Source organism: Rhinolophus sinicus, chromosome 1 (assembly GCF_057876585.1).
Source record: "Rhinolophus sinicus isolate RSI-liver-muscle chromosome 1, RSI-T2T, whole genome shotgun sequence".
NCBI lineage: Eukaryota > Metazoa > Chordata > Mammalia > Chiroptera > Rhinolophidae > Rhinolophus > Rhinolophus sinicus.
Window position 1 is genome coordinate 126,774,923 of NC_142501.1, and position 123,182 is coordinate 126,898,104.

Sequence of the window (123,182 nt, forward strand, 5' to 3'; positions counted from 1 at the left end):
TGATAAAGCCAACATTTGGAGATACACCTTTTCTATTTAGTAATGCTTTTCTTCCTCAGTAAGTGTCAAACTTTTTTATTTCTTTGCTTTTGTAACCTTGTTGAATTTCATGTAATGTAGCAATTACAGAGTCTGATTTTCTCCCCAAAAGAATGTTCTTGTTTTATTTAATAACCTGCCTCCAATAAATTTATGAAGTCTGTCTCTAGTACAGTGTGCAGCCACGGATGTCTCTGTTCATTTTTATAAATTTCAAATCTTGCTTCCTAAGGGTTGTTGCTATGTCTACACAGCTTAACATTTAGCCAAAGATTGAACACAGGTTGTGTTCAAGCCCCATAAATCAGGCCCTCTACTCTGCTAATGGATTTGTTTGTGGGCTGTACATTCAATGTTCAGCTCATTTTAAGTCTGCCCTGGTTTCTGCTTTCTCGCATGGTTTTTTGCTTCTCCTTTATGTATTTTTACAGGCTTTGGCAACCATGGGTGTGTGGGGAGCTTGAACCTGCTTCAGTTTCTGTTTTGCATACCTCTGGAAAATCTGGGGAAATCCACTGAGCTGTCTTATCTCCCAGAACTTGCAGTGAAATACCTAGTTACTCTTTCTGTTATTTGCTTCAAACAAGGCTATAGCCTCAGGCTAGGGAACTCTGTTTGCTTACTATTGATATCACCACTTTAATTTAGGGTGCATCTAGTGAAGTGAGTCCCCTCTGGCAGGGGTAACAAGCCCTGGGTGGGATGTGGGAGCACAGCAGCATAGACTCACACTTTTCTTATCTGAACTTCAGTGGTTTTCATGAATAAACACTTCTTAGTTTGTTGTAGGTCCCCACTTGATTTCTAGAGTGCGAAAAGTTTTGTTTTTTAAACAATTTGGTCAACTTTGTGTTTCTTTTTGAAATGGAGATGATTTCAACCTCCTTTCCTCATCATGCTGAAAGTGATAACTCCCTGACTTATTTTGAATCACACTCCAATCAAAACAGTTTAATAAGAATGGACTTAGGGAGGAATTGTAAACTTTTCTAAGCGACTAGAATGCAAAACTTTCACTTGGAACTTAAATGTATTAAATTGATTACTTTGGTAATTGATAAAATATTTTCAGATATTCTTTATATTTGTTCATATTCATTTTAAATACTAGTTATTTCAATCCAGCTAGTTATGTGCATATTTCTTAATGTAAGTGAGATAGGATTGGGGGCAGAGTATACAAGAAAACCATTAACCACCAGTCAAAGACAAAGGGCCAATAAATCAAGATGAGATAAGGAAACCAGCCAAACCAGCCAAGACCAAGATGGTGGCAAGAGTCACTCCAGGTAACTTCCAGCCACATTATATGGTCATTGTTATACATCTCCATTCTAAATGACCCACCCCCTAGGGCCATGACACCTCTGGAGAGGACCATATAAGGACAAAAAAAGGGGTATATCTTAAATCTCCTGAAGAGCCCACCCTTTCTGAGAACTAGTAAGAATATTCCTCCCTCTTATTCCCATATTAAAAAGCCTACTAATAAAAACCACAGCTGTAAGGATCGGGGCTGTCTCTTGCCTAAGGGCAGCCTCTACTCTGCTTAGTAGAGTGGATCATCTCACAATAAGCTTCTTTTGTCTGGCTCACACTTGAATTCTTTCCCACATGAAGTCAAGAGCCCTGTTTCCTGTGAAAAGAAAAGCCCTTTCCTGGGGCTAGTTCCTCTTCCTCCTGCCTACTCTGCCAACTAGGTGTTATTTTCTCAATCCAAAGATCAAATCTATAGTCCTACATATTTATTATACATTACATATTATGTATGTAATGACGCAAAAATAGTGGTTACATATATTAACAGATTTTTTGTTTGAACACTTTTTTTGGTGATATAAATCCATATGATTTTTCAAAATCTGAAATATTTGTGTAATTTTTCACAGACATGTATGGGATATGTGTATGAATCTCACTTTTAAATTAACTTTTTAAACAAAGCTATTGTCTTGGTATCTTATGATTTTTTATTATACTATATTATGGCTTAGTATTCTTTTTCCTTAAAATTACAGTGACATGTAGTCATGTTATTTTTACATAATTATCAAAATTAATAGAGTTAATACCAAAAGAGCAAATCCAGGATCTAGCAGCATTATCTATTTATACTGTTGCTAAATTAATAGAAACAAGAGAACACTTTCTGATGACTGCTTTAGTTGGTTACACATCTTATTTCCCCCTTTATTCTGTTATAACAATTCTATGATCATATAAAATTTAGTAACTATCATGTGGGTCTTTATTCTTCACTCTCCCTTTTATGTTGGTAAACTCTAAGATTGTATCATTGGTCCTTTCAGCTTCTCTCCATATTTTCCTACCATCTGTATGCTGGTGACTTCTTAGTCTTTCTCTCCAGCCCTTTTCTATTTAGCTTGTATATCCACCTACTTTCTCTGTTTCTCTGTAGCATTTGATTTGTACTTCTGTAATAAACTGTTTCCTAATTTATTGTTCTCCCACCTGATGGTGAGTTCTAGGAAGCAATCTTAACACTTTTGTATCTCTAGGGCTAAATGGAGTGCTTTATAGGTAGTCAGCTAATACATTTTCAGTGAATGAAAGAATACTAGGTATTAAGTAGATTAATTATCCTAATTCCCTCACCAACAGGCAGAGCATGGAATAGATGAATCAGACTCTCCATAGAGGGTTAAACAATGCTACGGAGAATATGAGTATTAAGTGACTTTTTCATCTCTGAAAGTATCCCAGTGAGTATAACAGTAAAAGAGATATTTTAAATGACTGGGATGTTTTCTTGTAGAGGAAAATCTGATTTCTTTTTTAGAAGATAAAAAACACAAGGTAGGATTGTGTGCCAGTTAACTATGAGTGGATATGTTAATTTAAAGGTGTATTTTTCATGTTTCCTCCTTTCTGCTTGGCACAAATAATTTTAGGCTCTCACCTCAAATGTTACTGCTCTTCAAGGTCTTGAGGCATGTTAAGGACCAGTTGTTCTAAAACCTGAGATGTTAGTTACATCTGTATAACTCTCCTAGGAGATTAAAAGAGACAAAGGTATGAAAAAATGGAGGAAAAAGAGACAAATATAAAGGCATTTGGAGAAGTTGGTTGTGAGAGGATTTCCAAGAAGAACAAAAGAGAGACTCTGTTTTTATTTTATTTTGAAATAATCATTTCAGTTTTCCTTAGTAGATACAGCAGAATGCCTGGGAAGACACATCCTGTAGAATAAATGAACCAGTTGTGGAAAATTGTTTGATGACTTTTTGGTAACTCTTACAAGCAGAAAACATTGACAGCCTTTGAACTAGAATTGGAAAAACTTTTCCTATGAGATTTGTTAAAGCATCCATATTTCAGTTGATTACTCTAACACATTATTAATTCCATTAACATAGCTATTAAATGAGTGTGCAGGAAAGCTGAAGCAGGGCATTATTTGAGTCTTAGATAGGCATGAGGGTTCTAAGCAACAAAGTTCTACAGGGCGTCTGCTCTGGGTCCAAAATTAGTTTTCACGGAAGTCCAGGAATGGGAAGTTGTAAGTTCCAACTTCTTGTAAGAAACTCTGGGGATTCAGATAGCATTTGGCCAAGGAACATAGAAGCTCAGAGTTGGCCTAATATATACTCCTTGAGCATATCTGGTCCATTCAAAAACACTAGGGTCAACCAAATCTCTACAACTGGCCTGGAGTCCTGGTGTGTGTTTCCTAGCTCCCTATAGCCTGGTAATGTCTTTGACTCTCATTACAGGCTGCATCACGAAATGTCAGATTCTTCTCTTCAGATGTCACTAGAGAGCCTTTACTGGTCTCCTAGGTCACACTGAGGAATACTGAAGAGACAAATAGAGCACAAAAGATAATTTTCTAGTTGGACAACTGTGAGAGGCAAATGCTTGGTGATTGTAGTTGAAACTATTCACACCCCCTAAAACCATTTGGTCAAGCTAATCTGGATAGGCCTGAGAAAATTTGTTTTTTTTTTTTTTTTTTTTTTTTTTTTTTTAAATTAAATTTATTGGGGTGACAATTGTTAGTAAAATTACATAGATTTCAGGTGTACAATTCTGTATTACATCATCTATAAATCCCATTGTATGTTCATCACCCAGAGTCAGTTCTTCCATCACCATATATTCGATCCCCCTTACCCTCACCTCCCCCCCCACCCCCCCCACCCCCCAATTTGTTGTTGTTTTGTTTTTGAAGATGCCCAATCCTCAGCAGGAGCCCCAGCACTCTCCAGAGCCATGTAGGTACATTCCAGCAGCAACTTCTGCTGAAGGTCCAGACACTCGGCTTCTGAGTTGCTAATTCTAAACAGTTTGTTGTCAAATTATTCAACTGACAAAGAACAAAATGGCATTAAATGACCTCTGAAGAATAAGTACCTAAATGCATATCTATGCATTTGTCTTGCTGTAATATATGGCTGCGAAACATTCAAATTTGGCTGGTTCATCTTGTGCAATGGTGGTTTCTGTTACTTTTTATTTTGGTCAGCTCTTGAAATGATTAGCAAATGCAATAGGAACCTGGTGAGGTCTGGGTTGGCTGGTTTTGCATTAGCTGTTGTTGTGAGTCGCCTCTTGCTTCTGTCCTCTTCACCCATTATACCAGGTAATTGGAATGACTGGATCAAGTACTACATTAAAAGGAGCTGCTGGGGCAGCCAGATGGCTCAGTTGGTTAGAGCACAAGCTCTGAACAACAGGGTTGCCAGTTTGATTCACACATGGGCCAGTGAGCTGTGCCCTCCACAACTAGATTGAAGACAACAAGCTGCCGCTGAGCTTCTGGAGGGGCAGCCGGATGGCTCAGTTGGTTAGAGCCCGAGCTCTCAACAACAAGGTTGCCAGTTCAATTCCCACTGGGATGGTGGGCTGCGCCCCGTGCAACTAAAGATTGAAAATGGTGACTGGACTTGGAGCTGAGCTGCGCCCTCCACAACTAGATGGAAGGACAATGACTTGGAGTTGATTTGCCCTGGAGAAGCACACTGTTCCCAAATATTCCCCAGTAAAATTAAAACAAAAAAACAAAAAATAAAAAAAATAAAAGGAGCTTCTTTATACACTCACCTGTTTATATTAGTTTCTATGGAGTATGGAGGCAACATATTTTGTTTTCCTAAGAAACGGAATAAAGATGGAAATACAGGAGTTGCTGATAGAGAAATATGGAAGCAAGAGGAAGGAAATGAGTATTTAGATTTTAAGTTTGTAAGATCTTAAGGAATATGGGACAAGTGTGGAGCACAAGAGGCTTCATAACAATGAAGATGACAAGATTACACAAGATGAGTAAGATGACTGGGTATAAGAGTGGGGAGTGGATTTGGGTAGCGAAAGCAAAGGAACAGAGAATATTAAAAGGAAACAAAAAAGTTAGATGTTGTTTCAGATAGCTAATTACTGAAAAATTTGGCTAATGTGATTTGAGGAAAAATAACTATATTATGTTAAATTTTTTTTTTTAAGCAATTATTTTACCGTTCAATAAAAACAGCCTCTCTTGCTTGCATTTTACTTGATTTTTTCCCCCTCTGCATCATAGCATACTTCAATATTCCATCTTTCTGGTGAAATCTTTACCCTCCAGTTTGTGCCTTCCCTAAGAACCTTCCAGAAACTGTTAACTCCTTCTGTTACAAAATTATAGCTTTAAAAATTCTTCACTCTGGTTTTCAAATACACAGATATCAAAATAATCATCACTTACGAATTATAATGGAAAACATATACCATCACAATAAAAAATAAAAATCAGACATATATAATAAATATATCAAGAAGTGGGCAGGATTTACATAAGGAAAAAACTACCAAAAGCTAATGAGGTACATAAAACAGACTGAAATTAAGAGACATACCTTGTAGCTGGACATACTGACACAAGAGATTGATTCTCAGTTAAAATTAGTTTTTGACAGAATTAAAATAAAAATCTCACTAAGATTTTTTTTTATAATTTGGAATACTGATGAAAAATTCATCTCAAATAACTTCTAGGTAAACATTGCCTGGGTAAGGAGGGGGAACTTTGGAACTGTAACAAATATTAAAATATATTTTATAAAGAAGTTAAAATAGTGGAGTATTGATGCAAGAAGCAGATCATTCAGTGGAACAGACCGACAAACCCAGAAGGAGAAAAAACATACCTGAGAATTTAATGCACAATAAAGTGGCATTTTAAACTAGGTGAGAAAAGATGGTTTGCGACGTGTGAATAGACATTTTTAAAGAAGTTCTTAAATGTTACACCATGTTCCAAAACAAATCTTGGATTGATTAAGGATTTAATTGGGGAAAACAACAGTAAAGAAAATGTAAACATAAGGCTGGGCCAAAGGAGAGGGTTAAGAGGCATACAGAAATACATTTTCACTTTATTTGAAGAATGTTCATTGGTTTCTCATAAGTGTGCATGTGTATTAACATGTTTCTGTTGTTGCATTCGCTTTAGCCAGTCTCCAGACTGGCTGGGGCCCAGAGGGTTGTGGAAAAGGCCTAAACTGGGGACAAGGAGATTCAGAGATTTTTTTTTTTTTTTTTTTTTTAGGGGAGTTTTCTGGGGGAATGAGTCCTTCAGCACCCTTAAGTTCCACACCACTCTAGCCCAAGGCGGAGGCAAAGACCACTTCTCCACTGGGCGAATCTAACTTTCGCAAAAGTCTGGAAACACTGGGCCAAAAGCCACCAACTTTAGAAAGGAACCCAGCACTGCCCGCAAGCAACCGCTGAGATTTGAGCCTCCTGGGCCCGCACATGCGCTCTGGGTACTCTTGACTTTGGTTGAGTGCCTCTGTGCGCTTGCGCAGAGACATAAGCCTCTGAGGCACGCAGGCGCACTTGTGTTTAGTGGCATTCCTTGGTTACAATTATTTTGGATTGAAAGATTCCGAACTCTGGCGCTGCCCTGTTGGGATGTTGTGGCGGGAGGCGGTTTGTTTACCTAGAGCGCGCGTGGTGGGCTCAAGAGGAGGTGAGAATCTGAGCGGGTGCTGAAGCGTCTCTGAAGCCGGTGGGCTCTGCGATGAAGAAGATTTTTGGCTTTGGGAATCGGAAGGGCAAGTCGCCCTTGGGCTCGTTAACTAGCCCGCGGAGCAAAGGCGTTGGCATGATGGCTGAGACTGGTAATACAGTCCCCTTGGGGCCTGGGTACCACATCCGAGACAAAGATCTGGGTAAGATCCACAAAGCTGCCAGCGTGGGCGACGTAGCGAAAGTGCAGCAGCTTCTATTGCTCCGGATAAATGGCTTGAATGACAGAGACAGGATGAACAGGTAATAGGGACTTCGAGGCTGGTTGCCGGGGCTGGGAAGAGGCTGGGGGAAGCTGGGAGAAGGGCTCACCTGCCCGGGCGTATCCAGGTGGAGCCCAGCCCTCCTGTCACCGAGGATGCTGGGCTCTTCCCTTTGTTGAGGGGACCCTACCTGGGGTCCAGGGCCCAGGCCGACTTCGTGAGCCGCAGAAATGAAAACTTAAGGACCCATTCATCATTCCCCATGATGAATTTGCCAGAGCACTTTAGTGGCAATTTTAAAGCGATTTAACTGAATATCAATAATAAAAATGAAAATAAGTATATACAGCATTTTATTTTTGATATTCACAATTTTATACCGTAATGTTATATACTATAGAAAAGTGCATAACGAGAAAAATAGTTCCCATAATAGAGCAACTGGTGGGCTAAAAATTCCTCGGATATAATCCAGTATCCGTTTTATATCAGTGTACACCTAAGTATATGGTCTTCATTGAGGTACCTTAGAAGGGAACCTTGAAGTGGGAAGATGGCTGTGGTCTTAAATAGGAAGACTCATTTTTCTCAAAATGTGTGCTCTTTCTCTATTTATCATTTTTACATAAATCAAACAAAAATATGGTTTAAAAATTTTTGAGTTACATATGCCATCCTTTATTGTGATGAAGTAAAGGGAATTTTTGTATAGTAGACAAAGGTTTGCCATTCTAGATATTAACATGTGCTATAAATTTCCACGAATTGTTTGCTAATAACTGAGAAGAAAGTTAAATGATTCGAACAGAATAGAAAATGCTCAAAGACCCAAACATGTGTAAAAGTTTAGAATTTGATATTGGTGACATTTTATGTTAGTAGAAAAGGTGAATTACTCATAAATGGTGGAGACATACCTGTTAAGTATTTGGAGAAAATTAGCTAGATTTTTAAATCACAAATTTAAGTTCCAGATGGAGTATAGATTAAACATTTTTAAATATACAAAATGAGAAAAGTATCAGAAGAAAACACAAATGTCTATTTATATATTTTTTATGTTGACAAAGATTTCAAAAGCAAGAATTTTGGAGACTGAGCAATATAAAAAAACTATAACCCTCTGTATATCAGAAAATAATATTAACAAAGTAAAAGAAAATGTACTTCCAAAATATTTACAACATGTATGCATATGAGAGAAACAGTATATTTTCCTTTTACTGAGAAGTTTTTGGAATCATCAAGAAAACAACTCTAATTTGAAACTGGACAAAGTCCTTTCAATAGATCTACAAGTGACCAACAGACATAGGAAAATTATTTAGTGTCCCTGGTGAGAAAAGGGATTTAAGTTAAAAGAGAAATGAAATTCCCTTTTCCATCCACAAAGTGTGTGAAGGTGAGGAGCCATGGCACTTACATTGCTGTTTCAAGTTCAAATAGCTTCTGACTTTTCAGACAGGCAATTTGGTGATAAGGACCACATTTAAAAAATATATATTCCCTTTACCCATCAATTCAATTTATACTAAAATATCTTTACAAAATAATAGATAAATTACAATTTGTTTTTCTCAGCACTGCTTAAAATAGCAATGTATTAAGCAGAATGAATAGATTTTATAAATAAATTGCAGTGCATTAATAGGATAGAATAAATAATATGGACCACTGAAGGTGGTATGGATAATAGATGTATGTTGACATGCGAAGATGTACTTTGGTAGATTGAAAAGGGAGAAAAAAATCAGTTTGTTTGTACACACACACAAATAGACTATGATCTTCTGTTAGCCAAAAACATGTGCAAAATGGGATAAAATTGATATCTGATCATTTCTATTATAAGTGAAATTTTCTTTTCCTTGTTTAAAAATCTGATTTCTATTTGTATAGAAGTGAAGTTGTATAGACATGCTAGCAAAAGTTTATTATTAATGAAATATTCCTGGGGAAGAGCAGGAATATGAATCTTGCAGATAAAAATAATTTCTCACTTTCATTTATTTAAAACATTTTTTGAGGGTTGGTATCTTCTGACAACATTTAGCCTTCTCAGAAGTACAGGGAATCTTTTTATCTGTGTCTGTAGAGTTTATGTATATACGAGTATATAGTTATACACGTTTTTTATTATATATAGCTTTATTACATAAAATATGTAAAAGATTATAATCATTTCAGTTGTGTCTTAATGAAAATGAAAAAATAAAAATAGCAATATAAGTGATTATTACTATCGCAGAAATATTGCTTTACTTTATAAAAGTTTCCGTGAAAATTACTGAAGTCTCCAACTATAGTTATTCAATCCATTTATTCATCAAATATAATCTGAATACCTATTATGTAGCAAACATAGTCTACTCAGGACCTTTTCATCCTTAAACCTTCATGTTGCCCATTATAAGTAAATGAGAAATTTAAAATTGAAGTATTAGGACCTTATGTCAATTGAAGATTTTTCTTCTTTCAAACAAAAGTATTTCTGAAGGTAGGAAATTGTAGAAGATAACCTCTACCTGCCCTTTTGAAAGTGTATATTAGTGTTAAATACTAATACTGATCATTGGAAATACCCGATTTTCATATAATGCTAAATCTAAACAATGAATAAAATGAACCATCCCTATTCATTTGAATGCTGAATTTTCTTTCACTTAAAGTTTCTTGAAAATCAAAGTAAGACTTACTTTTAAAAAAAATTATTTTCTTGTTTTGTTTTGTTATGTTAGTCCTCTTCCGCATAATGCTTTTAAGAACTAAAATTTATTTACATGCCAACCATGTGCCTAGACCTGCAGTTGGTCTGATGCAAATACCATTGTCGCACTTGTAAGGCACCACGGAGGGCAGGGTGCCCACTACTTTATGATCCAGTGATAAAGGTTTAAAAATGCTGCCGATCATAGTGATAAGACATTTTGAATTATAAATTGAATTCCAATGTCAGAGATGTTAACATGTGAGAAAATAAGCATCTTAGAAATATTGAACTACAGTGTCCTTTCTAATTCTTAAAATATATCTGCAAAGTAGGTAGAGTGATATCATTTTACTTAATGTTATCTTTGTGAAGTAGTAGTGATAGTAAGAATTACAATAATATTATCTAACAATTATTCAGCTGTGTTTTGTGGTAGGAAGTGTAGCAAATTCTTTGCGTAGATCTCATTTAAGCAAACTCCTGTGTCCTGTGAGGTAACTACTGTTTTTATGCCCATTTTGTTGATGAGGAAATCGAGGCCCACAAAGACGAAGGGATAGCTAACAAGTGACAGAGTTGAAGTGGGATCAAACCTATGTTGAGCTGAATCCCCGGGTCATGTCCTCTTTTACTCACATAGGCTGCTCTTTCATTCATGTGGTGAGTGACAAGAGCTAGTAAATATTGTGCTTTGCCCAGAAGCAAACTCCATATTGGCTTAGAAGGCCTAGGAATAGCATTTCACGTTCACAGTTAATGTGAGGAATTGCATGTTTGACACAGTGCCCTGTAATGTCCTTAAAAGCCTTGTCACCCTCATAGGACCGCTCTGCATCTGGCCTGTGCTGGTGGTCACCTGGGAGTGGTGACTCTGTTAACAGACAGGAAATGTGAGCTGAACCTCCGTGACAACGAGAACAGGACAGCTCTGATGAAGGTACGTGGTAGCCAGCTATGTCAACACCAGATGGATTTCATTATTTAGAATAAAAATGAATGTATCTCGATTAACTAGACCTGATTGGGGAAAGTTGTGGAATGTCTACTTTGAATTCCCAGAATTTACCATCTATTTCTGGGCATAATCCACAGGCCATACAGTGTCAAGAAGAGGAGTGTGTGAGTCTCCTGCTGGAATGCGGTGCTGATCCAAATATAATGGACATCCATGGCAACACCGCTCTCCACTACTCAGCCCTGGGTTGGAACATCGCGATAGCCGTAAAGCTGCTGCAACACCAGGCAGATATGGAAGCAAGGAACAAGGTGTAGATCAATGGATTATTTACACAATATTTGCAATACACGTCTCTTTAGCCCCAAGCATTGTATTTCTAGTAGGTATGTATTGCATACTGTACACCAGGCCTCGTCACCACGGAAACAACTCCAAAGCCAAGTCAGGAAGGCTGGGAAATGGGGTGTCCACGGAAAGGGCCCAGCTCTGCCTCCCAGCTCCCATTCCACCCCAGAAGGAAGCACTTGCTGTTCTGCGTGGGAGTGGGTGCCAGGCTCAGAGCCCACCAAGCGCTGAAGGTCTGGGGGGAGGGAAGTGATGAGGGGGTGGCTTCTGTGAGGGCAGGGCCTTAGGACATGGGCGCTGCTGGGGATGGGTGGGAGGAGGAATGGAGACCTGGTACCCGGCAGGGGGAGCTGGCGGTGTGCAGGTGGGGAGGGGAAGCAGCAGGCCACAGGCCCTGGGCACCCCAGGAACCCGGGGTTCTGCAGACTGGGCAGGAGGGTCAGTCACGTCTGGGCATCCAGCAAGGACAGCTGCCTGTGCTCAGAACCCCTCTGCCAGCCACGGCCCCTCTCAGGGTCTCCACCTCGGAGTGGGGCTCCAGCTCAGCCTCATGCCGGTCCTGGACGGGTTGTAGGTGTACAGAGGGAGGAGGTGATGGGGCCGCTTTCACGCGCTTTTGCTCCTGGACGTACATCACCTCTCGTCACTGCAACCCCGGCAGGAATGCTCTCGGTTGGCACTGGTAGGGTCAGTTTTACATGTTTGCTTGTCAGGCAGTTCCTTGAATGAAAACATATTGAACTTAATTGTCGAAGATTTCCCTTTGTTTATATAATGATACTTCTGAAGAAGCAGTAGAGGGTACAGCTCTCTTTTATACATTTACAGCAAATATTTGTGAAAACAGTTTGTCAAAGGCAAAACTTTCTTTTTCAAATATTTTTTTCCCGTCTGAGTTCTTTCCCAATTCATGGAAAGTAACACAGAAAACCAAATTTGCCTTGGAAATAGGCTTGATCTTAAAACTCAAACAAAACAAAAGCTTTTTACAGTACCATAGAAATCTTCCTGCTATTAACAAGTTCCTATATTATAAAAAGGTGATTTATATAAAAGTGATTTAGCTCTTATTGGCCAAAGCATAAGAGGGAAAAAAGAAAGGGAAAAGGAAAGAGCTCTCTGAACTATGAAGGCGTATTTGGGAATTTGGCCCCTGAGGGGAAATAATAAGAAGAGGTTTTTATTTTTGCTTTTCCTTCAGTTTATATGGTTAGGTGTGGTGCTCTCCAGTTTTCAGGGATAATAATCCTTAGTTTGGGAGGGAGAGTTAGTGAGTTGGAAACTTGCCTGGAGATCAGTTCTAGGAGGGCTCTGAAGCCACCAGATTGGCAGTGAACAGGTGGCGATTAAGTGAGAAACAGGAGAGAAGGACAAATAATTAACCGAAATATTATCCTGTTTTGGCAGGAACAGCCACTTAGATAAAAGTCTAAACTCTCCTGTGAAATCTAGAATGTCTTGATGGAAAGGAAGGAGTTTACCCATAATGAAATCAAGTTGCATTTTAAGTTCATTAGTCCTGTTTCCACTCCTACCCAGGAAATTAACTGCAGTTTTGATAAGTGACATATCTCTTCCACTTTTGAGGAATCCTCAAATGACAGGGAATTGGCCACGTATGTGAGAAAACAGACTGAAGTGATTGTCTGCTGCACTAGTTCTCAGCTAGAATTGTGTTGGCGAATCACAATCACCTGAGGAACTTTAAAAAATTTATAAGCCTAGGCTCTTTCCTGAAGATTTTGATTTAGTAAATCTAATAAGGTCTGCACATGTGTATTTAGAAATATTTCCTTAAGATTCTGATACAACTCTTGGTTGTATTAAGAACTGCTGCATGGATAAGTGTAATGTATCAATTCACATCTCAAAAACTAAAGAAATCTCTAGAAGAGGTGGAGTTTGAGAGGTGATACTTCCTTCATCTCTTTCCTTTTCAACAGTCTTAGCCTGACTTTGAACTATCTGTACCTCTGGGCTCGAGAAGTGAAAGGGAGTATCACTGGCGGTATCTACTAGCTTGAAGAACACCTACCTGTTTCCTTTCAGCCATCAGTCAATCACTGGCACTCAGAGAATCTTTAGAAATTTGCTGATGGGTAACCTACCAATAAGTAGAATTTGACCCTTTAAGAATTTTACATCTTTCGTTCATGCTCAGGTCATTAGATCAACAAATGTTTACTGCAAGCGGGTTTTCCTGCAGTAATAGAAAATCATGAACCTTCATTTTAGTTGAAGCTGCATGACAGACTGTCTCAGTATGTCTGTTAAATTTGTAGAGCCCTGGCATAATCAGGATGGCAGGTTTAAACATCAAATTATCAAAAACCATGAAGTTAGTACCAATACAGATGGGAACTGTTTTAATAATTTAGTTTCAGCAGTCCTATGAAGTAATTATTCATTTGATTAACAATCTGTGAAAAATAAATACAAATGGATTGTGATTTGAGTAAGTATTGGAAAAATTCTTGAAGTGGGTATAATGAGTCTAAATAACAATTTTTATTACATGTTGGGGCCCATTTTTTTGATAAAACGTGATACTAAAGAAAGGAAAGATTTTACATACAAATGTTCACTTTATACACAACCATTTGGAAACAGCAAATATAAAATCCCAAGTGGCCTATAGACTAAATGTGGCCCCTGGGTATGTTTAGTTTTCCTCCATATATTGAGTCAACACTGACAATTTTGGAGACTCAGTAGAAATCTGGATGCCGAGCTTCTCTAAAGAATCAAACCTGGTCCCCTTCAGCCCTGACTACAGTGGGTGTGCTGTGGCGAGGCTGTGCCTCTTACATGGGACGTGTGTTCTCTAGTTTCCTACTGTCCCCACCTGGGTTCTTCACTTACTCTGTAAGCACTGGAGGTTACGATTCCTGTTTTACAGTGTATTTTGATAAACATCTCAAGATTTTCAAGACAGTCTATATTGATTTATTATATGTATTTTATATTTGATATTAATCTCTTTACAATGAAATTGAATTTTTCAAGTTAGAATTTATGTTTTTGTTTTTTTTTAAAACTCTTCTTTATATGTCCTATAATCATATTTCCATTGAAATGTTTCTAAGTCTTATGAGGTTTATGGTTATAGTTGGAGAGGTTATGCATATTCGAGACAATATTATATCTTTTCCCTCAGCATTGTTTCTTAAAAATGTCAGTGATTTAGTAGCTTTTATTATGCTAAAAATAATCTATATAGATCAGTATTAAAATGTTTATTGGTAAGCCATGATATTTTTGTTTCTAATTTATATTTTGCCTAAACTATAAAATAATTTTAAGTAGCAATTAAATGGAACTAGAATAAAAACAAACTTAAAAAAAATAGATATGCATTAGGGTCCCAGGATTATCACTATAATTGAGAATAAAATTTCATATTGAGCGTTCTAACAGCTAAGATAAAAATCTGTGATCTTATAATAGGAGAAAACCCATGAACCATTTATTCATAAGCAATCAAAGTTCATGTGAAGCCTATTTCTTTATAACGTGGAGTCCATTTCCTTAGTGATCCTTTTGGAGCAGTAGAGCCTGAAGTTGACATCTGGGATCCTGAGAGCATTGATAGAAGAGAAGCAAGCAAGTTTGTATAAGTTGGAGAAAGTCTTCACCTCTGTTGAAAAGCTCTCAAAACTGTACCCCTGAAACTCTGTAACTTCTCAAATGTAAATGTTTGCCACAGAGAAGCATTATCAAATGGGGATTAACCAAAGTGAAACATTTCTTTAATAATAGGCATATAAAGCACAGTTTTGTAATGTTTCTCAAACATAGGTGATCTTTCTGGAATCTTCCTGTTGGGACACAGTACTTAACTTCCGATAAAGTACATATTCTTTGGAATATAATTTTAGACACACTACTCTAGAGATAATCGTTTTGGTGATTAAGTCAATAAAAATACTGAAAGCATTTACTACTATGTTTTAGAGTTTGGAGTTACAGAGATGAAAAATAGCCCCTCAAGAAGCTCTTGGCTCAGATGGGGAATAATAAAATCACTGCAGTTATACTACGATAGAGGCTGTGATAGGAGCAAAGATTCCTGAAACCAGGACTGCCCGTGTTTGAAGGGAGTTCTGGAGAATGAGGTTGCAGTTCATCTGCTGGGGACCTAGAAGGAGGGTATTTGAAAGAGAAGGAGCAGCAGATGACAGCACAGGGGGCTGCTTTTTGTTTATTATATGTTTAAGTGCAGAGGATCTTTTATGAGTTTTAAAATTCAGTTTAGAAATATATAATTTTATAGGTTACAAATTGTTTTCTCTGTTTTACAGGATGATCTCACACCCCTTTTACTTGCTGTACGTGAAAACAATCAGCAAATGGTGGAATTTTTAGTAAAAAGAAATGCAAACATACATGCGGTTGATAAGATGAAAAGGTACAGTTGTTCATTCTTTTTTTGTTTAAACTTAGTATTCTGAAGTGGTAACAATCAAGTCAGAAAGTAAATTAATAAGAAGAGGATTAACTGACAATTATATACTGGAAAATATCAACACATTATCATTTAGGTAGAAAAGCAATTATTCTGACTGGGCAACAGGAAGAACAGTATATGCAGTCTGACAATTAAGTTCATGAACTTGCCATCGTGCGCTTACATTAGCAAGTAAGGTTACATCGGTGAGGTTTCATAACCTTGGTATATCAGTGTCTCACTGCTGTGTTCCTGTCGACATATTGCGGTGTCTTGCTGAGTGGCGTTCATTATTGTGTGTTTTTGTGTGCTGTTTTGAGAATGTCTGAGCTTGAATTAGAGCAATGAACAAACATTAAATTTCTTGTTAAACTTGGCAAGAGTGGAAGTGAAATCAGGGACATGTTAGTCCAAGTTTATGGGGATAAGGCCATGCAGAAAATGGCAGTGTACAAATGGGTTAAATGTTTTTCTGAGGGGTGAGAACGCATCACTGATGAAGAGAGGTCAGGGTGGCCAGTTATGAGCAGAACTGACAAAAACATTTAAAAAATTGGTCAAATTGTATGTCAAAATTGTTGCCTTACTGTGAGAAGTATAGCAGACCAAGTAAACATAGATAGAGAAACAGGAAAATCTTAACTGAAAATTTTGGCATGAGAAAGTTGTGTGCAAAAATGGTCCCGAAGGAACTCACCAATTAACAAAAGCAAAGGAGAGTCAAAGTTTGCCAAGACCTTTTGGCGAGACAAGACGATGTTTTGGGCCATGTTATCACTGATGATGAAACACGGGTATACCAATACGACCCTGAAACAAAGCGTCAAAGTGCACAATGGAAGTCAGCCAATTCTCCACAACCAAAAAAGTTCCGTTAGTCCAAATCATGAGTCAAAACGATGTTGCTAACCTTTTTTTGATATCAGAAGGATCATTCATTATGAATTTGTACTAACTGAACAAACAGTTAACCATGTTTACTATTTGGAAGTGCTGAAAAGGCTGCGTGAAAAAGTTAGATAAAAACGACCTGAACTTTTCGTCAACAATTCATGGCTCTTGCATTACGACAATGCACAGCTCACACAGCACTGTCTGTGAGGGAGTTTTTAGCCAGTAAACAAATAACTATTGAAACACCCTCCCTGATCTGGCCCCCAATGACTTCTTCTTTACCCAAATATAAAGGAAATATTCAAAGAAAGACATTTTGATGACATTCAGGACATCAAGGGTAATACAATGACAGCTCTGATGACCATTCCAGAAAAAGAGTTCCAAAATTGCTTTGAAGGGTGGACTAGGTGCTTGCATTAGTGCATAGTTTTCCAAGGGGAGTACTTAGAAGGTGACCCTGGTTATATTCAGCAATGAGGTGAGTAGGATGAGTTCGCGAACTTAATTGTCTGACCTCGTAGTCATGACTGACCTTTGCTCCCAGGTTCCCTTGCTGATCTGGAGTCCTCTGTGTCCGTGGTTTTCCACACTTGGACTTCAAAGTTCCAACATTCCTTAGTTTCCACCCTCCTACTTGTGTGCTCAGCCCCTATTCCAAAGCACCAGCACCCTGGCCCAGCAGCTGGGCCTCCCAGCTTTAGCCACACATAGCCTTCCCCCCACACTGGAAACCTGTGCGGGGCCCGCATGTCAGCCCAGACCTTCATGATGAGTTACCCCTTGAGCGTCTTGTTGTGTCTTCTGCTAGCAGATATTAGTTGGCACCATTCTGAGCTGACAAAGAGGGTCAAATAACGTGTAGGAGAAGATCAGACTTTCCTTTCTCCTCTGTTACCAGATCTGTACCCCAAGGCCGCTTGGTATCCCCTAGAGCTCCTTCCCTTAGGTCCCGGAAGGTCCCATGTCGCCCTTCCCAGAGTAGTAGGCACCAAGTTCCCTGAGATCCCTTAGTTAACGTTGACCTCTCAAGTGATCTCTTTTTCATAATAATGACTCTTCAAAGTGACTTGAATCTCCCTCAGGTTTCAAAATATTCTCAATTATGCCTCACAGGGAAGCCAGTCAACAGAAAGCCCTGAATCTGAATCTAAAGTAGGTTATTTAACACTAGAATAGCTGAGCCCACCCATGACTCATCAGTATGCATGTGTGTAAGGAGGGTCATATCTTCCAAGTCAATGGAAATGGACAGGGAGGTTAAGTATCATTCTAATAAAGACCTGTGGTTCAGCGTTTGAGGAGATACAGACCGGACAGCAGCAGTCCCAGCCAGGTTTCACTTCTGTTACTTCTCTGCAGTCAGTGTGATTAGCTACAAGAATAGGGGACCATTATGTTATCTGATTTAATGAGGTAATATATTTATAAATAAATTTAGTTACAAATTTTATAATAGCTGAGGTGCCCTGAATTACAAACCATAAAAAAAGAGTAGCTAATAACCAAAATTAATAACATTTCCTGAAAACTGCAACATTTGAATGTCAGAACCTATGAAAGACACACGTTAGGGTTTATTCGGGATTCCAAAATAGTTTCTACAAATAAAGTTTAAGAGCAACTCATTTCATTGCCTTATTATTTCTCTGAGCACTGTTTTGGTATATTACCTCATTTCCTCTAACAACCTGGTAAAATAAGGCAGTGAGATGCTTGTTTTATAGAGGAGGACTTTAAGCCAAAGAGAAGCAACTTGTCTGAGAACTATGAATAGCTGTTATAGAGCTACCGTGTTTCCCTGAAAATAGACCTAGACGGACCATCACCTCTAATGCGTCTTTTGGGGCAAAAATTAATATAAGACCTGGTATTGTATTATATTATATTATGTTATAATGTAATATTATCATATTACATTATATTATATAAGACCTGGTATTATATGTTATATTATATTATATATTATATTATATTATACCCAGTCTTATATTATAGTAAAGTAAGACCGGGTCTTATATTAATTTTTGCTCCAAAAGATGTATTACAGCTGATTGTCCGGCTAAGTCTTATTTTTGGGGAAACACGGTAGGAGTTCTGAGTTCAAGACACTTGTTTTTATGTCAAGCTAACTGTAATTAATTGATTGAACTATACTGCCCTCAATTCATGACTGGTTCATCTTCCTTTTTTTTCTTCTTTAAGAACATGCTTTATAAAAAGTTTGTTGCACTTACAAATTTGAACTGTATGGGATAATTGAAGTTTTAATATTAGTCTGATATTATCTGAAATACACTAAGAAATTTGTATATTTGATAAATATTTTTATGTCAGTTTTAAGATAGTAATACTATTTATCACCTTTTTTATACACAGCAATCACAAATTAATTTTTGAATCTAAAGAAGAAAGGAGATGTAAAATACCTTCTGAGAACAGCAATTTAGGTAAGACTTCTTTTTTTTTTTAAATTTATTTTTTAAATTTATTGGGGTGACAATTGTTAGTAAAATTACATAGATTTCAGGTGTACAATTCTGTATTACATCATCTATAAATCCCATTGTGTGTTCACCACCCAGAGTCAGTTCTCCTTCCATCACCATATATTTGATCCCCCTTACCCTCATCTCCCACCCCCCACCCCCCTAGGTAAGACTTCTGATAGTGAATTACTCTTGGTGGTTCTACTATGGATAAAGTAAGAGTAAGGAAGTTTTGTTAATGAAAGAGCAGTGAAAAAATGTGTAAATTGCATGTATATATTTTCTTTCTTAATTTCATTCTTAATAGTCTAGTATTCAAAATTATTATAAAAGTTAATTGTAGGTAATTTAAAATCTGAGACAGTATTATGTGAAAAGAAATTCATTTATTTAGTCATGACCCCTAAAATGCCCTATATCTTTGCATAAATAAGAAAAAAGATTTTTAAATTAGTGTGTTGTATGTTTCCTCTGTAATCACCTTGTACCAAATTAGACTTGTTTTAAAAATGGATCTTTTGAGTAATATTTATAGCAAATGGATTACATCTAGCAAATGAATACTTGTTATTACATAGTGATTGGTCTCACTGAAAATGTAACCCAAACTAGGAACTCAGTAATACCTTCCTGGTGCTATAAACAAATGGCAAACAATAAGAACTACAAAACTAGCCACTGTGCAGCAATCTCAATGATATTGTTTTATAAAGATATCTACTGGTACTATGCAAGTCAGAAAAGCAATGTCTTGTTGAGAAAGAAGCATAGGTTATTTTCCATACAGATATACTAACAAGGTTTCACTATTATCACCTTCATTCCTCATAAGTTAAAACAGAATGAGACACGTTGACTTCATTAGAAGATGTTTCCTTATATTTGTTGGATAATTGTTATGACATTGTAATTTCTTTAGAACAAGATGCTCTGTTGCCATTAGTCGAAAGATAATCATAATAAATATCCACATGGCCATCCTTGGGTCTCAAAACATTATGATAAAAGTAGAAAAAGCTTCACAATGACAAAAATGCTGCTGTACTCACTGGATGTGGCACCTTGTACATTTTACAATCTGAATGCATGAGGACCCCTTTCACTTAGTAGGCCTCTATCAAGAACTTCTGTAGGTTGGTTTTGCAAGTTATTGGAAACACAAAGATGACATGGAGTTTGGTTTTTAAGGTGCTCATAATATTATAGACCTGTCCCTGGTTTATTTCTGTGGTTTTTAATAAAAAGGAAACCTTTTTATTCATTTATTCATTTGTCCGTGTAATGGTTTGCTATGTGACCATCCAGTGTCTTTCAGGTACTAAGTGTTACTCTGATGCTGCAGAATACAAGTGTTTTAAAAGCACCGGCCCTGCTCTCCAAGAGCTCAGTATTATTGTCATTTTTAGTCTTTATTTTATACGGTGCTTACTAGGCATCAGAGACCACTGAGAGCTTATAATTATCATTATTTATTGTTTTTATTGGTGTGTGGTATGTGCCAGACACTTTCAGTCCGTATGAGGAATCAGAGTTGTAAAAATCTGCGTAGGATTAAGGGAAGCATGCAGAGTGAGTGAAGGGGGCCAGGTAAAGAGGCAGAAGGACCGGGTTGGGCAGGAGGAACAACTCTCAAGGTTACAGGTTTGCAGAAGGAGCCGCAGACATAGGCTCAGATGTCCAAGTGAACTTTGCAGGATGTCTGAGCAGCTCAGTTTTGATGGTGCCAACAGTGTGCTGTGCGGATGGTTGGGAAGGAGGTGAATACCTAGGTGAGGCAAGCTTAGGAAAGTCTTTAGTACTAGAGGTAGGAGTCGCTGTGATCCTGTAGGCCTTGGGAAATGATTCCGATAGAATGCTTTTAGCTGCAGATAATTGGTGACCTAGGTAACAGTGGCTAAAACTACAGGAACCAGGGTGGTGTTGGGGTTCAGTGATGCCATCAGGATGCCACATGTTGGCCCTTTTCACCTGTGAGGCTGTCAGTGTTTTGTTTAAGTCTCATTTCCCGGTCAGCTAATTAGCAACTGCGCCAAACATGTTTTGAGGACAATATCCAAAGGCTGGAAGGACTGCGTTTCTTTACATGTTTCTCTTTTTTAAATTTTTCTTTAAAGTATAGTTGGCATGCGATGTAATATTAGTTTCAGGTGTACAACATAGTAATTTGTCATTTATATACCTTACGAGGTGATCACCACGATACGTCTAGTCACCAACTATCACCATGCAAAGTTACTACGATATTATTGACATATTGACTCTGCTGTACGTGATCCCTGTGGCTTACTTTATAACTGGAAGTTTGTATTTCTCATTCACCTTCTTTTTCATCCATCCCCTCAACTCCCTGTCCTCTGGCAAACATCAGGTTGTTCTTTGTAGCTGTGGGTTTTTTTCTGTTTTGTTTGTTTGTCTTGTTTTCTTAGATTCCACATATAAGCGAGATCTTATGGTATTTATCTTTCTCTTATTTCACTTAGCGTAATACCCTCTAGGAACATCCATGTGGTTGCAAATGGCAAGATTATGGATGAATAATATCCCATTGTGTATATATGGTATATTCAGCACATCTTTATCCATTCATCTACCGAAGGACACCTATGATGCTTCCGTATCTTGGCTATTGTAAATAATGCTACAGTGAACATAGGGGTGCAGATATCATTTTGAATTAGTATTTTTGTTTTCTTTGAACAAATACTGAGAAGTGGAATTGCTGGGTCATATGGTAGTTCAAGTTTTAATTTTATGAGGAATTTCTATACTGTTTTCCATAGTGACTGCACCGATTTACAACCCCACCAACAGTGCACAAGGGTTCCATTTTCTCCACATCCCTGTCAGCACTTGTTATTTATTCCCATTTTGATGATAACCATCTGACAGGTGTGAGGTGATATCTCATTGTGGTTTTTATTTGAATTTCTCTGATGATTAGTGATGTTGAGCTCTGTGTTTCTTTTAAATAGGAAGAAAACAGAGGCTTGCAGTAGACTCCCTGTAACATGTATAGGCTGGGGTACATCACATGCTCGTTCCTATACCAGTTAAATGGTAAAACTAGTCACTGTAGTTAGCTTAGTATAACATTTCCTATTCTGGAGCTGAGGAGAAGCCACCTTCTTTATGTATTGGGACAATAAATATCCACACAGAGTTGTGGTTCTCCAGTGAGAATGAAGACTAAGGAATGGCTAGTGGGCAGGGAGCCAGCAATGGTTACTGCAGGGGCTCATGGGAGAGTTTTGAGCAGAAGAGGAACAAGTGGATTCGGGCACTCTGGTTGTGGTGTAAAGCAGGGACCAACAAGCTTCTTCTGTGAAGGGCCTGATTTTAGGCCATTTGGTCTCTGTCATAGCTACTCAAATCTGCCATTATGGTGTGAAAGCAGTCATGGCCATATGTAAGTGAACAGGCAAGACAACTCCAGTAAAACTTTATATACAAAACCAGATGGCGGGGTGGAGTTGCCCTGCGGGCCATAGTTTACTGTCCCCTCTTATAGAGGATAGGTTGGAGGAAACCACAAAGAGACTGGCAGACAGAGGAAGCTTTTCCTTCCTTGGACTATTATCAGTTCACTATGACATTTTTACCCATCCATGCTGAAAGAAATAAAAGTGAGGAAGCTCAATTTATTCAATTTAAAATGTTGGTCTTTTTCTAGACTTATATCTTTCTCATTTGTTTTGCTGGAAAAAAATCTTATTCATTTAAGAAATAACCATAATCAGTAGTGTTTTTTTTTTTTTTTTCCTTGTGAAAGCCATCTGTTAAGAGCCCATGTTTGACTAGGGCAGTGGCTGTGGTAAAATAAAGCAGAGACAGAAAAGAGGTACAGTTAACATGATTTAGTGATGATTGAATATAAAACTTTAGTGGGGAGAGAGAAATCTGAGATGATTCATAGGTTTCCATATTGTGCACCAGCATTTAAATTGGACGTGAGGAGTGAATTGGACTCTATCAGATACATGGAGAAGAGCAGCAGGGAAGACCACTTTTGTTTTATACATGTTGAGTTTGATGGAATATCCATGGATAAATCATTGTACATTTTGGTTATACTGTATTTTGCCATGTATATTGCGTACTTTTTTGCCCAAACTTGTGAGGGAAAAATAAGGATACACATTGTACATGGTAGTACTAATTCTGTATCTATATAAAAGTTTTTAATTCTTTTAGTTATACTTATGAGTTAAAAGTGTTAACCATAGAAATCAATAACAATATCCATATGCAAAATAATACTCTGGAATACGATAATCGGTTTTGTTGAACTTACAACCAATGTCGAAGAGTTCTTGGCCTTCTATGATACGTAAATATTGTAAATTTGTTACCAGTACATAAAATTTCTTGTACCTTGTATCTGTTCTTGTGTTTTATAATTATTTGTTACATAAAATTTCTTGTACCATAATATGTTAAAAAATAAATGCTAAAATTCCTTTATTATGCAAATAACAAGTACCTAAATGTAAACAAATAAAAATTTGAATTAAAAAATTAAAATGGAAGATTTTTTCCCCCTGAAAGTTTGGGCCAAAAATGTGGGTGCGCATTATATATGGCAAAATACGGTAATTTTTTGGCATGTTCTGTCAACCACTGCCTTAATAGGTGAGGCATGTTTTTAGTTTTATAAGAAATTAAGAAAAAGATTAGAAACAAAACGAACTCTATAATCAGTAGTACATTATTATACTATGGATGATAATTATATGTTTTTCTATATTTATTCCATTTACTTGATTGATAACTATTATAAAAAAGGAATTAAGCCCTCCTTAGTTGGAGAATATTGACAGTGTGATCTCTTCATTTTCTTTATTGGAACTTTCATACTGTAGAACATATTGTCATTAAGGTTTTCCATTATTTATTCTGATTAAAATAGGATTGTTACTTATTTCACATTATTTTCTGACATCATTGTTTAATTTTCCCTTTTATGCCTTTATTAAATAGATATAGATCTACAGGAATCTCCAAAACAAGTATCAAGAAAAACAAATTCAAGCACAGGTATTCTGTGAAATAACCTTTTGATTATGATCAAGTAAAACATCAACCCAAATAATAAAAATTTCATATAATGTAATTTGTTAGAGGTTCCTAAAACCACATTGAGGTTTGGTTACTCACCAGAAAACTTTACACGACTCAGCATATAACTGTACTCATGCCTGTGATTTATTACAGTGAAAGGGTCAAAGCAAAATCAGCAAAGAGAAAAGGTGTATGGGCCAGAATCTGGAGGATACGAGGCACAAGCTTCCAAGAGTCATCTCCCTGTTGAGTTACCAGGATGTGCCAATTTCTCCTCTGTCAAAGTCTGGCACCACATGTGAAATGCTGTCTAGCAGAACCAGAGTCTCCTTAGACTCAGTGCCTAATGCTTTTATGGCACACAAGTCACATCGGCAAGCTCCCCCTAGCACGTACCAGATTCCCAGAAGGAAAGCGAGTTTTTAGCATGAATCACCTTGTACAAACACCTTAGGCCCTGGGAGCCACACTTAGTTAGGGAATGGTGGGAATCCAGGTTTCCAGACACCAGCCAAGGGTCAGCCAGTCAAGTAGGACTTTCGAAGGATAGCAGTTAGGCCTGCTGTATGCAATCTTCCTGCACAGCAGTTATAGCCCTGACTTAAATTTTTGACACTGTCTTAACATTTTATTTTAATAGCAAGTAATATGATGACATGCCATGGTACTGGTTTCAGTTGTAGCATCCATAGTAAATTTCAGTGCTGGTTATTTTTTTGCCTTTTTAAAATATTTAACAGGTATTTGTACATAAATTACTATGGTACTTATAATATTTCCTTTTTACCTGATTAATCTTTTAATGTAATTTTTAGATAAAATCAGCATAATGATTTCTAATTTAAAATTAGAATAAAATTGCCTTTTAAGTATAGGAATGATTCAGTTTTGATTCACTTTGCAGTACATCCCTGTTCATCATGATAAAGCAAGATGTTCAATCATATTTATCAATTATTTTCTTGCCTAAGTATGCAACTAAAATGATTTGCTTTATTTATGGATTTTCATATACTTCATTCAATTGGGTGGATAATATCCATATTCTGATACTTAGATCTTTATCTTAATTTTCAAGGTGACTGTGTCTTGAAAATAGCATTAATATATTAATATATGGTAATAGCAGGTTCAGTGGATACCTTTTTTTTTTAATTAATAAGCATTATTTGTTAGAGCAGTTTTAGGTTCATAGCACAATTGAGCAGAAAGTACAGAGAGTTCCCACAAAGCACATATCCCTGTACACACAGAACCTCCTTCATTGTTGACACCCTGCACCAGAGTGGTACGTTAATGCCGATCGATGAACTGCACTAAGTCACCGTTATCATTCGGAGTCCGTAGTTTACATTAGGGTCACTCTTGGTGTTGTACAATCTGTGGGTTCTGACAAATGTCTAATGACGTTTCCACCATCCCAGTACCATACAGAATAGATTCACTCCTAGATATCCTCTGTGCTCTGTTTACTCAGCCCTCCCTTTTCCCTGACCACTGGAAACCATCTTTTTACTACCTCCGTAGTTTTCCGGAATGTCATATAGTTGGAATCATACCGTGGGTATCTTTTTGAATCTTTAAAAAATTAAAATTCCAAGGTCATTCATTGAATGTAGTTGTTCAAAATAACCTCTTTGTCTTTTGTGAGTTTTTGTTTCTTTGGTTGTTTGTTGCTGTTGTTCAATGGCATAGGATCTGATGACATATGCCTTACAAGCTGAAAAAACATGATTTCTATAGACATTTGCCTCATAATGGGGAGGGTTGAGAAAAATGGCATCAAGCGCTACTGCAGAGCACTGTTTGGACCTTCCTGTTCTATGAGGAGGGTCCAGATAGACTCGCTAGCAATGGAAGGAAACAGTCTCAGGGGTTATACTTGATAAAACTGGGATCACAAAGTCTTTCATACTTACCTTGCAATGATGGCAAAAAGAGTCAGCTTCCTGTGTTGTGCAGTGCTGCAAAGTATGGTGCCCATCGACCCAGCTTCCTTATGACAGGGTGTTTCATCCTAAACTGAACACTCTTGACGGAAGAGCTGGACACGTTGTACTGCATAACAGCAAAATAAGTGTACACTGTTATAACTCGGCTTCATGATAGAAGTCAGAAAAATCATGTGATTTACATTTGACATTGTCAGTTTATGATACTGATTTTACTAAAGATACCATTTTCTTTCAGTTTGATGGGATTTGGTTGGGATTATGATCATTATAAATAACAGTTAACTTGTATGTATCAAATTTTGATAAATACCTTTCTTTTTTTCTTGTGTTTCACATATAGAAAGGAGGGGAAGTAAAAGTTCTTCGTGTATTAATTGTCTACCAATAGTATCCTTAATATTCATTCTAGTATAGTCTTTAGTCGTCCCAAAGGAATACTTTTAACACAGCATCAGTCTGATACTTTTAAAGTTCTGTATTTTTCTATTGTGGATTTAAAATGTATCTTATGTTTTTCTTTAATAGTGGATGAATGTTCTGAAGAAGACTCTGTAAGCAGGTAGGATTTTATGGATTTTAAAAAATCATGTGTTAACTAAGGGACTGCAGAGAAGAGAAACCAACATTTATTGAGTGTTCTACTCTCAGCTAGACACTATATTACCATGTTTCCCCCAAAATAAGACCTAGCTGGACAATCAGCTCTAATGCATCTTTTGGAACAAAAATTAATATAAGACCCAGTATTATATTACATTATATTATATTATATTATATTATATTATATTATATTATATTATATTAAGACTGGCTCTTATATTATAGCAAAATAAGACCAGGTTTTATATCAATTTTTGCTCCAAAAGACTTATTAGAGCTGATTGTCCATCTAGGTCTTATTTTTGAGGAAACACGGTTTGTGCTTAACATTTGTTATGTAGTCATCACAATACCTGTGCTGTTCTAGCTTACTTTTTATTAATTAGACATTGTGGTTCCGCGAGGTTGATTGATTGACTTGTGGTTTCACGGTTACTGGAACATAGTGGCTGACCTGTAATTTGACCTTCAGCCCGCCTGGCTTCCCAAAGTCATTCTCTTTCCCTCAGCCTGTACTGAGAAGTTCCTGGGCAACTCTGGAGTCAGGATTCAGATGCAGATCAGATGAGCTCAGAGAGTCTAATTTAGTTATGTGTTAATGCTGATTTAGAGTTTTCCTAAGAAGCCGGGAATAGGGAAATAAAGAGCTCCTACTGCGGGTCATTTGAGCCTGTCCTTGTTTCAGGAGCCCGTGCCTTCATAGGCTGAAGATTTCAAGGTTAGAGATTGCCAGGGAGCCCTGAGGATGAGAGATCTGGGAGTGGGAAAGCTAACAACATACAACTTTGTTCTTTGACTTTTGTGCTTGTAACTTGCAAACATTTCAAACATTTCAGGAAACTCTCTGTACTATTTTAGGATAAAAGGAAAGAATGGGGTCACCTTAGTTAGTGGTTTCCATGCTAAAAACGAAGACAGCCATTTTTGACAGACACAGGTTAGTCTCTGAAGCAGGACAATGGAGAAGGGACAGTGTATCTTTCTTCCTTGATTTAGGTAATCAGATTTGGCCCAGTTCAAATTACAGAAGTTATGTCAGCCATTAATTGGATTTTCAATCCATCCTTCATGACGTCTGGTGAAAACAAAGTAATTTCAGGCTTTGCTGATATATTGGTTGTCACTGTTTGTGATGGAAATTTAGACTGTATCTTCATTGACTATGTCATAGGTTGGGAGAGGTGGAAGCAGAACTAGATAACTGAAAACGTTTTAAAAACAGGCCAAATTTTAATTATATCAAGAAACTTCATTTAATATACAGATAGCTGAACTACCACTCCGTTTTTGTTGTTGTTTTTGCTTTTTTAAAGAAATGAACTCACTTGTTTTTGTTGTATATCTTTACCCTAAAGTCTTTCCAAAAAACCTGGCATTGATGATTCATGGCCTACATCGGATGATGAAGACTTTGATTTTGATACCAAGGTACAGTGCTCCTTTGTAAAATTAATTTTCCTGCTCTGAACTTAGTTTTGAGTGGTTCTTACTCTTAAAATTTAGTAGGGTTCCACCTATCATTGTTTTATGTTTGTAATGGAAAATTCACCAGAGCACACTTTTATAGAAATATGACTAGTTGAGGTTTTTTCCTTTTTCTTTCTTTTTTAAAATTTTAGTAAGTACTGAAAGTGGCGGCTGAAAAAAAGAATGGGCTGGTAAATGTATAGTAATAGGAAAATTATATTGGGAAAAGGTTTCCCACAATGGAAGAGATATGAAATTTGGTCAAGGGTAAGGATTATAAATGAAATCTTTAATGGATCAGATTACTTATTGTAATAATCACAATATCTTCCTGGTGACTTTCAGTTCCAAAACTAAATAGCATATAATATATAGATTTTTTAATTTATTTTTTAATTTTTAAAAAATTTTTGTATCATACAGTTGTTCGGAGGGAGTTTTTTCTGTTTCTATCCTGGGTTCCACATTTAGACTAAAATAGTAGAAATTGTAGAAACTTAGAAATTTAAATTGTCTTTCTCAAAACCCATATTACAAAGGATTCCACTGTGTTCTAAATCATTGCACTAAGAGTATATTCAAAAGTCCTCATCTAATTGAGGAATACATGTTTTGCCTAAAACAATAACCAGTTCTAAAATCAGAGATTCTTAATAACCATATGGTAAAATTCAGAGATTTTGTTGTTTTTTTAAATTTTAATTTCAATTATAGTTGACATTCAATATAATGTTAGCTTCAGGTGTATATCACAGTGGTTAGACATTTATATAATTTACAATGTGATGCTCGGTAAGTCTATTATCCCACCACCATACTTAGTTATTACAATATTTGGACTATATTCCCTATGCTGTACTTTACATCCCCATGACTATGTTTGTAACTTCCAATTTGTACTTCTTAATCCCTTCACCTTTTTCAACTAGCCCTCAACCCCCCTCCCACCTGGCAACTGTCAGATTATTCTCTGTATCTATGAGTTTCTCTTTTGTTTATTCATTTATTTTGCTTTTCAGATTCCACATATAAGTGAAATCATATGGTATTTGTCTTTCTCTATTTGACTTACTTCACTTAGCATAATACCCTCTAAGTCCACCCATGTTGGCACAAATGATAAGATTTTATTCTTTATTATGGCAAAGTAATATTCCATAGCACATATGTACCACATCTTCTATATCTAGTTGTCTATTGATGAACATTTAGTTTGCTTCCATATGTTGGCTATTGTAAATAATGCTGTGATGAACGTAGGGGTGCGCATATCTTTTTGAATTAGTATTTTGGATTTCTTTGAATAAATACCCAGAAGTGGGATTGCTGGGTCATATGGTAGTTCTAGTTTTAATTTTTTGAGGAAACCTCCAGACTATTTTCCAGACTGGCTGCAACAATTTGCAACCCCACCAACATTGCACGAGAGTTCCCTTTTCTCCACATCCTCACCAACACTTGTTTGTTTTTAATTGATCTTTTTTTTTTTTAGTTTCAGGTGCACAAAACAATGCAATAGCCAGACATTTCACCCCTCACAAAGTGACAACCCCCACCAATCTACTGCCCCCCAACATCATACATATCTATTAAAATTCCATTGACTCTATTCCCTATGCTGAACTCTATATCCTGTGAATATATATATATATATAATTATAGTTGGCATACAATATTACTGAACACTTGTTTGTTGATTTATTAATGATGGCCATTCTGCCAGGTGTGAGGTGATATCTCATTGTAGTTTTAATTTGCATTTCCCTGATGATTAATAACATTGAGCATCTTTTCATATGTGAATTGGCCATCTATATATTTTCTTTGGAGAAATGTCTATTCAGGTCCTCTGCCCATTTTTTAATTGGATTGTTTGTCTTTTTGGTGTTAAGTTGTATGAGTTTTTTAAATTTTTTATATTAACCCCTTGGATATGTCATTAGTGAATATCTTCCCCCATTTATTAGGTTGCCTTGGTTTTGTTGATGGTTTCCTCTGCTGTACAAAAACTTTAGTTTGATGTAATAGATATGGGTGTTGTTTTTTTCAATCCATTCAGCCACTCTATGTCTTTTGATTGGAGCATTTAATCCATTTACATTTAAAGTGGTTATTGATAGGTATGTAGTTATTTCCATTTTATTATTCACATTTTTTACCTTTTCTTCTTCTTCTCCTTCTCCTTTGTCTTCTTCTTCTCTTTCTCCTCCTCCTCTTCCTTTTCCTTTTCCTCCTCCCCACCCCCTTCTTCTTCTTCATTCCTCTAAGATTCCTTGTAATACTGATTTGGTGATGATGAACTCCTTTAGCTTTCTCTTGTCTGGGAAACTCTTTATCGCTCTTTGATTCTAAATGATAGCCTTGCTGTGTAGAGTAGTCTTGGTTGTAGGTCCTTAGTTTTCTTCTCTTTGAATATTTCGTGCCTTTCTTCACTTTGAGTATTTAGTGCCAATCCCCTCTGGCCTGAAAAGTTTCTGTTGAGAAATCATCTGGCAGTCTTATGGGAGCTCCCTTGTAGGTAACAAACTGCTTTTTCTGTTGCTGTTTTTAAGATTCTCCTGTCTTTAACCTTTGGCATTTTAATTCTAATGTGCCTTGGTGTGGACCTCTTTGGGTTCATCTTGTTTGGGACTCTGGGCTTCCTGGGCTTGTATGTACATTTCCTTTGCCATGATAGGTAAGTTTTTAGTTATTATTTCTTCAAATAGGTTTTCAATCTTTTGCTCTTTCTCTTCTCCCTAGTACCCCTATGATATGAATGTTGTTCCAGAGGTCCCTTAAACTATAGTCATATTTTCTTTAATTATTTTTTCTTTTTGCTGTTCCAAATGGGCGTTTTTTCCACTACCTGGTCTTCCGAATCACAGATTTGATCCTCTACTTTATCTAATCTGCTGTTGATGCCATCTAATGTATTCTTCATTTCTGACTGGCTCTTTTTTATGGTTTCTATGTCCTATTTTATGTTTACTATCTCTTTATTGTAAAGTTCCAACTGAATTAATCTATTATTTCCTGAAGTTCATTGAGCATCCTTATAACTAGTTTTTTGAACTCTGTATCAGGTTGATTGCTTGCCTCCATTTTGTTTAGTTGTTTTTCAGGAGTTTTTTCCTGTTCTTTCATTTGAGATGTATTTCTTTATCTCCTCATTTTGGCTGCCTCTCCATATTTGTTTCTTTGTATTAGGTATATCTGCTAAGTCTCCCACTTCTGGCAACGTGGCCTTATGTAGTTGGTGTCCTGTGGGGCCCAGTGGCCCATTCTCCCTGGTCACCTGAGCCAGATTCTCCACGAGTGTCCCTTGTATGGGTTGTACGTGCCCTCCTGTTGTTGAGACTTGATTACTGTTGACATGTCAATGTGTGGAATTGACCCTTAGGCTGACTGCATGTGAGGACTGTCTGTGACTACTGCAGATGAACTATTGTGCGTGGGCTAACCCCACGGAGGGGGATTCACTATTGCAGGCCTCTGGTGTCTGCTGAGTCCACCCTTGGGTGTGTCGTTTGTGGACCTAATTGGGTGATGCTGTGGTATGGTCTGAAGCTCATCTCTGGGTCTGTTGGTTCTTGGATTTCTTGGGAGCAGCTCTGGTGTAAGCCTAGGTCTTCTGCTGCTTGTGGTTGGCCCAGGGCCACCTAGTAGGAGTTACAAAGTGATCTGTTGTTGGTAACTGCCTGTGCTTGGCTTGGAGGCACCTGGGAGAGCCTATGCTATGAATGGAAGCCAGCTCCCACTAGTACTGGGCTAAGGGCCACTTAGCCAGAAGTATAGGCATGCTTTTTTAGGGTTTGTGGACCTTTAAGAGATTTCAAGGAAGTCCACAGTGTGGGCCGAGACCAGCTGCTTGTGAGTAGTATCTGCTGAGAGATGTTCAGGCCTGTGCATGAGTTGGGTGGGGCAAGTTCTGAGTGAATCACCAGGGTGAGGCGAGTTTAATGGAGAATCAGATTTGGAGCCCACCTGCAATTGCCAGCTGTGTGGGGGAAGGGCTCAATAAATGATCAAAATGGAAGACAGTGCTGCCCCTCCATACCTTGCACTGAAGTCAGACAGTTCACTTCTTCCCTATATGTCCCTGGTGCTTTTCAAGTTTCTGCCTGGTGCTGGAGCTGAAAGCAAGTGTGTCGTTCAGTGAGTAAGTCCATGCTCCTTTTCAGAACATCTGGGAGTCCGGCAGCCCTACATCACACCTGGACGAATCTCTGCTGATTTTCACAGCTAGATACTGTGGAGACTCCTTTTGCCAGCACTGGGGCTCCTGCTGGGGAGTCCAGTGTGGGACTGGAACTCCTCACTCCTCAGGGGGGACCTCCGCAACCAGGATATCCCTTCTGATTCTTAACTGCTCACATATGGCTATGGGACCAGGTTTCAAATCTCCACCCTTCCTACCAGTCTTGATGTGGTTTCTTCTGTATATGTTTAGTTATAAGAGTTCTGTTCTGCTAGTTTTCAGGTGGTTCTCAAAGGTGGTTGTACTATAATTTAGTTTTAATTTTGATGTGGTCATGGGAGGAGGCAAGCATTAGCATTTACCTATTTCACATTCTTGACCAAAACTAGAAACTTTTGTATAATAGCTTTTAAAAATATCTACCCAGAGTCCTTGTATCACACTCTCAAATTTCAAATTTCAGATGTTTTGTTATTATAATGATTTAAACATTCATTTTAAAGCCCCTACATCCTATAAGGTACTGGACATTAGAAAACATAATTGTACACATCCTGGAGCAGCTAGAATAAGGTCTTACATGTAAGAAGCTCTTTAATATTTTTTTGAATGTGAATAAATGAACAAAGACAAATAGCATTTTGTGTAATGAAATGTTACAAGTAATACATTAGACATAATATATCAAAGTTAAATCTATCTGAATTTCTAGAAATATGACTTAAATTTATATTCACTTTTAATGTTTAGGATATATAATTTCGGTTGAGTTATGTTGAGGAAATATGTCACAAATAAGAAGGAAACAAATAAGAAATATGTGTTAAGAAAGTAGATTATAGTATATTTTTTAGTATCCTTTAATTGTGAGCTTAGACTTTTAGATTAAAAAATTTCAAACTTTTCTTAGCCCTATCTCATGTTCCATTAAATATATCCTTTAAAAAAATTTTTTTTAATTAAATTTATTTAGGTGATATTGGTTAATAAAATTATATGGCTTTCAAGTGTACAGTCCTATAAGGCATTATCTAAAATACGTTTTCAAGCCACACATTCCTGTTTAGAATTCTGATTACCAACTCTTTCTCCAAGTGGAAAGCAGATGTGTTAGGAACATTTCTTTTTCTATTTTTCTCTCTCTCTAGTTATTTATAGCTTTCGTGTCATGATAGATGCCCATGTTAAAATAATTGTATGACTAATTCTATACTGACAAATTAAACTTTTTATTACAGTAGAATTTGTAAACAAATAATTATAGAGTAATGCAAATCAGTATTATTAGGATGTACTATGAACCAAATACTCTGTTTTATATATTTTTTTATGTATTTATATATTTTTATAAAATGTTATATATGTTAATGTATAATAAATATGTGAAGCAGAGGTTTTTTCCAGTATATTCCTAATAATACTGATGATTACTAAAGTCTTATAAATATATTTATATATAGTGAAATTATATCTATATCTATATCTATATCTATATATTTATCCACATACCCTGTACTTATGCTTTGCTTTTTATCCTTGTCTTAAGTTTGTACTTGATTAACTGGTCATATCTCATTTATTTCCTTTCTTTCTCCTCTCCCACCTCCTTTTTGTTTTTATTCCTAGCCTAATTTTTTCCTTGCAGAAAACATTGCTTCAGTGTGTTTTTTTCAGTCCATCTCTCTGTCTCCACTGTCAACATATCTCGTCATGGCTTTCTATTTAGTATGTATGTAGCTCTTATTCATGAATTATTGACCCTCAGGTTTATTCTGTTTTTTTTTTTTTTCTCTTTCTTGGAAGCAGCTGAATTGAAACAATCATTTGTTTTTAGCCTTTTGACAAAAAGAATAGAAGCCACTTTATACTGTTTGCAATTCCAACCTATCTACTACTAAAAACTATACTCTCATATTTTCTCCCACAAGAGATAATTCATGTAACTATAAATCATGCAAACACATTTCAAAATATAACAATTAATTTAAATGTCTTAATGTTAGCTTTTTCAGTAGTACTCTAAACTACATAGGGTTAAATTTTATAATCTAATGGATATCTTAGTATTTGGATAATAATCTTAGGGATGATGATAGTAACATTTTGGGGCTTACTTTGTCTTCTCTTACAATTTTTACCCTATAGGAATGTGTAGGTTAGTACATGGCAGAGATGGGATACAGATCTACATCTGAATGAGTCCAAAGACTGTGCTCTTTGTGTGAGATCACCTATTAATGGTGAATATTATCATTATTATCAAATTTGATACTTAAAGCTATAATTTTTTTCCTAGAATGTCATGAAACCAAGCTTAGCAAAGCTAATGACTGCTGTTCAACAATCCCAGAAAAACAGTAAGCTATTTGAAGAGTCTGTTCTTATGTTATGGACTGATTTGAAGTCACAGATATTTTCATGTACCCTTTACTTTGTTTTTACTGTAGTAGAAGCAAAATATGCCATTGTGAAACCTGAAAATAAGATCTTCTATGAGGACAATAAATCTCATAGTGAGAATGAAGATCTGGCTGAGACCCTTCCTAAACCGTCAAAAACAGTCCAGGGCCTTTCTCATCCTGATTTTCCCTCACCTGAACCTCTTGTAAAACCTCCTTTCATGCCTTTAACAGTCGCTGGTCTTACAAAGGTAAGTTGTGTTGTTTTAAGTTATTTCCCCATTGTTTTTCGTATACCATCCCCCTGATCCTAGTAATGAAAAGGATCCTAGAAAGAAATGGAGGTCCTGAAGAACAGAATAGAAAATAAGTAACAAGAGATATATATGTACAGGACTGGGTTTTATAAAGGTTAGTGGGAGTAAACAATTCTTAGGTATGCCGTTATGAAAGGAAAGAATTAAAAGGCAACTAGAAAGAATAGCTATATGAATGTGAAGATGAGGGTGAAGGGGAAATATTCTTTTAAGAAAGGTAAGATGAAAATAAAGATTTAATAAGAGAATCAAGATTAGGAGATTATTATAAAGAAACAACAGAAATGGGGTTAAGGGAGAGCAGAAACTTGCTATATTATAATATATGATAGAAATTATTTTAAATGCAAATTAAGAAAAGAAAGCCAGGTAATGAAAAAAATGTTCAAAATTGCTTATAGCTGATTTTTATGAAAAACTGAAGGAAAATTTAGTTCTCAACTATTTTTTGTTCATTGAAGTGTTTATTTGAAGTCTTTTTTTGGTAATCCTCACTTTTAAGCTTAATAAAGTGACCCCTTATATTTAATCTAGCAAAACCTGTGTTCATAGATAATGTAAAGTGAAGTCTGTTATAGGCCTTATCAGATTTATTATGAATTATGAATTTTTGGCCCTTTTTTCTTGTGTTTTCTAACTTATCTTACTGTTTGGTATATACTTAACTTGCTTTTTTCTAAAGGTTTTTATTAAAATATAGCTAACATACAATATTATATTAGTTTCAGGTGTGCACCATAATTATTCAGTATTTAAATACCTAAAGAAGTGTTCACCAGCAACCATCTGACACCGTACCATGTTATCACAGTATTATTGACTATATTCCCAATGTTCTATAATTTAGTCTTAATTTGGTCACAGGAAAGAGGCAAGCACAGCATTTACCTGCTCTGCCATCTTGTCTGTAATGCTGTACATTACATCCCCATGACTTATTTGTTTTATACCTGGAAATTTGAACCTTTTATTCCCCTTTACCTTTCCCCGCCTTTTAAATTTTTAAATTGCAGTTAACATTCAATAGTATTTTATATTGATTTCAGGTGTACAGCACCTGAAATTAGACTTTTGTATAATTTAAGTAGTGATCCCCCTGACTAGTCTAGTACTTTTAGTAATTTAAGTGGTTAGCCAGGTGGAAGGAAGTATCAACACAGGAAAGATGTCATCCACCTGCTGGCCACATGGGAGGAGGGCTCAACACAGGGACTATGGCGGCTTTCTCTCCAGCCCTCATCCTGAAGCCACACAACTCTGTTCCTCCCTGTATGTCTCTGGCACCTCCTGAGCCACAGTCGCTCCACCAGAGTCCAGGGTGAGGGCCTGGGAGTGAGTGAATCTGTGCGGGGTGGGGGTGGGGGGTGTGCCCTTTAAGTGCACACCTGGTTTTCCAGCCACCTTCTGTTTCAATTGGGTGGACAAAATCAATTCCTGCTGGTTTTTCACAGCCAGGTATTGAGGGGCCTTCTCTTTCTGGCACTTGTGTTCTGGTTTGGGGAGCCTGGTGTGGGCCTGGGACCCCTCGCTCCTCAGGGGTAGAACTTTGCAGCTGAGATATTCCTCCTAATTCCTGACTGCCACATGTAGGTGTGGGAACAGACTTTTTATGTCTCCACCCCTCCTACTAGTCTCAAGGTGGCTTCGTCTTTATATCCTTAGTTATAGGATTTCTGTTCAGCTAGTCTTCAGATTGTTCTCCAGTTTGATTGTTCTATAATTTAGTTTTAATTTGGTCACAGGAAGAGGCAAGCACAGCTTTTACCTGCTCTGCCATCTTGTCTGAAACTCTTAACTTGCTTAATTAACTGATCTTACTGTTTGGTAAAATCTTGGTAGGTGTTTTAGATTTTTAAAAAACAAAGATAAGGAAATAAATAGCACTTTACTTTTTTCATTAATCAAAATTAAACTTTCTGGTTATGTAAATGAGGTACTTAATCTGTATTCATTGAATGAGAAAATAAATCTTAAGCTATAACACTCTAAAATAAAAAAACAAAATTTTTTTTCTGTAAAGATTCTTTGAAAAAATTTTTTTATTATATAATTCTTTTTATATGAAATATCCAGAATAAGTTAATCCATAGAGACAGAAAGCAGATTAGTGGTTGCCAGGGGCTGGGGGGTAGGGGAATTGGGAGTGACTCTTTAATGAGAATGGGATTTCCTGTTGGGGTGATGAAAATGTTTTGAAATTAGGGGTGATCGTTGTATAACATTGTGAATGTACTAAATGATACTGAATTTTCCATTTTATTTTTTAAAGATTTTTTTAATTGGGGAAGGGGAACAGGACTTTATTGGGGAACAGTGTGTATTCCCAGGGCTTTTTCCAAGGCAGGTTGTTGTCCTTTCAATCTTAGTTGTGGAAGGCACAGCTCAGCTCCAGGTCCAGTTGTCAGGACTCGAGGAATCGAACTGGCAACTTGTGGTTGAGAGCCCACTGGCCCATGTGGGAATCAAACCGGCAGCCTTTGGCATTAGGAACATGGAGCTCCAACCACCTGAGCCACCGGGCCGGCCCCTGAATTTTTCATTTTAAAATGGTTAATTTTATGTTTTGTGAACTTTTACCTCACTAAAAGAACACTGTCACAGCAATAATCAAACAGTCAATGAAATTAAGATCATGTAATACATTTTAAAACAATCAAATGGACTCATTTAAAGCATGTCTTCTGTTGTTGCTTTTTTAACTTAATGATATTTCTTAGATATTGCTCTCTAAGGGGCTATTTTGTTCTTTGCAATGACTGCAGAGATGTCCATTGTGCAGAAGTCACATGAATTTTTTATTTGGTCCCCTGTGGATAGACAGCCAGTTGTTTTGCCATTATAAACAATTATACATAGAACATCTCTGAGTGCCAGCCTGTGGCGTCCTCCATGGCAGGGTCAGACTGAGCAGGCCTGCAAGGGTGCACAGACTTCAGCAGGCCCCCTCTCTGTGTTCTCTGTGTGCCCAGGACTGCTTCACTTTAGGGCTTGTTCGGGAAGGGGGGACAAAAGGAAGAAACAAACCAGAAGAAGGCATGAAATGGGAGCTGCAGGGAAGAGGAAGGGCTGAGCAGAATGTGGTCCCAGCACGGGCTTGGGAGGCAGGTAGCCTGGGCTTGAGCCCACTCTACCATTTCCTAGCTTCAAGAATGTGGGAAACTCACTTAGCCTCTTGGAGCTAGGGATTCTGATTTATTTTTTCCCAATAATATCTGCAATTAATGGACACATATGCACACATCAAATGAATGAAATCACAATTTATGATTTTTTCTAATATAAAATGCTTAGTGAAGGAAAGATTATCAACAGAGTGTACAAAGTTATTTCTAAAAGATGATTTTTTTGCTTTTTAGAATATCTCCAGCAATGGGTACATTTCTTATTATACTTAAGAAACTTTATTAACTTCGGCATTCATAGTTAAACCTAACATGAAAATTCTTTCGTATCTAAAACTCGGAGATCCCGGTGACTTGATTTTTTAGTACCTTTCTTCATTCAGTCCTACTTGATGATCACAGATGTATTTAAAGACTTTTAAATCTTCAACTTGGATAATCACAGTTTTATCAGGTTTTTTATAGTAGTTTTTTTCTGTAATCTTTTACTATTAGGGAATGTAGAATAGATAGGATATTAGAGCTATCAGTGTGCTGTTCACAGGAGAATAAGGAAACCATGTGAATTTTAAAATAGAGCTTTATATTTCTTTCATACATGATACTAGTACTTAAAAATGCCTTGTAATTCTATAATTACATAAGCATTTGTCTTTCACAGTTTAAAACTTGTCTTTTAACATTAATTGTTAAAAAGGAGTCTTCTTGTAACATTGTGAATTGGTGTTTGACAATTAAATTTTTTCATTAAAGTGCTTATTACTACAATATTCTAGAAATAATCTTTGCATATATCCATCAAAGGGTATTTTATATTGTTGAAACAGATTTTGCAATATACTCGTATAACTGAAAAATTGAATCCCACTGTTTTTTTTATCTGCTCTCGTTTTTATTTTCAAAATTTCACAAATTCTGTGTAGGTTTGCATTATTTAATTATATCAGGTTAGTGCATTTTACAGATACTTATCTTCTTAACATCTTATGCTTTTCCTGAGTAAAGTCATCTGTTTCTACTCTACATGTATTTATCCAGATTTTCCTTCTAAGTTCCCGTAGTGCCTCAAATTTGATATGTCCCAAACTAAAGACATTTCCCTGGACCCTTTCCTTTTTCCTGACTCTCTGTAATCTACTCTGTCATCTATTTTCCCCATCCTGGTAAAAGCACCATTGAAACACTGAATCATGAAAAATCATGGACTCCAACCCTCCTGAAATCACCACTTCCAGTCAATCATCAAGTTTCATATTTTCTACGTGCTTATCATTTCTTTATGTCTCATTACCGTAATTCAGTTTCTCACCTTTAATTTTGAAATACTCTTTTGTAATTTGCTCCCCTTATGTTCATGTTTACATTGCTGCCAGTGCGACTGTTCTAAAATATATTTGTGATGATGCAACACCTCTGCTTATTGAGTGGCTCCCCATCACGTGAGGGTAAAATTCACACGCCAGCGTAACACTTGCCTTCTTTGGCTTGTTTCTGGTCCTGTAGTTTTATCTCTCCATCCCATTCTCAGTGTTCCAGGTTTGGTGCCCTCACTTACAATATGTTGTTTCATGCCTCAGGTTTTTGCTCCTGCTGCCCTTTCTAGAATTCCCTTCTCGCCTTCCCTCTGCACTTAGGATATCTTTCATGATGCAGCCTTATCTCTGCAGCATCTCCTGACTTTCCCAGGTACTGACTGTTGACTCTTCTGTGCCCTTACTGTACTTTATTCACTTCAGGTGTAGTACTAGTGAGTGATACTTTTCAGTTCTTGTTGTTTTCATGTATCTGTACCCCTACTGAAATATAGGACAAAATCTTTTATTTGTATTTCCAGCTTCTCCTGGGGCAATGCCTATGATTTGATGGACACAGTAAATGTTTGTTGTCTTGCTGACTGAGGGACTAAGTGAGCAAGTGAGCAAGTAAATAAATATGATGTTTTCTGAAGTTGGGTTTTTGTTTTGTTTTGTTTTTATAGGAAGAAGCAACACAGCCAGCAATTAGAAAAAAAGAAAATGGTGTGGATATTATTGAAAGTGCTCCACAAGAGCAAACCAATAATGACAATTTGACTTATGTTGATGCGGCACACAAAAGTAATAGAAGTGGTAAGTTAGTGACTATCTGTGATTTTTTTCTGTGCTTAAATGCTTATAAACAAATCTAACATGTGTCGATTCAAATATGATACCTTTTTCTTTTAAGTATTTATTTTCTTTCTTGAAAAGTATCCCAACTATTACCAACTTATTCTTCTTGCAAATACTTCAATCCTCTGAATTTCTTTTCTGCTATTGCTTTTATTTTATTGCAATTCTCATGAATGGAAATAGACTTGTATATGTATTTAAAATCCATATAAAAATATTTACATTAATGTATCTGTGACTACATTTTATAGATAAAATGTCAGCATTAGGTTTAGAAGAAGAAGATGTAGAATCACCTTGGGATTCTGAGGTACTGTCTTTTATTATTATTGTTATTATTTTAGATATCAGCATTGACTATTCTTAAAATATAAACAGTATGCTTAAAATATAAACAGTATGCTTTCTCACCTCTGCATTTTTCCATAAAAATTATTTTCTTATGTTTTTTAAGCTATAGTTAATAAAATAACTGTGCTAAATATAATAATACTGCATAGTAAATTCTGCTAATTTGCAAGATTCACTTAATGAAATCAGTGTAGTATAGTATAAAAAAACTAAGGCTTCAAAACCATAAGGAATCAGTTTGGTTTCTGAAGTTAAGTTCACTTAAAAACTAAAGAATTATTCCAGGTCAGCCTATAGCCAAATGTATTATTCTATAGCATATATGAATGTGTAAAACTACTAATGAGATTCAGAGAGAAGCAATTTGCATTGTAGTTTTTTTTATCACTTGGAACTTGAAAGATAATGCCTGAGATTGCAAAGTTTTATTATATTTGGATTGTCAAGCAGATCTGAAAGGAACTTTTCCAGAGAAGGAAGAGCATGGTGGATAGTAATAAATATGTAGGATTACATTAACAACAATTTGGCTTAGTGGTGTTTTGATAAGTAACAACTGTTTTTGATAGTTAAAATAACATGCATTAAGTAACTTATAGCAACCGTACTTGTAATAATATAAGTACAAAGTAGTGATGAGCTAATCTGACACCTTAGCTGTGGAAAGAGATAGGAAGGGTGTTATTTTGATATAGGCATCTGCAGCCTGGTGGTACAAGCAATGTATTTGAAGTCTAAGAACAAGCTAGCATCCTGGATTGGTTACTTACTAGCTATGGGATCTTGGGAAAACTTTTTAACCTGCCCATGTCAGTGATCTGATTCATAATGATGGTAGTCATACCTACCTTTCAGGGATGTGTAATGAACAGATGTGATAGCAAATGTGGAAACACTTTGTAAACTGTAAAGGGTGGTGTGGAAATATAAGACACAGTGATCACAGTGGCTTGTAGTGACTTATTAATATTGGGACACTTTCTGTAACCTGAAGGACAATGAATGGCAGTGGTGACAAGAACAGAATGGGAAAATTAGAAGGGACATGTGGATTTCTAATTTGGGGGTATTAAGGTTCAGGAGACTGTGACTGGCCATGTCCCAGAGGTCTGTAGTGGTTTGGGACGTGAGGCCTTCTTGATGAAATCTTAAATATTTTGACCTAAAGCAAATTTCTGTTATTGGATACCAACCGTATGCCAGGCAGTTTGGCACTGAGTGTAGAAGTTGAGGGGTTAAGCTATAGTCGTAGGAGCAGGAAAACAGCACATGCTTCCTATAAATGTTAGGTTAGAGAATAAGGGGGGGAGAATAAGGGGGAGTTACAGTTGGAATGGGAGTAGGAGTAGAATTTAGGTGGTCAGAAAACCTGAGTGTGACAAAAGCTGCCAAGTGAAGCACAAGAAGGAGCCAGTCATGTGAAGGTCTAGGAGCAAAACCTGCTGGACAGAGACAACAGTGGATCGCATTGCTCATCATTTACTCTGATGTCTTAGAAAGGCCAGGAAGCAGCCTGTACGGTAGCCATCATCAAACCATCCTTATAGCTGTTGTTTTGTGTAGAAGAGAAATAAAATGTGCATAATAAGTGCCTGGCTCATTTTAGATGGTTAATAAATAAATGTTTTTATTTTTCCCTACTGAAAGCTTACTATAATTTTTCTGAAGAGTTGCATAGCTATGTAAAATTTTTGACTATTATTTAAACATAATTTAAAAAATGCTTTTCTTAGTACCTTGCCATTTCATTCAATGATTTTTCCTATTAAAACTTTTATCAAATAATAGTTAGCTTTCTCCAAGTCCTTGTTTACCTAAATTTAGTAGGTTCTAAACTGTTCTGTTTAGATGCAACACTACATACATCAAGGCTTCTTATCATGTCAACTATCTTATTTGAACAGAAAACAACTCTGTCAGTAGAAATATTTAAAATTCATATCAAGTACACGTCTTAGAGGATTTGCTTAAATGCGTAGTTTTCCGTATGTCCAGTGACCTTGATGGGGATGCAGAGTAGATGAAGGTGATTGGAGTCAGTTCCTGGTGAGATGTGCACAGACATCAGGACGGTGTCTCTGAAGTGCTCACTCAGCTTTGAGACTCCATGACAGTCAGGCAGGAGCCACATGACAGGCCTGAGCTTCACAGTGTCTATGTGGCTCCCTGCTTACATGGTTCAGTTTTCAGTACGTGTTGGCCTGATTGTTCAGTCTAATTGCATTAAAAGTGGGAAATTCAGATATTTTCTTACAAGGGACTAGAAATCTTTATACAACTCATTATTGATATAAATTTTAACAGAGTTTCTCTGCAAGCCTTCCACAGAAGTATGTTGATCATTTCTCTGGTGCTGCAGATCAAAGAGGAAAAAATATACTTACTGGACAAGTAGCAGGTAAGACCTTCTACTTTTTTGTATTTTATTTAAAAAGTCATTAACAGGATGTCGATTTAAAGCATGAATACACGAGCCGACCCGTTGGCTCAGATGGTTGGATCACCATACTCCTAACGCCGAGGTCACTGGTTTGATTCCCACGTGGGCCAATGAGCTGCGCCCTCTACAGCTAAGATTGTGAACAACAGCTCTCCCTGGAGTTGGGCTGCTGTGAGCAGCTGGAGGTTGCTGTGAGCTGCTGTGAGCGGCCAACCGACGACTGACCACTGACTGCCTCAGCCGAGGGGAGCTCAAGGCTTATAATACCAGCAGGGCCAGGGAGCTGTGTCCTACACAACTAGACTGAGAAACAATGGCTTGAACAGGAGTGCGGGGGTGAGAAGAAAGGGGAAAAAACAAATAAAGCATGAATACTGATACAGTCTAATAGCTAAAGAAAACCACCTATTAAATGCCTAGTGAGGAAAAGGAAGTGAAAAGGAGACAAGTTGTTTATCTTATCAGGTACCAACAACAAATTGGGAGTGCCAGTACAGGAGCTCAATTATTTGTTCCATTTCAAGACTCTCTAAGACCTAAGGAGAGTCAGGAAATAAAGAAGAGGAAAAGAATAAAAGAGGGAATGAAGAACAAGAAAGGCAGAAATTGTAGGGAGTAAGTGAAGAAAAATGAAGTGGAAGGTGGTAAAATAATAATTTAGAAAAAAGAAGAGCAGAGTTTTTGAAATGTGGGAAGAAAGTGAGCTTCTACAGGTAGTACCAAAACTTGTCAGTCAAGTACAGTAAAATGTCCCTGCTCATCCTCTTTTCCTCACGGTTGGGACGGCATTACAGACTGAGGTACCTGACCATGTAGAGCTCTATTTTATCTACCAGGGATGAACTTAAGCCTATGTGGTCAGCTGTAAATGTATATTCTTTAATGCCATATAAAACGCTGTTACTTCATAGGGTAGTATCATATAGAGCAAAATAAGAGCATTGGAATGAAGCAGAGAGTAAGATTGGTTATGGGATTATCAGGGAAGCAATAACCTGACCAAAAGTCCATGACTCCGAATGCAGTTGCAGTTTGGGGGGAAATGATAGCAGTGGGTCTTGTATCTGTATGTCTCACAAGGATTGAGGGGGCACCAAGGTGCTGGTCCACAGGCCATGCTCTGTGCAGAGAGGGGGGCTGACTTCTCTTCAGAGAATTCTGGAAGAGGAGACATTGGATAGTTGGAGACATAAAAGGATCCAGGAACAGCATTATTTTGTTTTTCTTTCTGACCATATTTATAACCAAAGGGAAGGAAAGAGATGAAGAAACAGAGTTTATAGCTGTAAGATACTACTATTAAACAGAGAGGAAAAAAAAAATGGTGGGGATAATCCACAAAAAGAATGGAAAAGGGGAAGTATCCAGACCACAGGTCTAAAAATTACTTTTGAAGAGGAAGTGGGGTAGTAAAGAGAAGGAGGGAGGAAAGAAAGGCTTCAGCTAGGTAATTTTGGAGTCGATGAGGAAATGTGAGAGACCTCACTTTTCATGGCTTTAGTATATTTGCACTGAAACAGAAGATGAGATCCTTGCTGTTCCAAGGAGGGAGTGCTGCTCCAAGCAGGAGGGAGTGCTAGAATGGGGTAAGCTGCAGCCACTCACTTATCCTCCTCAGGATTCTCAGGCATCAAAAAAATACATCTGCTACACTGGTATTTGCTATTCAAATGAGATTAATTTGAATATAAAAGCATTGGCTGTTTTATTAAGGTAGCTAAGTTTTTTATAAGACAGCTGTTTCATAAAAATCCTTTAAAGACTAGCATGACATACCAAACCAAAGTAATTTTGGAAACGAAAGAAATTATATAGCGTTTATTCCCTAAGTGTCAAAATTGTTATTTTTGGTAAATATTACACTGATTTTAAATATAAAAGATCTTTAATATTTAATATTTCTGTGGCAATTAAATTAATTATTTTCTTTTAATAACCATATTTCAATATTGAAAGCTCATTCTACATTATTTCTTAGATGTGTTTTATATCCCTTCTTGCATGAGTGGATCAAGAAACTGTAAGATGGCTAAACTAGAGGATACAAGAAGTATAGGCACACCAGTAGCCCACATTGGTATGAAAAAAAAATGAAGATTTTTATTAACTATTATTCTACAAGTGTATGTCCAAGTTGATCGATTTATAACACTTCCTCTGTTGAGAAATGAATTATGCATTCAACTGAACTGTCATCACAACTGTGTACTTCCTAAATTCCAGAACAGATGGAAGAACATGATAAATACTTATAGCATAATGGTATAAATGTTTCTGATGTATTATTGCATTAAAGATACGCTGTTGTATTCTATCATCATCTTGCACATTGAGCCTGTCTGGATCATGGTTTGTCCCTCTGATGAAGGATCACGTTTTTCCCCATCAATCAGCACGTTCGCATTGGTTATGCACACTTTTCTATTTTAGTTATAGTCATTGGAAACATACTTTTGAAATCTCATCTGCATGTTTTGTGAAACCTATATTCCTGTTTTTTCTTCAGTATTTAGAGTGAATTCGTATTTCTATCTTGCTGCTGTCCAAACAGCTCCCTCTCTCCCCGAAAAACCACCAACACCTAATGTAGTCATTTCCAAAGCCACGCATGAGGATTCAGCTCCATACTAACTCTGCATGAACGTATAGTTAGCTTTCATATTTGCATATGATTGAGTATATGTCCCTTTGCTTTTTAGATTCTCCTGAAAAATATCCTCACTTGAAGGTAATAACTTTTATATTTTTATTTTGACTTGTTAACTACAGATTGTATGAAATGTACATTATTTATTACTCACCTTGTTTCCACATCCATTCAGCTTACTGTTGAAGCAAAAGATCCTGACTCTAACAAAGCTGCAGGAATGGAGGATGTGCAAACACCCACATCAGGTATGTTTTGTAATACCAATTTTTCTCTGCAAAGGAGTGCACGAAAATATTTGACATGCGCAGAATCTTCTCATTCCTAATTCCTGTTTGTTTGGTGTTTTTTGCAAATTTAATTGAAGGATTTGACATAAATAATGCAGATGTCATTGTTGGTATCCATGTTTGAGAAAAAAGATATTTACAACAATAAGAAAAAGAGATTTTAAAAACATGCGCTTGAACTAAGATGTTTCTATTTTTGTTTCAATACCCTAAACTTCCCAGTTTGGGATCCCAGAGGTTAATTTTCACACACACAGATTTTTTCCAGTGTTTTAAAATGCTTCTTTGATTTTGACCTTTATCTAGAGTAAAGCCTCAGTTGCTAATGTGTCAACTGTTAATTTTTGTGTTTTAATTTTACTTCATATTAGTGTCATTACACCAATGATCTTAAGCCAACCAGATGTTCTGATTAGCAGACTCTGTGTGTGTGTGTGTGTGTGTGTGTGTGTGTGTGTGTGTGTGATGTCTTTGATTATTAAAAATGGTAGAAGTAATTAATCATAATATTTGGTAGACAGTCTTTGAAACAGTAATTCTGAAACTTTTTGGCTTTAGGATCCTTTTATACTATTAAAAGACATTGAGAATTCCAAAGAATTTTGTTTAAGTAGGTAGCATCTATTGATATTTACAATATTAGGAATTAAAACTGAAAAATACCAAAAACAAGCACCCACATTAGCCATTAGAGCTATGACCCAGCGACCATTAGAACTGATACTGTGTTGAGGTCCAGCTGCCTGCCGCTTGAAAAAGTTAAAAATCGAGAGCTATGGTTGGTGGAAAGAAAAGCAGGTTTATTTAGAATGCTGGCATTCTGGGAGAATAGCAGACTCCTGTCCAAAGCCCATCTCCTCGTTTCTTGAATGGGGAGAAGGTTTTGTAGGTACACAAGAAGAACAAGGGAAAGGGGGAGTTGGTTAGGCAGGTCCTAGGGCTGAAATCACTTTCTGGGGTCTGGTCTGTTTTAAGATAATATTATCTCCATACTCCTAAGGCCTGGGGCTTTATGTGTCATCAGTAAAAACTGCAAGGGGATTGTAGATTGGATTCCAATCTACAATTGGGTGCCTGAGGATTAAGAAGTTGCCCTTTTCAGGTTAGGATTCTGTTCATTGAATGGATTTAACGAGGTAAGTGTAGCCTTGAAAAAGGGAAGAAAACAGTTCTTAAGTCAATCAGTGAGGGGAGAAACAAATAGAAAAACAGCTGAATATCAGGGTGGATCAAACTGACAAGTGGCTAGATAGTGAGCTATGTGGTAAGTCAAACTGCAAACTAGCTAAGTCTGATTACATTATTGATTTACCAAATTTCACCTTTACATTGCCACCCATCATATGTTCATTTTATTACTATAAAAACAGTAAGGTTAGATTAGAGAGGAAACAAAACAACTGTATTATTTAAGACAATTTCTAAATCCAGGGATACGAGTGGGGACCACTCTTGCTACTTCTGTGTTTCCCTGAAAATAAGACCTAGCTGGACCATCAGCTCTAATGCGTCTTTTGGAGCAAAAATTAATATAACACCCAGTCTTAAAATAAGACTGGGTATAATATAATATAATAATATAATGCTAGGTCTTATATTAATTTTTGCTCCAAAAGACGTATCCTTACTCCAGTGGTCTTCCACATCCAAAGCAGGCTCGTTTACCTGGTGTACCTCTTCTGGGGCTGCCGGGATTGTTTCGGATACCAGAACCGGAAAGAACCCAAGCGGCACTCAGAGAGTTAGGAGAGTCAGCTTTATTACACTGGCGGGCTCAGCGGGATCCTTTCCAAAAGACTGAGCCCCTAGCAAGGTTGTGAGCAGGTTTTTATGGGTTGGGGACTTCCTTGAGTCGGGGACGGGGTAGGTGTCGTCTGCTGATTGGCTCGGGGTGTGGCTTGGAGGGGGTTATGCGGAAGTGGGCTGGGGCTTAGGCTGGGGACTTCTCTCTTTGTTCAGGCCACCATCTTAGGTCAGTTCCATGTGGCAGGGAACCATCTTAGGTCAGTTTCTCCATCAGGATGACCCTGAGGTGGCCCTGGACTTGGCTTGTCTATTAACTGCAACCAAAAATCTGGCCTGTCTCTGGCCTTGTCCTCCGGTCTCACTGTTCGTTTACTCCTCGTTTTCCCTGTCTCAGTTGTTAAACACTTGAACAAATTCCCTGGCCTTCTTTTAGGATCTGAGCCTCTTTATCAGGGATGTAATAGTAGGCCAGAACCCTTATAATAGCCTGTTAGATTAGGGGAAAACATCAGGCCAAGCTTCCTTACACTGGCCTACATTCTGACACTGAGGAGGGCACATGAACTCTAGCAGTCCTAAAATACAAAAGTTTACATAACTATTAGCAAATTTAGTTCTTAGATTTATTTTTTTATTTTTTTAAGTAACCAAGGACCTGATTAAGACAATATAAATTATTATTATTATTTTTTAAACTTTTATTTATTTTAAGTGTGTTTTTCCAGGACTCATCAGCTGTAAGTCAAGTAGTTGTTTCAATCTAGTTGTGGAGGGCGCAGCTCAGAGTGGCCCATGTGGGGATCTAACTGACAACCTTGTTGTTAAGAACACTGCTCTCTAACCAAGTGAGCTAACTGGCCGCCCCAATATAAATTATTTTGATGACACGTAATCTTTGCTTTTCAGGCAGAACATTTTTCATGTCAGTAGCAGACCAATAGTCTAACAAATTTTATCTTATTTAGCAGAGAGAGAAAACCTAACTAATTTTGTACTAGCTTACTTTTGATCTTTAAATGTACCTAATTAATTGCATTTTGCTGAACCATATATAAAATTATTTTAAGCTTTTTCTTCACAAACCTTCTACAACTTTCCCAGTCCCTCTTAGTTTGTCTCCTCTCGCACATTCAGAAATAACTATCCTTAGGGCAAACTACTTTCTTTCAATTCCTTCAAAAATGTTATTTCCATACCTTATACCTTCCTTGAAAACACACATCATTTTCTTTCATATTAATTAGAATCCATAACCTTCAGAACCTTAATTTTTACTGACAACTAAAAGCAAGCAGTTAGCATTTACATTGGTAAATCCACGAACATATTTTGTAACCTTCGAAAGTATAAGATTTTGTAATAAATTATAAGATATATTTATTAACAGACCTTAATCTATCTTTTAACATTCTTGTGACAAGAAGCCAGAAGTGGATGAACTCAGACTTATCCAAAAATCAATATTTCAGCATTTTGTTATTTTGAAATACCTAGATATTCAGTAATTTTTATCATTTAGCACAACTAAGTAAACCTGAAGTAAACAGCTTAGTAACGTCTTAGTCAACAGATGCTGAGAAACCACATCCAGATATCCCCACTATATAATTATTACTGAAAAGTTTCATCTAAAACCTTCTTTCAGTTAACATTTTATTAGTTTTTAACTCTATGAGATTTCAAAGTTAATTATTAACCAAGTTATTTTCTTGACAAATTTTGTAAGAGATAACATGGATTTATTTTTGTAAACCCAGGTAAAAAGATACCATATTTAATGTTAATAACCTGAAAAGACACATCTATTCAACCAAAAGTTAAACCAGCCTTAGTATCAAATATTTTCTTAGATCATGTGATCCTGAAAAGTACTTGGGTTAGTTTTTTGTTATTTAAAATTTATATAGGCACTTAATCTTTTTTCTTTAAGCCAATCAAACATTATAATCTGGTAATATCATCTGGAGACAAAACATTATATTATATATAAAACATAGGCCAACACAGATACCAGAGATCATATACATATACCAGAACTACCGTGTTTCCCCGAAAATAAGACCTAGCTGGACAATAGCTCTGTGTCTTTTGGAGCAAAAATTAATATAAGACCCAGTCTTATTTTACTATAAGACCCGGTGTAATATATAATATAATATAATGTAATGTAATGTAATATACTATAATATATAATGTAATATAATATAACATAATACCAGATCTTATATTAGATTTTGCTCCAAAAGATTCATTAGAGCTGATTGTCCGGCTAGGTCTTATTTTTGGGGAAACTTGGTATTAACAATTGCAGAGAGGACCTAAGATCTTACAATTGCCCCTTCAATTTCAAAGACCTGGAACAAAGGGGTTGGGGGGTATGGCTTTATAATTAGCCACTTGGTTTTAAAAGCATCTCTTCTTTTTTTCCTTCATTTACCTCAGCCCCAGGCATTCCTGGTTATAAGTGGATTAGGAGATGGGTGGAGTCCCCTTTTCTCTGAACTATCAGTTTGGTTCCCTTCCTTTCAGAGTCTATCATAAAGGCTTTTACATACACAATTTCAAACTATTTCCCAGACCTGTAACAGAACAATTCCAGTTGCAAAATAGTATAATAATTCAATGAACTACTGAGCAACCAGCATTCCCCAGAATCTAGTATATACATTAGCCAAGCAGAATTGCAATAGAATACTGATTTCTTTTTGGTCAGAGGCTTATAGCTGTAATCTTGCCAATGGCCCTAATATTCTGCCCATGGGCTCCCGCCTGGATTGAAACCTTAGATCCCAGTATTGAGCTGGAACAAAGGCAGTCACACTTGACACACAGACCTAAATATTCCCTGGATCAGACAGACAAAACCCAGACAGATACCACACAAAAAACAAAAAAACAAATTTGAATCTGAAGTTACAAAAACCAGACCTAGATAGGTGACAGATTTGGACGCGACAACGTCGTCTTACTCCATATACAGGGTCTGTTGATCATCAGCTAGTCGGCCAGTGGGCTAAAAAGCAGAAACCAGATGTGGCCTTAAGACCACCAGATGCCCAAAGATTAAGAGCAGGAGTGGTGGCTTTTACAGTGCGGCAGATGGGCCTCGCTTCCTGGGGAACCGTGTTGCTAACCACAAGCACGCTTCCAGAACCAGAGCAAGCTTGCAACCAAAGCCTCTTACTAGTGGGGTATTATGCCCTGTTGGATATTGCAGTGTTGTTACCGGAGAGCAGGCCCTTCTCGGTGTGGTGTCCAGGTTCTTGGCATCTTGAGCAAAGAATTGAACAAGACACAGAAATATAGTGGTGAAAGAGCATGTATTAGAAGTGAAAGTATACTCCAAAGAGGTAGGAGCGGGCTGAGCACAAAGAAGTGGCTCAAAAGGCTCAAAGGGCTCAAGGGCTCATTATTAGAAGGGTTTGGAGCGGGCCCCCGAGCAAAGCAAGGCTCAAAAGGCCCTGACTGGCAAGGACTTGGAGTTTTTATTTTCTTCTCTTCCAGAATGGGCTACTCCTCTCTATTTGTGGGGCTGCTTGATTGATACCTGTGATTGATAATGGCTAATGGTTATGGTAAACAAGGGCAAGTTTGGGCGGAGAGGGGAGGTTTTTTTGGTGGTCATTTCCCATAGACTATGTTGGACATGTAGGAATGTTACCTGACGTATCCAGGCATCTCAGAGACCAATTCCTGTCTCTAACTGCCTTCCTCATGTCCCCCTTGAGAGACGTGATCCCCATAAGTCTCTATGGGAAGTCGAGGGACAGGAGATCTCTTCTTCTGTGTCTGCTTCCTGCTGAATGTGGCCATTGTCCCTGCCTATTGGGGATTCACGGGACTCTCACCTTATCTGATCTTAGATGAGGGAAGGGGTCTCAAGATCCGCCTGGAGGACCATGTTGACCTCTTTGGTAGGGATGTACTGGAAGTCTTGGTGGGGCATCACTTGTATCCTAATGGGCCCTAGATGAGGAAAGATAGATTTTAGTTAATAGAGTTAAAAGTGTTGGCCCAAGAAGCAGAACTCAAAGCCATTGACACAGGGTGACTGCATGATGAAAAATTTGTTCACCTTCATAGAGCCTGGCCTTTCTTCTGGTTTAACTGGTCATTCGTTTATTGCTTACCTGGGAGCTGGGCCTGGAAAAAATGCTGTGATACAATGACCATAGTCAACAGACAATCACAAGCTTTAGGGTAATTATTTAAAGCAGAGGGTAGGAGATTTCTATGATTCAGGTTAAAAACAATCTGTTATTTATGATTAAGAAACTGATTTGAAAAATGATTATAACCAGGGGCTACGAAGCCAGAACACTAGGGAAAAGAAAACTTAAAGTTTCTATAGTGAGAAGCCCTTTCATTTGGCCCATATCAGTGTCACCTATTTGGCGCCAGTGGGTCAGTACGACCCCCAGATGGCCCTCAGAGAGGAGCCCTAGGCAGTGAGTGCAGAATCCTTGGACTGCGCATGCTGGGGGCCACTTCACTCTCTCAACCAGTAACTGGAAGCAGGAAAACAGAACAACCGCTTATTCTATCCCAACTGAGCAGAAAAACGTCCATGACAGGTGGACCCTGGTGCAAGACACCCCCTCCCCAGCAAAATTGCTCGGCAGCTACTTCCAGAGGTTGGTCTGTGCCAAGGAATCCGCCCAGTCCTAGGCAGCCCCCAAGACCCTCTGCAAGCTGAAAGACTTACTGGAGAAATCCTGAGGCAATCCCTTCGTGGTTGCCAGAAACTGTAACTGGAAGCCCAATGAGTCCGGGGCTCACGCTGACTGTGCCGTTCAGCCAGTACTATAGACCAACACAGGAGTTGGGTCACAGAATAAGTGTTTATTATCAGAGCACTGGTGGTCTGAGAAGGCAGCGGGTTAACACCTCCAAAAACTGCCTTAACATTCTCAGACCTGCTTAGGGTATTTAAGGGAAAATCAGGGCACTCTCCCAGAGATTGCATGATGGTTCCGAAAGTCTGTTGTTCTTTCATGATGCCCACCTCTGTCATCGTATCTCTTCTGGTGCCAGTGATCTGGGATGGTGGGGGGAGTAACCTGGGAAGAATGCTGAGCAATAGTTTGTGATTAGAGAGCATCTCCAGGGTGATAGCTGGAAGAGGGGCAAGGGTATCCCGAAGGCATTCTGAGCTCACACTGCTCAGATTTACTGTTTAAATAAAAAGGGAAGCCAGCTGGATGGGGGCAGGGCTCCGACTACAGGGGGCCCAGCTGGGTCCTGCTGCAGGGCTGTGATGTTACCACATATCATGTCTGTGAAAAACTCCACTGTATACATATAAGAGAATGAGAGTGAAAATGGCAAATGACATTCAGTATTACTGTGAAAATAGTTATGGACAGCTGAACTGATGGATTTTAGTATGCCAGGGATATACAGGGTTCCTGGATGCAAAATGATAAAGGGATTTTCGTGATGAAATAGGCTTTAAAGCTTCACTTCTACATTTGTTGCTTTTTTCTTTCACTTCTCTTAAAAATTTTTTTTTAATTAATGTTTAAATCTGACAATTTTGTTTAAAAAAAAGGAAAATATTTGTGTTATATATTCATTTCCTGTACTCTTCGGATCTAGCATAGACATACATTGATCCTATTTTTATATGAGAACAATAAGGTCACCCAAGAATGTCATTTCTCATATGAATTCTGAAGATATTGGTACATTTAGAAAGACCATCTCATTGTAATTAAGTATTTTCTTATTTGAAGAAGTACCATTCATTAAATGTTTTTTAAAACCCACGTTTTACCGTGCATATGAGGTCCGACAAGTTTGCGAACTCATCCTAGAAAAAGTGCTACATACCTCATTGCTGAGTATCACTACAGTCACCTTTGAAGTACTTCCTTTGGGAAGCTATGCACTGATGTCAGTGCCTAGTCCACTCTTCAAAGCAATTTTGGAACTCTTTCTGGAATGGCCATCAGAGCTGTCGTCATATTACCCTTAAGTTCTGAATGTCATCAAAATGCCTTCTTTTCAATATTTCCTTTATCTTTTGGTCAAGAGAGAAGTCACTGGGGGCCAGATCAGGTGAGTAGGGAGGGTATTCCAATACAGTTATTTGTTTACTGGCTGAAAACTCCCTCACAGACAGTGCCGTGTGAGCTGGTGCATTGTCATGACCTGGTGCAAGAACCATGAATTGTTGGCGAAAAGTTCAGGTCATCTAATTTTATCATGCAGCCTTTTCAGCACTTCCAAATAGTGAACTTTGTTAACTGTTTGTCCAGTTGGTACAAATTCATAATGAGTAATCCCTCTGATATCAAAAAAGTTTAGCAACATCATTGCAACAAGTTAGCGAACTTAATTGTCAAACCTCGTATTTAAACTTAAGTGGATAGACATAAATTCTGATAATGACAAAAGCATTCATACCCTGAAGAATCTTAACTATTAATAAGCATAGCTTTTATGTAAAATAGATTATGTAATAGAAATTGCTGAGTGAATTAAAATAAAAAGTAATAAAAATAAAAAAGTACAGAGTTGTGAGACAGTAGTTAAATTATCTATGTACATGGCAGGTATAGGACACCTAAAATAGAATGGACTATGAAGGAGTAGTGTGTTTTGGGGGAGAAGAAGACTTGGGACTGCTTCTTTGAAGGAAGAATTTTTACAAGTTAGTCAAATTTATATTATTATTTACATTCTAATAAAATTTTAGTTTTGGATTCTTCCGGTTGGGATTCTGCTGGTCTATCCTTCAATCATTGTACTCATCAAACATCCAGGAATTTGAAACTTGATGATAAATGTCCATTTGTATCACAAACAATAACCAAAGATCAGTCAGCATCCACTGACTTTGGACAGATGACCTTAATAGATAAAGAAAATACTAATATTGGAGTTGTATTTCTATTAGGAAATTATAGGCTTCAAGACCTGTGTGAATCACAGCTACCAGAAAATAGAGAACAAAGAAGGTAATAAAAAAACAGAGTTCAACCCTTCACCACCTCTGTGGTTTCACCATAGTTCTGACTTTTCAACTCATTTTGTGGCAAAATCTACTTTATGTTGACTCCGTTTATGCAACCCACAACCAAACAGAATACCCCCTAGCAAGACATTTACATGCTTCCTCTAACCAAAGTAGCACGCGCACACACGAAAGAAAATGAGAAACGGTGATTTCCCTTAGACTAGTATTGATCGTACCCTTGGAAGTGGGTAGCAGCATTATTCTTTATTATATGTAGAATGTTGGGACTATGCCGTGGGCTGCTGTGCTGCCAAGAGCGGCCTGTGGCCAGCTTGAGTGACCAGCAGCCAGTGTGAGTGTCCGTGGGCTGCTGTGAGCTGCCGTGAGCTGCTGTGAACAGCCAACCGACGACTGGCGACTACCTGCCTCAGCTGGGGGGAGCGCAAGGCTCAAAATACCAGCATGGGCCAGGGAGCTGTGTCCTACAACTAGACTGAGAAACAATGGCTTGAACTGGAGTGCGGGGTGGGGGGGGAGGGGGAGGAGGGAAGGCAGAAGACCACGGTGGGGGTGGGGGGTAATGTTGGGACTAGATGGGAAATCTAGGTAGAGATCTAAAGATTGCCTCCTGAAACAAAACGTGGTTTCTTAGCTTTAGTTTTATAGCTCTGAATTCACAAATATTAGTTATAATTCTATTTAGTGTAACTGAAAAAGCACTTACTGAAACCAAATATTAAAATATTTCTTGTATTTTCTATGGCTTTATATATTTTAGAGTTGACTTTTCCAGCAGTAATGGGAGTCGTTGAGAATTCGCTACCTGGTACTTCCTTCTCAGCGGGGTCCACATAGTCTGTCACTTTCCAAAATTTTTTTAATGAATACATAGTTCACAATTGGTTTTAAGAAGTGCTGTATTATTTAAAAACAATATATGGAAAACCAATTTTAATTCTACTAGGATACTCATTCTATTGACTAACTCCATCTGATACGTATTCTACTTTACGTACCATTAATTTTGTGCCTTTTATCAGGTCTATAGTTGAATACAGTATTTTTTCACTCCTATAGTTTTATCTTCTTTTCTTAATCCTTACTTCTAGAATTAACATTGTGTTTACCAAAGATTTTCATTTATCTCCTAGAGTAGTGACTGCAAGCTATAAATCCAAGGTTGTTTATTTATCTATACAAGTGTCTTATTTCTTCATGAGTCTGTTAGATCCAAGAAGCAGGAGATTTTAAACACCTACACAAGCTCCCTCAACACAGGAACATGTGAAACAGAAAAGCTGCAAAATAAATTCAAGTGACTTAAAACAGTTCAAGTAATTCATTTCACTTCTTAGTTGATAACTTTCATACAATAATGAGCAGAGTCTAGTTCTTGCATTTATTCATTGAATAAAGATTTATTCTGTACTGATTGTTGTATATCTTAAATATTTCTGGAAACGTTTCCTCAGTTCAGGCCTGTGTCATCTTTATTTTGAATTACTGCCTTCTAAGTCATCTCTTTTCATTATTAGTATGCCCCTCAAATTCATCACTACCACAGCATTTAGAGTGATTTACCTCAAATGCAAATATGACCATGAACCACTCTTTAAAACAGATTAATGTCCAGGCATCTTAAAATTACACATAAGGCTTTTATAATCTGACTTCTGTCTAACTCTTCATCTTTAACTCTTTCTACTATCCGCCCTTTCTACAGTCCATTACTGAACTGCTGGTGATGCCCTCCTCACCATCCCTGTATTTTAGACAAAATGTATCCTATTATACGCTTCTCTCCCTGTCTTCATACAGCCTGGCATGCTCTCCCCTTTCCTGCCTTCTATCCCTTTGATTCTGGATAACCTCACTGTTTAAATCTCAGCTCGGGCATATCTCTAAGAAAACCATTCCTGATACCTCTTATCTATGGTCTTTAAATCCCAGTGCTAGGTCTTAAAAGATGAAAAGAAATTTGTTAGAATAGTTGAAAAATATTTCAGCTAGAAGGAAGGGTGTACACTGATCAAGGCATAAAACGTAACAATTTTGGAAACTGAATAATGTTACAGTTGAATCTTGGGGTGTTATTAAAAAGGTATTATTATGAGGTAGGGAATAGAGTTTAGTGGGACTTGATATGTTTGTTCTGTATTTTTAAATTTTCTTTTGTTTCTGATTGTTTTTTCATTGATGTTGGGTGAATGTATTTGTGAACGAATTTTTGAGATGTTTGTATGCCTTGAACTCTGTGACATCTATTTTTTACCAAATGCTTTGTTGAAGTTTTAAATAATTGAAAGTATTTCTTAAATAAATATCAGCTAAAGATTAAACTTAATTTAAATTCTCAATTGATACAATGTTATTTTCTGTTTTTACAAAGATTATATAGTTTTATCCAACTGTTCTAATCTATAGTTTTATCTAACAATTCATTTTAATATATAGATTTGTCAGCAGAACTAGACTTAGAAATGACATCAGAAGGACAAGAAAGCCTTGATGGAAGTGAAAATAATTACCCACAGGTATGTAAAAATTTTAATTTCTAGTATAATACCATTTTCTATGCTTTAATAACATAACACAGTCCCACTGAAATTACCTTCCTCAAGATGAGTTTTCTTTTATACCCACATTGTTGAGAGTTTTTATCATAAATAGATGTTGAATTTTGTCAAATGGTTTTTTTGCATGTATTGAGCTAATGATATGATTTTTTTTTTTAAATCATATGATTTTTATCTTTGGTTTTGTTGATGTGATGAATCACATTAATTATTTTGTGGATGTTGAGCCACCCTTGCATCCCTGGTATAAATCCCACTTGATCTTGGTGTATGATCTTTTTAATGTGCTGTTGAATTCAGTTTGCTAGTATTTTGTTGAGAATTTTGGCATCCATGTTTATCAGGGATATTAGCCTGTAATTCTTTTTCTTTATAGGGTCTTTGTCTGGTTTTGGTAATCAGGATTACACTGGCCTCTTAGAATGAGTTTGGAAATGTTCTTTCCTCTTCAATTTTTTTTTTTTGAATTGTTTGAAAAGAACAAAATAAGCAAAACAACAAAAACAGACTGATAGAAACAGAGACCAAAGGGACAGTTACTAGAAGGAAGGTGGTGGGGGGATTGGTGAAAAGGGGAAGGAGAATATAATCAATGATATTGTGATATGTTTGCATGGTGACAGATGATTACTAGAATTAGTGGGGTGATAACATTGTAAGGTATAAAAATATCAAATCACTATATTGTACACCTGAAACTAATATAACCAATATAAGATTGTATACCAACTATAGTTATATACTTAAATTTAAAAAAGGACAAAAAATAGAAATTACTTTTCGAGCTAGCCTTTTAGAGTTAATAGAGCATAATTGAGTCTAGTTTTTATAATATTTGAACTAATTACAAAATTGAAAATAGTGTTAGAATCTATAGTAACTTATAGCTAAACCTTATCTTTGGAATTGAAGCAAAACAACAACAACAACAAAAAACTGTCCTGAATATTGTTTGCTCCTTTCATTTTTATAACTTCCTTTCATAATAAAGAAAGTAACATCAAATATTGAATCACATGATTAAACAGTTGAAATTATGGACAATGTGAAAATGATGATCACTGAGTCAGACTCATGTGAAAGGAATCATCATTGTCAGTGGTTCAAAATTTGTAGTTTCATATGGCAAGTTACTTAGGCCAGGTTACAGGTGGATTCTGCCTTGTGAACTCTATGTATAGTAATTGACCTCTGAGTCTACAGGGAGAGAATGGGGTCATGAAATCAACTCAACTGCTTGTTAAGGGAATCATACCTTGCAGGATGGGACCTTTTGTTGTTAGGGTACAAACAATAACTTTCTGGTTTCTTTCATTTTGGTGTAGGAAATCAGTAAATATTATTCAGTTTTTTATATATGCTTATTAGTGGATATTAGAATATATTAGAATTGGATGCAACTGGTAACTACATCAATGTACAACACTACCATAGTATATAATGTGAATTCAAATTAGGAATTTGCTTTTCTTTCTGATTGATGTTAGTGATTTTGGACCCTAATAATTTAAAGTTTACCTCTTCTCCAGTTATTAACCTTTAAATTAATAAATCCTTAAATTAGTCTTTAAATTAATAAAGTTATTTAACTTTAAACTATTAGGAGCCAAAATCATTAACATCAATCAGAAAGAAAAGCAAATTCCTAACTTTAATTCACATTATATACTATAATAGTGTTATACGTTGATATAATTATGCTAAGCGAAATAAGACAGAAAAAGTAGAAAACCATATGATTTCACTGATATGTGGGATATAAAACTGAAAACAACAAAGGAACAAGACAAACAAAGAAACAAAAACGCGTAGACACAGACAATAGTTTAGTAGTTACCAGAGGTTAAGGGGGGCGGTGGTAGCTGAGGGTAAAAGGGATCAAATATATGGTGATGGAAGGAGAACTGACTCTGGGTGGTGAACACACAATGTAATATATAGATGATGTATTACAGAATTGTATACCTAAAATCTATGTAACTTTACTAACAATTGTCACCCCAATAAACTAATTTAAAATAAAATAATAAAATAAAATAAAAAGAATATTCTTAAACACATTGTAGGGGCTCGCTAATATATGGGGAGGTGAACTATTTTAAGTGAGGAAGCCTTTCTAACATTAAAAATCATCTACTAATTCATTTTTGGTGGATTTAACATATAACAAATTGTTTAGTTCAAACAGAAGCAAAATTAGGTGTGCAGATTCATGTTTTTCTCCTTATTTAGACTAAGGCAAGTTATTTTTTACTTCTTAGTTACAATCTAGTGATTTGAGAGTAGCTAAACATAGATTAAGAAGTTTGACGGGTAAATTTTAATTATATTCTAATTTTTCTTTGTCCATACTTGATTCCTTCAGGATCAAGTTATTTCACAAACATGTACCCCGACAGAAAAGACATCTGAAAATCAAACTAAGCAAATTAATCTTCCACTTTTGCATCTGCAAAAAATGTCTCAAGATAGAGAGAATATATCTGTATACCCAGGACATCCTTGTGTGCAAAAGTATGAGGAATTTGGACCAAGCAAGGCAAATTAGAGTGGAGAAATGATTTAAAACTCATCACAAATGAGTTAAAGCAGAAGTTTGGTGAGTTTTGTGAAAAATACAAAATCATTGCTTGTTCTGAGGAAGAGCCACTATCTGATAGCTCTAAAGAAGGATCAAACTTAAGAGAAATACCTTCTAATTTGTCAAATAATATACTTAATTGTGAGGAAAAGGATACATTTGGACTGTTTGTCTCTGCAGTATTCCAGGCACTTCCTGAACAAAAAGAACCCACTCCCGAAAATGTCTTTCCATCTCATTCATACTCTGGGTTCCCGGAATATTCTTGCCAGTCACCTTCTAAGCTTTGTTTAAATGAAGGTAAATTACACCATGAAAATGATAACAAACCACGTTCTGAACATGTTTTTAACAAAAATGCTGAGAGTTTTTATAGTGATATAGAAAATAAAAAAGTAAGGAACTCCGTAGTTCCATTTGAAGTGAAAGAAGACCAATAGTTTAATATGCAGGTGACAAAAAATAGGAACCCAAATACCACCAATTGGAAATTAGGCATCGGACATACATCTCAGTGTAGTGATCCAAAAACCCTTCTTGATTTGTGTCTTGCCCGCTCCAATGAAGTGCAATTCATGATTCAAATAAAAAGCCACAATTTTTCTGCTGTTACAAACACTTAAAAGAAAACAAAACCAAATCAGGACTTGTTCTAGAAGCCATTATATGCAGATAATTGTATTGCTAATAACTGTAAAAGCCTGGAAACTGAATTAGAAAATGTAAGTGTTCTCCACTGTATAGTGACAGAACATCTGAAGTATGTCGAAATGGAGAATTACAGCAAGCTATGTGAAGGTTTAAGAATGAGATAGGCATTAAAAGTAAAGTTAAAAGTAGAGTTCCTGGCTTTGGAAAAAGAGAAAATTCAAAAAGAGGTAGAGGTTCACTTGTTACTATTCTATTTTTTTCTCTATCAGTTACCTGATCCATTCTGATTTTTCACTTTGAAAAGAGTTGTGTATAACATGGGGTTGTCTTAATATGTAATTGTGTTTTCAAATATATTATTTCTGCTATCTAAATAATAGGAGTTCAAGAAAACATTTTCATAATTTTTGTTCCTTAATCAACTTAAGTGTCTCTGTCAGTCTTCTGTATGAACTGGGAAATTAATTTAGCTATGTACCATGTGACTTTCTGCATCGGAAAAAATATAAAGGAGACTGCTTAAAAAATGTAATAAGCTTTGGGTTTTTTCTTTAATGTATTGGCTTAAATATAAATTGCATTCTATAAACAATAAAATGGAAAGGAACTAATGACTGAGAGAAGGGATATAAACAAATATTCCCAGCTATACTAATGTTTTGTACTCTAGTGTATGCAATCTTTTATATGCTTTACTTTAAAAAGTAAGACACTTAGAATTCCAACATGACCCCTTTGAGATTTACATATTTAAATATATTTAAATATATATATATATATATATATATATATATATATATATATATATATATTTATCACCAGTCTCAGATGTTTTTGTTGATTCTTACCTTTATATTATGTTGTTTAATAAAGTATGGTACATTTTGACTTGCATGATTTTATCATATAGGTAATGTAAACCCTTTGCAAAATATTCAGTATTTAACTCTAAAGGAGAAAAGTTTTGAGGTGCATTGACTTTTAAATGTAGACAAAATTGATATATTCTTTTTCAAAAGAAAAAGTGGATGAGTCCTTCCCCAAATTAAAGCATTTAAATCCTTTTTTAAAGTCACGCTTTTAATTGATCTGATCAGTTTGACAAATTTATCTGGTCATTTTTCTGATCCAGCATTATAGAATTCTATAATCTCTTTTGGTGCCATAGAATGCTAGGTAATGCATCTTTAGGAGCTTTGGAAAAATCATCTAACCTTTGGTGTTATTTTCATTTTCAGTGAATATGGGGTTAAAGTATTAGGTAATTACTTCCAAATCCTCTAGCTATAAAATTCTATGGTTATTGAATGTGAAATTCGGGGAGCATTACTCATTTTCTAGAATTCTACATTAACTAACAGTTGGTCAGTTTCACTGTGCTTCTGTGTTGTGTAGACTTTGGTTCCTGTATTTCATGAATACCATTATGATTTCGATATCCCCAAGATCTAAAGGAAAAAAAGAGTTGTAAAAGGCAAGAGGGGAAGAATAGCTTAGTGCAAAAAGAAGACTTCCTATTGTTAACCACATTCCTAAGCTCTATGTCACATCCTCTAAGTCTGGCTGTGTGATGCAAAATCCAGGTGGTAAAGACAGAAAACAACAAATTTTGTGTCTTCGTCTTTTCATTTTTCTGTCTCTGCTAGTCAGATGGGGGAGGGTGTTAGGTAGCAAAGAGTCGATGTAAATAAGAGCACAACATTAAGAAAGCCCTTTGTGAAATAGAAATGAAACAGAATTTACAAAAATTTCAGTGACCTATAATGATACAGTAAGCACAAAAATATTTTTATTGGTGAAAGACATGACATTTAAACTCAGAGCCTAATGATAAAATCAATGAAAATACAAAAGTTCTTTTTAATGAATACATTAATAGTTAAATTATCCTTAGTATCAAGCTTTGTTGACTGGACAAGATAATTCTCCAGGTAGTCCACTAAAAGAGCAGTTTATTCGGGAAAAGAAAAGGAAACAAAACCACCACAGCAGTGTGAGGACGCACACCTCTGGCCGGAGCTCCAACCGGCTCACATGTGCAAAAAGAAAGAGAGCTCTTCCCCAAATGGCTCCCTATGTCAGTCCTTCTCCCGGAAGTTAGAACTATAAAGTTTTAACAGGAAGTCAGGACTAGAGAGTAACAGGGAGCCCAGCTCTGCCCATAGACCTCCTAGCTCTGTGGTTAGTCATCTTAAGATGCCAGTTCACTTTTATCACTTTCATTAAAGTTTGAAGAAGAAAAGAAGCACGAAAGTAGTGAAATGGAAGTAACAGAACACATATATAATGCTGCTGCTGATGACAGCCATGGATTAATTCAAGAAAGAAAGAGTGGAAAAACTGATGACCAGCAATTTCCTATTATGGAGAATGAAGATTCTGATAGGTAAGCCTATAGCAATATTTAACAGTAGTTAATTGTTATTTTCCTATCCAGCAAATTCTAATTTGAGCTAATATTCACGATTTACAAACTTTGTATTTTTACTAGGGATTTTCAGCCTTGCCCGGTAATCAGAAAATGCAAATTAACCAAATTAACAAAAAAAACTAACAAACAATAAGATACCATTTTTTGAAGTCATAATGATAAATAATTTATTTAAAAAATAACAACCAGGTTCGGCAAATGGGAAGAAAAAGGCATTCTCATACACTATTGGTAGACATAATTTCTCAGACCTCGTTTTGTTACTGGAGAGTGGGCCCTCCTTGGCGCGGTGTACAGGTTCTTGGCATCTTGAGCAAAGACCTGAATGAGATATCGAGATAAAGTAGTGAAAGAGCAGTTTATTCAAAGAGATAGAAGCGGGCCGAGCAGAAAGCAGTGGCTCAAGGGCCATTGTTAGAAGAGAGTACACTTCGAAGGGATTGGAGAGGGCTTGAGTAGAAGAAGGGGCTCAAAAGGCTCAAAGGCTTAAAGGCGCTGACTAGCGAGGACTTGGAGTTTTTATCCCTTTTTTCTCTAGAATGGGTTATTCCTTTCCAGACATGGGACCACTTGATTGACACCTGTGATTGACAAGGGGCTATTACCTCATCTTATTAGACTGCGCATGTTCCTTCCCAGAATTCAGTCCGTTATAATGATATTAATGAACTTCCGGGCATATGCATGATATTATAATGATTGGATAATGAGGCAGAGGTGAAATGAAGGTTGTTGTGGCCTTTACTGCGCAGGTGTGAATGACTGGCGTAGTCTAGTTGGGTATTTTGTACCCATTTGTTTCCTCATTGGGGTAGATAATTACAGTGAAAAGGGGAAGTTTTGGGCAGAGAGGGGAGGTCTTTTGGGCAGTCACATTCTGTGGGTTGTGTTGGATGTGCAGGAATGCAGACACCTGATGCCTATCTTTGACTGCCTGCCTTGTTTTCTCCTTGAGAGATGTGATCCCCATAAAATTTCTATGAGGGACAGGAGGTGTTTTCTTCTGTATCTGCTTCCTGCTGGGCAGGGGCATAGAGCTGTTCCTACCTATTGGGGGATTCGCAGAACTCTCATCATATCTGATCTTAGATGAGAGGAAGGGGACCAGAGATCTGCTTGGAACACCGTGTTGGCTTCTCTGGTTGGGACTAGTAATCTTGCTGGGGTATCATCTGTATCCCCAAGGCCCCTGAATGAGGAAAAATAGATTTTAATTAATACATTTAAAAGTGTTGGCTTAAAGAGCAGAGCTCAAAGCTATTGATGCTACCGTGTTTCCCCGAAAATAAGACCTAGCCAGACCATCAGTTCTAATGCGTCTTTTGGAGCAAAAATTAATGTAAGACCTGGTCTTATTTTAATATAAGACCGGGTATAATATAATATAACATAATACTGGGTATAATATAGTATAATACCAGATATAATATAATATAATATAATATAATATAATATAATACTGGGTATAATATAATATAATATCATATAATATAATACTGGGTCTTATATTAATTTTTACTCCAAAAGATACATTTGAGCTGATGGTCTAGCTAGGTCTTATTTTGGGGGAAACATGGTATGTGACGGAAAATCCATCTGCTCTATGGAGCCTGTGGCTACTTAACTGGTTATTCAGGTGACGTTAATTGTCCAGGAGCTGGGCCCAGAACGGGTTGGAAAGAACATTTGGCTTCAATGATTACAATCAACAAGTATAAATCACAAGCTTTAGGGTAATTTTCTAAAGCAGGGGGTAGGAGCTACAAAACTGTGAAAAAAGAAACATTAAGGAGAAGGAAACTTAAAATTTCTGTAAGAAAGAAGACTTAAAAGTTTTTCAGTGGGGGGGCTACTCATTGGCCCGTATCAGTTTTACTAAATCAGCAATATTTGACCCAATGAAAACTCTGTCCAAAATCTTTGCTTCATTTGGCTTTCAGGACTTTTAGTTTTCCCGGGGAAAAACACATGCTTGGTTCCCCCTGCCTGTCTAGTCCGTCCATTTTGGATTGTTTTCCTTGTTTCTCCTCATTCCCCACCTTTTACACATTCAAGTGGCCCCAGGATTCAGTCCTTGATCTTTTTCTCATGACTTTTACTACCTTGTTTATGTCAGTGTTCCCCAAATTTATATCTCCAGTGCAGATCTCTCCTTAATTGCAAACCTATATATCAAACTGTCTACTTGATATCTGTTTTTGGATAGCTATCGGGTATTGCAAACTTAAGATGTCCAAAATCGAACTACAGTACTGATATTCTTTCTCTTACCTGCCCCTAATGTAGTTTTCCCTGTTTGAGTTAATGACAACTCTTCCAATTGCTCTGCCCAAAACTTGGTGTCATCTTCAACTCCTGCATTTCTCTTTTCTCTTACACCTCACATCTGATGTGTCAGCAAATCTTGTCAGGTTACCTTCAGAATATATCCAGAGCCAATCACATCCTCCAGGCCCAAACCTGTCTCATCGGCTATCTAGATTAGTGTAATAGTCAACTAATTGGTTTTTTGTTTCTTTCTTCCATTCATTCATTCTTCCTTCCATTCTTTTTCTTTCTCTTTCTTTCTTTCTCTCTCTTTCATCTGACTATCCCCTCACTCCCTTCCTCCCTCCCTCCCACCCACTTTCTCTCTCTCCCTCCCTTCCTTCCTTCCTTCCTTCCTTCCTTCCTTCCTTCCTTCCTTCCTTCCTTCCTTTCTCCCATCCACCCTCCCTTTCCATCAATTCTAAGCACAGTAGATCTATTAAAGATAAGTCAGATTATGTCATTCCTGTGCTCAAAACCTTCTAATTGCCTCCCATTTTCACTCAGAGTACATGCCAAAGTTTGTCCTACTACTCCCTACAAGACCTTACGTAGTCTGTTCATCTCAGCTCTCTGTCCCTGTCTCTGACTTGAACTTATATTTGCTAACCTTTTCACTCTGTTCCAACCACACTGAATCTCTCACTATTCCTTAAACACTCCAGGCATACCTGCGTACTTGCTGCTGATTCTCTCTGGAATGCTTTTCCCTCAGATTCCTCATGGAACGCTCTTCCCATTCTTCAGTTCTTTACTTAAAAGGCAAGACCTTTCTTGGCTTGCCCAATATTTTGACCATTTCTGCCCCTACAGCACATCAAAGCTTTGTTTTCTGTTTTAGTTTTTCTCCCCTAACATACTGCATATTTTGCCTGTCTAGTTTATTGTTTGTTTGTTTGTTTTTTAAAGATTTTATTGGGGAGGGGGAACAGGACTTTATTGGGGAACAGTGTGTACTTCCAGGACTTTTTTCTAAGTCAGGTTGTTGTCCTTTCAATCTTAGTTGTGGAGGGTGCCGTTCAGCTTCAAGTTGTTGTCCTTTCAGTCTTAGCTGTGGAGGGCGCAGCTCAGCTCCAGGTCCAGTTGCCATTGCTAGTTGCAGGGGGCACAGCCCACCATCCCTTGCGGGAGTTGAAACCGGCAACCTTGTGGTTGAGAGCCCGTGCTCCAACCAACTGAGCCATTCGGGAGCTCAGCAGCAGCTCAACTCAAGGTGACGTGTTCAATCTTAGTTGCAGGGGGTGCAGCCCACCATCCCTTGGGGGACTCGAGGAGTTGAACTGGCAACCTTGTGGTTGAGAGCCCACTGGCCCATGTGGGAATCGAACCGGCAGCCTTCCGAGTTAGGAGCACGGAGCTCTATCTGCCTGAGCCACCGGGCTGGCCCCTAGAAAAAGCAAATCTTTAATTTACTGAAAGAATATTTCTAATATTGCCTAGGTATATAGTCTCTTCATTTAAAAAAATATGTGTAATATTCAGAAATTATTATTTATAATTATAGCTAGAAATGGAATAATAATATAGATTCATTTGCTATCATAGTACTTAAAAACATTTAAAAATAAATATTGCTTTCCCAGCAGAGTGTGAAACATGTTTTGAAGCCAGATGTCAATGGGTTTGAATTCTGGGTCTGCTATTGACCAGCTATACGGGCTTGGGCAAGTTGCTTAGCCTTTCTGAGCTTCATTTTCTTCCTTTAAAAATACCTAATGTACTGCCTACCTCCCATAATTTTTGTGAGGATTCAGATGCCCATAAGACACGTAAAGTGCTTATAATAATGCTTAGTAGTTGCATGGTAAGTCCTCACAAGGCTAATATCATGATTCATTTAAAAAGGGTTTCCTTCATATAAGGACTTAAGTAATGCTTTCCAAATAGGTCTTAGTGCCAATAAAAGTTTGTTTTTATTGAAAATGACAATAAAAACCCGGATATGTTATTTTTTTCTATCAAATAATGCAAGTAACAACCATTATGTGTTTTTTTGGTGTGTTTGTTTTGACTATAAGCTTGATCTGAATCAATACTTTGTGTTAATATTATTAGTAGTATATTTTCTTTGTCCCATAATGTTATTTTTTCTATTTATTGTTTAATCTGCCTTATAGAAAATTAATTAAAAATGCACATATTGTATATAAGAAACAATTAGGTTTAGATATTCTTTATATTTTAAGTATTTAATATTTACCTGAAAAGAATTTTTTTTTTTTTAGGTCAGCAAAAAAAACATCTAATGAAGAGATCAAGGTATTGTGAAAAATAAATTATCAAAAATATCATCTGTCGTAAAAAATATTTTATAAAATATATAATGACAAAATAGAAAATCTTCCCTTGTTCTAGAGACATTTACTTTGAAAAAGTCATTTAGAAACACTAGTTATTGATAAAAGTAACTTTTTGATAAAAATCAATTATTTTAAGAATATCCATGTTTTTGCTTTTATAAAAAGGTAAACATTTATCTCCTCTGTACACTCAGTATATTTTATGAATATTGTGGGGACATTTTGAATAGCAGTGTCATTTATTTGTAGGTCAAAGAGCAAATGAATTCGGTAGATGACCTTGATGACTTAACTCAATCTTCTGAAACAGTTTCAGAACATTGGGAGTTGCCTTACTCCAATTATCAGAATTCCATGTTGCTAATTGAACAACTTGGCATGGATTGTAAAGGTAGGACCATTGTAAAACTATAAAGCCTTTGTATGTACACTGTAGTAATATATGCACACTTTGTATAGTACTGCTCTGTTGAGTACTGATGTGTTGCAGAGCTATTTATCTGAGATCTGTTTTATATTTAAAATAAAATGAGAGCATTTGTATACCCTCAGTCAAAGAGCTATGGTAATTACCACTGTGCTTTTCTCAGTGTGAATGGCAACACCTAGTGTATTTGTTGACTGTGCCTCTCTCCTATGCCATCACCCACGGTCAGGTTACCATGATTTCCCTGATAGAATACTGATATAACCTCAGAACTGTTCTCCCTGCCGTTCCACCTCCTGGAAACTTGGTGTACATTGCAACCAGAATTATGATATATTTTTAAGATCTCATCATGTTACCCCCTTGCTTAAAACCCAGCTGTTACTTCTCATTGTTTTGAACAAGGTTAAAGACCACAATCCTCTAGCTTTATTTGATATAATTTCATATCCTTTCTGTCTCTGTCGCGGCCACTGCCTGATATATTTTTTTGCTGTGATAGAGGTTTTTGTTTCCAACAGTGGTGTTTAGGTAAACTATACACTTATGAAGCACATAATTTGATAGTTTGGATGTCCATATACGTATATGAATCCATCACCACAATCCAGAGAGTTAACATATCCATCACCCCTAAAAGTCTCCTTCATGCCCCTTATATCCCTTATTAAGAGACTGTCAAATTGTTTTGCAAAGTAGTGGCACCATTTTCCATTCCCACCAGCAGCATGTTAGAATTCCAGTTCCTCCATATCTTCATGGACATTTAGTATTGTCAGTTGTTAAAATCTTAGCCATTCTGATGGATGTGTAATGTATACATCATTATGGTTTTAATATGTATTTCCCTAATAATGAATAATGTTGAGCATCTTTTCATATGCTTATTTGCCATCTGTATATCTTCTCTGAACTTTGCCTAGATCTTTTGTCATTTTAAAAATTAGACTTTGTTTTCTTATTTGTCGAATTTTGAGAATTCTTTACATATCCTAGATACAATACCTTTATCAGCTATATTTTTTGCAAGGATTTTTAACTAGTCTTTTTATTCTTTTAACGTCTTTTGAATAGTGGAAGCTTTTCTTTTTGATGAAATCCTATTTATCCATTTGTTCATTCATGGATTTGCTTTTGGTGTTCATATTTAAGAAATCTTTGCCTAGCACAAGGTCACAAAGATTTTCTCCTATGTTTTCTTTCAGAAGTTTTATAGTTTTATGTCTTCCATTTAGATCTGTGATCTGTTTTGTGTTTTCTTTTACACACGATGCAAGGTATGGATCTAAGTTCATTCTTTTGTATATGGATATCCAGTTATTCTAGCACCATTTGTTGAAGGGGCTCTATTTTTTTCCATTTCAGGTCATTGTGCCTTTGTCTAAATCAGTTGACCATATATGTGTGGGTTTATTCCTGGACTCTGTTCTGCTCCATTGATCTATATGGCCATCTTTACACCAATTACATGCTTTCTTAATTACTTTAGATTTATAATAGTTCTTGAAATTAGATAGTGTTAGTCTTAAACAACAGTTTTACTAAAGGTAGTAAATATATACGTCTTGTGGCCAATACTTTCTCTGTCATAACTAATAAGCTCTGCCATTGTACCATGAGAATAACCATAGACAATACACAGATTAATGGACATAACTGTACTGCAGTAAAATTTTATTTACTAAAACAAGTCACTTGGCTCACAGATTGGAGTTTGCTGATTGCTATTATGTGATCATGTTGTTTGCTAATAAAGACAATTGTACTTTGTCCTTTCCCAGATGGATGCCTTTTGTTTCTTTATCTTGCCTAATTGCACAGGCTAGAACCTCGTAGTATAGTGTTGAGCAGGAGTAAAAGCAGTCATCCCTGTTTTGTTCCTGATCCTTTGGGGAAAGAATTCAGTTTTTCACCATTACATATGATGTTAGCTATAGAGTTATCATAGATCTTCTTTATCTTACTGAAGAATTTTCCTTGTATTCCTAGTTTGCTGGAAGTTTTTATCAGGGATAGATGTTGAATTTTGTCAAGCGCCCTTGTTTTCCCCTATTGATAAGGTTATATGGTTTGTTTTTTTTAGTCTGTTAATATGGCGAGTAATACTAATTCATTTTTTCACTTTAAAAATAATAACAGCTTTATTGAGCTATAATTCAGATACCATAAAATTCATCAATTTAAAGTGTGCAATTCAATAGTATTTAGTGTTTTCACAGTGTTGTACAACCATCACCACAATCAATGTTAGAATATTTTCATCACCCCCAAAAGAAACTCTTTATCCACTAATAAGTACCTTTTGAGACATTTTTAGGACTACACCATTCAGAAAAAAATATGTTTTTTTTCTCACTTGGTAAAAGGCTGAAGTCTTACAGATCTAGTTTGAAAGAGTCTGTCTTAAACATAACAAAAAAACCCTTCATTTGTTGTAGTCTTTGAATGGGTATTTAGCTAAATTTGACTTCCCAGTGGTAAATTGGTCACACTAGGAGCCACAAGCATATCTATCTAGTTGTAATCTTAGTGAAATAATGAACAAAGTTAATAGTCTTTTATAATGGAATGTGAGTGATACTACAAATATATGAGGCAGTTAAAGGTACTCCCTCACCCCCACTGGAAAAATTTTGCTTTCTGTGATTATAAGATTTGTTTTTATCTTTTAGTTAAAAATTTGTACTTGAGCTGATGTGGAAAGATCTTTTTTTAAAATTAAATTTATTGGGGTAACATTGGTTAGTAACCTTATATAAAGTTCACGTGTATAAGCATCTGCATACTCTATTGTGTGCTCACCACTGGAAGTCTACTCTCCTTCTGTAAGTATGTATTTGACCCTCTTTACTCTTAACTGATTTTTTAATGTTAAACGAAACCTGCAATCCTGGGATAAACCCCATTTTGTCATGACAAGTTGTCCTTTTAATGTATTTGATTTGCTAATATTTTGTTTAGAATTTTTACTTCCATGCTCTTGACACAGTTTTCTTTCTTATAATATCTTTGTCTAGTTTTAGCTTCAGGGTAATACTAGCCTTATAGAATGAGTTGGGACATATTTCTCAAACTCTTCATTTTTTGAGACAGAATTTGTCTAGAATTGGTGTTATTTCTTCCTAAAATATTTGGTAGAATTCACCAGTATAGACATTTGGGCCTGGAATTTTCTTTGTGGGAAGGTCTTTATCTAGGACTTCAATATCTCTTATAGATACAGGGCTGTTTAGTTTATCTGTTCTTTCTTGATAGAGCCTTTGTAATTTCTGTCTTTCAAGGAATTTACCCACTTCATCTGAGTTGTCAAATTTATTTACATAAAGTTTATTATATTACTCTGTTATCTTTTTAATATCTGTAGAATCTGTAGTAGTGTCACATTACTCATTTCTGATATTGGTAATGTGTGCCTTCTCTCTTTTCTTTCTTATCAGCCTGGCTAGAGGTTTATCACTTTAATTGATCTCCTGAAAGCATTTGGTTTCAGGGGTTTTTCTCTATAGGTTTTTTTTTTTTTTTTTTTTTTTAATTTTCTCTCTTATGGGTTTTATTTTTGATGTTTATTATTTTCTTTCTTTTATTTGCTGTGGGTTTAATTTACTCTTCTTTTCCTAGTTTTGTAAGGTGGAAGTGAAGGTCATTGATTTGAGACCTTTCTCTTTTCTAATATAGACATTCAGTGCTATACATTTCCATGTAAGTACTACGTACTGTAGCATCATTCCACAACGTCTAACATGTTTTGTTTTTATTTTCATTCAATTCAAAATACTTTCTAATTTCTTTTTTCATTACTTCTTTGACCCAGGGGTTATTTAGATGTGTGTTATTTAGTTTCCAAATATTTGAGTATTTTCCAGAGGTATTTTTGTTCTTGATTTCCAGTTTGATTGTCAGGGAACATACTTTGTATGATTTAAGTCCTTTTGACTCACTCCTTTTATTAAGGTTTATTTTATGACTTAGAATATATAGTCTTTTTGGTAAGTGTTCCATGGAAACTTGAGAAGAACAGTGGTGTTATGTCCTTGATCACTTTCTGCCTACTTATTGTATTACTTATTGACTGAGTGGTATTGAAATCCCAGACAGTAGTTGTGAATTTATCAATTTCTCTTTGCAGTTCTTTCAGTTTTTGCGGCATGTATTTTGAAGCTGTTATTAGGTGCATAATCATTTAGGATTGTTATGCTGCTTATTAATTTATCATTGTGAAATGACCTGGTTAATTGCTGGTAATATATTTTGCTCTGAAATCTACTTTGTTTGGTATTATAGCTACTTTAGCTCAGCCTTCTTTTGTTAAGTGTTAGTGTAGTCTATCTTATTTCTATCCTTTTTAAAAATTTGTGTCTTTACATTTAAAGTGTTTTTCTTAGAGTTTGCCTATATTTGGGTCTTGCTTTTTTATCCAGCCAGACAATGTTTTTATTGAGGTTTTTAGACCATTTCCATTTAATGTGATCATTGATACAGTGGATTTGAATCTGTCATCATGTGGTTTGATTTCTGTTTGTCTCATTTGCTCTTTGTTCCTATTTTCTTCTTTTTCTGTCTTCTTTTAGATTAATCAAGTAATTTTTATGATTTAGTACTCTTTCTTTTTTTTTTTTGGTTTATTAGCTATAACTTTTGCTATTTTAGTGGCTGCATTAGGGTTGGTTCATGTCAAATGACTAAGTAATGACAGTCCACCTTCAAATAATATTATATCACATCATATATAGTACAAAAAAATTACAGTAATTTACTTTTAATGCTGGATCTGTGGAATTATAGTTTTCATTAAGTTTAGAAAGTTTGGGCCATTTTTTATTCAAATGTTTTTCTGTCCCTTCCCCCTGCTTCTTTGGGGAATTATATGATAGCCATTTGAAGTTTTCTCACTATTCACTGGTGTCAAACTGCCTAATCTTTTATTTTGTGATGTCTAGTATGTATTTATTTTTATCCAGTGTATTTTTCATCTCTGACATTATAATTTCTATTTGAATAAGTGCTATTTGCTTTTTAAAAAAATAACTTCCATGTCTCTACTTAACTTTTTGAGCTTTTGTTTTGAGAGGTAGTTAAGTTGCCTGCAAATAGTTTGGTCCTTTCTGGTGTTGCTCTTATGATTTGTTAGGTGAATCCAGAGCTTGGCCAAAGGCTAATTACTCCCCACTAGTCAGAGGCAAGACCTTTCTGACTAACCTGTTCATTTTCCTGTGAGTTATGAGTTTCTTCAGCCTGGCTAATAGGAGTAAGCACCAGGCACTGTTTCCTCTACTGTTTTCAGATGTTGTTTTCTCCCCTGGTCTTGGGTGATTTCCTCACACGTATGCATGGTTCCTTTCTCAACTGAATGCCCTCTGCAGGTCTCCAGGGTCCTTTTTCTGTTTTGCTGTCTTCTTTCCAGTGTTCTGACCTGTGATCTCTCTCTGCCTTGGTTTCACCAGACCCTCGTCAGCTTCATCACCTAATGTAGGGAGTCTGGTGGACTCTACCTCAGTTTCTTCTCCCTGTGGAGTTGCCTGGAAATTCTCTCGAGGCAGTGAGCTGGGACATTCATTAGGATAACTTCATTTGTTTCAGGAATCATTGTCCTTCGTTCCCTGAAGTCCAGTCTTGAAAATAATTTTTAAATGTAATTTGTTTGTATTGTTTTTGCTTGTTTCATATAGGAAGGTAAATCAGTACCTCTTACTCCTTCTTGGTGGAAGCAGATTGCAATACAACTTTGGCACATGCTGTAGACTGTTTAGAATGCTCTTCTTTCTCCTTTGTCTCATTGCTTCCCACTCACCCTGCATTTCTCAGTGTAGCCATCTCTTCCTCAGGGAAATCTTCCCTGGATCCAGCCTAGGTCAAGTTCTGTTATGTGATCATAGAACTGTATAATATCTGTCTGAATTTATAATTATTTTATTTGTCATTTTCCTCTACTAGACTTTGAGCTAAATAAGAGCCAATGGTCTTGTCTCTTTTATCTGCAGAGCTTAGTATAATGTCTTCCACATTGTAGGTACTCAGTATATATTTGTTCAATGTATGAAAGAGTGATTGTGAAAATGTAGTCCTTTATTTGCAAAAAGTACTCATATATTTTATTTCTATTTTTGTTTTCTCTCTGATGTAGATTCTGTTAGCTTGTTGAAAATTCAAGATGCCATTATTTCATATGAAAGATTAATAGAACTTAGGAAAAATCACTGTGAGTTACTTACAGGAAAAATAAAAAAAATGGAAAATAAGGTTAGCGGACTACAAAAGGAGCTATCAGAAACAAAAGAAATGAAATCACAGTTAGAGCATCAAAAAGTGGAATGGGAACAAGAACTCTGCAATTTGAGGTATTAAAACATCTTGGTTTTAAAGAAATATTTGAATATTTGCTTTCATACTATAGATATATAGGATAAGTTTTATAATTGCTAACTTTCCTCCTGGTATTTTATAGGGAAGAAACTTCTTTAGTATTGTGGAATATAAAATTCTTGGAAATAATATAGCAAGTTTTTAACAGTGCATACTTCTAGTAATAAGTTAATGTGTATGTGTATTCTTTCAAATCATTATTTGAATGACCATATAGAAGTCCACCATATGGAAACCTCATTATTTATTTAACAAATTGAATTTTGGTTGTTTTTTTCTATATTATAGTTAATGCTATAAGGAATATCTCGTATATAAACCTGTTCCTACATTTCTGATTATGTACTTTGAATAAATTCTTTAATAGGGTATTATTTGGTTAACATAAAAGAACTTTTGAAAAAAATCTTTGATCCATATTTCCAAATTGTTCTCAAGAAAGTTCATATTAATTTACCTTCCCATCAACACAGTCTAAAATGGCCATTTTTCTCAAGACAGAAAAAATTTCTCAAAAATATTTATGCAGTTTTAGTCTTATTTTTTAAAAACTTTTATATATTTAAGTGGGTTTTTCCAGGACCCATCAGCTCCAAGTCAAGTAGTTGTTTCAATCTAGTTGTGGAGGGCGCAGCTCACAGTGGCCCATGAGGGGATCAAACCGGCAACCTTGTTGTTAAGAGCACCGCACTCTAACCAACTGAGCTATCCTGTCGCCCCACAGTTTTAGTCTTAATATATGCACAGTATGAAAAGTGATGTTATGGAAAGATGACTAATTAATTTATTCAGTATCTTATATATAATAAAATTAATTCAAAGGTCCACACTGAAAGCACATATTACTCTTCATTGTTGACTCAGTATGGATCCTGTCTTGTTCCAAAAGGGATTTTAAAGTGATTTATAAAATAGATAATAATCAACAAGATAATCTGAAAGTGTTACAAAAGAAGAAACATAAAAAGTGTACAGCAACAGATATTAGACTCTCTAGCGTAGTCTTGGATTACAGTAGTCAGCAGGTATGAGTTGTGTATGAGACATCTGCAGATACTGCCTTACACTGTAAATCATTTTCAGGGGTACCTGTCATATTTTGAATATGAAAAAGCTGAAATTTTATTTTTAGTGAATTTATAAACTTGTTTATAAACAATGACTTGTCTTTTTAATTAGTAACTAGATTATCTGTCCTAATGGAGGAGTAAGTATGACTATGGGTAAAAGGATAACTGTCAGCTCTACCTTTACCAAGGAATTTCAAAATTCCTTTCCTACGATATTTTTCATTGCTACCTTTCAGGTATATATTATCTTTTGGAAGAGATTGAAGTGAGAAATAAAAAGCATGAGACCTAGATAGGAAAAAAATTTGAGAACTTAGAAATTTCTTTAGGATAATAAAGCAACCTATGTAGAACCAGATCATAAAATGAACTTTTTTTTTTCTAATCAAATGAAATTTAAGATAAGTGTATTTAACTGCAGATTTACCTTACAACAAGAAAAAGAGAAAAGAAGAAATACTGATATGTTATATAAAAAAATTAGGGAGCAGTTAAGAAAAAAAGAAGAGCAATATAGTAAAGAAGTAGACATGAAACAACAACTTGAAATCACTCTTCGAACACTAGATATGGAATTGAAGACTGTAAGAAATAATTTCAATCAGGTAAATTCACCTTTAGTAAAAATTTCATAATTCTAATACTATTTCATCCATATTTATAATATTCCTTCGATTTGATGTATATTATTTAGGTTTAAAACAAACCAAAATGTTATTTCGTTCAAAATATGAACTGTGACATTTATAACTACAATTTTAATTTATTTCAATTTTGGGCATCTAATAGATGCTCTGTATATGTTTTCTAAATGAAGAAGTAGAAGGTAAATTGAGCTTAATCATCAACACAAATGTTAACTTTGGCTTTCTTAAATGTTAACATACAGGCTAAATTGCCTTGAGACTGTGATGAAACTAGTCAAATGTTTTGTAAAGAAATGTTATTTCACAATATTATAGCTGCCTGTATTTTTGCTGTGTGACAAATTTAGCTCTCATTTAAATTCAAATTTGAGTTTTTCATGGAAGATAAAGATCCTTGTACTTAGAAAAGCTACGTTCTTTTAACGTTTTTTTTTTAAAGGTTTTTGACTTTTTAAAAAAAAAAATAGTATGAGACCAAAAACCTAATGAAATGTATTCCTAGGTTGTGGAAGAGCTAAATGACTCTCAGAGGCAACTTTCTCGAGAACAAAATGCCAGAATATTACAAGATGGAATTCTGACCAATCTCCTTTGCAAACAAAAGGAGGTAGAAACAGCTCATAAGAAAATGAATTCTGAGGTATTCTTTTAGTCATTTTCAAATGTGTGTATGTATTATTTGTGTATATATTTTAAAAACCAACACTATCAATATGGAATGTACAAAAGATTTAAAAAGCATACATATATATACACACACACACATATGCATGTATGTATATATCGTGTGTGTGTGTGTGTGTGTGTGTGTGTGTATGTATGTATGTTTAGGATGTGGCATTTTTGGTCCATTGCAAAAAATGATATTCTTAATTCAAATCCATTTGTCTTCAACAGTCAAGTAGTGACATTCACAGTGGCCTCATCCAAAGGGGGGGGGGGGCGGTTAATATTTTCCATAATACAGAGGTTAGTTTTCACTTCCACTGATGGTAAGGAGGAAAAGCAGAGCCAATTCGAGACCATATTTTAGATGTCATTCTCCTACTTTTGAGAAAAGTAACAATTTTCTCCAAGTAGTATTTTATTTCAGTACAAGGACTTTTTGAAGACAATGATATACCATGATATATACTTAATGATAATTTATTGATAAGTATTTTATTTAGTTAAATAGTAAAATGTATTTTACTTTATTTCACATTTGATACTACTTTAAACTTTATCAAAAGGAAATAAAAGTTATTGCAGCAGCAAATAATCTCATGATTTTCTAAGAAGAGCTCTATAAATTTTACCGTATTTACCATGAGTTTTTTAAAATATGTCTTTTTTTTATATTTATATACTTCTACTGCAGAAGTAACTGTGGTTTGGTGCAGAAGCACTGATTGTAGTCAGAAGACCTGGGGAAAATTCTGAACTTGCTTATCTTTTTAACCTCTCCATTCCAGACGGCAATAACTAAATGAATTCATGATGTATACAGAAGTGCTTAATACGATGCCATCAGTTGTTAGTATAGATATAATTTTTATAACTTACTATGAAAATATTAGAAAAGTAGAATATCTATAGAATATTCTCAGGAAATAAGAATTTTAGGAAATTTAATCTATCCAAATATATGCAGAGTTAATACTCTTACTGTGGGGTAGCTGTATGTATATTCAGACTAAAAGCTAAATTTTAAGTGTAGTGAGATTTATTAATCTTTTATTTTAATCTTTTATTTTATGCCTTTGGGTTTGCCTTTCCAATTCTGAGACTCTTAAAAATTCTCTTATGATTCCTTTTTTTACTTTTATGAATTCAGCACCTTATATTAAATTTTTGAACTTTCGGGAATTTTTCCTTGTATAAAGTTGGAGATTTGGGTCCAACTTTATATTTTGTCAGTGGGATTCCCACTCATTACAACCTTTTCATTACATAACATATAGGTTCTTTAATTTCAGAGGATATCATGATACATCATTTCATCGAGTGCTAACGACAAGTCTCCATTGTTTTACTTAGGTTTCTGAGAGTCCTGAAAAAGATCTGTTGCATGAAAACCGCATGTTGCAGGATGAAATTGCCATGTTGAAACTGGAAATAGACACCACGAAAAATCAGAAGCAGGAAATGGAAAAAAAATATTTTGAGGACATTGCAATTGTAAAAGAAAAGAATGACCACCTTCAAAAGACGATAAAACTAAATGAGGAAACACTAACAAAAACAATATTTCAATATAATGGACAGCTGAACGTTCTGACAGCTGAGAATACAATGCTAAATTCTAAACTGGAGAGTGAAAAACAGAACAAAGAAAGACTGGAAACAGAAGTTGAATCATACCGTTCTAGACTGGCTGCTGCAATCCATGATCACGAGCAAAGTCAGACATCAAGAAGAGACCTAGAACTTGCTTTCCAGAGAGCAAGAGATGAATGGTTTCGTTTACGGGACAAAATGAATTTTGATATGTCTAACCTAAAAGATAACAATGAGGTTCTTTCTCAACAACTCTCTAAAGCTGAGAGTAAATTCAATAGCCTAGAAATTGAGCTCCATCACACGAGAGACGCTCTCAGAGAAAGGACTTCAGTTTTAGAACATGTACAAAGAGACCTAAGCCAAACACAATGTAAAAAGAAGGAAATTGAACATATGTATCAAAATGAACAAGATAAAGTGAATAAATACATTGGAAAGCAGGAATCCTTAGAGGAGAGATTTTCTCACCTACAAAGTGAAAATATGTTGCTACGACAGCAACTGGATGATGCTCACAACAAAAGTGACAATAAAGAAAAGACAGTCATTAATATCCAAGACCAGTTTCAGGATATCATAAAAATACTTCGAGCTGAAAGTGAAAAACAAGGTCGTATGCTAGAAGAAAGAAATAAAGAGTTAATCAAAGAATGTAATCATTTGAAAGAAAGAATTAGTCAATATGAAACTGATAAAGCAGAAAGAGAGGTAAATATCCAGAAAGAAATAATTTTCAAATTTCCTGAAAGAAAATTCAAAGTAATATTTGATGTTGGCCGAATGTTGAATCTAGTTGAATATTAAAAATACAGACTATGAATGTATTTGCTTTATCAGCTTAAAAGCAGACATTGTGTCCAAATAAAAATTGGACCTGAGTACTGCTTTACTTTGAGTAAAGATGTTGTGTTGCCTATGAAATTTTAAGTTATATATTGTTAATAGATATAGATTGGTAATAATTTAGTCTTATACTGCTAAAATAATAATTTTAATCTTTCTGTCATCACATTGTAATACTGTGTTTCCCGAAAATAAGACCTAGCCGGACCATCAGATCTAATGTGTCTTTTGGAGCAAAAATTAATATATGTAATTATGTAATATAAGACCCGGTCTTATAGTATATTAAGATAAGACCGGGTCTTATATTAATTTGTGTTCCAAAAGACACATTAGAGCTGATGGTCCAGCTAGGTCTTATTTTCGGGGAAACATGGTACCATTATGAAGCAGATAAATGGAAATGCTCATACCTAAAATGAATGTTTTGAAATTAAGATTCAATTAAGTGGATTACCTAGACAGTTAATTCTAGGTTTTCCAGAAGAACCGAAGTATAGATACTGTCCCTCAATAGCACCTTTCTTTCAGTAGCTTCATATACATTTTTGTTGGTATAATTTTTTTTATTCATGCCAATTTGATTTAAATTGGAAATATTTCAGTCTCAAATAATGTATTCTTATGGCCTCTCAACTCGTTAAAGACCGCTAACTTTTCATTAAATCATAATTTGGAACATATGATGAGTTTTAACAAAATTATATTTGATTTAATCTTCCCACTACTACATATAATTTTATTTGACTATTGTTACAAATAATTTGTTCATATTTCTCATCACAAGTCCCAATTACTATCATTTAGACATACGTTTGTCCAATTCAAAGAGAATTGTAGCTGTCTGTTATTAATTTCGCATTGGATCTCCATTTTCAGACAAGTTAGGGGTGGCAGGATTCATGTGTAGCAGGGAGAGAGGTAGAGACCAGGTTACCTGGGGCCCTGAAAGCCATTGGAATTAGTTCACTTTTCTTCTAAGATATAGGAATCTTTAGGAAGGTTGTGAGCAGAGGACTGCATACGTGAGAACCTCTGAGGTCAATCTAAGCCTGAGATAAAAAAGAGGGAAACGTTACACAGTGTAGAGTTTGCTACCACTGGTCCCACCGACAGACCCATTTCCCTTTGAGACGTCAGTAGATTGTAAAGCTCTACAGGTTCATCAGGGGAGCATGGAGAGTGAGGCTGAATCCGTCGTTGAAGTAACCTAATGGTGATTGGGGATAACACCTTCTGTGTCTCTACCTTGATTCAGTAAACAGGAGTGTGTCCTGTTTGTCCTTTACTGTGTCCAGTAAACAGGAGTGAGAGGACACACTCCTGTTTACAATTCAAGGTGAATTGATGCATGTGGTGATCTCTTTCAAGTTACATATTATATTAATGTTAGAGTTATAGATTATTAACATAATTTAATAATAATGTGATTTATATAAAATCAGTAACAAAAATATCTTACTAGGTAGTTATTAGACAACTTCAACAAGAATTGGCTGATACCCTAAAAAAACAATCTATGTCAGAGGCTTCACTGGAGGTTATATCACGTTATCGTATGAATTTAGAAGATGAGGCACAGGATTTAAAGAAGAAATTAAATGAAATCAGAAACCAAGTATGTATAAAATTTAACATGTCGATAGTTAATCTATAACTGGTTAAATAATATACAGTGTTTGGGGATACTAATTTTCATGGGTAGCTTTATTTTCATTAAAATTAATTTATTATAATTTTATTATCTTTATAATGCACTTATTTCTTAAACTCTGACTTTCATTCTGCCATTTCTATTATATGTTTTTTCTTGTAATATTTACCCATGGGAAAGCTGAGAAATATGCAGCATTCCTCATAGAAATCGAGAGACTTTTTCTACTAAACAATATTTTGTGGTGATATCTCCATTACCACGATGAGGCAGCCATTTAAAATCAGAGGATAATATTTAATGGAACATTCCAGAAAGTTGTTTCTTATCTTCACTTTTGTGAATGGATACAGAAGCTGCATATGTTTCATGGATTTCAGAATCACTTGTACCGAAAGGTCATTATGCAAACCAGTCGAAGTAGGCATTGCCTTCATTTTCTTTCCATTTTAGAATTATTGTAAAAGTATGGAAATATGTAGAGCATTATAGTATGCACACCCACAATAGAGAATTAAGAAAATTATCTAGATCCACTATTGGATTTTTAAAAAAAATCTTTATTGGGATGTAATTCACATATCATATAATTCTCCCGTTTAACATGTACAATTCAATATCTCTTAGTACATTCAGAGAGTTGTGTAACTATCACCACAGTCAATTGTAGAACATTTCTTTCACCCCAAAAAGAAACCCCATCTTACTTAGCTGTCACTCCCAGCTTCCCATCTCTCCCAGCCCTGGGCAACCACCAATCTACTTTCTGTCTCTATAGATTTTCCTATTCTGGATATTTCATGTAAATGAAGTCACACAATCTGAGTTCCTCTATGTCTCGCTTCTTTCACTTAATATCATGTTTCCAGGGCCCAACCCTGTTGTAACCCATGTCAATATGTTATTTCTACTTACTGCCCAACGTTACTTCATTTTGTGGATAAAATACGTATCCGTTCATCAGTTGATGGAATGTTGTGTTGTTTCCACTTTTTGGCTATTAATAATTCTGCTGTGAACATCAGTTTGCAAGTTACGGTGGGAGCCTATGTTTTATTCCCCTGCCCCTGGACGCCCGGCTCCCACGCTCTCCTCTCCGTGAAGCTTCCTGTGGCTGCTCGAACTCTCACTGAGATCATTCTCCTCAGCACTTGTCAGCCAGTCTGTGCAGAGCAATCTAGCCCTGAATTTCACATTGTTAAAATTTTCTTCATGAGCGATATCTTGTCTTTCTAAGTATGAAATTATTTAAGGGGAAATGGTGTTTGATATGATGGCTCCTATCCTTGCATAAATTGAAAATATTTTGCTGAACAGTTGTTTGGATAAAATTAAATATTTTATACCACTTCTGTGCTTTCTTCTTGGAGACATTGATATAATTAAGCTTTTATTCTAAAAGTATTTTAAACAAAAAATATAAAATTGAAAGCATTTAATCTAATAGAGAATTGTTCAATCAAATGCTCAGTTTTTGCGATGTCAGAGGGATAGTGGAAGGGGGGAGGGGGGTTCACACAGTGTGAGGGATATAAATGATAAACGACTAAGTATTGTTTTGTCTTGTGCACCTGAAACTAATAAAATTTAAAAAAAAAGCTCAGTTTTCTTCCTCTGTAAAAAAAAGAAAAGGAAAAAAACAGGAAACCGGCCTCCCTTCACTCCTTAGCCACACTGGGATGTGCAGAGATTGATACCATGTTACTAACTGTGAAACTCTGGGGACGGCTTTTCTGATCCGCCAGAGCACGTCTCCTCATCTGCTCATCAGAGGACTTGGTAACACTTGCTGGGAATGAAGTGATCCGGGAAGTTGGATTTAGCACTAGAGTCCATTCTTTCCATGTCAGTGACTTTACCCTGCCTCTCATGGTCATGTGCACTGTACGCTCAGTCCCGAGGTGGTTTCTGCATTATAGTCCATGGTCTTTGCCCACTGAACAGTACAGAGATGAAGCAACTTATAAATTATTAACGTACTGCTGGCTACTTCAATTGGTAAAAGTTTTCTGAAGCATTGGGGCTATATTCTGGGCCTCATGCTCCTCATTTCCTGCCATTATCAATGGTATGAAGAATGATTTCAGAGTAACTTGTGTAAGAGACCACTTCCATTGGTATGCTACCTGCCTAAAATATCAAATTTTATTAGAACATAAGATACAGTGACAATAATAGTGCTAATTGCAAACCCTTAGAGTTTACTATGCATCAAGTACGCTTCTAACTACTTTACATATACTCCCTAATTTAATCTTCCCAGCATCCCAGTGAGGTAGATGCCATTATTTTCTCCATTTTACAGATGAAGAAACTGAGACTCGGAAAATTTAAGTACTTTGCTCAAGGTTACGTAGGTAATAGCTGGTGGACTTGGAATTCAAACCCAGGCATTGTGGCTCCTAGGTAGAAGCTGCCTTTCAAACTAGTCCATGAAATATCTGGTCATCACCGAGAGACACCTGTTCACTTTTGTAATCACTGGCATAGCCATGGTCATTCGCATATGTTAATCTTTATCGTTGGTGTGGTTCTTGGAATACAAAAATATAAGTATCATAACATAATTTCCTTTTTTACCCATTTGGCTAATTTAGAACGTTGTATATTTATCTGATAAAATACAATTTTAAAACAATAACGTTTTTGTTTGGGTACTAGAGGCGAGATTGGTAAGCTTTTCTGTAGGGCCAGATAGTAAATATGTTAGGCTTTACGGGCCATAAGGTCTCTGTTGTCATAACTCAGCTCTGCTGTTATGGCAGGAAGTAGCCATAAACAAAATGCAGATGAAGGAGTGTGGCTGTGTGTCAATCCAATTTCAGTTACACAAACAGGTAGATTTGTACTAGATTATGAGTAGTTAAAAAGTTTTTTTTCTTCTTTATTTTTAGTTGCTTGAAGCAAACGATCGACATACAGAGGCCGTAAGATATGCTGAGAAGACGCAAGATCACATGCAAAAGTATAACTTAAAGCAGCACAGAAAATGACTTGAGTATTTATAAAGCAGACGTGTAGTGTAGTATGACAATTAGATCAGTTGTGATAATAAATACATCAGTGTTAAGCTGGATAAAAATTTCAGCTTTGAGCTACTTTGAAATGCGTATTTGTTTACATTGTCTCTAGATTTTGCACATTATCCACAAAATACAACTAGAAAACTGGCATAGTTGCCATATCATGTGCTTTTCAAATTGTAAGATTTTATGGAATTGCACCTTCAGATGTTTGTTCAGAGATTATGAGGTATGTTTTAAATCATTGTGTGAGAATAATTATTTCAAAATATACGTTTTAGGCTTGAAACTGAAAATGCTGAGTTAAAAGTGACAATTGAAAAGCAAGCGGGCAGAATTGAACAGCTTCAGAGAAACCTCTTATGTACAAGTTCGGTAAGTCAGTCTCCTAATTTCTGTCACACTAAAGGAATTTCCATTTCTGTAGTAGTAGCATATAAGAATATTTTGGACAATAAGGAGTCTCATGGATAAAAGTAGTGTATTCATCCTGATAGTATTTGCAAATAGGAATGTAATTCCTCTTTATAGAGGAAGGTGTCTGAATTCATAAAATTACTGAATTTTATAGTGAGATTTTAATAAAAAAAAAGATGGTGATAGTCTAAAAATATTTGATATATACCACATTTTATTTATCCATTTGTCTGTTCAACATTTGGGTTTTTCCAGCTTTTGCCTTTTTTTTGGTTTTGTTTTGTTTTTTGTTTTTGGCTATTGTTAATGCTGCAATAAACATTGGACTACAAATATCTGTTTGAGTGCAGAAGTTTGAGTAATGATTTGATCTAGAATTCTGAATTTCTCTTGTAATCTAAACCCTTTGGTGAGATTTTTAGAATGAATTCCTTTTAATGTTGTAATTTGTTTCCTTCATCAAGAATGAATGCGAGTTCATTATGCAAGTGTTTCCTGAAAAGTACGTTTCTCTTTGTTGGATTTTCAAAAAGAAAAGAGATGCCAGTGAGAAAGTAGACACGACTGTTCAAGCGGGGCCTTACATAGTAACATAATGCTCCTAGCATTGCAAGTTTAGCAACTAAGATTTTCATTCACTTGTGTTATCAGACTTTCAAAGATATAACAATCTGGTCTCAGGAAAGATTGATGTGTCATCCAGGATGATGATTTCCTGACAGACAGTGAAACGCATACCACTGTCTCCTAAGCAGAACGACATTCCCCTGCCATCCTCCTGTGCCCTGTAGGAGAGGCAGCCTAGGATTTCCAATCAGAAGATTGTACTGTGAACCCTGAGGTGGAGTGCTGAGGTGGACGCACCTACCAGCTGGTGTCTTTCAGTCACAGTGGCCAGGTCTGTGCAAGTGCTTAAGACGGACATGCCTATCCAGGGAAAGAGAAGATTATGTTCATGGGTCTGCCTGTGGCTGAAGAAACTTAGAAAAAAAATTTTGTCTAGACTTCATACACATTCGTTACATTGTTAGTGTACTTTCATACAAGTGACATGTTGATAGGTTGACAAGGAGTCTTCTGTGAACACGAGTGCCAGGAGTTGTCACCTTACAGTTTCATACAGAAATTTATTAAGGTATCAAAAATAAAAAAATTTGTAAGAATACTCAAAACTGATTAAGCTTACACAAAAATAAAAAATAATGAGGGATTCTCTGTAGATTCCTATAGAAATGAGTTAGGATCTTGACAGAAGTATTAGCCACCGTAAGGTCTACCCCGTGATTCAAAAATTTAATAATGACAGCTTTCAACCCATTCAATCAATAGCCCCCACTTCTCTAGAAGGCTTTCATCTCATGATTCCCCTCCGATGAGATATTACCTGGGTTAAGATATTTGATCTGCACAATGTTGAGGGGAAGAATCTGGATTGGGAAGAAGGGATAGCTCTAGCTGACTCAAGCCTTCAAATAAGATAGTCGAGTATGTATGTGAAAGCAACTTCGGAAGAAAACTTCCATAGGTCAGGTCAGGTCTCTAAGGAATAGGAAATTATTCAAAAACAACGAAAACAAAAAAACCAAATGCAAGTAATTGATAATCTAATGCTTGTAAAAAACTTTTACATTCTAAGAGAAAACCAAGACAAAGTATGCTGGTCAACATCCCAACAATGAAGGTGTCCGTAAGATCAGAAAATCACACTACACTTAAAGTAACACTAATAAGAATCAACATAAAATGTGCAAGATGAGCTGATCCACAGCAAGTAATGGTTTATGAGTGTGTGGTTGAGGGCACTGTCTATGAGGAACTAGAGGGAAGAAGGCAAAGTACAGATGACCTCAGTAATTGGGTTAAGGCTGGAAGTGTAGATTAGGGAATCTGGTCTGAAGCATTGAGATTTAAGGAACTCTGAGAGAATTTAAAAAGAGAAAGGTGAAGGATGAACGTCAGGGTTGCTGTTTAGAAATGAATCGGGCTTAGAAGACCATAGCAAGGTGTGGGCATTCTTCTCAGTTGTTACTGAGAAGTAAAGCAGAATAAGGACTAAAGACAAAGATGACACTCAAAAATTTTAGTGCAATTATAGGATTGAAAGTCAGATTCTTATGTGAAAGACGGGAATAAGTGGAGAAAATATGAATAAGTGGATGAGACTGACTATTCATTAACGAATGTTGAAGTTCAGTGGAAGCGGAGAAACAATGATAGAAAAGGGTACAAGAATCAACAAAAAGTTATATTTTTATATAATCTAGAGAAAACCTAAACTTTATTTATAGAGAAAACTGTGTAATAGAAAAGGAGAAATTGAACCTATGGAGGAATGCTTACAAATGAGTCTTTATTTCATCCTAAAGTCAGATTATCATCATAATATAATGGGGACTGCATGGAAACTTTTCACAGATTATTTTAGTAAGATGTGATTTAATAAAATCTGGAATATTTTGCACTGTTGATGAAATGTTTCTAGGGCATCTTTAGAAACTAAAATGTAAATATGAGGTGTGATCAAACAATATGGTGAATGTTTAAATAAAAAAAATTCATTACAATAAAAGACACATTGCCATTAATCCCCTTTGCTTTGAACCCATTTATCCCATCATTCGTGCCACTTTCTAAAGTAGTTCTGGACGTCCTCTTTCATGAGTGTCTTTAGTTGCGCTGTCATGGCTGCCTTGATGTCCTGAATCAATTCAAAACATTTACCTTTCATGGTCAGTTTGACTTTGGGGGAGGGCCAGAAGTCACACAGTGCCAGATCCGGTAAATAAGGTGGATGAGGACACACCGTAATGTTTTTATTTGACAGAAATTGCCGTACCAGAAGTGATGTGTGACACGGAGCCTTTCTGTTGTGGATATTGTCTATGAAGAACTAGAAGGAAGAAGGCAAAGTACAGATACGGTGAAAGGCAGGGATCTTCAATACAGAAAGTGGTGCTTGGAACCTCAGTAACAGTGTGAGACAAGTTTCAACGTGTTCGGTGCAGTCAGTTGGGTGTGAGCTACAGCTGAGAAAAAAATGTGTTTTAAAGTGTGCTGTAAATCATCTGCCATCATGACAATGCTCTGTGTCACATATCACTTCTGGTATGGCAATTTCTGTCATGTAAAAGCATTATGGTTCTCATTCACCTTGTTCACCGGATCTGGCACCATGTGACTTCTGGCTCTTCCCCAAAGTCAAACTGATTCAGGACATTGAGGCAGCCATGACAGTGCAACTAACGACACTCACGAAAGAGGACTTCCAGAACTGCTTCAGAAAGTGGCAAGAACGATGGGACAAGTGTGTTAGAAGCAAGAGGGAGTATTTTTTGAGGGGGATTAATGGCAGTTGTCTTTTACTGTAATAATTTTTATTTAAACATTCACCATATTTGATCACACCTCGTATAGCCACTCTTCTAAAAAGTTCTTTAACACTTCCTATTTTACATGTAAAAAACCTCTGTTTTTAACAAATTATGGCAATTTAAACTCCAGAAAAAAAATGATGGCAGTGTAAAATTAAATTAGCTGTTTTAAGAAGTCATTGTTTTTTAAATCTATCATTATTGGCATTAGGTTTATAAACTGTATTTTATAAACCTGTCTACACATATCCCTCATGACCTGATGAGGAATAATATTTTAGAGAAAGAAGAGTGAATCTCTAGATTTTTAAAACTAATTTTTGCTCAAAATATTTTTCAAAGTCTGAGAATGAAAAGGAACAGTTAAAGAAATGTATTGAGTTAAAACAATCTCTGGAATATAGTTTGGATGAAGAAATGAAGAAAAATAGTGAATTAGAAAAAGAGATTACCAGGTAAGATTTTTATATTTCAGATCATGTCAACCACTAATTAAGATTTAAGTATAAATTTACTTTATTAAAACCAAAATACAAATTTATTTATCTGTAATTTTCATAAACAAATTAACTTATTTAAAGATTTACTTCAGAAACTAATTGTACAAGCATACTCTTTAATGATTCCTAAAATAATAATGATAGTGCCTTTTGTGTATACTGTCAACTGCACTCTTAATTGTCTACCTTCAATTTTTATTTCTGTAAGATGTCTTTGCTGTCTTTGGTAATCTTTTCTTCTCTTACTAGTGTCTTTTCCTTTGGCATTCTAGTAGTTTAATGTCTAAAAACCTATCTGTGTCATTGTTTAATAGCATCAAAAATTATCTTGATTTGGCTTATGGTCTCTTTTTGCTTTTTTCAGTTATAAAATATATATTCAGAAATATGTGTATGGCTTAAAGAAGAATGAGATGAGTAATCATGTTTTTACCACTCAGATGAAATAATAATGGAATCTTTCCCCAACATCTGGGAAGCTCCCCACATGGCTTCCTTTTTGTTTATTTGCTGAGTATTTGTTTGTTCTCTGATTCTCATCAATGTTTCTCCTCTCATTTCACTGTTTTTCTCCACATTGTTTTGTATCCCTTTCGTTATGTTAACATTGTGCTGGCAAAGATCTCTCCCTAAAACAGTCTTGAAGAAACTGTTACACATTATCTCTCTGATTTCCTTTCTTCTAAAGCTTTGCCTTTTCCTTTTCCCCTCCATTGGGACTTCAAAGATTTTTCTTTTTGCTTCTCTTTCTATTTTGAATGGTCTCTTGTTAGTACTTTCTTTTCTTCTTGTAGACTGTCGTCAGAGGGTACCAAATGGTATTTTTGTATCTTTTCAAAACATTCATGTATAATTATGCTTCTCTTCTTCAATTTGGATACTGATGTCTGGTGTAGAGCTGATATTTAATAATAGGTTAATATTTTATATTAACATATGGAAATGGATATTAATAACTTATTTATAAGAACTCTATAGTTACAATATTAACTTTCATATATGTCATAAATTTTTTTTCATATTATTTATCTAAGATAATTTAGTCATTATGCTTTCAAAAAGTATTAGATTAGAACAAATAAGAGAGGATTTTAATTTATAGATTTGTTTATTTTATATGATAGAACATAATATCTCTTTAAATGGTTATTAAATATTTACTCTTAAAGAATTTGACTTATCATTCTACATTTCTACAGATTTAAGAAACTCTTAAAAATTGCAAGAAGGAAGTTAAATGCATATGAAAATGGAGAGCTTTGTTTCCCTGGAGATTTGAAACCCAATCAAATTGAAGTGGATATTCAGATTAATATGTTAAAACAGAAGGTAACTTTTAATCACTTAATTTGGGAAAACATAAATCATTCAATACTTTGAGAAGTGAAATATGGATTTTTCTGTTAATTTTATGGACTAAATGTCAATGAAAAAGACACCTTTTTTCCATATCATTTTTCTATAAAAAGGACATACTGTTAACTCTGCTATGTCGTGAACTCCGGCCAGTGAGCTAATAATGGCAGGAAGCACACCATTCATTACACCACTCCAAAGCACTAGCACTGAATCATTTTTTTTTGAAACAGCTTCATTGAGATGTAATGAACATAGCATGCAGTTCCCTCATTTAAAGTGTACAATTCAGTGGTTTTTAGTGTAGTCAAAGCTTTATACAGTCATCATCACAATCAATTTTAGAACTGAATTTTCATCATCTTAAAAAGCATCCCTGTACTTTGTGAATGAGTTATGTTTCTTATCTCTTTGCTTAATCCAGAAGGTTTATCTGTTTTTCCCTAATGAACTCTCCCAAGTGCAGTGGCTTAAATAATAAACATTTATTTTGTTCACAAATCAACACTTAGGAAAAGTGTGGCCAGGACCATCTGGCTCTGTTCCCCTCAGCTTCCACTGGGGCAGCTCGACGGTGGGTGGCTGGAATCATTTGAAAGTTTGTTCACCGACATGTCTGGCTGTTGATCCTACCGGTTGGTTGGGGCAGACAGCCGGAACACCTACACTAGAACACATAGGCTGTCACTGTGGCCAAACTTCCTCACAACACAGGGTCTGGGCTCCAGGGTTAAGCAGCCTGAGATACAGAGTCAGGCAGAAGCTGTGTAGCCTTTTCCAAACCAGCCTTGGAATTCACACAGCATCACTTTCTGTTTATTAGGAGCAAGTCACTAAGGTTGACTCATATTCTACCTGTTTTATGGAATGAATATTTCAAAATGTATGAATACATTTAAAAACCAGCTTAATCTCCCCACTGGCCACAATTTTTTATATTCCTCCCGCATGGAAAATACACTCATCCCTACACGATACCCCCCACAAGTCTCAGTTAGTATGGCGTCAGGCTCAGGCTCGAGTCCAAGATTTTACCATCTTAGGCTGGTGTAGGTGGAGTGGAGGTGCCTGGGTTGTGGTTTCTGGAGTAAAACCCCTTGGCAACAATTCCTTTCAATATGAAGACATGAGAACCAAAGAGATGAGTTATCTACCACGCCCACACCCAACATTCTGCAAAACTGCTCAAGTTTCCCATTCAGAAAATGGGGGGCATGCTAGTCCACAGTTATTCTGAAATACAGCCTGATGCGTGCTGCCCATTCTTTGATGAGGACTTAGTCCTAACCATGGGAAGGCTTCTCCATGGCTCTTTGCTCTTCCCTCTGAGCTCTTTGGTCTGTCCTTGTTCTGTCCTTTGTTTTGACCTGTGCCTGCAGCTTTTTCTCAGCATTGTCGACATAAGAAACATTCAAACCTGTAGAGAAGTTTAATGAGTTTATTTGAGCCAAACTGTTGATGGTTGCCAGGAAGCAAAATCTCAACAAATTAAGAAAATGTTTTGGAAAATGGCAGTTTTGCAGCTTACTTTATAATTAGAATCAAAGGAGGAGACGTAAGGAGGGTTACATGAAATCCATTGCTGGTAGATAAAGTGGGTGGGAGAAAGCAAAGTGGGGAAATCTCTGGGATTGCATAAAAAGTGAAATGGAGATACAGATACTTCTTTTATATTGGTGGGTACAGAATAGTTAGCAATTAACATTTTCTAGCACATAGCCATGGTCTTGGGGAACAAGATAACAATTAGGGGTTCTGTAGTCTAGTGCTCTTAAGTAGCGGGTTGTGCCCTGAGGGGTCTGGAGAAAAGGATTACTCTGACATTCCAAGTGTATGTTATCTTAGATGCAAAAAGACAATAGACAGGCTCACTTAAGGTAAAGATTGACTTTTGTCAAGGAAGCTACAGGCCAAGGATGTGACTTCCGGCCATGACCCGCTTTTAGTTAGGAGTTTTTGTTTTTAGACCATGCAGGCCTCTCCTGAGCTCGTCAGATTTAGCATGTGCCCTCTTTTTTGTTCAGAGCATGATTCCTCCCCCAAAATGTCTAAGACCCACAGGCTTTCTTATATTTTGTACTGTCTTGGTTAAGCAGGATTTTTGCTACTATGATTCTCTTAAAAACTTTGAGTTGCATGTGAGATTTACTGGAGTTCATGCATTTAGAAAAGCCACCCTCACAAAGTGTTTTGAGATAAGCCCTCTACCGTGGGCTTCCTGTAGTTGTTGTAGGACCATGGCTTTAAAATTCTTATACTCTTAAGATCTTTAACAGAATTGGAGGCCCCATCTTAACTCTTTCCGAGGTCTTGATGAAGGGTTTTATAGCCTTGTCTTCATCTTTAGATCATGTCGTCCTGGGAGCACAGTGAATTTGATCTTCGCCCAGAAGCCATTTCTTCATTTTAGCGTGATTTGACAACTGGACACGTGGGAGAGGCTGTAAATGGGAAACAGATATTTGAACCCAATAAGTCCTCGTTCCTTTATAGTTCATAGTCATTCTTTAGCTTATGTTTCTTGTGGATTTTACTTTCAGTTACTTCATAGCAAGAGTCCCCTTTCATCCATATTTCAGTGTCATTTTCTTTACTCGCTGAGAAGCCCTTGCTGTCAGCCCCTTCAGGGGCCACTAAGCATCTCTTGGAGGCCGTTTAGGTTTTCCTTCTCACTCTTCTCTACATTCCTTCAGGTCCCACCTACCTCCTGGTTGAAAAGCAGTCCTATAGGTTTTAGGTTTTTTTCTTTGTGACCACACACTATTTTGAATATCAGTATCTGTACCAGCTATTTAGTGCTGCTCAAAAAACCACCTCAGAAGCTAGTGGCTCAAAACAGCATTTCTTTTGTTCACAAATATGCAGTTGGGCCAAGCTCAGTGAGACCAGCTCATTTCTTTTCCGCTTGGCATCAGCCGGGCTGACATGAGGCTGTGAATGAGAATCATCTAAAGGCTGTTACACACACGTGTGGGGCAGTTGAAGCGGCCTTTTGCTCGGGACGTCCGCTGGGCCCGTCTCAGCGCAAACATCTATAGGAGGCCTGACTGTGTGGCCTGGGCTTCTTCATTCTACACAGCATGGTGGCTGGGTTCTCAGGCCGAGCTTCCCGAGAGACAAAGTCACATGGAAGCTGTATCACATTTTCTGCCTCAGACATAGCATTCTCACAGCAGTTCTGCCCTATTCCATGCACTAGAATCCAGTTTACTTACTAAGGCCAGCATATTAAAAGGGAGGGAATTTCATGGAGAAATGTCAAGAATTTGTAGCCATGTTTTAAAAACACTACATCCACTCACCTCGTCTTACCAAATAAGCATTGTATCTACAGGAAAGTAGTTCTACCCAACTCAGTATCACTGAAATTCCAGCAAGTTTGTTGTTGTTATTATTGATGTTTTTGTTGTTTAGTATGTTCTCTTATTTTGTGGAAAGTAACAAGGGATTACAAGATAGCACTATTGAATTAAGGCATTTTTTTTCGTTGTTGTTCAAAAAAATGTAGACATCATTTCACTAAACTTTTACACTGAGAGAAGTGATTTCTCCTTACCCTGGGAATCATTTCTTCTTAGAATGCAATTCAAATTGCCATAAAACATTTGTAGTTCAGTAAAAGGCTGATGGCATTATAATTTGTACTTATAAAATGAGTTAATTACAGTCTTATTTCCAAAGTCTTATTTTGGGAAGGCCTTTATTGACTGAGGCCTAAATAACACACTATGACATCCCTAAAACTTCTTTAAAAATGATGGAGCACTAAGATGGGAGAAGAGTTAAGAGACTTCTAAGAGGTGACTGCTTGTCATGTTATGGAGGAAAGACATGAAGCAGTCATACAAGAAATAGTATAAAATTAAGTGCAGATGTAGTGTGGCAAAGACAATGACAGTAAAGAATGTATTTTTGAGACTACTGATGGTTTTATCTTTGTTGTTGATTCTGAGTAATTGAAGGCTCCACATTCTAAGACTCTACTACAGTTGATGGCAACTGAATTTATTTCCAAAGTTGATATTGGTTTTGGGTTAACCTATTCTCAGTCAACTTCCTTCATAACCAAATAATATTATCTTATTCATGCAGATTGATGATCTCACAGCAAAACTGGAAATTACATCTTCAGAACGTCTACGTCTGGATGAAAAAAATCAATTTCTTCAACAGGAGTTATTATCTATGAAAGGAATACAAAAGAAATGTGAAAAACTAGAGAATAAAACTATGGAGTTGAAACAAGAATTATTTAACCTCAAAAGTCATATAGAAATGAATATGATAGAATACAGTGAAGTAGAACTGTATAAACAGGAGATTGAAGAACGAGCAAGACAGGAAGTAGTAGAAAAATTAAAAGAAGTCAATCTATTTTTACAGGTTAATTTATTGATCATTAAGGGGCTTTTATTCATTTCACTGCAAATTACATTTTGGATATATATATATATATATATATATATATATATATATATAGTATGTGTTTCCTCCACTTCCCTTAATAGCAATGTACCATATTCTTGGATTAGTAAGTTATATTGTTCAATTTTTAAATTTTTTAATTGATTCTATTATTTGCATTATCAGATTACATGAGTACTAATAGAAGAATGATTCCACTTTATTTTCATAATTCAGATTTAATTTAGTTGACATTGTTGATAAATATTTTAAATGTCAGCTTTTTTTCACATTTGAAATTGCTCTCTGAAATTATTGACTCAATACTAAAGGAAGAAACTATGTTATAATTATTCCAGTTGTAATTATTTTTAAAGTGTATCATTTCTCTTTGCTTTAGGCACAAGCAGCATCTCAAGAAAACTTAGAACAGTTAAGAGAGAACAATTATGTTTCAATGAAAAGTCAAATGGAACTCAGAATTAAAGATCTGGAATCTGAACTCTCTAAAATGAAAAGTACTCAAGAAGATTCTAATAAAATAGAATTGGAAAAATATAAGCTACTCTATCTAGAGGAATTAAAAGTTAGAAAGTCATTGGCAACTAAACTAAACAAGTAAGTCAAAATAGAATCAGAAAATAAATTTAGTCATTAATTTGCTTCTGATATAATTTGTATCTAGCCAGGTTCATGAGATTAGTAGGAAGTGAAAGCTAACTAAATAGTATAAATTTGGAAAATGATATTAGGAAATGAATTTAACCTCTAAAATGTTAGTCCAGGACATTTGCATCTCTCCCCCATTTTTAGTTTTATGTGACTGTTAAAAGTTAACCTGATCTAGACTTTAAGCTAAGTGTTTTTGAAGCTTTATAATTTAGACAGCGATGTTATTATCAAATTTCTTGCCAGAATTTCCCTAAGTAGTTTTTAATGAGTTTAACTATTTTTTTGGAAGAGAACATTAAACCCAAAGGGTTAAGTACTCTGCACATTCCAGCACTTGGTAAATGTATTTTCTTGATTGTGATCTGTGTTATTATCACTAGAGGGCGCTTTGAGACAAACTATTTTTTTATGGTTTTCTTCTTGACACAAAGGCATACAGGTAACATAGGGGTGAAAGGCAGTATAATTGACAAGGTAGCTTAAAATAATAAGGTTGTCGGCCTGCCTCGGGGTGTGGAAGACAGAAAGGGCAGGTCCCACCTCCAAAGCCTTGGTAACACTGTTATCAGCTAAAGCCTCTGGAGCTGTTTCAGTTCATTTTTGATCACCGACCAGGCTACCTTGTACTTCCCAGAGGTTGTTGCTCTAAATGATGCCTCAGTGCCAAATGGTTAATTTCTCCAAGGTAATGAGTGTATTGTCCAAGGGTGGTGAAAGCAAATCCTTGAAAATATCTTTGAGGGATTTTCTCTTTTAATCTCTAAACCGGTGTACTAAATATATCTAATGGCATCTTCAAGAATCTTGTTAGTTCAGCCGTTCCAGAAGGCAGCCGTCTATATCCCTCATAGCCCTTTCTCTCCCCTCCCTACTTTGGATTACTTGTTAGTTAGGAATTCCCATGGACACTATGTATGTACTTCTTTAGAACAATTTTAAACCTGTACTTGTATATAGTAGCTCTTCTTCAACACAATTTCAGTGTTAAAATGCTGTGTAATGGGAAATTCCATTTACATTATGGCAGCTTCAAAAAATGCAAGTCATTAAGGAAAAATAAAATACTAAGCATTTGTTTCTTACAATCTTTGCAGGACTAACGATAAGCTGGCAGAGATCAGTACCCAGCTTCTCGTGAAGGAACGGCAGAACACCTTACTCAGCACTGCTCTTACGAGGCCAGTCCTGGAGCTGCCTTGTGTTGGAAGTTTTAATACGAGGTTACTCCTCAGTAGAAATCCTGCTCCAAGAGAAAACTTGGTGATTAGTACGTCAACCTCACAGACTTCAAATGATAGTATGGAGGCTTACTTGACCAAGGTTAGTCATATTATCTTTTTTCCCTTGGGTTTCACATCTCTGATATAATTCTCATTTTTAATTTGGTGAAATTCTGAGTTGTTTCATTGACTAATGCTCACGAAGTAAAAGTTATAATTATTTGTGCTAATATAGACAGGAGACAGATATTTTACAATCTTTTTTAAGTCCCTGGATCGCTCATGTTTTAAGAGACACCTATCATTAGGTGTATTCAATAAATGTAACTAAACTGATACATTTTAAATCTCTTGAAAAACTGCCTTCAAATTCAATTCTAGAAATTAAATGTTATTGCCTAATAACCAGTGGTATATTGGAGATGTTTTGGCTTATTTTCTAATTGGTTTTAATTTGGTAATGGCTCATAACAATTTAAAAATTTTGCGGCACTCCAGTTTTTCTACCCCTAAGGATAAGTGAATGAGTGACATACAAACACTTAACCATAAAAGGATGTTGATTATTTAAACGAAACTGAGATAAATCCTTTTTATGAATTAAGTAAACTTGTAACACTAAAAAGATTAATTTCTGTTTTTAAGTTAAAAGTTGTCATCTTATTTGCGAGTACATTCTTATTTGCTATTTTACTTACAGCAATTTTATTTCAATTTTTATAATATGTCTTGCTGAGCAATTGTATGTTTTCTAAATAGTTAAGTAAGTAAATATTTGAATTTTAAAAATGAAGTTCACTTATGTCTATATATCTTGACATCACTTGAATAATTGATGACTAAGATGGCAATGCTAGGGAGTCTTTAAATAGCAACTTCTTTTCTGTGTGTGACACTGTTATTAAAATATCCATTCTTGAGTTTTTCAGCTCCGGGATTTCTGTTTGGTCCTTTTTTATACTTTTCATCTCTTTGATAAAATCCTCCTTCCGGTAATTAATTTTACTCCTGAACTCATTGAACTGCCTTGTGAGCGTTCTCGTATGTCAGTGAGAGTCTTCATGACCACTGTATTGAAATCTTGGTCATGTAGATGACAATCTTCTGTGACTTAGGCTTGGTTTCTGGAGAAGCGTCATCTTCTTCAGTGTCATCACGTCACCTTGCTTGTTCATGTTGCTGGATGGCTTGTTCTTCTGCAGGCGCATTTGAAGGAGTGCACACTTTCTTATTTAGGTACATTTCGGTTTGCACAAGTCAGCAGGTAGATGATTAGACGTCTTTCTTTTGTTTTCCAGTAGATGGCGCAATCGTGCAGCCTCTGTTTTCTCCCACAGGCGCTCCTTGAGTGTGGGAGGTCCAGGGGTCTGGGCTTAGCTGTGGATGTGGGAGTCCCGACCCGGGTGACCAGGGTGATGGGTGTCGCTGCTGTATCCAGGTTGCCAGGGTCTCTGGTCACCATCACCGCGGGGGTGGTGGGGAAGTGGGCGGTTGAGGGGAGCCTGTTTTGGAGCCCGCTGAGCTACTACCTGGTTCCCTATGTCTTCTGGTAGCACTGTGTGTGGTCTGGACGCCAGAGAAGTGTTTCGCTGCCGCTACTGGTCTCTGGTGATGCCGGCGCTGCTGCACCTGGGGAGGGGTCGGGATTCTTGGCAAGGCGGGTGGGGGTGGGTGGGGAGAATGCTGCTGCGGCCCCTCTTACCGTCCCCTGGCTGGGATGTGGGGGCTGCACCCCGACCCCTCCACCACTACTGCCTCTGCTGGGGCTTCAGGCTCAGCCTTGTCCACCTGGACCTGCAGCTGTGGGCCTGTCCTGTCCTTTCCCCCATCCTGCTTCCCTCTCACATCCAGTGCACCCTGCTTCCCTTTTCCCTATGTGTGGTCTTTTAAGGAATCCTAGAGTGTTGAGCAGAAGAAACTTTGTTGGGCTATAGATGCCCGGCTAGTTGTAGATTTTAGTGGAGACAGAAAGGGGTTGTCTCTCTTGCCATGATATTGACATCACTCCCTAAAATATCCATTTCAATCAATGCACCGTGGTTTGTGCTTTTGATGTTGTTTTATGGCCTTAATGCAGAGAAAATAGCGTAGGCCTGTGCTAAATGGGGCTTCAACCTTGTGTTTTCATTTGGCTTCCTCCTAATAAATCATAGGAGAGCAAAGCTGAGGATTTTCAGACAGCCCTTCGGCCAAGTGGAGTCCAAGTCCTTCAAAGTGGTGAACCTGGAGTACTGGGTATAAAAAGAAAGTGAACGGCCAGTGCTTCTGTAGCTTGTTACGCGTGATGCACACTAAAAATGTTCTCATTGGTTGTCACCAGAGAAATCAGAAGATGAAGGGGAGTAAATGCAGAAGCAATGTGAGAAAATATGCTTGTGGACAGTTTTTCTTTAATGCATTTTTGGTAGAAAAGAGGTGTTTAGTTTTTAGTATTTCTAGATAAACTGAAAAATGATGTATTTTAAACTCAATGCCCGCGTTCCAAGGCAGACATCGATCCCTTGTGAGGCATTGGGTTGCCCAATCATGCAAGGCTGAATAAGAGGTGAAAAAGCACCACCCTGTCAAATCCAGAGAGAAGAGTCCCAAGTCACTACAGAATGCCTGGAAAGACTTATGATATTACTGTGATGATGTGAGGTTGGACACAAGTGCGCTAGATGGTGAAGACAATCTATTTTGTGTTTTAAATATCGCTGTAGTTAACCCCCAACGTGGATAGTACCTGTGTTGGTTGATATTGGTCAATCAAGTTTATGTGGAGGAATGGAAAAGCTCTTTAAGGAAAAATTTCCTCAATTTTACCTTGCTTGGTGTAACTAAAGATTTTCTCCTTTAAGTTTCCCATCCTGTGGTTAAAACAATTTGTGCTTTATGTATTGAGTGTGTTGCCTGCTACTAATAGGAGTTATGCTGTGATGTTAATTTCTGTTCCTTTACTTTTATTGATGACTTTCAAGTTGATAATTTAGTTAGAAAGCTATTATTTTGTATCTTCTTCCTAAATATTATTGAGCTACATGACAGTTTTACATTTCATTTTCTCTGAGTTATATTTAGAAGTTGATGGCATTTTCCTGAAGGTGAGGAAGCATGGAACTCTAGCCTCTGTAGGAAGCCTGAAAGCCCATGCCTGGCCCACAGCTCATCGATTTTTGTGACCTCAGATGACGTATGATCTCTATGAGCCTTGGAGTTTACATACATTTATCGAGCACCTTCCTTACATCTTGTTCTATGCAATGTGCTTACGATACGTAATCAAATAAAACATGATATCTCCCCTTAGGGAACATACAGCCTAATGAAGGAGTCAAATTTATCAAAAACCATATATGTAAGAATTTTGTAAACATCTAAGTCTTTTTAAGTTTTCAAGTCTGTCCCTTGTTTATTTGTCCAACAGAGTTGGCAGTAAAATACAGTTGTAATGGTCTCTGCTTATTTTTGGGCCCTTTACCAGTGCTTAAGATGTACATCTTAGAGTAGACCAGGTATCTAGACCAGTACAGTGGTATTCTGATTCTTCTATGAATATGCCAAGCTCATTATGCTCTAGGGCTTTAAAAAAGAGACTTTTTATTAAAAAATATAGCTAACACACAACATTGTATCAGTTTCAGGTGTACACCATAGTTGTTCAACATTTATATACCCAACAAAGTGATCATTGTAAGTCCAGCAACCATCTGACACTGTACCACGCTGTCACGATATTATTGACTATATTTCCCATGCTGTACATTACATCCCCATGACTTATTTATTTTATATCTGGAAGTTTGAACCTCTTATTCCCCTTCACCTTTCCCCTCCTGTTTGAATTATTCAATTGCAATTAACATTCAATATTATTTTATATTAATTTCATGTGTACAGCAGAGTGGTTAGACATTTGTATGATTTAAGTGATCCCCCTGACTAGTCTAGTACCTACGTGGCGCTATACATAGTTATTACCATATTATTGACTATATTCCCTATGCTTGGCTTTATATCCCCATGACTATTTTGTAACTACCAATTTGTACTTAATCAACGCCCCTCCCATCTGGCAAACATCAAAATGCTCTCTATCTATGAGTGTGTTTCTGTTTTGTTGTTAGTTTATTTCATTCTTTAGTTTTCACATATATATGAAATCACATTGCATCTGTCTTTCTTTGTCTGATATACTCCTCTCACCACAATACCCTCCATCCATGTCACTGCGGATGGCGAGAACCCATTCCTTTCCATGGCCGAGCAATATTTCATTGTATATATGTACCACCTTCTCTTTATCCATTCATCCATCAATGGATACCCAGGTTGTCTCCATATTTTGGCTATTGTAAATAATGCTGCAATGAACATATGGATGCACACATTCCCTCGAAGTAGAGTTTTGGGTTTCTTCAGATAAATACCCAAAAGTGGGATTACTGGGTCCTTCTTTGTCTCTTGCTACAGTCTTTCTTTTAAAGTCTCTTTTGTCTAGTATAAATATCACTACCCCAGCTTTTTTTTCACATTTTCATGAAATAACTTTTTCCATCCCTTTATTTTCAGTCTGTATGTGTCTGTCAATCCGAAGTGAGTCTCTTATAGGCAGCATATGTAAGGGTTTTGTTTTCTTATCCATTCAGCCACCCTAGGTTTTTGATCAGAGCATTTAATCCATTTACCCTGAAAGCAATTGTTGATAGATATGTAGTTATTGCCATTTAGTTATTCATATTTTTTTTTTCTGTGTGTGTTGTGTGTGTGTCTTAAAGAAGTCCGTCTAATACTGGTTTCGTGGTGATGCATTCCTTTAGTTTTTTCTTGTCTAGGAAACTCTTTTTCTGTCCTTTGATTTTAATTGATAGTCTTGCTAGGTAGAGTAGTCTTGGGTATACTCATAGACCCTTGCTTTTCATTACTTTGAATATTTCCTGCCAATCTCTTCAGCCTGCAAAGTTTCTGTTGGGAAATCAACTGATAGTCTTATGGGGGCTCCCTTATAAGTAACTAACTGCTTTTCTCTTGCTGCTTTTAAGATTCTCTCTTTGTCTTTAAACTTTGCCATTTTAATTATAAGGTGTCTTGGTGTGGGCCTGTTTGGGTTCATCTTGTTTGGGACTCTGCACTTCCATGGCTTGTATGTCCTTTTCCTTCCCCAGGTTAGGAAAGTGTTCAATCATTATTTCTTCAAATAAATTCTCAGTCTCTTGCTTTCTCTCTTCTCCTTCTGGTACCCCATATGATGTGAATATTGTTACGTTTGATGTTGTCCCAGAGGTCTCTTAAACTATCCTCCTTTTAAAAAAATTCTTTTTTCCATTTGCTGTTCTGATTGGTTGTTTTCTGCTACTTTGTCTTCCCAATCTCTGATTTGAGCCTCTTCTTCATTGTCTGCTGGTGATTCCTTTTAGTGCTTTCTTCATTTTAGTTATTGTATTCTTCACTTCTGACTGGTTCTTTTTTGTGGTTTCTATATCATTTTTTTAATGCTTGCTATTTGAAGTTCACATTAAGTTCCTTGAGCATCCTTATAACCATTGTTTTGAACTCTGTCTCTGGTAGATTGCTTGCTTTAATTTCGTTTACTTCTTTTTCTGGTTTTCTCCTGTTCCTTTATCAGGGTTGTATTTCTTTGTTTCCTCATGTTGGCAGCTTCTCTGTGTTTGTTTCTATGTATTAGCTAGACTGCTACATCTCACGGTCATGCCAGGTGGCCTTATGTAGTCGGTGCTCTGTGGGGCCCTGGCAGTCTCCCTGATCACCTGTGCTGGGTACTCCAGGAGTGTCCCTTATGTGGGTCATGTGTGCCCTCCTGTTATATTTGAACCTTGATTGCTATTGGCATGTCAGTGGGTGGGATTGACCCTCAGTCTGACTGGCTGTGGGATTTGGCCACATCCATAGCTTACGGGCTGCTGTACAGGAGGCTTACCACATGGAGTGGGATTTGCCCAAATGGCTCTGGTGCCTGTTGAGACTTCCCTTTGTGTGTGCCACTTGTGGGACTAATTGGGTGGTGGTTTGCTGTGGTGTGGTTCTGGGGCCTCTTGGCGGTGGGACTCCGGGGCAGGCCCAGGTCAGCCACTGCCTGTGACTGGCTGGGGACTACCTGGTAGGAGCTACAGAGTGATCCGTGGTTGGTCACTGCCTGGGCTGTACCTGGAGGCATGTGGGAGAGGCCACACTGTGAACTGCGGACTACAGCAACCAGTATCGGGCTGGGGAAGCGCCACAAAAAGCCAGGATACTCCGAGGCCTGCTGCCAGCTGCTCCCACAAGGTTCAGCCACTGATAAAGCCTTGTGCAGTGTGGAGTGGGTGTGGTGGGTCTCAGTGAGTCACCACGGTGGGGAAAGCAGAGTTCACCAGACCAATCAGATTCAGATTTGGCCATGGTCGTGCTCAACACAGGAAAAACGGCCCCACCTGCCGGCTGCATGGCAGAAGGACCCCACACAGGGAATATGGCAACTGTCCCTCTAGTCCTCACCCTGACGCCACACAACTCAATCTTTCCCTGTATGTCTCCGAGGCCCCCCTGAATCACTGTTCCTCCTCTGGAGCCCAGGGTGAGTGCCAGCGAGCGAGTCTGTTCTTGGGCCCTTTAAGAGGACATCTGGATTTCCTGCAGCCTTCCATCCCACCTGGACATTTGGAATCCCCACTGTTTTTCACAGCCAGATGTTGTGGGGACTCCTCTTCCCAGTACCAGTACTTTGGCTGGGGAGCCTGGTGTGAAATTGGGTTCCCTAGCTCCTCTGTGGCCAAGATATCTCTCCCAAGTTTCATCCTCTGCATAGAGGTTTGGGGCCAGCCCATTTCACTTCTCCACCTCTCCTACCCTCTCAACGTGGCTTCTTCTTTATATCCTTAGTTATAAAACATCTGTTCAGCTAGACTTCAGATGGTTCTTCAGGTTGATTGTTCTGTAATTTAGTTGTTATTTTGATGTGTTCATGGGATGAGGCAATCACAGCATTTATCTACTTTGCCATCTTGGATCTCACCACCTAATTCTTCTCACCTTTCTATATTTTTTGTCAATGGAAAAGTATAAATAATATTGCAGATATATTATCTTTATTAATGTTGGACTTCAAGCTACTTCCACCAGCTGAACACAGTTGTCACCTAGAAATAAACAGAAAAATCATGGAAATAAACGTTTAGGAAAAGAGCATTTTGGGGGAAAGATAATAATGTTACATTGGTAATTCCTTAATTCAAGTCATATAAAAATGTGATTACATTTTATATTGTTGAGTAATGGTAACATAAAACTGTTTCATGAAAGGTCTCTCCCTTCATCTGGTATTGAATTATTGATTTTATAAGGCCTGTCTGGTAATGTTGTTGTCACATTATTCATTTTATAAGTTCTCTCAATCATGCTCTTGTCTAAAAAGTGTTATGGAAAACGTCTCTGAAAATATTAGAAAACATGATCACCACCAATTTGTCTTCAAACACCTAAAATTTGAAAAGCATTGGATATCACCTTATTGTCACCACAGTGTTTATTATGTTCAGTATACTATTAGGCTGGTGCAAAAGTAATTGTGGTTTAACACATTAAAAGTAATTGCAAAAGCCTCAATTACCTTTGCACCAACCTAGTATTTTAAGCCCTGTTTCAGGAATTTAGAGAGTGGATAACTTTTATAAGAAAGACTTAAATAAGAACATTCTAGATGGAACACTTGTAATATAGTTTGAAATATTCCTACACATTTCATAATTAAGTAGACTATAACTGCAATTACTTGAATATTTCAAAAATTGGCCCTAATTTCGAGAAAGGAAACAAAGTTAAAATTAAAGAATTATATATTGTTTTTGTTGTTTCTAATTCTCAAAAGTCATGAATCAAAAACTAAGTTTGAAAACTGCCTGTAGGCCGCACTTCTCCTTTCTTCAAGCAGATTTTCTAAAATCTTTGTTTCCATATGAATAAAGAAATGTTTCAGTCATAATACAGATTATAAAATATTTTTGCTTATTGTTTTTGCCAGTAGAATTTTCACATGACATGACAGTACCACTTTCATCATTTTATGTGTTTAAGGTTCTGTGCTGAAAAAATTAGTAGCTTAGAACATACCTTAAGATTTTAATTTTCTAAAAGTACAAGAAAGGAAAGCTCATTTTAAGGAAAAATCCATTAAAGTAAAAAGAAAAAAAAAATCCCCAAAAAACTGAGTAAACTTTTATAAAGGTGTTTTTTCTAAGAATTACAAAGCAATGCATTAGTGTAAAATATAACTTGACTTTTTAAACTTCTCTGTACCAATCAGATCAAACATGACCCCCCTGAAATTATTTGTATTCACTAGACCAGTATCAATTGTACTTTTTATCAGATTAATCTAAATAGCATCACATATATATGTTCTCTATTATCTAAAATCAAAATAAGTAGAAATTTATTTTAATTTATTTATGTGATTTATTTTGTATTTATACAATCCCCAAGTTAGATCTAGTCTCTAAAAGTATTATTTAAAGGCCACATTTCATAAGATATATATCATTCCTACAATAATGTCTCTATTTAACTTAAATACTATAAATAATATTTGATTTATTTCAGATGCAGCAGGAGTTGGAAAAAAATATAACTAGAGAACTAAAAGAAGGTATGTTGCCACAGTGTATTAATTCAAGTTAGATATCGTTGATTTCTGGAATAAACTATGAATAGTAACTGGCATCCCTTTCCATGTTTAGATAATAGATACTACATTAAATATTTTCTTGGGCTGGCCCAGTGACTCAGGTGGCTGGAGCGTCATGCTCCTAACTCCGAGGTGGCGGGTTCGATTCCCACATGGGCCAGTGAGCTGTGCCCTCTACAGCTAAGACTGTGAACAGCAGCTCTCCCTGGAGCTGGACTGCTGTGAGCAACTGGAGGTTGGCATAAGCTGCCCCTGGCTGCTGAGTGCTGCCGTGGGCTACCATGTGCTGCTATGAGTGGCCGGCGTGAGTGGCTGGCAGCGGGCGAGAGCTGCCGTGAGCTGACTGGCGACTGACTGCCACACTTGGGGGGAGCGCAAGGGTCATAATACCAGCATGGGCCATGGAGCTGTGTTCTACACAACTGGACTGAGAAACAACGGCTGGAACCGGAGTGGGGAGGGGGAAGATGGAAGACGGGGGGGACATTTTCTTATGCATAGCAAATGAAAAAGGTTGAAAGCATAAACATCGTAATGAAGAATACATTTATTCCTGATTACTTATCATGCTGTGTAGCTTTTTAAAAACCTCAAAAGCCCATGTATCTCTGTATTTCTGGCTGTCTCCTTCCTTTCCTCTGCCATCCCTACGGAACTGTCCACCTGCACATTGAACACTGGACTTCATGGGACTGCTGAATGGCTCAGTTGGTTAGAGCACGAGCTCTGAGCAGCAGGGTTGCCGGTTCGATTCCCACATGGGCCAGTGAGCTGCACCCTCCACAACTAGATTGAAGGAAAACAACTTGGACCTGATAGGCCCTGGAGCAACAAACTGTTCCCCAATATTCCCCAGTAAAAAAACAAAGCAAAACAAAAACAGCTGGGCTTCATCAACTTGTCATGTTTTTGCCAGTGATATGAGGCCCAATAACCAGACTCATCTAGTGATACTTAGGCAATTACAGTTCATATAGCTGTCACCTGCTGGGTGACATTTAAATCTCTAGTCATTGAGTTTGTCATTGGTTTACCATGTACCCTCAGGAGAAACTCCAAATTCTTTTGCATGGAGTAAAAACACCCACATCAATTTAGTTCTTGCCAAATAATTCAGCCTTATGTCTTGCTACTAAACCTAGTCTGCCCCTTTGCTGTAGCATCTAGCTGAACTGGACTACTTCTCATTCCACAATGTTCTCCCCCACTCCAGTCTTTGCATCTGCTTCTTCTCTCTATCTGGCATCCTCTGTCCTTCTCCTTCAGGCATCAACTGCCATATCACCTCCACCAAAGCGTAGACAATATTGTCACAAAATAGGGATGTCCTTTCTGTGTGTTCCCATCACCTGTTTTGTATTTGTCTGGTATATGTGACTCTGAGTGGAAATTGCCTGTTCATCTGTTCCTTCAGTTTATAGTAGATGATAGGTCAGGGGTGGACCATGTCATCTTCATCTTGTAACATCAGTGCTTGTCATATTACTTTGTTAACAAATGAATGAAGAATGAGACAACCAGAAGCTCTGATACTTAACTATAATAGCAGTTAATTCAGTGGGCAACCATGGGCAAATTATATTGAATAGTAATCTCCTGTTGTGTATTGTTGCCTCATATAGGATTTTTCATTCTCCTTAACACTTATACTTAGTTATATTTTAGATAAAGAACATAATTCTTTGTTTTTCTTTCTAGCTGCTGCTGAATTTGAATCTGAATCCTATAGACTTTTTCCTCCAGTATCTACTGATGATCTAGTTTTGAAAGCATCACAAGAATATGTACAGATTTTGAATAAAAAGTATATGATCTGAAACATAAATAGTACACATTTATTTACTGGAGTGTTTATATAACACTTTGTTTCCCATGTAACATATGGCATGTGAAAATATTAAAGAAAAATATTTTTGTATCATAGGTGTATAATGAAAATTTATGTACTATTTTAAATTATGTTTCTTGGCATCTAACTTCTAAGCAGATTTGTGAATAAAAAACAGAATTGAGTTTTACATACTCATACTGCCCGAATACCAGCTGTTTAAGTAAAACCCAAACAACCAAGTTGTAATTAATACTTCAATGATGTTAATTGCTAACTTTCTTATCTTTTCCAATTTTTGTCACTGCCGTATTTCCCCGAAAACAAGACCAGGTCTTATACTAATTTTTGCTCCAAAAGACGCATTAGGGCTTATTTTCAGGGGATGTCTTATTTTTTCATATACAACAATCTACATTTATTCATGTTCAACAATCGGCATTTATTCGTTTATTCACGTACAAAGACCTACATTTATTCAAATATAGTCATGTCATCTTCTGGAACATCGGGGCCAGGTACCCTTGATCCAATGATAGCTACCACTTTCATATCACTTTATATTTTATAGAAACATTTTTACACATTTCTAAATAACTTTTTTACAAAGACCATCTTAAACAGAAAAATCACCAACGAGAATCACATAAGTGAGAAGTACTTGTAATAAATAGACGATGTAAGCGATATGTGTTTGTGGTGGGAGCTGAAAGATGGCACAGCATTGCCTCCTTCCACCCATTTTTTTTTCTCTGTGCATGTCTGAGAATGATCATGAAAGCGCGAGAACATTGATTTTGGTATTACAAATACATTTTAGCAAGTAGGCAACTACTCAAATATGGAACCCTGAGTAATGAATGTATCGTCTGTTTACATTTAAAGATTTATCTCCCAGACCACTCAGAGCTGTTAGATAAATCTGCCAGCAGGTGGCACCCAGAGACCGACTAATGTCCAAGCCCATTGTGGCTCTGATGACAGAAGGCGCCTTTGCAAAGTCTGTTAGATTTTAAGGGTTTTTGATTTGTTTTTGGTGTTTTTTGTTGTTTGGGTTCTTTTTTTTTTTTTACACTTTGTGAGTTACTGTGAAGAAAGAAATAACAGGTAGCAAAAATAAGCAAATACTGGGCAATTATAAAGTTTATGAAGTTTCACAGCGGTTACGTGGTCACATTCTCTATCACTTTTTTTTAATCTTGCTCTCAAGACGATACTTGAAAGCTCTGTGCAACTTCTGTCTCACAAGCCTCCTCTCCTGGGACCTCGCTTTTCCCTGAATGACGTGACTTCTATGAAAGTTCTTACCCAGCCCAGGGCCTGAGGTCACAGGCTCCCCAAGGAAAAGTCACTACTTTTGTCAGATGGCTGCTTTGTGTTTCTGATGACTTTCGGACAGAGAATGCTCATCACCATAGATACTCGTCCCAATAAGCATTTTCTGCTTTCATTTGGATGAAAAACCCAAGGATCCGTCAGAAATTAAAAGCAAACAGAACCAGGAAGAAAACAGCATCAGCAAAGTCGGGAGATATGGCTGGTTGTGAACAGACATCAGAGACGAACGGCAGAGAAGATGAAGCGGGAGATTATGGAGGAAACAGGAAAGAGACAGAGGGCCTTTTCCTCAACCACATTGGAGACTGGCTCGATTTTATGACAGCCCAGGACCTACAGTAGATGTAGGGGTCGCTGTAGCGGCTTCCTGCACCTTAATTTATCACAGTCTTCTCTGAAGTGAAACGACCCACTGGAGTATGAGGTAAGCACCTGGCAGCAGTGCCCTTCCGTTACTCTCCTGTCCTTTGTTATATGGTGTCCTCCTCCAGATGTGACACATGACACAATGTTATTAGTTTTCCTTTAAATAGTTTTCTCTTAAATAATTTAAGTTGCGAGGAAAACTTGTTGTCCTTCCTCCGCTGTGTGTACCATTTCCTGGGCTGTCCCCACCTGGCTGCCCATTTGGGTTTCCATCAGCTCCATTTCTCCTCAGCCTGAAGAAATTCCTTTGAACTTCCTTTGTTGACACTTTCTCTTTTTCATGGTTCCAACTGTGTTTCTAATTGCTTATTGACACAGTTTATGAGGGCTGCTTTAAAACCTCTGTGGGATGACTGTCATACCTGAGTGATGGTGGTGTAGGCAGCTGTTGCTTGTCTTTCGTTCGGCACAATACTTTCCTTGTTCTTGGAATTATGACTAATTCTCAGTGGAAATCTGGACATTTGGGGTATTTGGTATTAAGCTTTAGAGCCCCCTAAAAGGTCTGATAAAATTTTATAGTGTGGCAAATTCACAGAAGAGAGAAAAAAAGAAAAACCAAGAATTACAGACAAGTGAGAGAGTGGACTTTGAACATTTGAAAGTATAGTAAGTGGTTAGCTGCTTTGGGAGGTCGTCTCCCTGTGATCACTTCCCAGGATGTCAGTATTTCAACAGCAGTGACACGGGAGGAAAAGAAAACAAACAAAAAAGCCAAAGCAGCAGTAGGTTAGGTTGTTTGAAGTATACCTTTACTTTGCGGGGTAGGGGACTGGGTTTAGAGACTTTTATTTTCTGATCCAGGGACTCGAGCCACATTGCAACTGATCAGGCTGAGCGACGTTGACTAAACCAGCCAGCTTCTCCTCCTTGAGGTGTTCTCCAGTCATCAACTGGAACCAAAAAACAGCAGTGACCACAGATACCGTGTTAATATTCATTCTCAAGTGGGGGGTCTGGATGACCAGCAAATCTAGAAGATAGAGGGGGTCTTAGTGAAGTAACTTCCTGGGCTGGGTAAAGAGAGGTTTCTTTTAAAATGGCTTAAGTATATTATAACCATGTGCTATGGCATTACCCTGTTATACACGGTCAGAAATAAATATACTTACATGCTCTTGGGCACGGACACAAAAATAAACCAACATATTCTATTTTTGCAGGTATGCTGTTCTACACCTTACGGAGATAAACTATTTGTGTTGATATTTTAAACTCCCAAGAGAGCAGAAATGAATTCTGCCTCTTTTAAAATAATGCCAATCTGGTCTAATATATAAAGTTAACAAATATTTCAAGGGGATGATGAGGAAGGTGAGTTAATATCCTTATCATTTAATTTCTTTCAAGTACTCAGAAATAATTTATGACAATGGATGAAAAATTGTGCACCAGACCTAGAGATGGATAAATGATAAAAGTCACGTCAGCAGAGGGCTTCCATTTTAGCAAGGGAAGTAAACTCTCTCAAGATATAATCATTTTCTGATAGGAAATGGTAAATCACTGAATAATTATTATTGATTAAAGTTACTGATATTAACTCGTAATGATTCCTGTCTGCTCCTCTATTTTCCCTTCCTTTTGTCAGTCTGTCAATTTGTTATTATACATTCAACCAATATGCATTAATTACTCGGGGAAAGAGTAGCTCTTAAAAAAGCTGCCCTACGAATGTAACAATCTGTGGGAAACAGAAAATAAACCAAATAGGTCAGTGAACTCTATGGTGTGTTATTTAGGGATACGTGCCAGGAGCAAAGGAAGTCAGGGTGGAGGGAAAGTGCTGCGAGGGCTGCATTTTTTGATATAGTAACAGAGAAGGGATGACATCTGAGTTAAGACTTAAGGAGGTGGAGGAGAGAGCATCCAGCTACCTGACGAGGAGCATTCTAGCAGAGAACAGCCAGTGCAAAGGTCTTGAGACAGGCCTGGCATATGTGGGAAACAGTAAAGGAGCCATTGGGCTGCACTGGAGTCAGAGGGCAGAGTCGTGGGACATGGAGGCAGAGACGTAGGAAGGGGGCACCCGTTGGCCCTTGCAGCTTTTGTCAGGAATATGGCCTTTGCTCTGAGTGAGATGGCTGGCCACCAGACGTCCAGAGAAGGAGTACCTGATCAGATCTGCTTTTTAACCCACTGGCTGTGGCTACTGTGTGTGAGGATGGAGCAGACAGCAGCCAGTGGCTGAAGATTAATGAGCATATTTGGTGTGTGCGGGGGGTCTGCAGATACCACCGTGACCCATAAGTTTGAGATGCTTCTGAGACATCCAAGTGGAGCTGAGTAAATGGATCTGTAAATCTGCCCAGGGCCGAGCTCCGGGCTGCAGATGATTTTGGAGCCTGTATTTAGACGGTGTTTAAAGCATGAGACTAGATGAAATCACGGAGGATGTGGGTGTGGCTAGAAAAGAGACGAGACCCAGGACTGACATCACTCCACAGTGAAGTTGAGGAGGACCCTGCAGAGGACACGAGATGGAAGGTGAGGGAGGTGACGGGGAAACAGAGCCACCGTCAGAAAGCCAGCTCAGAAAGCGTTGCTAGGAGAGTGACCCACTGGGCCAAGGAGAGTGAATGAGACTCTGCTGGTTTCAGCAAAGATGGCCATGGTTGACCCGATGAGGGTTTGGGCAAAGTGGGAGCAGATGCCTGATTTGCGTGGGCTTGAAAGATGGTGAGATGAAGGTCGCTGACTTCACGGAGTTTCTGTATAAAAGGAGAAGCGGCTGTAGCTGGACGGTGAGTTCAGCTCAAGGGAGGATTTCTTTTCATAAGATGAGAGCACGTTCAGACGCTTCTCGGAGTAATATGTGCGGGAGGGAAACCTGACGATGTGGGCAGAGGATGGGACTACCCAGGTTTTATTTAGATCAAGGAGTAAGGCAAGAAGAGGAGGGCGTGTGCTAAGGATGTTACTATATTGATGGATCCTAGAATATAAGCAGGGTACGGACCGAGGGGACGCTAGAGTGACAGAGAAAAGGTGGTCTGAGGACGTGGAGAAAACATGACTTCCAGCAACTTGCTTAAAAGAAGAGGGAGGACAAGAGTGCCCTTTGGGGACTGGAATAAGTTGAATCCCATCATTCTCCTGCTCCCCAGTGTCTACAAGGGAACAAGCCACTTATAAAGTGTCCTCATCATAGCCGATGTTCTTCTTGAGGCCATCCAGAGTTTCTATGTCCTCTGGTGCCAACTGGAAATCAAACCTCTCAGAAATGTGAGGAGATCAATTCAACTTCCCTGAGGCAATGACTTCCCCCACCCCCACACAGACACACAAATTGATGTAAGAATTTACATAGGTTTTCTGAGATGGTAGTCATGAACCTGGGGTCTTTCCCTGGCAAAGTCACGGCAATCTGTCAGATCACTGAGGCTGGCAATTGAGATCACCCTCAGAGACTTCTCCTGGGGGCTGTGGTCGTAGCAAAGGAATCCTAGAAATTTTTGAGTCCAAATCTCCTGTCCTCAAACTCCTTCATTTTGCAGCTGAAGCAATCAAGAGATGACTTGCCCAGGACCATCTTCTTGGGTTAGAGACCAGGTTTGGGACCCAAACCTGACCATCTGTTTAGTGTTCTTTCCAACCCCGCCCTGCTCTCCACCTCGCAGCAGTTGGAGGCAAGACCAGTTAAATAGAGCCCTTGTGTGCACAGAGTATACAAGGGCACGAGCTCTGCCCCATACACACCGACAGCCTCTCCAGTAACCAATACCAGGGCACATGCTGTGCCTCTGTCAGCCCCTCCTGCCCACAGCCTGCTGTGCAGGGCCCCCTGGGCTGTGGGGGGTCACTGGTGCTTTTCAGCCAATGGCATTAAGCACCGGGTCCTCCAGGAGAACTGGCTTGTTCTTGCTCACCCTGGGAGGGAGGCAGAGATGCCATGTGTCTGGGGTTGCATATCCATCTCACCAGGGGCTGCCAGTTCGACTGGGGTGGCTAATTTTCTAGAATCTTCCTTATTACTTTCTGGCTGTCTCAAGGTCTGGTGTCGCTTCTTTTGGTAAATCCAAAGAAGAAAGACAAGAGAAAGTGGGGCAGGAAGGGAAACTTGGGTACTTCCTCATTTTTCAAATATTTCTGAGAAATTCCGTGAACGATTGAATAAGTCAAGAAGACAAAATTGTTGTCCAAGCTAAGACCCAATAACCCCAATCATAATCAATAACCAGCTATTTTATAAGAATTTGCTATTTCAAAAAATGCTTTCAATTAATGGTCAGTTTTATTCCTCTTGAAGAGATAAGGAAGTTAAAACTTACAGACGTGGTTACTCATCTCACGTCACTCAGCTATCAAGTGTCAGAATCGTGGCTCGGGCTCACTTTGTCACTCTTCAAAGCTAAAGCTCCTGAATTGTATGCACATTTGAATCAGTAATGTTATTATTCGATAATGTTTTACTGAGTCTTTACAATGTGGACGAGAGAAAGAGTTGACAGAGATGGGTTATTCCCGCTGTCCATCCTTAATTCCTCCCCCCGACAGTTGAGAAAAGACCCCAGAAGGCACAGCATCTATGACGAGAACAACTTTCCAAAGACCGTTACCACGCATTCCTGGAGTGAGAGCCCAGGGCGGTGTACGAGATCAGGACAAGGTCCTTGGACTTGCAGAATTCCAGGAGTTCGCTCTGCTTGAGGTGCAGGTGACAGTCCACCTGCAGAATGCTAAGCAGCCCTGTCGGGCTGTAGGAACACCAATACCAGATGTATAGGGAACATGCAGTGCTGAGTGGCACACTGTCAAAAATATTTGGGAATACCAGCCTCATGGGTCAGCAGGTGATCGTCACCCTCAGCTGTGCCCGGGGAGCTCCCAGAGGCTTAGCTCTGCTTACTGCTCAGAGACAGATAGCATCGCAGTGTTGGTTAACAAGCTCAGATGACGAGGTCAGCAGATCTTCTCAGTCTCTCAGGCTGGAAACCATGTGATTGGATCTGCCTCAAGTATTGAAGCTTCCGTGCCCATGAGAACACCCGCTGCCCCCCTGCAACCGATCAGCCTCAACTTGGCCAAATTCCAGTCCCCCTGAGAGCTCAGGGAACGTCCAGCTTCTCCCTTGATTCTTCACCAATGACTCCAGTCAAAACCAACTTTCTTTCCTTTCTCTAAACTGGTGATCTCCAGAAGTGGAGGTAAACCTCCCACAGGACAGAAAATATAACTTTGTAATTTTCATCTAAAAATAAGAGAAGAAAATAAGACTTTCTAATATTTAACCCATGGATTGACTATCACCCTCTCAATCTGCATGGAAGGAGTTTAAAAGTAGAGCTGAGCCTTGCCAGTCATCCCCACGCCCCTGGCTTCTTTCATGATTCTCCGAGGTAAGGAAGTGTACCTGTTCCTCCTTAAAGTGGATGCATCTTAACAAGTAACCTTCTTAATTGAAAAAAACCAACATTCTATGGTGGTAAAATATACGTAACATAAATTTACCATTTGAACCATTTTTAAGTGTAAAGTTCAGTGATATTAGGTACATTCACAATGTTTGGGACTGATTTTGTGCCATCGAGAGGCTCAGTGGTTCTCACGGTGCAGAACTCAAGAATTGTTTGACCTAAAGATGAATTGCGCACTTTCTTTTACACACGCGTGTTCCAATTTTACTGACTTTTATAAGATAAGTCACTAGTCCGCTACCTCTGAATCTCTAGGCCCAACCACCATAATACCTAATAGATTATACTCCAACCTGACCCTTAGGTGTTTTTTATAAAGTGACATGGCCTTGGGGACTGTGTTCAACAACTTGAAACACACATTGAAGCAACGATGTGCAAAGGTACAGCACAGAGAGGGGTGCCATTGGTGACCTGTTGAAATGCGGAAAGAGTAAGCTGAAGAGGAGGGAGAAGAGGTCGGGGTGGGTTGCGGGGGCTCCCGGGCTTGTACTTGAGCCCTGGCTTCTCAGGATCATCTGCAGCTGCCTGCAGTGAAAGCTGCACACGCCACTGGGTTTGGCCAATCCTGCCTCCTTACACATCACCAGGGCCTGCGGGGGAAGGCGCCTATGAGGGGTGATCTGTATAACTGGCTGGAGAAGCGTAATAAGTGGAAGCATGCAAAAATTGGGGGCTCGGGATGGGAGAGAAAACAAGACAGAGCAGGAGGGAGAAAGTCCGGAAAGGTGCAGGTGTCAATAAACAATACAGGAATTGACCCAGTAAGAGGAGAATGAAGAAGAAAGACTAGGAAAAAATGGGTAAGAGGCTCAGAATAAGAGAAGAATGCAAGTGGCCAGGACAGAGGTGAAGGAGGCAGCAAGATCTTCAGCTGGACACCTAGAAAAACGAGATTGAGCGACCATGTAACAGGCTCCCAGAAAATAGGAAGTGGCGCTCGGTGGAGCGTGGTGACCGGAATGTGGCTCTGTGTTTTCTCTTTGACCTCATTTCCTATTAAGGCCACCAAACTCCTTCAGCTCTAGTCACACATGCGCCCTGCTGACTCTCCAACAGATTCTCTCCTGCCTCACAACTTTGCCTTGGCCGTCTTCCTGCCTGTGTCACTCCTCCAAATGTCCACAACACCGATTTCTTATTTCCTGCCAGGCTGTGCTCAAATGTCGCCTTCTCAAGGAGGGCCAGCCCGCCCATTCTGTTTTCAGTTGCCTACCTCTGTCCCCATCCACCCCACCCCTCAGGTCCCTTAATCACCTTTACTTTGCCATTATCACTTCCCTCCCACCCCCACCCCAGTAGCACCTATACTCCAGGGAGCAGAGACCTTGGTTTTATTCACTGATGTTGAGTAGTGAGTGAGTACATCACAGGCACTTAGTATTTATTTAATTATTAAGTGGATGAATTGTGAAAACTGAGGCAAATGGACATTCAGGGACTTGCCTCAGTCTACACAGGTGGCAGAATTGGACTCGATCCACCGTTTCTGAATTCCTGTCCTTCCTCTCTCCCCCAAGCAGAAGCTGTACTCACTGCTCACATGGCACAGAGACCCACTGTGTCGAAAATGAGCTTTCCATGTGTGTCCTATGGCAAAGCTTCCTCCCCAGGCTAGAACACAGAAAAGGAGGAGAGGTTGTACAAAGTTGTATCTGGCTCCAACTTTGAGGAACATACAAAATTGTTTGGAGCCTGTTTGGAGCCTGTAGACCTTGAGGCTGTTTGGAGCCTGTAGACCTTGAGGCTAATGGAACAATCTATGCTTATTCTTGAATGAATTTTAAGGTTAGGTGTTGCGTCCAGCGCAACATGGGCACTGAGGGTGAGGGAAGGGGTGGCATTGGGTTAGGTTTTAAGAAAGAAAGAAACAGAGACTTAATGCAGTTAAATCTCAGAAGGCCAGGTGGTCTCGCAGTCACCAGAGACTGGAGCCCCGATTCGCCCAACTGGTGGTTTTTATTGATAATTGTACAAGGAAGTAGCATTGTCTTGCCCACGGTCTGTGAATCTCATACATCATGTCACAAAACTGAATCAAACCAATTATCTTTGTCCCCAAGCAGCCGGAGCAGAAAGTCTTGTGATGACTTAGGTGAGGTATGCACCTCCCTGGAGGGCAAGTCTCTCATGTTTTGACAGTTCCCTTGAGATAAGTGGAGAGAGCTGATCTTTATTGCCCTCATGAGTTCTCTCACAATCAGGTGAGAGAGGAAAGCCAGAGTCAGCAATGGCTTTTCCCAGGCAGGGAAGAAGGGGAGGCAAGGTTCCTTCTCATATTTTCTAAGGCAGCTCATTGGGGGTCCCCACTTGGTTCCGCCTGGTTTAGGTTGTATCTCACGTGAGATATCTTACCCATCTTTGGTTACAAACCAACATTTGCAGACCAAACAGAGAGACATAAGGTGTAAAACATTGAGATAAGCAAAGTCCCAGAAAGGCACAGTCTCACAGACTTTTCTTTCCTCAAGGAAAGACACTGGGGACAGTGGGCAAGGCTGCTGTGTGACAACAGTTAGGCTAAGGTACAAATACTCCCCCACCACAGCTAATTTCAAGCTACCAATATGGGGGAAAGACGCTCACAGTCGAATCTGGTGAGCCCACGAGCTGGCCCTAGCACATGGCAGGGTTTCACCTCTTCCTCTAGGTTTACACTCGCTACACGATCTATAGATTTACTTTCCTAAATCAGTTCACTCTGTAAGAGATTATTAAATAGTTTTCAACCTCTGGGTTGAAAATCCAATGCTGAAAATTTTCTACCAGTGAAGGTCTAACTTTAGATGGAATCCATTAAGCTACATAAACTTGGAGAAACACTTCAAACAACATCTGAGGAAGGACAAAAATGTAAAAGAGAATAAACTCGGTTTTCAATCAGAAGTATCTCATAATTAATTACTTTTTTGGTTACTAAGTCGGTTCTTTGGTGACACTTTCTGCTTCACAATTTTGTTATTTTCTTGGCTGCTTCCTTTTTTCCTGGCCACCAGGCTGGACTTTTTAAGTTACCCATAAGTTTTGTCTTATCTAGGACAGCCCATTTTTAAGATTTCTAAAATGAAAATTTGTTATTTTTGAAGAGACAGATTACAGTGTATTTCAAAACCACGTGGCTTTGCAGACGTTATTGCACAATGTGGCGTAATGAACTTCCCAGCACGTGCCCAGCCTCCGTGTAGTTCAGTTCCTAAAGTGCCGCCTTCTCAGCCTGCTTGCTACTGACCTCTGTTTAGATCTCTCCCTGTCCTCTCACCTGGACATCTGATCTTGGCCGCACTGCCCAGAACAGCTTCCAGCTTTGTCATGCCGAGTTTAAAAATGCTTCTGAGACCTTTGAGCTGGCACAAAGCCAGCTGAGCAAGTGGATCAGACCATACCAGGGCTTGTCCGATTATGAAATACCTGTTGTTTTTTTGTGCCCTTTGATACAGACTGCCACCTTGATCCCTCCGCTCTGCAATTCCCCCCTCAATACTTATACTCAAGCATCTTTAAACTTGAGTTGCTATTTGCCTGCTGATCCCTCCATTGTATTTTAATTTCCTTTAACCAACTTCCTTACTAAAGTCACTGTCGACATAGGAGGAAATGTTAGCGGTTGATAATACCTCACACTGTAAGAGACATAATGTATTACATTGGAAAAATGATGTGAATGCCTACCTTTAAAAGAATGTTTCCAGCTCTTGTCTCTTCCAAAGGAGGTAAATGGTATCCAGTAGCATGTTTCCCCACCACCAATTTTTATGTGTAATACTAATGATCGAAAGTCAGTCTCTAACTCTATTTCCCTTTAAAATAATTCTTCTTCTGGAGAGTCGCTATTTTGATCTTGCATCAGGAAAATTCAGGACCGAACTAAATATTAGGTTGTTGCCAGGAACCAAGGCTGGTTACAATGGCTGCTAGAAAAACTGGAAAAACAAAGGCATCTACTGAGGAAATCCTGCCAGACAAGTTGTGACAATTTGAAAATGAAAAGAATGCTAACAGTGTTATTTGGAAAAAGCTGAGTCTGTGAAAAGCCATGAGTTCATAACGATACTGAAAAAAAGAAAATTAAGATGAAGTTTCGGAAAAGGCAGTTGAAATAGCTTTTAAAAGGATGAACAAAAGTATAACATGTTTAGTTTCTCACTGACTTCAATGTTAGGAAAAGTAAATGCATGTGAGTAATTTTTCTCCTATATTCACGTCAGGTTATAAAATAGAGCTACGCACGTCTCTGTTTTTGTAAACAGGAAGTTAAGTGTGAGCTGAGCAGTGGTGAAAGTGTGCCAAGTACAGGGAGAACTGTGGCAGGTCCATTGGCAGGAAGTGTATCCAAAAGGAACAACCTGGTGAAACACTGGAAACGTTCACACAACTAGAAAACACAAGAGACTCTAGTAAAAAAAAAAAAAAAAAAAAAATTACTAGCATATACTAGAGACTTTTGTCTTGACTGGGTATAAGACAAACACACAACATGGAATGCCAAGCCACCTTAACATGGAAATGGGGGAAATATTGCCTTCATTCCAATGATAACAATTTCAAAATACTTAGGAGTCAATTTCACAAGAATTATACAGCTTCTACAGAGAAAAACAATCTATAGAATGGCACTGATGACATAAAATAATATCTGAACAAGTGAAAACGTATGTAAAATTTTGGGCTAGAAAGACAGTTTATTAAAATTTAAATTTTCATAAAATATACATCGAGCAACTCTGTTTCAGATTCCAATAGGATTTTTTAAAATTAGATACAATTTTTTCAAGTGTATATAAAAAAATTAATGTCAGAGAGAAAAATTATGAAAAGAATAAACAGTGATGGAAACTTTCCTTACTGGACCTGAGAACTTATTACAAAGCCAATATATTCTAAACAATAGTATTGGTATGATATGAGATTACACAGAAATACCAGTGGAACAGAACAGAAAATTCAGGATTCGTTTTTATGCATATGAGAATTTAAGATACGATTAAAACAGTAGTACAATGCAGGGAAAAATAATGAGTTATTTCATACATGATGCTGGCACAAATGGCTGGTTACCTTAAAGAAAGTAGGATTAGATCTCCCCTTTTATACCATGTAGCGGGGGTGCCAAAAAAATGTATACACATTTTAAGAGATGTTATCTTAAAATGTGTATACTTGTTTTCAGCATCCTCTGTATGTAAATAAATTCCAGGTGCATAAACGATATAAAGTATAAAAAAGAAGAGAAAAATACGAAAATCTCCAAGGCATAGTCTCATGTGAGAGAAGATCTTGCTAAATAGATCAGAAAATCAAATGCTGTGGAATAACAAATAAACATATTTAACTATACAAAAATGAACTTTTGCCATGCAAGTTACTAAAGTTAATTTAAAACTATATTAAATTTTAAAGTTTAATGTCAAACTTTTGCATGGCAAACATTAATAGAGTTAACAGGCAAATGATAAATTTGGAAATGATTTATAAATCAAATGAAAAGGAGTTGATATTGATAACCTAAGAGAGCTCTTAAAAATTGACAAGAAAAAGACAAGTTATGAAAATTTGACGACAGTTATGAGGAGACATTACACAGGAGAACAATCCAAATGGCCACAAGCATAGTAGAAGGTGTTCAGATTCACTAATAGTTAGGAAAAAGCAGATTAGAGTAACAAAGATTTCAGTTTATAGCCACCTGACGGGCAAAATTTAAATGAGTCATATTATGTATTGTGGGCAGGAGTGTCGATCAGAAAGTAATCTCATATATTGCAGCTAGATCCGTGAAACTGAATTTGCAAAGCCATCTGGCAACAACTATTGAAACTAAAGGTTCATGTACCCTTTCACTCGTAAGTCCTTATCCCACAGAAATAGAAGCTGCTGTGTAATCACACACGTACAAGGACATTTAACCTAAGTGTTTAGTGCCAACACTGGGAACCAAGGGAACGTTCACCATTGGGAAATCACTGAATAAGTAGTGTATGCACTCCATGTAGTATCAGCTACACTAGTGCACTCGGAGTAATTTCCATGTGCGAAACACAGGAGAGTGTGGACAGTCGTCCCCTTTATGTGCGGAGGATACATTTGAAGACCCTCAGCAAATGCCTGAAACCGCAAATAGTACCTAACTCTATACATACTGTTTTCTCCTTATACATACATACCTATGATAAAGTTTAGTTTATAAATTAGGCACAGTAAGAGATTAACAACAACAACTAATAATAAAACAATGTTAACAATGGACTGTAATGAAAGTCATGGGAACATGGCCTCTCTGTCTCTCAATAGTTTATTGTCCTGCATTCACCCTTCTTCTTGTGATGATGAGAGCTGACACATGTCTACATGGTGAGAAAACGTGAGGTGGAGATGCTGGACAAAGGGATGATTCACGTCCCAGGAGGGATGGAGCAGGACGGCGTGAGATTTCATCACGATACTCAGAACCGTGCACAATTTAAAGCTTATGAATTGTTTATCTCTAGAATTTTTCTTTTAATATTTTCAGACCGCAGTTCACTGTGGGTCGCTGAAACCGTGGAAAGCAAAACTGTGGATAAGGGGGGACTACTGTGTCAGGATCCAGTTTTGTTAAACTGTGACAAATATGATTTACATGTTATATATATAAAGAAAATTTGGAAAGTGCATATGAAGCTGTTAACATTCATTATTATGAGCGGTTGCTAAAAAGAGTAAGTGGAGAAGAGGAGTTATTGGGGAAACCAAGCCAAAAGAAAAAAACTCAGCTAAAAAGCATGTCTATGATAATTTATGTATTTATTATTTATTATATTTTGGAGGAGGAATATTGGGGAACAGTGTGCCTCTCCAGGGCCCATCAGCTCCAAGTTGTTGTAAGTAAGACACCTCTCCTGCCATTTCCCCTCCGTGGACAAATTTCCAAGTCGGTCTGCACAGTTCTTCTGAGTGCTCTTTCCTTGTCCTTCTTAAGCTTTGGCCAACGACGGCTAAATCACTTTGTTATAAATCACCTTTTTATAATAAAGGAACACGTTCATAGCAGGAAGATTTATATGGTATTGTAAAATGCTTATGTGAGTTTGAGTTTTAAGATAAAGCCCATTGCTAAGGCAAATTTTGCTATCCTGCATTGTTTTCCATAGATTGGAAAACAACTCCAACGGGACAAACTATTTAAAAAAGAAAATTTAGCTTTGACAAATTTTTTCACAAAGAATCTGCCGTAAGTGTATAAAAGACAGCTGTGTGCTCAACTGCTTCTTTAGAATCTCATTAAGTAAAATGAGATCTTAGACAACTGAGTTCAAAATGTTTTCATTCAAGGAACTGCTTGACTAGCAAACAAGTAAAACTGACCCTACCAGTGCCAACCGAGAACATTCCTGCTGGGGTTGCAGTGACGAGAGGTGATGTACGTCCAGGAGCAAAAGCGCGTGAATGCGTCCCCATCACCTGCTCCCTCTGTACACCTGCAACCCGCCCAGGACCTGCATGAGGCTGAGCAGGAGCCCCACTCCGAGGTGGACACCCCGAGGGGGCCGTGGCTGGCAGAGGGGTTCTGAGCACAGGTGGATGCCCTTGCTGGATGCCCAGACATGACTGACCCTCCTGCCCAGTCTTCGAACCCCGGGGTCCTGGGGTGCCCGGGGACTGCGGCCTGCTGCTTCCCCTCCAGACTGGGATGTAACATTGGGCTTCTGAAGCACAAGAGCACATGTCCCATAACTCCTTCCTTCTTCAGTCAGAGGGAGAGCCATGAGCCATGAGCGTCAGCCAAAAAGGCCCCCGTGTCCCCATCGGCCCCTCCGCTTTCACATCCCAGAATTTGCCGAGGGCACGATGGCCTTCCCATCTGCCAGCCCCAGGCCACCCAGTGCCTGCCTGGGAGCACTCCGAAGGGCATCCCAGGGCCTCGGAGTCCAGAGACTTGAGTGTCAGGCTGGGCTCACCCAGCGCTCGCCTCTGCAGCCGCACGACCTTGGGCTGTCCTTCGCTTGCCCAAGCCCTAAGGCATTGGGTGCCTCACCCCCTGGAGCCACATCCTGGGGCGCCCAGCATCCCAGAGTCCCCACAGGCTGCCTTAGCCACCTTCTCATCCCTGAACACCCTGATGGGCCAAAGCCAGTGTCCCATGCTTCCAGGGGGACCTCAGCAGGGCCCCCTTCCCAGTTCCCAGAATCCCTGGGAAGCCTGCCCAGTCTGGGTGCTGGGCTGCAACAGCTGCGCCCTCAGGCAAGCACCTCGTCAGGAACCCAGGGAGCCCGTGGAGAACATAACCCAGCATCATGGGCTACAACACAGATCCATCCAGCTTCTGCTATAAATAAACCAGTCCAGGAGAAGCAGCACTATGCAAAATTTCCAGCGCAATGCTCTTTGCAAACAGCAAAGTAAATCAATAAAGTAGGGGCTGTTTTCAGAGACTCCCTGCCCTTAGATGGGAGACTGCCTTCAGGCAAAAACACAATATGGGTGTTCACGTGTGCAGGGGACAATCCCTTGGGGGTTCTGGAAAGACGTAGGGCTTACGGAAGGCCCCTTCTTGAGTTCCAGCTGCTGGAGGCACCGTGGCTGGAGGACATTAGCTCGGACTGTGCCAGCCTCCAGGGCTGAAGCGAAGTGTTGCTTTACGCATGTAGGTTCCCAGAGCAGGCCCCGTTATCCTATCTCTGGTGCCAGGTTACCCTCCGCGGCACGGGTGGCTCCAGGGAAGGAGGGCCAGTGCCCTGACAGGACAGCGGCTTGCAGAAGGGAGTCTGAGACCTGGGAAGCACATGGCAGCTACCGGACCCTCCAAAGTCCCTGTAAAACCTGGCCACAGGGACACCTCCCAGTACCCTGCCTTGCACAAGCCCTCCCCACCGCCCAACGACCAGGAATCTGAAGCCTGTGGGGAGGCCTCACGGGCTTCCCCAAGGGATGTGATCCCCACCTGACTGGGCTCGCCAGCTTGTTTTACGTTCTCCCTGAGGCCAGTGTTCATCCCGAGCCAAAGTATGGCGTCTGCTGGAGGTCAGCAGCTGTCCCCACACAGGTGGGGGCCCTGATGAGCCCACCCTCATAGACAGATGAGGGGTTTCGAGGGAACCTGAAGTAAAACCATCTTTGGATCTGAGCTCCTCCACCCCCTGCCAGTCAGAGGGGACGGCTCTCATCCCTGCGTGACAGGCCTCGCTGCCTTCCAGCTCCTGGGGCAACAGGGAATCCTCCTTGGGTAACTACAGAGCCCAGGGACAGGGACAGCTGCATGTGGCCGTGCCAGACCTATCCCCGCCCCCTCCGGGCGTCACCTGGCCTGTGAGACGCACCCCCCGCCCACACGACCTCGTCTCCACTGAGTAACACAAACAACCCTGTCAGACATCCTCAGAGACACAGACCTGCCTGGAACATCCGGGACACCAAGTTCAGGCTCAAGGATTCCCTCAGCCTCGAGGGGACAGAGCATCACACCCAGGGGCTGTCAGGAGGAAGTGCAGCCCCCACTGGGCTCTTTCCCTATTTAGTCTCTGAGCTTGCAAATGACTGACATGCAAGGAGGGCTGGCCTCCTGCCCCATCTTTCCCAGGGCCTTCAGGCACCCTGGACGCATCACCACACCCAACCAGGCCGCATTTCCACCAAATCAGGGGACCACCATCTGCAGGCTGAGTTCTGGAG

General features: G+C 37.6%; 1 protein-coding gene and 1 long non-coding RNA gene across 8 annotated transcripts; one reads left to right on the plus strand and one right to left on the minus strand.

Moving 5' to 3' along the window:
- The first annotated feature begins 6,841 nt into the window (after positions 1 to 6,841).
- On the plus strand, positions 6,842 to 106,449 carry LOC109456700 (ankyrin repeat domain-containing protein 26). Of its 7 annotated transcripts, none has more exons than XM_088789337.1 (34): positions 6,867 to 7,311; positions 10,804 to 10,918; positions 11,074 to 11,247; positions 15,586 to 15,692; positions 19,005 to 19,075; positions 24,092 to 24,148; positions 26,653 to 26,686; positions 28,083 to 28,155; positions 34,671 to 34,731; positions 34,822 to 35,024; positions 40,191 to 40,320; positions 40,614 to 40,672; positions 43,018 to 43,111; positions 45,132 to 45,230; positions 45,853 to 45,881; positions 45,976 to 46,048; positions 57,252 to 57,331; positions 62,834 to 62,991; positions 67,569 to 67,602; positions 67,893 to 68,034; positions 74,192 to 74,405; positions 75,922 to 76,105; positions 76,650 to 76,787; positions 78,167 to 79,117; positions 80,718 to 80,870; positions 83,801 to 83,871; positions 84,211 to 84,304; positions 88,060 to 88,172; positions 89,417 to 89,546; positions 93,666 to 93,956; positions 94,378 to 94,595; positions 95,744 to 95,969; positions 104,444 to 104,489; positions 106,227 to 106,449. In XM_088789337.1, exons 1-34 carry the CDS (start codon positions 7,061 to 7,063, stop codon positions 106,343 to 106,345), a joined length of 4,992 nt encoding a protein of 1,663 aa, XP_088645463.1. In that variant the 5' UTR covers positions 6,867 to 7,060; the 3' UTR covers positions 106,346 to 106,449. The 7 variants fall into 7 exon arrangements, with proteins under 7 accessions (XP_088645470.1, XP_088645467.1, XP_074181073.2 ...); XM_088789340.1 differs by lacking the exon at positions 106,227 to 106,449 and adding an exon at positions 104,581 to 106,220; XM_088789341.1 differs by lacking the exon at positions 45,132 to 45,230 and having other exon boundaries at positions 6,850 to 7,311.
- On the minus strand, positions 97,561 to 117,653 carry LOC148759254 (uncharacterized). Its single transcript, XR_016018284.1, has 3 exons — positions 117,207 to 117,653; positions 108,871 to 109,013; positions 97,561 to 102,984 (listed from the first exon to the last, which is right to left on the minus strand). It is a non-coding gene; the product is annotated as an uncharacterized LOC148759254 (long non-coding RNA).
- Between the last annotated feature and the right edge of the window lie 5,529 nt (positions 117,654 to 123,182).

What these genes read in the sequence shown, in the direction of transcription:
- LOC109456700 (XM_088789337.1), top strand. Translation starts at nt 7,061, where the DNA reads ATGAAGAAGATTTTTGGCTTTGGGAATCGGAAGGGCAAGTCGCCCTTG. An exon ending in CAGTCGCTGGTCTTACAAAG is followed by an intron (nt 35,025 to 40,190) that starts GTAAGTTGTGTT and finishes TTGTTTTTATAG; the next exon opens with GAAGAAGCAACACAGCCAGC. An exon ending in ACACAAAAGTAATAGAAGTG is followed by an intron (nt 40,321 to 40,613) that starts GTAAGTTAGTGA and finishes TACATTTTATAG; the next exon opens with ATAAAATGTCAGCATTAGGT.